We start from the raw sequence: 144,179 nt of genomic DNA, 5'->3' as shown, positions 1-144,179 counted from the left end.
ACTATCGCAAGGACAAAAACCAAACACCGCATGTTCTCACTCATAGGTGGGAATTGAACTATGAGAACTCATGGACAGGGGAAGGGGAACATCACACTCCTGGGACTGTTGTGGGGTGGGGGGAGAGGGGAGGGATAGCATTAGGAGATATACCTAATGCTAAATGATGAGTTAATGGGTGCAGCAAAACAACATGGCACATGGATACATATGTAACAAACCTGCACATTGTGCACATGTACCCTAAAACATAAGTATAATAATAAAATTAAAAAAAAATTTAAAGCTGCTTTCTTTTCTAAATCAGTTAGTCTATCTCTTGGTTAGCGTCACTTGTCAGGCAGTGATATCCTGCGTTAGAGGAAATTGCCATATTAATATTTATAGGCCCTTATAAATCACTTTCTCCATGCAAGATGTTAGACCCAAATGCACCAAGTCAAGCCATTGCCCCAAAGAAGCAACTCATTTTTTCAAAAAGGCAACACATCCCCTTATGTTGTCAACAGAAGTTACAACACTTCCGCCCATGGCTGGCCTTGGCCAAGAAGAAAAGCATCTATGTTTTCCTTTTGATTCAAGATCATACAGTTTGATGAGATCTCCTTTAAATGAAACTTGTTTAAAACAAGGGCTGGAGGGATGAAAGGAGGAAATGTTAGGATGATCTTCAGAACTTATTGCACTGACCCTTGTACTAACACCATGAGAAGTGATAGAGCTGGAATTTAAACTATCTACATTTCAAACCCTTGTTCTTTCCACACCAGCACAATTTGTTGATTTGAGGATATATAAGCTGAATTAATCAAGTTATTCACCTCTCCTCCAAATTGTCTTGACCAGCAAGTGCTACAGAGAGAGTGGCAGAGAACAGACAGTCTGCAGACCAAGAAGTTAAAAAAAAAACAAAAAAACAGTTGGCAGGTCACCCCTGAAAGCTAAAGACTTCTTTACTCTGCTACAATATTTCTCACACAGGTGAAGCTTAGACATAAAAGACATGAAAGTCTCCTAATATATAATATATTGGCTGAAAATTTGATGATGTGGGGATTCTTGTATTCTTGACTGTGACTATGTTTTCCATGTTTTGTGAAAGATTGTTACTTTTTTGTCATTGTCAACTATCAATCGCTGTGTTCATGTTTTGGGTTCATGTTACCCACCTATCTTCTGTGAGGAGAATAAACTATGTTTTTTTTTATTTATAAAAAAGGAATGCAGCTGCCCTCTTGGTACCCAAGTTCTTGTCCAGCATCTAGGAAGAATCAGGTCGCAGAAAAGAATGGAAGGGTGGTGAAAGTGGAGGATTTTATTGAGCGGTGGAAGTGGCTCTCAGTGGCTTGGGAAGCTAGAAAGGGGATGGAGTGGGAAGATGGTCTTCTCCCGGAGTTTGGCCATCCCTAGCCAAACTGTTCTCCAAAGTCCTGCTATCAAGCCATCCCTCTGAAGTCAAGCTGCTTCTCTCTGACGTCCAGCTGCTTCTTCTCTTCTCTCCTTCTCTGTTGTTCTGCTCTGGCACTCAGCTGCTCTGCTTCTCTGCCACCCCTCTGCCAGGGGAGACTGGGGTTCTTATGGGTACAGGATTTGGGGGGGACAGGGGGGACAGGGGGGCCAAAAAACAACATTTGAGCAGGAAAATAGTAATGCATGTTCTCACTTTGGGCCACAGTCCCAGGCTTGGGGGAGTGGACCTCACTGGGGACCGCCCTTTTCTAGTCAGTATTTCCATGCCTCCTGTCCATATCACTAATATTTTGGGAATTTATTTAAAATGCATGGATAGGAGACCCTCTTTAACTATTACAGGTTAATAGAAATGCTCTCTTGGCAGGTTTAGGTGAGAGAAATGCCTTTTTTTCTACTGTCTTGGAGATCTCAAGATCATTACCCAGACTTCAAAGATAAACAGAAAAGGGGCTACTCTAGTGTGAAATCTTATATTTACATTCCTCATCACTCACTGAGAACCTTAGTAAATGTGATTTAACACATAATATTTATCTGAATATTTCTCCACCTATAGATTAGAAGTAGCAAGCTATGTGAGAAAAGGGAAAGGAAGGAGTGATAAGCAGATTAGGGAAAGTTTGAGAAAATCTATTAAGGAAGATGAAGAGAGTGAGTTAATGTGATATTTGCAACATGTATCACTTATAAACAATAACTACTGCTTGATTAATTAAAAACATATAAACCAAAAAAAGGAATGCTAATGAACCTTAAAGATATATTTACACTGATAATATCTTGCTGTTTTCTCTTTTCTAAAACTTCCAAAGACTAGCCATTGTTTCATAAACAAAAAATGTAAGTACCTTAGAGAGACACAGCTCTTCAGGACTAGCCCATATAATAGAGATAAAGCAGGGCCCAGTATTTAAGAGCAAGCTGTGAAAATAGCCCCCAGTTTGAGCCTAGGCTCTACCAGTTTCCTACTGAGTAAACTTGGCCAAGTCACAGGATCTTTCTGCATCTCAGTTTCCTCATCTGTATAATGGGAAAAGTAATAGTACTATGACATAAAGTTATGTGAAGATTAAATGATTTATTATACTTAAGGTCCTAGACCAGTGTTGGGTGCATAGTTAATACTCAAATGTCGGCTACTACTCTTTCCTCTCCTGTAGGAACTCCCAGCTGCCTCACCTACTACTCTGTGTGTGAGCCCGAACTGCTTTTCATCAGTGCTAGTCTGTACTTATCATTTCTTTCTGACACACATGTATTATTTTAAAACTCAGTAAAAATATAGACTTTCCTAAAAAGGCTTTATTTGATTAAATCTTCATCTCTATAATAGAAACTTTATCTGCATTTTTTGAATCTTATGTCTTTTCTATATTTTTCACATTTTTTTTTACAGTATAAAGAAACCCTTCTAATACATTTCTTGCTCAACTGCTATTATTTCTGCTGCTGCTAACTCCTGCTGCTGCTGCTGGCTACCATTTCTTGGGAGCTTACTCTGTCGGGCACTGTGCCAAGTGCTTCATATGCATTATCCACTTTCAATCTTATAAAAACTTCAGGAGGTTAGTACTATTCATTCATTTAAATCATGTTTATTCAGGGCTTACTTTGTGCATGTCAATGTTCTGGACACTGCGAATATATTAATACTAGTGAGCAAAACAAAGGTCCTATCTTTGTGGAAACTTCATTCTGTTGCTCCCATTTTAAGAAGGTATCTGAGTCTTGCGCAGTTCACAGAGTGAAAGAGGTATTAGCCAGGCCCAAGGCTATTGATTCTAGGTCTCATACCCAGCCACCTTTTATTTTATTTTATTTTATTTTATTTTTATTATTATACTTTAGATTTTAGGGTACATGTGCACAATGTGCAGGTTTGTTACATATGTATCCATGTGCCATGTTGATTTCCTGCACCCATTAACTCGTCATTTAGCATTAGGTATATCTCCTAATGCTGTCCCTCCTCCCTCCCCCCATCCCACAACAGTCCCCGGAGTGTGATGTTCCCCTTCCTGTGTCCATGAGTTCTCATTGTTCAATTCCCACCTATGAGTGAGAACATGTGATGTTTGGTTTTTTGTCCTTGCGATAGTTTACTGAGAATGATGTTTTCCACACAGCCACCTTTTCAAGGTGTCATTGTGAAATTTTAGTTTTCTTTCGGTTTCTATTTTCTCCTTTTTCTTCCCAACATCTTCCATTTCCTGTTTGGAGATCCATAGGGTTCCAAGGAAATTGATTCCATCTTAGCTCCAGGGATGGAGAATGTGACCTAGTCTAAGGGAAAATACCCCATGACTTTAACTCTGCAGACCACAGGGACTGGTTCAGGGGTACAAATGTGACCCAAGCTGGTCAGTGAATCCACTTTCCTTGGACTGAGGGACAAAAGTACTCTTTCTTCCTGTGGATAGCGTAATGTTTGTATATGAAGCCTGAAAATAGTCAATTTTGCCTCTATGAGAGAAGCCAGTGTGAAAATCAAGTCAATTCATGGAGGAAGACAGAACCAAGAGAATTTCAGAGAAAATAAATTAGAGCTCTAATGACATTATGAAATTCTGGTTCAAACTATGCCTAAAGCTCCTGTATTTCTGAACTTGTAAGAATCACAAGGCAATAAACTCCTTTTATTTTTAACCAGTTTTATTTTAGTTGCCTGTGTTTTAACTGTTGTTTTTCTTTGTAACTGAAAACATCTTAAATGATAGACGAAACAAAGGTCAGTGCCTGTTCTTCCTCTTGGCTCCACTCATTACTTTCATCTCTCTTTCATCTCATCTTTACTTATCTTTTTTTACTCCACTTTCTTCTCTTCTCTTTCCCACTTCCCCACCCAAAATTCATATGGCTTCTGTCAACACTACTTGTAGGCACATTAACAGATGTAATAATGAACTCACAAAATATTTATTTCATAAAAAAATTACATAGGGCCAGAAGGGACTTTGAGAGATAACGTGTTCCAGCTCCTTCCTTCAGGTAGGTAAGCTATTATTAGTCTCACAAGGCAGATGAAGCCCAGAAATATTAAACAACTTGTTCAAGCTGGTTAACAACAGACTGGGAAATCAACCCTAAATCAGAGGGTCAGAGAATCATGGCATTCAAAAACTCTAAGTTTCTCAGAGAGTCTGGGCTCAACCCACTCATTTTATACTTTGGGAAACTGAGTATTGATGAGGTTTAGTGACATGCTTAAATTCACATTGCAAATCTGAGGCAGACCTGGGACAAACATAAACTTTCTGAAGCCCTCTCCAGTGTTATTTCCACTACATTAAACTGGTTCTGCCTTTTAAAGTCATTGTTAAAATATGTTGGGTAGTTATTGAAATTAATCTGCCATACTTGAGGAGATTCAGTGCTTTATCCAAATGGCTTGTTAAATCCCCTCTATTGCCTTGATCTCTGTTGGAGCCAGATTCATTCATAACACATGACCCAAGGACTCAGAAACAACTTTAACCATAAATCCATAATACTCTTTTACCCTTTGTTGAAATCAGTTACTTTACTCAAAGTGTTCTTAATTAATTTTTAATACACAATTTTCTTCCTTTCTTAAAATTAACTTCAGTGTTTGTGGTGGAGCAGGGGTTTGTGTAGTAAAAGCTGACTTCCCACCACCACCGCACTTACATGAAACAGTCTGGATTTTTGTTATGAAAAGACTTCCCCAAGTAAAAAACAACGACTTGGGGGAATTTTCTATCATTACAGCTGTTGAAACCTCGTTTCCATTTCTTTTAGCTTTAGTGCCCAGAAACAATATAATCTCAAGACACCCAAACAAGTAAGCATTTTTCCAGCCCAGTGGACTAGGCCTGATGCCACCAAATTGCTGAAGCTCCCTTCTTAACTATTTACACAATTCTTCCGGGTTCAAACGTAACTGTTCTTCTCTCTATTCTCCCTTCATCTGCAACTAACACCACTGTGGATCAAAAGCTCTTATTCAGTCTCCCTTCCAAGTCCACAACTCTCAATTTTCTGAGTGGGAAGCCGGGAGTGGGAGGGAGAATCCATTCCTCACTAGTCTTAAGCATTCTTCACACTTGATTATCTTCTCTAATGAAATAGGTTCTAATATACACAATTGTATCTGCCAGGACTTTTATGTTATGACTGCATACCAATAAACTCCAACTTCTCACTTGAATAAAGCAGGCAAGGTTTTTGTTTCGTTTTGTTTTCCTCTCATTCATGTTGCATATGCAGTGTCATCATCTGGAGACACCCCTGTGTGTCCTCATTGTATGTGTTCACTACACAGACTGAACAAGAAACTTGATATTGCTGTGGCAGAGGGAAAAGAGCATTCTAGAAGGTCTAACCTCAGCTGATACTCCAGCCCAAAAATAATACATATATCACTTGTGTTCAAATTCATCGGTCAAATAAAGTCAAATTACCTTCCCTAATTACAACCAGAGTATGAGAGAGAGAAAGCCACAATATGTGTGCGTGGCCCTAAAGAACCAAAGACTACCATATGACATTTAAATGACAATGTTTTTTGAAAAAATATGAATTGACTGAGGAAGGCAGAGAAGGAGGAAGAGGAGAAGGAAGGTGAGTGAACTTTAAGAATTTTCTTATGGTGCTTAAATATTGTTTTTCTACTGCCTAGACCCTTCAACTACAGCCATATGACATTGACAGAGGCAGAGCCAAATATCAGTCTCAAAACTAGAATATGGACTCTTGTGTTTACTGGGAGATGGAGAGGGTTTGGGAGCCCACAGGGTAACTTTCAAACATCGTTAAGTAGCCAATAAGAAAATTTATGATCTGGGTCCTATTTACCTCGTTTTTTTTTCTTTTTTTTTTTCTGTTCACTGCTACACTCTGTCCAAATGAAGATTCTTGAGTCCTTTTTTATTTATTAGTGTTATATTTTTATTATTATTTCAAATTTTCCCTAATCATTTTCTTAAGTAAATATTTAAAAAACTTATCAACTGAATGATTACCTTAAGATCAGCCTTCTGTAAATAAAATTGTAATTTTTAACTTAATGCTGTTTTGTTTCATAAATTTGCCATCAATAAAGTACTTTAGAACTGTCTAGATTATTTTTAATCTATCACACTTACCAAACATGTTTGGAATGTAATTATTTTGATATGAAAAAGACCTAAAGATTATAGATAAAACCCAACACTTTTCCATTACTAATAAAGGTGACAATCTTAAAAAAGCTTTTTTCTGGCATTTTCTTGATGTTAATATAGGTCTCTTAATCTTTGGAGATCTGTTAAAATTAAAAACAATTGTGCTAATCATAGCCTCAGAGACAAATCAGAAGTAGGCTTGAGAACGTGGGTAATAACAAACTCCTCTGAGCTAAAGGAGCATGTTCTAACCCAATGCAAGGAAGCTAGGAACCTTGAAAAAAGGCTAGAGGAATTGCTAACTAAAATAGCCAGTTTAGAGAAGAACATAAATGACCTGATGGAGCGGAAAAACACAGCGTGAGAACTTTGTGAAGCATACACAAGTATCAATAGCCGAATCAATCAAGCAGAAGAAAGGATATCAGAGATTGAAGATCAACTTAATGAAATAAAGCACGAACAAGGTTAGAGAAAAAAAGAATGAAAAGGGATGAACAAAGCCTCCAAGAAATATAGGACTACGTGAAAAGACCAAATCTACATTTGATTGGTGTACCTGAAAGTGAAGGGGAGAATAGAATCAAGTTGGACAACACTTTTCAGGATATTACCCGGGATAACTTCCCCAACCTAGCAAGACAGGCCAACATTCAAATTCAGGAAATATAGAGAATATCACAAAGATACTCCTTGAGAAGAGCAACCCCAGGACACATAATTGTCTGTTTCACCAAGGTTGAAATGAAGGAAAAAATGTTAAGGGCAGCCAGAGAGAAAGGTCAGGTTACCCACAAAGGGAAGCCCATCAGACTAACAGCAGATCTGTCTGCAGGAACTCTGCAAGCCAGAAGAGAGTGGGGGCCAATGTTCAACATTCTGAAAGAAAAGAATTTTCAACCCAGAATTTCATATCCAGTCAAACGAAGCTTCATAAGTGAAGGAGAAATAAAATCCTTTAAAGACAAGCAAATGCTGAGAGATTTTGTCACCACCAGGCCCGCCTGACAAGAGCTCATGAAGGAAGCATTAAATGTTGAAAGGAAAAACTGGTACCAGCCACTGCAAAAACATACCAAATTGTAAAGACCATTGACACTATGAAGAAACTGCATCAACTAATGGGCAAAAGAACCAGCTAGCATCATAATGACAGGATCAAATACACACATAACAATATTAACCTTAAATGTAAATAGGCTAAATGCCCCAATTAAAAGACACAGACTGGCAAATTAGACAAAGAATCAAGACCTATCGGTGTTCTATATTCAGGAGACCCATCTGATGTGAAAAGACACACATAGGCTCAAACTAAAGGGATGGAGGAATATTTACCAAGCAAATGGAAGCAAAAAAAAAAGCAAGCATTGCCATCCTAGTCTCTGACAAAACAGACTTTAAATCAACAAAGATCAAAAAAGACAAAGAAGGGCATTACATAATGGTAAAGGGATCAATGCAACAAGAAGAGCTAACTATCCTAAATATATATGCACCTAATACAGAAGCACCCAGATTCATAAAGCAAGTTCTTACCGACCTTGAAAGAGACTTAGACTCCCACACAATAATGGTGGGAGACTTTAACACCCCACTGTCAATATAAGACAAGTCAACGAGACAGAAAATTAACAAGGATATTCAAGTCTGATACTAAGTTCTGGACCAAGCGGACCTAATAGACATCTACAGAACCTTCACCCCAAATCAACAGAATATACATTCTTCTCAGCACCACGTTGCACTTATTCTAAAATTGACCACATAATTCAAAGTAAAACACTCCTCAGCAGATGCAAAAAAAAAGAAATCATAACAAACAGTCTCTCAGAACACAGTACAATCAAATTAGAACTCAGGATTAAAAGAAACTCACTCAAAACCACACAACTACATGGAAACGGAACATCCTGCTCCTGAATGACTACTGGGTAAATAACGAAATTAAGGTAGAAATAAATAAGTTCTTTGAAACCAATGAGAACAAAGACACAATGTACCAGAATCTCTGGGAAACAACTAAAGCAGTGTTGAGAAGGAAATTTATAGCACTAAATGCCCACAAGAGAAAGCAGGAAAGATCCAAAATTGACACCCTAACATCACAATTAAAAGAACTAGAAAAGCAACAGCAGACACATTCAAAAGCTAGCTGAAGGCAAGAAATAACTAAAATCAGAGCAGAACTGAAGGAAATAGAGACACAAAAAAAACCTTCAAAAAATTAATGAATCCAGGAGCTGGTTTTTTGAAAATATCAACAAAATTGATAAACCACTAGCAAGACCAATAAAGAAGAAAAGAGAGAAGAATCAAATAGACACAATAAAAAATGATAAAGGGGATATCACCACTGATCCCACGGAAATACAAACTACCATCAGAGAATACTACAAACACCTCTACGCAAATAAACTAGAAAATCTAGAAGAAATGGATAAATTCCTCCACACATACACCTTCCAAAGACTAAACCAGGAAGAAGTTGAATCTCTGAATAGACCAATAACAGGCTCTGAAATTGTGGCAATAATCAATAGCTTGCCAACGAAAAAGAGTCCAGGACCAGATGGATTCACAGCTGAATTCTACCAGAGGTACAAGGAGGAACTGGTATCATTCCTTCTGAGACTATTCCAATCAGTAGAAAAAGAGGGAATCCTCCCCAACTCATTTTATGAGGCCAGCATCATCCTGATACCAAAGCAGGGCAGAGACATAACCAAAAAAGAGAATTTCAGACCAATATCCTTGATAAACATTGATGCAAAAATCCTCAATAAAATACTGGCAAACCGAATCCAGCAGCACATCAAAAAGCTTATACACCATGATCAAGTGGGCTTCATCCCTGGGATGCAAGGCTCTCTGGACATGCAAATCAATAAATGTAATCCAGCATATAAACAGAACCAAAGACAAAAACCACATGATAATAGATGCAGAAAAGGCCTTTGACAAAATTCAACAACCCTTCATGCTAAAAACTCTCAATAAATTAGGTATTGATGGGACATATCTCAAAATAATAAGAGCTATCTATGACAAACCCACAGCCAATATCATACTGAATGGGCAAAAACTGGAAGCATTCCCTTTGAAAACTGGCACAAGACAGGAATGCCCTCTCTCACCACTCCTATTCAACATAATGTTGGAAGTTCTGGCCAGGGAAATTAGGCAGGAGAAGGAAATAAAGGGTATTCAATTAGGAAAAGAGGAAGTCAAATTGTCCCTGTTTGCAGATGACATGATTGTATATCTAGAAAACCCCATTCTCTCAGCCCAAAATCTCCTAAAGCTGATAAGCAACTTCAGCAAAGTCTCAGGATACAAAATCAATGTACAAAAATCACAAGCATTCTTATACACCAATAACAGACAAACAGAGAGCCAAATCATGAGTGAACTTCCATTCACAATTGCTTCAAAGAGAATAAACTACCTAGGAATCCAACTTACAAGGGATGTGAAGGACCTCTTCAAGGAGAACTACAAACTACTGCTCAATGAAATAAAAGAGGATACAAACAAATGGAAGAACATTCCATGCTCATGGGTTGGAAGAATCAATATCATGAAAATGGCCATATTGCCCAAGGTAATTTATAGATTCAATGCCATCCCCATCAAGCTACCAATGACTTTCTTCAGAGAATTGGAAAAAACTACTTTAAAGTTCATATGGAACCAAAAAAGAGTCCGCATTGCCAAGTCAATCCTAAGACAAAAGAACAAAGCTGGAGGCATCATGCTACCTGACTTCAAACTATACTACAAGGCTACAGTAACCAAAACAGCATGGTACTGGAACCAAAACAGAGATATAGACCAATGGAACAGAACAGAGCCCTCAGAAACAATGGTGCATATCTACAACTATCTGATCTTTGACAAACCTGACAAAAACAAGAAATGGGGAAAGGATTCCCTATTTAATAAATGGTGCTGGGAAAACTGGCTAGCCATATGTAGAAAGCTGAAACTGGATCCCTTCCTTACACCTTATACAAAAATTAATCCAAGATGGATTAAAGACTTAAATGTTAGACCTAAAACCATAAAAACCCTAGAAGAAAACCTAGGCAATACCATTCAGGACATAGGCATGGGCAAGGACTTCATGTCTAAAACACCAAAAGCAATGGCAACAAAAGCCAAAATTGACAAATGGGATCTAATTAAACTAAAGAGCTTCTGCACAGCAAAAGAGACTACCATCAGAGTGAACAGGCAACCTACAGAATGGGAGAAAATTTTTGCAACCTACTCATCTGACAAGGGGCTAATATCCGGAATCTACAATGAACTCAAACAAATTTACAAGAAAAAAACAAACAACCCCATCAAAAAGTGGGTGAAGGATATGAACAGACACTTTTTCAAAGAAGACATTTATGCAGCCAAAAAACACATGAAAAAATGCTCATCATCACTGGCCATCAGAGAAATGCAAATCAAAACCACAATGAGATATCATCTCACACCAGTTAGAATGGCCATCATTAAAAAAACAGGAAACAACAGGTGCTGGAGAGGATGTGGAGAAATAGGAACACTTTTACACTGTTGGTGGGACTGTAAAGTAGTTCAACCATTGTGGAAGTCAGTGTGGCAATTCCTCAGGGATCTAGAACTAGAAATACCATTTGACCAGCCATCCCATTACTGGGTATATACCCAAAGGATTATAAATCATGCTGCTATAAAGACACATGCACACGTATGTTTATAGCAGCACTATTCACAATAGCAAAGACTTGGAACCAACCCAAATGTCCAACAACGATAGACTGGATTAAGAAAATGTGGCACATATACACCATGGAATACTATGCAGCCATAAAAAATGATGAGTTCTTGTCCTTTGTAGGGACATGGATGAAACTGGAAAACATCATTCTCAGTAAACTATCACAAGGACAAAAAACCAAACACCACATGTTCTCACTCATAGGTGGGAATTGAACAATGAGAACACATGGACACAGGAAGGGGAACATCACACAGTGGGGCCTGTTGTGGGGTGGGGGGAGGGGGGAGGGATAGCATAGGAGATATACCTAGTGCTAAATGACGAGTTAATAGGTGCAGCACACCAACATGGCACATGTAGACATATGTAACAAACCTGCACGTTGTGCACATGTACCCTAAAACTTAAAGTATAATAATAATAAAATTTTTTTTAAAAAAGAAAAATATTTTTACTAACTATGTTTAGTTCTCTTTCTTTCTCCTTTTTTTCTTTCTACTTGTGTTAAGCATTGGAATGAAGTATTTTAAAATAAGTCACATTGACTTTGGTGTTGGAAGGAAGATAAAAATCATTGGATTTCTAATGTAAGGATTATAGAGAAGATGGGGTTTAAACTGTATTTAAAAACAACAACAACTAGAGACTAGTGGCAACAGAATACATTGGAGAAGCTTGTTTCTTCTCTTAGTTCCACTCTTAAGCTGTGGCTCTCTACCCCTTATTTCCTTTTTTCTTTTTTTTTTTTTTTTTTTTACTTTCAAATTTTCTTTATAAAAAGTGTTGACAATATCCTTTAAAAAACACATCATGAATAAATACTTTGCTGCTCAAACCCATTGGATATTGCACTGGGCATACTCCAGCATTAATGAATATTTATTTATTTATTTATTTTTATTATACTTTAGGTTTTAGGGTACATGTGCACAATGTGCAGGTTTGTTACATATGTATCCATGTGCCATGTTGATTTCCTGCACCCATTAACTCGTCATTTAGCATTAGGTATATCTCCTAATGCTGTCCCTCCCCCCTCCCCGCACCCCACAACAGTCCCTGGAATGTGATGTTCCCCTTCCTGTGTCCATGGGTTCTCATTGTTCAATTCCCACCTATGAGTGAGAACATGTGGTGTTTGGTTTTTGTCCTTGCGATAGTTTACTGAGAATGATGTTTTCCAGTTTCATCCATGTCCCTACAAAGGACACGAACTCATCATTTTTTATGGCTGCATAGTATTCCATGGTGTATATGTGCCATATTTTCTTAATCCAGTCTATTGTTGTTGGACATTTGGGTTGGTTCCAAGTCTTTGCTATTGTGAATAGTGCCGCAATAAACATACGTGTGCATGTGTCTTTATAGCAGCGTGATTTATAGTCCTTTGGGTATATACCCAGTAATGGGATGGCTGGGTCAAATGGTATTTCTAGTTCTAGATCCCTGAGGAATTGCCACACTGACTTCCACAATGGTTGAACTAGTTTACAGTCCCACCAACAGTGTAAAAGTGTTCCTATTTCTCCACATCCTCTCCAGCACCTGTTGTTTCCTGTTTTTTTAATGATGGCCATTCTAACTGGTGTGAGATGGTATCTCACTGTGGTTTTGATTTGCATTTCTCTGATGGCCAGTGATGATGAGCATTTTTTCATGTGTTTTTTGGCTGCATAAATGTCTTCTTTTGAGAAGTGTTTGTTCATGTCCTTTGCCCACCTTTTGATGGGGTTGTTTGTTTTTTTCTTGTAAATTTGTTTGAGTTCATTGTAGACAGGAGCACCCAGATTCATAAAGCAAGTTCTGAGTGACCTACCAATGGACTTAAACTCCCACACAATAATAATGGGAGATTTTAACACCCCATTGTCAACATTAGACAGATCATCGAGACAGAAAGTTAACAAGGATATCCAGGAATTGAACTCAGCTCTAAACAAAGTGGACCTAATAGACATCTACAGAACTCTCCACCCCAAATCAACAGAATATACATTTTTTTCAGCACCACACCACACCTATTCCAAAATTGACCACATAGTTGGAAGTAAAGCTCTCCTCAGCAAATGTAAAAGAACAGAAATTATAACAAACTGTCTCTCAGACCACAGTACAATCAAACTAGAAGTCAGGATTAAAAAACTCACTCAAAACCGCTCAACTACATGGAAACTGAACAACCTGCTCCTGAATGACTATTGGGTACATAATGAAATGAAGGCAGAAATAAAGATGTTCTTTGAAACCAACGAGAACAAAGACACAACATACCAGAATCTCTGGGACACGTTCAAAGCAGTGTGTAGAGGGAAATTTATAGCACTAAATGCCCACAAGAGAAAGCAGGAAAGATCCAAAATTGACACCCTAACATCACAATTAAAAGAACTAGAAAAGCAAGAGCAAACACATTCAAAAGCTAGCAGAAGGCTAGAAATAACTAAAATCAGAGCAGAACTGAAGGAAATAGAGACACAAAAAACCCTTCAAAAAATTAATGAATCCAGGAGCTGGTTTTTTGAAAAGATCAACAAAATTGATAGACCGCTAGCAAGACTAATAAAGAAGAAAAGAGAGAAGAATCAAATAGATGCAATAAAAAATGAAAAAGGGGATATCACCACCGATCCCACAGAAATACAATCTACCATCAGAGAATACTTATTTCCTTCTTTCTAAGGGAGGAGGAGAAATAGATCTGACTGGGAAGACATCATATCAGGAGATATATCAGGTAAGAGCCTGGTGTTTGTTGAGTCATATCGAAGTCACTGCATTGAAAAAGACAGGATAAATCCTATTTCACTCTCTCCTGAAGACTTTGGCCTCTTGCGTTCTTACCAAGATTTTGTTTCTAGGTCAAGACACAATTGTTTACCTCCACAAGAGTAGCTACTGTAGGATAAGTATACTTAGTCTTTGCAGGATAAATTCTCTCCAAAGATTCAAAGTCTGGACTTGAGGTAAGATGCTAAGAGTTGCTCTTTCTTGCATCAGGTAATTCCTCAATTCTCCAATTCAGCCCTAGTAGGGACACATGGAGAGAAAATGTTACCAAGGTCTATTAATAAAGACCGTTGTTTACCATTTACCATATATTATATTTTTATTACTTGTTGGAATCTGGTTTGGGGGAAAGGGAATGGGATAAGATGTTGCTGTTCCCAAAAAGAACTCCAAAACCTGTGAGAAAATAGAGGAGGAGAAGGAAGGACCCACATATTATATTCGCTATATAGCAACACTGAAGTGTGAGGGACAGATTAAAAACGTAAGAAAGACTGCAGTGATCAGGCATAGTGGACCATGCCTATAATCCTAGCACTTTGGGAGCCCAAGGCAGGAGGAATCCTTGAGCCCAGGAGTTTGAGAGCAGCCTGGGCAACAAAGGAAGGCCTCATCTCTACAAAAACTAAACAAAATAAGCTGGGCATGGTGGCATGCACCTGTAGTCCTACTCAGGAGACTGAGGTGGGAGAATCACTTGAGCCCAGGAGGCTGAGGCTGCAGTGAGCCAAAATCACACCACTGTACTCCAGTCTGGGTGACAGAGTAAGACCCTGCCTCAAGAAAAAAAAAAAAAAGAGAGAGAGGGAGAGATTCTATATTTATACAATACATACATACATATATATGTATACATATGCATATATACATATGTATATGTGTGTATGTGTATATATATGTATGTATGTGTGTGTGTGCATATATATATATATATAGAGAGAGAGAGAGAGAAAGAGAGAGAGAGAGAGCCTCTGTAAAGTGCTTGGCCCAGTTCCTGAAATCTAGTGTTCAATAAAAGGTGTCTTAAATAAAGATAAATACTTACCATTTATTCCTTCATCATGTTGAACTTTTTGAACAGAGGAAGAAATAAGGGTAAAGAGGTGATATGAAATATTAGATCCAAGGAGGTAAAAGGTCTTAAATATACCTAATGTTAGCCTACCATATTAAATTTGATAAGTGTAAGGCAGACCAGGGGGAAAAAGACTCCCACATGATTATATGACAAGCTACAGGCAGAGCTGGTTAGAAGACAAGAGTATAACACATATTGGCAGAAAATGTAAGTGTTAGGAAAATTTTTATGTTTAATACAGTTTGTGTTATCAGTGACCAACCAAATGCTTGACACATATTAAGTGTTAAATAAATTATTGTAAAAATAAAAAACGATGCTGGGCATTGTGGCTCATGCCTATAATCTCAACACTTTGGGAGGTCATGGTAGGTGGGTCACTTGAGCCTAGGAGTTTGAGACCAGCTTGGGCAACATGGTGAAACCCCGTCTCTACAAAAAATACACACACATGCACAAACACACACACAAATCAGCTGGGCTTGGTGGTGTGTGCCTGTAATCCCAGCTACTCAGGAGGCTGAGGAAGGAAGATCACTTGAGCCCAGGAGGTTGTTGAGGCTGCAGTGAGTCGGTATTGCACCACTGCACTCCAACCTGGGCAACAGAGTGAGACTTTGTCTCAAAAAAAAAATTAAAAAAGAATAGAAAAAAAGTCGAGTATTTAGAATATTGATAGGATATAAAATAGATACAAAAACTAGAGACAGCATTGTCAGCCCAGAAATAACTAAAGTCCCTTGTCTCCTGAGAAGCTTCACCTTTGGCTTGATACCTTAAGTTCTTAATGTACTGTCCTGGGTGGGTAAAGGGAAAGAAGGGCTTAACTTGAACTTTTTGAAATTGAGAAGGATGTTTCATTCCAGAAACTATAACTTAGAAATCCTTCAAGCTGGCCACTCAGAACCAACAGACTACAGAAAAATTCATTTTAAAAAGAGTCAAGTGAGGTTCATGAATAACAGAGGGTGTTGAGGAAAATAGGGCTGCAAGAAATTACGGACGTTCCTCTGCTCTCCCAAACCTGTCTTTAGAGGGCCTCATGTTTAATCTATAACCCAGTTTAGATTCTAAAGATAATGAAAGCTGGACCCAAGTAAAAGTGTATCTGTTTAGAATAATTCAACCTTGAGAGAACCAAACAGGAACTTAGTCCTAAACATCCAAGAATTATTTGGCATCAAGTAGGTGCCAGTGGCAATGTAGTAGGAGATCTATTGCAAAAGTACATGACAGAAGGTGGCATTTACAGAACAGTAGAGTAAGGACCTCCAAAAATATGCTTCTTCAAATAAGCAATGTCAATACTGGCAAAAATGTCAGAACCAAAGTTTTCTGTACTCTGGAAATTAATAAAAGGTTTATAACAACCTGAGGAGTGTTATTTCAAGAAAATTGATATGTCTTAATAAGAACAGTAAGGCTATTGGTGTTTTTACTTACCCTATTCCCATATCTCTCTCCTCAACCTTGAAAACGAACAGGATTTCAACTACAGTAGCTGTGAAAAGCAGCAGTCCAGCAGACTTTGGAAAGTTCAGAATTGTCTTAAAAGCTCCATCTCCAGCAAATCATCACTGTTTAACCTATCCGGAAATACCTGAAAAGTTATATTTAACTCAGGTCTTGATCTGTGTTAACATCCCTGTATTCAGTACATTTGTCAAAAATAATCATTGGCAATTGGTTAACATTGCAGCTGTTTGAGGTGGCAGTATCAGTTGTAGCTAAAAGAGGCTGGCCAAAAGAACTTAGAGAAATTAGAGAATGAGATGTCCCTAGGGTGCTCTGAAACGCTCTGACATATTCCCAGGAATCTAGAAAGACACATGCATAAGCAGAGCTGTGTGCATGCACAGGAAAAGCCATAGAAGACTCCACTTTCTCACTTCTGGCTTACCTTGAAGCTTTGCACAGCAGAAGATGAATATTAAGACAATTATCAATTGCTTACCAGAGCCTTGAAGGCATGTCCCAACACAAACACACACAGAGCCTCTCAACAAAAGTTAATTGGTTCCAAATAGTTAGGGATCTTGGTTCAATCATTAGCTGGCCACTAAGCTAATTAAACACACACGACAAAGAATACAAACTTTACAAAATTAGACCAGGAAAGTTACTAAACAAACAGCAGGAGCAACGACAACAAAAATAGCCCTAAGGAGGAGAAAATCTGCTGTATCTACTTACCAAATTATATTACTTAGCATGCCGAGTTTCAACACAAAAATCATGCAACATGCAAGGAAACAAGAAAATGTGGCCGATTCACAGGGGTAAAAACAAAATCAAATCCAAAAACCGTCAATGGAAACTATTTCTGAGAAAGCCCGGACACTGAACTTAATAGAAAAAGATTTTAAATCAGCTATTATAAATATGTTCAAAGAAAAAGGAAATTATGACTAATGCATTAAAGAAAAGTATGAGAACCGTGTGTCATCACATATAAAATATCAATTAAGACATAGAAATTATTTACAAAAAAAGGAGAAGAAAAAATTCTAGAGTTGAAAAGTAAAATAATTGAAATAAAATATTTGTTAGTGGGGCTCAAGAGCAGGTTTGAGCTGACAGAGGAAAGAATCAGTGAATTTCAGTAAAACCAATCTCCAAATATTAGAAAAAAATTCAAAAATTTTGAGATTTATCCAGTCAGAGGAGCAGAAAGACAAACAAATGAAAAAAAATGAACAGAACTTCAGATACTTGTGGGACACCACCAAGCATATCAACAAACACATAATGAGAGGCTCAGAAGAAGAGAAAGAGGCAGAAAGAATATTTTTAAGAATAATGGCCATAAACTTCCTAAATTTGATGAAAAATAATCTGTACATTCAAGAAAATCAATTAACTCCAAGTAGGATAAACAGAGAGATGGATACCTCAGTGATGGATGGATAGTCAAATTGCTGAGAAATAAAGACAGAGAGAGTCTTGGAAGCAGCAAGACAAAAGTAATTTATTTATTACAAATAGGATCTTCAATAATATTAAAAACTTACTTCTTATCAGAAACTAGGAAGGGCAGAAAGCAGTGGGAAGACATATTTGATGTGCTTTGTCAACCAAGAACCCCATATTTAGTAAAACCAACCTCCATATATAAAGAAAAATTATGTCATTTCCAGATAAAGAAAAACTGAGAGAACTCATCGCTAGTACATCTGCCCTACAAAAAAAACTAAAATAAAAATAAAAATAAACAATATCCTTTAGAATGAAATAAAAGAATACTAGATGGTAATTGGAATCCACATAAAGACAGAAAGAACACCAGTGTGGCGATTCCTCAGAGATCTAGAGCTAGAAATACCATTTGACCCAGCCATCCCATTACTGGGTATATACCCAAAGGACTATAAATCATGCTGCTATAAAGACACATGCACACATATGTTTATTGCGGCACTATTCACAATAGCAAAGACTTGGAACCAACCCAAATGTCCAACAACGATAGACTGGATTAAGAAAATGTGGCACATACACACCATGGAATACTATGCAGCCATAAAAAATGATGAGTTCATGTCCTTTGTAGGGACATGGATGAAACTGGAAACCATCATTCTCAGTAAACTATCGCCAGGACAAAAAACCAAACACCGCATGTTCTCACTCATAGGTGGGAATTGAACAATGAGAACTCATGGACACAGGAAGGGGAACATCACACTCAGGGGACTGTTGTGGGGTGGAGGGAGAGGGGAGGGACAGCATTAGGAGATATACCTAATGCTAAATGACGAGATAATGGGTGCAGCACACCAACATGGCACATGGATACATATGTAACAAACCTGCACATTGTGCACATGTACCCTAAAACCTAAAGTATAATAATAAAATAAAATAAAATAAAGAAAATTCCGTAACTCATGTAATGAAGTTTATAAAGCTAGCCATAAAAAAAGATAGCTACATAGCTAAATACAAAACACAGTATAACTTATTTTTTACTTATAACCCTTTTATTATCTAGTTTAAAAGATACACAGATAAAGCAATAATAATAAAACTGTGTTGATGGGCATATAAAGTATAAAGATGTAATCTGTATGACAATAAAAGCACAAAGGAAGTGGTTAATGGCGCTACATTGAAACAAAGTTTTTTGTAGTACATCAAAATTAAGTTGGTATTAACATGAAGTAGATTATTTTAAGTTAAGATGTTAATTATAGTCCAAAGATCAAGGACTAATCAAATAACTCAAAAATATATAGTAAAAGAAGCAATAAGGGAATCAAGATGGTACTAGAAAATATATCTTCAACATAAAAGAAAAGAGTAATGGAGAAATAGAGAAACAAAAAAGGAAGATGTATAGAAAACAAACGGTAAAATGTCAAATGTTGTCCTACCTTATCAGTAGTTATATTAAAACTAATTGGATTAAAGCATTTCAATCAAAAGGTAGAGATTGATAGAATGAAACTCAAAAACCTAATGCTATCACACTTTTTAGATTCAAAGTCACAATTTAAAATATAAAGAGACTCACTTTAGTTTCAAAGACACAAATAGCTGAAAGTAAAAGGATGGAAAATTATATACCTTGCATATAGCAACCAAAAGAGAAATTGAGTGGTTATACTAATATCAGACAAAATAAACTCTAAGAAAAAAATGTTATTAGAGTTTTAAAAAGACATAATGATAAAAGACTCAATCTATTAGGAAGATATAACTATTATAAATATATATATGCATCTAGCAACAAAGCCCCAAAATACATTAAACAAAATCCAAAAAAATTGAAGGGAGAAGTAGACAATTCGACAATGGAAGTTGAAGACTTAAATGCTTCACTTTCAGGAATGGATAGAACAATTAGGCAAAAGATTAATGAGGAAAAATAAAACTTGTACAAAAGTATAAATCAACTAGACCTAACAGAAATCTGTAGTTCACTTCAGCCAACAACAGCGAAATGCATGTTCTTTTTACATGCACGTGGAATATTCAGGACCTTTCATGACACACACACACACACAAAGTAGGAACAGAAAGCAACATCTTCAGCTTGATAAAGGCTATCAAACTCCCACACTTAACACTATACTTAATGGCAAAAAGAATGAAAAATGTCTCTCTAAGCTTAGAATTAAAATAAGGATGTCCACTTCTATTCAACATTGCACTGGACTTTCTAGCCAGGGATATTTGGAAAGAAAAATAAATAAATGCATCCCAATTGGAAAGGAAAAAGTAAAAATGTTTTTGCAGGTCTTTTATATACAGAATCCTAGGGAATCTACAACAAAACTGTCAGAAGTAATAAATGAGTTCAGCAAGGCTGCAAGATACAAGATCAATATCCAAAAATCCACTGTATTTCTAAACACTGGTGATGAACAATCTGAAAATGAAATTTAGGAGTGTTTAATTTATGATGGCATCAGAAAGACAAAATGCACAGGAACAAATTTAACTAAAGAAGTGTAAGATATGTACTATAAAACATTACTGAAAGAAATTTTAAAAATCTAAATAAATGGAAAGATATCTCATGTTCATGGGTCAGAAGGCTTAATTGATGGACGCACTCAACACAGTCCCTACTAAAGTCTCATCTCCCTTTTCTGAAGGCATTGACAAGCTTGAACTAAAATTTTTATAGAAATCCAGAAGACCCAGAATATCTAAACAAATCTTGAAAAATTGAATTAGGGGAATTCATATTACCTGATTTCAAAACTGACTGCAAACCTACAGTGATCAAGATCATGTAGTACTGAAGAATAAACATATAGATAAATAGAAAAGAATCGAGAATCCAGAAATAATCCCAGATATTGTAGACTTCCATTTATATAAAATGTTCATAATAGGGAAATTCATAGAGACAGAAAGTAGATTGAGAAAGTAGATTAAGAAAGTAGATTAAGGACTATGGATGAGAAAGAAGTTTCAGGCAGTGACTGCTAATGGGTACAGAGTTTCTTATGAGTGGGACAAAAATGCTATAAAATTAAATAGTAATGATGGTTACACAACCCTGTTAATACACTAAATAATATTGGAGTTCATACTTGGAATGGCTGAATTTTGTGCTATGTAAATTATATCTCAATAAAGCTATTATTTAAAAGGTAAGTAGAAGAATAATCTCTTTAAGTTATAAATATTTTTAAAGAAGTTGTATATGCAATATAGGATAGTTTCATATAAAATTTAATATTTCTCTAAATTTAATATTGAAATCACAATACACTTTATTGAAAAAAGGTTTTATTTTCTTCTTCCATATTCCTCACTCTTTTTTCATCCAGTCATCAAGTGTCCATTGTACTCTACTGTACAAGCCATCTCTACTCATTTCTACCATCTTACTTTCAGTCCCTTTCCTTTCTCATGAGTATCTACTTACTTTTATAACAAACAAGGCCAGGAAATAGGATCTATTTTTTTTTTAAGACTTAGTTTGCTTTTTCTCAAACTTTCCTCCAAGAACATTCTCTGAAGTAACTCATTTGTCAGGAATAACGGCTCACCTGCTAGAATGAGAGGAGGCTGAGGGCAAGGGGAATGATGGAAAACGCATTGACAATTTATCAAGGTAAAAGTATCGACACTTCATGTTCCTTTTAGAAAGACAGAGAATTAAAAAAGGAAAGAAAGCACTCTCATTGACATTCACATGCTGGTTTTTGAATTATGAAAGTGGAGACAGAGATAGAGATGTGGGTGGGAAAGAGACTCCTGCAACACTGAGGTTGAAAGGACCTCAGAATTATTTCCTTCAACTCCTCACTTAAAAATGAAGAAACCGAGGACTAAATGACTTTCCATAGGGACTGGGCAAGCTACTGAGCTCTTCCAGTTTCTTTTTCAGTGTCTCTTCCACTTTGTCCTTACAGCAAAGATTCCAACTGTCCCCAGTCTTCGTTCTTTTCCTTTTACATTTGAAAAGAGAATACTCTGGGTTTTACAGAATACATGACCTATCACTGCAGATATTCCAGTTCCCAGTAGGGGCAGCTAGGAAATATGCAACTTATGCATCTCTTCCCTGAGGGAAATCAGGGGCCTTCCATTGCTTTTGTTTTAGTTATCTTCAACTGTGATGAGGAAGAAAACTTCCTAGGAAATGACAAATCCATAGTTAGAAAAAACTGCGTTTTGTTACAATTTAAAATTGGCGCAGGGGATCCAGCAAAACTCTCCAAACTGTTGTATGAAGAAAAGAAAAAAAAAACCTCTATCTTACATAACTCACTGTATTTTGGGGTCTTTTGTAGGAACTTAAGCTGTATTTAACATGTAAAGACATGAAAGGATTTCTTTCTTCATGGAAGAAGTGCAATGGTTCACGTCTGTAATGCCAGTGCTTTGGGAGGCTGAGGTGGGAGGATCTCTTGGGGCCAGGACTTTGAGATCAGCCTGGGCAACACAGCAAGAGCCCATCTCTAGAAATATTTTCAAAATTAGTTGGGCATGGTAGCACATGCCTGTAGTCCCAGATACTCAGGGGGCTGAGGGGATTGCTTGAACCCAGGAGTTTGAGGTTATAGTGAGCTATGACCATGCCACGGCATTCCAGCCTGGGCAACAGCGGGAGACCTCATCTCTACAAAGAAGAATTTTAAAGAAAAATGTCCATGGGAACAAGGAATGCACATTACCTGTCTATCTTAGTCTTTTCTGCTGCTATAACGAAAATACCATAAACTGGGCAGTTTATAAACAATAAACATTTGTTTCTCACAGTTCTGGAGGCTGAGAAGTCTAAGACATAAGTGCTGGTAGATTCAGTGTCTGTGACGGCTTTTTCCTCACAGAGAGCAACTTCTTCACGTCCTCACATGTTGGAAGTGGTAATGCAGTTCTCTGCGGTCTCTTTTATGAGGGCGTTAATTTCATTCATGAAGGCAGATCTCTCATGACCTGTTTTCCTCCCAAAGGCCTCACCTTCAAATACCATCACCTTGGTGGTTAGAATTCAACCTATGAATTTTAGGGGGACACATTCAGACCGCAGCAGCATCTTTGCACTCCCAGTGTTTAGCAGAGTGTCTGCTGCACGACATGCGTTCAATACAGGGCTGCTCAATAAAGACAACAGTGAAATAGGGAACAAATAGGAAGGCTAGAAAAGGGAAAATGTATGTGGTAGGCAAAATAACAAAATTACTAGTTTGTGAAAACTAAAACTGCTTTCAGGGGAACATTTCCACAGGACCTTTTATCTTTCTTTGCTAATTCTCACAATTTAGAGTCCACAGGGTTAGCTAGACTGAGATGCAGAGGCATTTTGTTCTTGAGGAACTCCCCAGGCTTCCCCTAGAGGTTCCAGATTGCTTGCTTGGCCCTGATCCTGGATTTGAATCTTATCTTTTGATGAAGGGATACATTTGTAGTTAGTTTTTAAGAGTACTGTGGTCGGCATTATTCCAAACCACCTGAATCTCAGGAAAAGGTCCATCTGCTCCCCACAAAACTCATGATTTCCTTCAGCCTGTGAAGTTGTGTCTGAATATAGATAAATCGGACAGCCAGGCCAGGTCAATGAACTGATGAGTGAAGCCAGTAATACCTCCAGTCCTTTCAAGGCTCCCCAAAGGGGGCTGATAAAGATGTTTGAATACCCTCCATCATCTCAATAGAAGACATGTAATATGCGAGAGACAGACCAAAGCAGAGTGTTTTACTCTGACCCTGAGGAGATCTATTTTCACTCTAGACAGCACTTTCTGTATTAATACTCAGCCAGTGAATGGCAGTGCTTTGAAGAAAATAAAACTAGTAAAAAAATAATTATTTTAAAGAAGGCAACGATCAAAACTTAATGCCCCAGAAGTTATGCTATGGAAAGTAGGACTTTAAGGGACATATCAATTTATCTTGCACATCCTTGGCCACTAATGGATTGTTCCCTGGAGCACATTTCCAATTATTTTAACCAGGCTACTTTTAAATGACTCAGGTGGAGAGGAGTTTTACAGCTTCCATTGGGGGAGAGTATTCTGCGGTCCGATACACATCATTGTTTCGAACTGGTTGGTTTGGTAGGAAAATTTCCTTTTTAAATTTATTTGTTTTGTTATTTTCCACTGAGAACCTCCTATATTGGGAAGAATTGGGTTACCACATGCTGGTTTCGTATCCTTTTTATTTCAGTGTGAATCTCTGTTCTCATGAAGTTTCAATCACACTTCTGGATATCACAGCCTGCTGCATCAATTCTATCGAGTCTCAAGATCCTTGTGTGAAACCCCCTGGGGAGGGCCTCACGGTTGCCATCAGGAATGATTTCGACCAACACCTGCAGGCATCCTTCCGGCTGATCCATTCAGTTGTCCCCCTCCACCTTCTCTAAAGGCTGATCCCTTCAGACATCCCCCTCCTCACATACAGAAACTAGTCATTCTCCTCAAAGTGTTTGTGTGACAGTGTTCTTGAACTTCTAAAGACAATGAAAATATTGAGAATTATGAAACACTTTGCAATAACATTTAATAAAATACTGCTACTCAGATGTCTGTCCTATAGTATTTACTTATTCTCCCCAATACAGATATCATAGGCAAGAATCATGTCTTCTACTTTCTTGTATCTCAAGTTTTGTATCTCTCAAAGCTTGTGCGCCTGCATGTAGCAGGCACTTAAGATGAGTTTTTAAAAATGTCACTGAAATAATGTGATTATCTGGATGTTTTAAACATTGCTATAAGACTCAGGATATATATATATATATAATATATATAATATATAAAATATATATATTTGAACTGTGTCACCTTAATAAAATAGCTAGTATGTTGCTGTCTTCATAACTAGTTAATATATCTTCTAATTAAATTTGTATTTATACCACAGTCTCTCTCCAGTGAGTTGTCACAGTATAATAAAAAAATGAATGGACCTTGGATTCAAACAGTCTTTGGTTTGTTATCTACTTAAAGTTGCGTGGATCATCTAACCTCTCTGAGCTTCTGTTTCCTTGTCTTCAAAATTAGCTTAGCAATAATTATCCCGTGACCTTGTCTTGCAGATTAAATGGGATCACTTATTTGAAGGTACTTAGTCTGGTGCCTGGTGTGTCATTTTTAAGTTGAATCAATTAAGATGCTTTAGTACATGGCACAGAAAGTCAAACTAAAAGTGGATTAAATGGTAAGGAAAATTTATCTCATATTGTAAGAAGTGTGCATGAGGGCAGCTTCAAGGTTGGTAAATTTAATGGCTCAACAGTGCTCATGAATGTGCTTTGTACCTTTCTACTCCACCATCCTTCATGTGATGGCAATGTGTCTGCTCAGAATTGCAGAACGGCTGCCACATATGTGCTTACACGGACAACAAATAGCAGAGTCATTTTGTCTCGTGTATCTCTTCTTTATAAGAGAATAATTTTTTTCCAAAGCCACCAGCATATATTTTCTTCATATCCCGTTGGTTAATATTGGGTTATATGTCATGTCCCAGCACCAAGAAATCCTGGAAAAAGAAGTTTCTGTCATTTTCAAACTTTCTGAAGGAAGTAGAATCTTCTAGGCAGGAAAAAACTGCGGAAAGGCTAGTGAGGGGCAAGGCTAGTGAGTTGTCAACTTCTTACCCTCTCCAGATCAATGCCATGTCCTATTTGGTAGGCATACAGTGGCTTGATAGTTGTTTAATGTTTACCAATTTTATTCTATACCTGGGGAAATGAAGCAGGTGATAATATAGAAACACATAGTCAATCTGAATTGTAAACTAATCCCAACTCTGTAATGCAGAAAAGAACTCTAGAACTATACTTTTGAATTATTTATATGCCTACACATCTTCTTACCAGCTATGTAACACTGGGAGCAAGTCCTTTAATCTCCCTGAACAGATGACATCTTTGAAGTTTTTATTTTCTTTTAGTAAGAAAGATGGAAAAATACCAGGTGCTGGTGATGTAGAAAAATGAGAATGCGTCTGATTGGTGTACCTGAAAATGACGGGGAGAATGGAACCAAGTTGGAAAACACTCTGCAAGATATTATCCAGGAGAACTTCCCCAATCTAGCAAGGCAGGCCAACATTCAGATTCAGGAAATACAGAGAACGTCACAAAGATACTCCTCGAGAAAAATGAGAATGCTCATACACTGCTGCTGGGAATGTAAAACTGTACAAGTTTGGAAAATAATCTGAGTTTCTAAAAAAAACATATATACCATATTATTCAGCCTTTCTATTCCTAGATGTTTATTCAAGAGAAAAGGAAATATGTATCAATACAAAGACTTGCATTCAATATTCATAGAAGCCTTATTTGTAATTGCCCCAAACTGAAAACAACTCAAATACCCAGCAACAGGCACAAGGATAAACAACTTACAATATATATCTACACAATGAAATGCTACTCTGCAATATAAAAAGAAAGGGACTATTAATCCATGCAACAACATGTATAAATCTCAAAATAATTATGCCGAAAGGATTCAGTCAAAGAAAGAACACATAATATACGATTCCATTTATATAAGCATGAGAAGATGTAAACTAATTGCTAGTGACAGAAAGCAGATCAGGAGTTACTGGAGGTGCGGGTCAGAGAAGGACAGGATGGAAAGATTACCAAGGGACACGATGAAACTTTAAGAGGTGGCAGGTACATTCACTCTCTTGATTGCTGTGATGGTTTCACAGTTGTATACATACATCAATATATATCTGTTGTATACTTTAAAATGTGTAGTTTATTGCATGTAAATTATAAAGCAAAAGGTGTTTTTTCTTAAAAGATGTTAAAAGTCATAACCCAGTAGGTGCAGTCTTCTGAAGCATAGAGACACAACCAAATGATTAAGTTAAGTGGACCAGGAACAATTACCATGTAACTGTATTTGTAGGTCAATGACTAACAAAAGTCTAATGAATTATTTTAACCTACATGAGAACTTTAAAGGAAAAGTGGCTTTGAAGCTAGGATGTGGGTCTCAAGTAGAATCTTAAGCAAAATAGGGCGTGTCTAGACTCACAATTCTTACCTTGCTTAATTGAAGTGAGTCTTGCCTTTGCTGTGGAGGGGGAGCTTGTGCCTTCCATTGTCCCCATTTTACTTGATCCAAAGATCTTGATTTACTGTTAATCCCTCTACTCCCTTGCAATTTGATGGCCATGTTCTACTTCTCAAGCACCTCTCTAGCTTATTATTTCTTTAATTGCACCCCTTATCCGTGCTGCTCTCCTTGGTCACATTTGCTCAAATAGTTTCTTAATTCTAGACCAGGGACATCACAGCCTTGTATATCACAGTTTTCTAACTACCCTGCACACTCATGATAAATGATGAATGTAAATACCTTTAACAGAAGGAGTTGCTCCCATTCCAATGCCAAGGCAGACTTGTAATTTTGTAGAGGGTCCTGTAAACTGGTGTCTTATTTTAGAGAGGGGAAAACAAAAACTAGTAAGGTGCTAGAACACAGAAGAAATATAGCTTTCAGCATGGCCCACATGGAAATACAGGACAGAAAGAAAGCCCAGATTTCAACTGCAGAAACATGCAGTCTGCATGGAGTTGCCTACCTTGTGCTCATAATTGCAAAATTCTGTTTGGAGATCCTGGGCATGACATTCTATTCCTGATGTGCTTTACATTCCCCATATCATTTGAAAACAATCATCATTCTTTCCTCTCCTGGCAATGAATTGTGATAAAGAGAAGAATGCCAAGGTTCTGAGGAGAGAGAAGACAGATTATGCAGAAGCCAGAAATAGGAGGTAACCCATAGCAGCGGTGTCTAATCCCAGCTCCAGGATATCTGTCTATTCTGCAGGCACCATTTTCTGCCCTTCAAAACTCTTGGGGCAGGGAATGTGTTTCATGAGCTCAGAGTGTGGTCTTGAATTCTATTTGAAATCAGATAATCTTAGAGATGTAAGAGTTTTTACTTAATCCAACCTTTTTATTTTATGGGTGAAAAAAAATACTGAAGTTTAGGGAGAGAAAATTATTTGTCTTATGTCCCACGGTTACTAGGAAGAGTTGGAAAAATTGGGAGAAAGGAAACTTTTTTGACAATAGAAAGGTAAGACAGCAAGCTGGGCCTGTGACAGCAGGATGCATAACCAGCAGCTGAAGTCTAAAAGAGAGTGGACAAGGAGCATAGGCTAATACTTAAAGCAAGGACAACAGAGGCTGAGAGGAATTGACTGGCTCTACCCACTGCCGGATGGGTCTCTTGTTGAATGTGGTATCTTAATCAACCATCTCTAGTAGACTACACGACGAGGGCAAACACTCAAAATTCAAATTGAAAATTGTTTCCTCTGGGCTGGCAAGGCACAAAATAAAGAAAAAAATCCCCATAAATCTGGACTCCCATATGTGGTTCTCAGCTGGTGTGAACCCCTGAATGAATTACATGCAGCCAGATAAATTAATGGTACACACATGGGGGACCAACTTGAAAGGAAGAATTGCATCTGAGAAGACTGCCAGGCATTAAGGAACTCTGGAAAGCAGACAGAGTCCACATTGATATGGCATGCTACAGAGGACCCCCAGTGACATTATGATCAAGCACAGGAATAATGTATAATAAATGAGAAATGACACAAATTGAAAGAAGAGCAAAAAAAGCAATAGCAGAATGCCTTAATATTCAGCCTCTATTAGTTGGGTGGAACTAGGTGGGTGTTAACTCTCACTTTCCTGCCTGTCGGAAATGCTGCCATGTTTGTGTGAATTTAGTGCTCTTTATACCAGTTAAAGCCTGGAGCCAAATGATTTAGGATGACCCCTTTTCCTCCTGGCCTCATACTAATTGACTTGAGAGTGAGTTACAGTCCCTGCAGAATAGCAGCCATACACTGGGTATATTTTTAATGTCAATTTCTGCAGGAGCTTTTACCCAAGGAAATTGTTGTAACCATGATTCTCTCTATCCTACGTCCTAGGATAGATATTGATTTTTAGCCCATTAGATGAGGGAATGAATAGATGGGAATATGTAAATGGAAAGTGGGATGGCAGTCAGTCACTTGGGTCTTTATGTGAAAGAGTGATAACCAGATATTTGAGTGGTTGTGATTTTTGACCCCTCTTTAGAGAGTCCTATAGATTTGGAAAGCTGAAAAACAAGAAGTTTAAATGATTTTTGTGGCTATAATCACAGGGCTGGCAGGTAGGATTAAGGTTAGCAAACTCAGAAATAAGGAATATCAACAAGTGATTGTAGAGACGCTTTCTTTCTGTCATCGATGGCAGCTTTTGGTATTTATGTCTAAAACCTAAAAGTTAAGATTATTTAGATGCCCAGGAGACAGAATTGCTGTGGTGCACAACTCAAAGGACACAAGTCACTAGCAACACTGGCTGGAGCAACCACAGATGGTTGAAGACCATGTCCTGTAGTACCTTATAGGTCAGAATAAGACAGGGAAGGAATTTGTAAGATGTAATCCAATGATGTGTTAAAAAATTGAAATGAAAACTCCAAAGTTCAAAACTAATTTACTTAAAAAGAGAATTAAAGTCAATTAAAGGTTTTCTCTATTGTGATATAAATATATTTTCATTTGTTTTTTTTTTTTCAAGCAGACGGAAGTGAAAAGGTGAAATATATTATGCAAGAGAGAGACATCTTATGTAAGTTTTGGTCAGAGGACACCAAAAAAGCCCTAAGTTACTAAAGGAGGCAACTTGAACAATACTGGCTGAAGAAGTATGGACTCTGATTAATGGAAACAGACATCCATGGTACAGAGAGAAAACCGAACATGTTTCACATTTTACCCAATATCTATGTCTTAAAGTGGGTGAAGGGCCAGGTCTTAGAAGTCAATCAAAAACAACCTTTTGGCCAGGTGTGGTGGCTCATGCTTATAATCCCAACACTTTGGGAGGCTGAGGCAGGCAGATCGCTTGAATCCAGGAGTTCAAGACCAGCCTGGGCAACATGGCAAAATCCTGTCTCTACAAGAAATACAAAAATTAGTTGGGCATGGTGGCATGTGCCTGTAGTCCCAGCTGCTTGGGAGGCTGAGGCGGAAGGATCACCTGAGCCTGGGAGGTTGAGGCTGCTGTGAGCTGTGATTGCATCATTGTACCCCAGCCTGGGTGACAGAGTGAGGCCCTGTCTCAAAACAAAACAACAACAACAAACCAAAGAAACCACAGAACCACATTGACCTTTCAATAAAAAACTCAATTTTACCAGTAATTCCTAAAATCTAAGTGAAATGCCAATCCTTTTCATTGTGAGATAGCACTAGATACCTCATTTGGAAATGAGGAGATACAGTATTTTTATCCAAGGTCACAAACATAGTAATTGTCAGAACCAAATGAAGAATCAAGACCATCTAGCTTTGAACCCACATGATTTCTTCTGATCCAGCACAGCCTTCTTCCTACTTCAGAGGTGGCAAATCCCTGGTGTATTACTTTCACATTCGCCTTCAGGAGGCAGCTATTTCTTAACAATCATGGTAGACATTTCTTATCAATCAGGATCCTCTGACTCACCCCTGATGTCTTTTCAGAACAGGCTTTCAGCAGCTGCTGTCATCTGATGGGAGGCGGCATAGGTGAAGAAAACTCTTTTTTTTTTTTTTTTTATTTTGCCTTAGACTAAGATGCCTTCATAATTTAAAGCCAGGTTGATTTTTTTACCCTTTTCACTTTCCACTTTGTTGGGATAATAGAACTAGATTGGTCAGCATCATTTGTGCTGATTTTACTTTACACTACTCTTACCAGCCTGGGGTTTTGCTAGAATCTATGATGCAATGGGGAAACGTTTAGCTCTTAAGTAGTATTTCAGACATCCTGGAGGGAAACCTGAAAAAGGGCATGGGAGGGGAAGGGAGCTTCATCTAAAATCATTTCCCTTTAAGAGGAACCAAATTTCCTTTTAAAGTATCAAATTGTAAACATGGGGCCTGCATCCTCTGAGATTTTATTCTGAATCTTTTAATACAGTATAAAATAATAACTGCCCATACCTTGTATCTGTCTGTCTGAAAGGTACCTCCACTGGTCTTTTCATTGACAAATGAGTACTTCTGAAGAACAGGTTTTATTTACAAATGAGGTAAATAATGGCTGATAAAGTCTTATGAAGAGAGGCAGAACAGTGTGATAGAAAGAAAACAGTGAATGCAGAGTAAAGAACTGGTCTTTTCATTAGCAACAGAGTCAGCTTTGTGCATCTGAATAATGGGAAAGGCAGTGAGGATCAAAGAGAAGTTACTTTTATACTATATATAAATGTTTATCATAGTTATCATCACTATTATTTACTAAACTTTCTCTGTATCAAAATTATGTGATAACGGGGGATGATGATTTTCCTGCAAATACTACGAGCCAGGCAGAGCTGGCATTTTCCCCATCACTGAGATGAGGAAACATAGGCTTAAACACATTAAGTTATGTGGTTAGTAACTTGGAGAGCTGGAATGAGAACCTAAATCATCTGACTCACAGTCAGGGCTCTCTCCATTTTGTGTTGGTATTTTAGCATACCTGATCATAAGAACCACCTGGAGTTCTTTTTAAAGGAGAGATTTCTGGGCTCCATGCCTAAGCTTCCAAATCAGCATCTTCTAGAGTGGGATTTGTGTATCTGTTTTTTATCTACTTCAAATAATGGTTAGCCAGGTTTAGGAACCCAAGCTGGAGAATTTCTGTTAGTGACTTAATTACTACCACAAGATATTCTCACGCTGTTTGCATTCACACAGTTTGGAGCAGCCAGATAGAGGAGGATGTGTGTGACCTGTGAGGCCCACTAGACTGTATACAAAGGCCTTAAGTTCTGCCTCCTAACAGGCTGGACAACCATAGGCAATTCCATACCTCCTCCTGGGCCTCTGTTTTTTAATCTCTAAGTTGGGTAGGTTAAACTAGATATTTTCTTGAGGACTCTTGCCACTCTTGGTCCAAGATTTTCTGAAAATAAATAAGGGACCAATTGTTAATTTTATGTAGTATGCTCTAATTTGACTAGATGCACACTTTGTTGGGGTCTTTGAGGAATGCCTGAAAATGATACCCTTCTTCCAACTTATGCTCCGTTATCATGCTCTAGCTGGAGTGATCGTTTCCCTCAGCTACATGAGCATAAAAGCTCTTTTTTGCTCTATGAACTCTGCAGTTTTTGACCACTTCCAAAATATAGTGTTCCATGATCTTTGCGTGGCTGGCTCCTCCTCATCATTAAACTCTCCTCTCAACAACTACCCAATCAGAAACAGTTTCCCCTGATCACCTTATTTTCTATAGCCCCCTTTCTGCAAAACTGTGTCATCCTGTTTTTTTTTTTTCCAGAAAATTTACCTCTACAGGAAATTATCGTGATTTTGTATGTGTTTCTTTTTTTTTGATGCTTAATCTATTGAAAATTAAACTACAACAGGTATCTTCACCAATGTATTCTCACCATCTAGAAGAACCTGACACATAGTAGGTATTCATTACATATTTGTTAAATCAGTGACAAATAAGTATAATCTTCTTAAATTTACTTGAATATGTTAATTAGCATATTACTCATTCTGACTGGCCTTTTCATTTTTCTGGTTTTTCTTACATTTTGGTCTGTCATTGTCCACTGAGGTTTAAACTGGAAGGCCTAGGGAACACATATGCATTTCCTCTGCTATTTTACAGCTATATCTGCTTGATTAGGTGTCTCAGCTGAGCAGAATTTTTGGACTGACATTCTGTGAGGCAGTGCAGGGCTACCAGATGGCCAGCTTCTCTCTCAGATGATGCGGAACCTGGCTTTGGCCTGCAGAACCCCCTCTACCTTCCAACCACAGTAAACACCTCAATGAGGACAGCATTCTACTGAGATGTCAACGCATAAAGCTTTCTCCTAACATTTTGCTCTGTTTCTTTAGAGAAGTACTGTCTAGCATTTTGAAAGTGAGAAATGCAGTTGTCTGTGCTCTTTTCAGAGAGAGAAGGAGTAGGAGGAGGAGGAGGAGGACAAGGAGCAGTTTGTCTTACTGCATATTCCTCCTCCCTGCTGCCATTTAAAGACCTTAACAATACCCATATTATCAGCCACACCTCTCCCATCCTCTTCTAACTTATGATCCAGACCTTCGGGGCTGCTGATAGACAGAATGGCTCCCACTTTATGTTAGAGTATCCATGCTAGCTATATTAGTCCATTCTCACACTGCTATAAAGATATTACCCAAGAGTAGGCAATTTATAAAGGAAAGAGGTTTAATTGACTCACAGTTCTGCATGGCTGGGAGGCCTCAGGAAACTTACAGTCAAGGCGGAAGAGGAAGTAGGCATGTCTTACATGGTGGCAGGCAAGAGAGAGTGTGGGTTAGTGCAGGAAAAACTACTATTTATAAAACCATCAGATCTCATGAGAATTTACTCAGTATTATGAGAACAGCATGGGGAAAAACACCCCTATAATCTAATCACTTCCCTCCCTTGACACGTGAGGATTACAACTTGAGATGACATTTGGATGGGGACACAGAGCCAAATCATATCACTAGCTGTTTATAAAATCTCAGTGGCTTAACAAAGTAAACGTTGATGGTTGATCACCTCACAGTCCAATTCCAGTCAGTGGCTCTTCTCCAAGAGTGATTGGATCCACACTCCTTCTATCATGTGGCTCCTCCACATCCAGGATCTCCAGGATTTTCTGCACTTCAAAAGTGGGCAAAAAAGAGAATCCATGAAGGATTGCTCAGGGTGCTTCAGGGCCAGGCTGGAAAGTGGCAAACCTCACTTCTGCCCACACTCTCTTGGCCAGAACTCAGCCAATCTCACCAAAAACGAGAGAGAAACAAAATATCCCAACATGCCAGGAAGTAGAAATATGCTTGGCGATCACCTGGCCAGTCTAGAGACTACTTCATTTGTATTCCCAGAGTACTGTATTGCAAGCAGCAGCATTGCCATTTGCAATATTCACCACACTTCTCTTAATTTTTTTGACTCAGAAATTTGTTCAAATATCTAATTTCATTTTGCTCTCCTGTAATGAGTTTGTTCCTTTTCAAACTTATGTGTTTTAATCTAAGTGGGATAAGTAGTAAAAGAAATGTTTGGTCTGTGCCATCATCTTAAACTGAAATAAAATATCTCAATTTTTAAAGCCATTCAGCCCTTCCCAACAATGAGAATTTCTCATTGACTATATTTCACTCTTAAGCCTCTAGCTCAAAAATTTTGACTTTCTCTATCTCTACAAAATATTTTTTTCATGTGCACTTACTTAACCCTTCCATATTTTTCTCTTTCCTTTCTCTTTCTTTCTCTTTCTTTCTTTCTTTCTTTATTTCTTTTCTGTCTTGCTTTCTTGCTTTCTTTCTTGTCTCTTTCTGTCTTTCTTTCTCTCTCTCTCTCCCTCTTTCTTTTTTTCTTTCTTTCTTTTTTATGTAACCTGGAAAACCACAACATTTTTCTTAATTTATTAACAAGGACAATTTTGTTTCTTCCTCATAACTCTACTTTCCAGCCCATCGTCTTGGGGCTTATGTTTTTACAATCAAAATGCATTTCTTCCACTGCACTTCCTCCTTAGTGAAAGTATGCAACTGCATGCACAGGTAAGAAAATTGAATATCTAAAGCCTCTGGAAGTAAATCACAGAGAACTCTGTGTTTGTACCAGAGAGGGGACAAGGCTGGAGAGAAGAGGTTGGAAGCAGTGGCCTTAGTTCCCGGACAACTTTTATTCTCTAGTTCTAGTGACAGGGTGACCAAAATAAATACACCAAAATGTAATATTTGGAACTTAGAATATGCAAAAGAATTAAATATTATGAAACATTATAAATTAGGCATTTATTTTCTATTTATCATTTATCTATTTTCTAATTTAATCCTTCAGCTTTGTGAGATAGATATCATTAAATGTTATGCACATAAGGAATTAACACTCAAATAGTTTATCTAATTTTTAAAAACACACAGATAGCCAATTACAGTTTTCCTGTTTTAATGCCTGTGGACACTTTCTTCGACACACTTAAACATGTTGCTTAGAGTCTGCAGTCTGACATTCTAGACTAGTATTGAAATGTGGTAAGAATAAATACTAGAATCCTGCAGCCAGAGAGAGCTTGGAGCAAGGCCTGGGCTTGTAACTTATTATGTGACTTTGGGTAAGTGACTTAAACTCTTCAGTTTCTTCATATATAAAATGGTGAGGATTTTAATGACTTCATAGGCTTGGGATGGGGATTAAATAAAATGTAGAAAGGCTAGCATAATGTTTAAGTCAAGAAGGCACCCAATAAATGTTAGGTATTATTATTTTTTTTTTCATCCAACTATGAATTTTTTTGGCTCAAAGAATGGAAACATCCTGGTCAAGGTCATAACACAGCCAACTAAATTACTGACCTGGGCTGTGCAGCATTGTCTTCAAATATCAGATAAACTCCAATCTGTATTCCATGCCACTTTCTGCTATACAGGCCTTCAGCTAGCATTTTAACAAATAAAAGAGAATTGCCTGGCATGGTTATAGATATTGAGCTGCAAGAAATTTGTAGACACTATTTTTTTCCCATGGACTCATCCTTGGAAGTACTTTAACATAATAGTTTTTCTCCTCTGTCCAGAAGAGTTTAAATGTCGACCTTTTTAGAAACATGAAGACATGGTAAATGAATTCTCAAGTGCATCTGCAGATACAGGAACACGAGCCTAGATTCACAACAGACATGTTGTGATTTAAAATTAGAATGGAGAGGCCTACTTGTTGAGCTTCAAGGACAAATAACTGGAGCACTTTATCTTGACCAAAAGATTTCTCACAGGCCTGGAAGAATAGAAGTACCGACCACCTTACCCCATACTTTCTTTCTCTAATAACCCAAGGTACACACACACCACACACACGTGTGCATATGCACAAGCCCTGCCTGCCCACACTCACCGGTGCCCATCCTCAAGCCACCTACACACATTCTTGGCAAAAAACAAAACAAAAGAAAACAAAACAAAAAACAACTATTTAAATCTTTTTATTCATCTTTGTTGAATAGCTTTCTCCATCTGGTTTCCAGAATTCTTGTCTAAAAATTACAGGTTCAGCCTATTCATTAAAAAAAAAAAAACTTGTCAAATTCTGCCATACTTCAGAATTGAGAAACTTGTGAAGTAAAAATAAGAGTATAAATTAGAACGATTTAACTGACCTCAACTCACTGAGTTAACAGTGTGTCAAAAAATGAGTATTGGAAAGGGAATAACATATTTGAGATTCTGGACATTCTTTGACTCAAATTAGCCACTGTGGGGCAATTCACATCTTCTTTGGGCTTCAATTTCCTCATCTGTTAACTGAGTATCCTATTATTACTTCCTTCCCCTTAGAGTTTATTCATTCATTCTACAGTTTTGTTATTTTCTTTCAGCACCTTCTTTATTCTAGTGACTATACTGAGTTCTACAGATACAACATGAAGTAAGACACAAATAGTTCTCTGAAGTAGCCCACATTCTATGGGAAGAAATCACATAAAGTAAAAAGTGCTGCGATAGAGGTATGTCCAGAGTCCCTATGGGATCAAATACATCTCAAGAGATGTGTATAATATGAGTGCACAGAGTGCTAGATAAGAGGAGGGTGGGAGATGTGTCCCACCAGTGTCTGAGCTCCTAATAGAGCTTCAGTTTCTCTGGTCCAGTTCTCCTTTGCCCTAGCAAGACTCATCCTTCTATGTCCGGGGCCCCATACCAGATTCCAGAGGCTTAACAGTGCTCTGGACCATTGAAAATGGGTGGAAAAGGTCTCCATGGGATGGAGAGACAGGGAACTGACATGTTGCTGGGCAATAGGCAATGATCTAGATATTGTCAGCAGATCATCCTCATCAGGCTACAGTGAGAAGGATCATCTAATTTTCCAAGTGATGCACAGTGCTTTCTCAAACAGAAAAGGCTGCTATCCCAGAAAGCCTGTCCATAGCTTTGTGCCGCTCCCTAGCACCAGCAGCTGCAGGACATTTGCTCCCAGTGAGTCAGCATTCTCCCTTTGTAGACTTTATCTCTGCATGACTATCTGCTTTACTGTGGAACCTTCAGATAGTCAAGGGAAGGACCAGATCTCTTGCTCCTAACACCTTGACCATAGATCTTTAAATTGAACAACAAAGAATTTCTCATATGGTACTCTGCTTCTGATCTGAAAACTTGCTTTGGGATGAGGAATACAGGAAGAATGGTAATTCTTCTTATTTACCCTACCAAAGGAGATACGGTAAATAAGAACTGAACACAGTGGTTAATTACAAATATCATTCGATCATATGAGCTGTTGTTATTTGTGATATTACTAGCAGCCAGATCACACCATCTTCTTTAGCAATCCATTCTGCCCCTAGCATCACAGCTTTAAAATGGAATGGGGTACATTTCATAGACTCACAAAAATCCAGCCTTATTTATGTAGCAAGTTTAGATAAGTGATATGATTTGTTCAAATTCATACAGCAGACCCAAGGGTAGATGTCACTTTCAAGTTCAGGCTTCCTCCCAGACCAATTACTATTTTATTTTATTTTTCCAGACTAACGATTTGTTAAGTGCTGATGTCTTATTTGTTGCACAGTCTTTAAAGTCAGATTGTTTTCTTATCCTGGCCTTACTATTTGCTAGCTGGATGTACTTGAGCAAGTCACTTTACTCTGCTGAGACTTATATTCTAACCTGTTAGATAAAGACTCTCATTTGGGGGAAATAATATATGCCCCTTATAATCAATGTGATGATCATATGATTTAATTCGTATAAAGGTTTTAGCACAGTGACTTGTATATGATAATTGCTCAATAATTTTTTTTAACATTTTAGATAAAGTTGTTTTTTTAAATGCTCACTGGACTCTTGTTTTTTCCCCCTCTTTTATAACTGTAATTATTATGCAACAAATGTTACTGTGTTTTAAACACTATGTATTTTTAAAATAAGATTGACTATTCTCTAGGTTTTGTAAATAAGAAAGTAAATATTTAAAATCCATCACTAGTGCTACACATGTACCCCATAAGTATATACAAATATGTAACAATGAAAACATTTTAAAATCCCTAACTTCATAATTAATTTACTATATTTTATTAAGTTTTTGAGGTTATTTATGTCTATTTTAAGCATATGGTAGAAACATTATGTAATGATATACTACTATGAATCTCTTTTCAATTTTGTATTCAATGACATTACCTTGATTTTGAAATCAACCATGGTGGGAATATTTATACCATGAAAATTGGCAAATGCTGTAAGTCAGGGCTTGACGTATTGTTTTGATGATTTCTCTAGACTTGATAGGTTAATAATGCTGTATTCTGTCTGTGACTATTGAGTCATAAAGAATATAAATAACAGGAAATATTTTTCTGTATTTGTAGATTTAACACTATTAGTGAATTTAACAAAGATTTGGCTGATACCATTAACAAACAAGTGAAGTTTTAATATATGCGTTTGTCCATTCACTTTTTTGCCCCGTTAACATAAATGAAAATATCAAGCAATATTCATATCACAATCACACTTGTTGATCAATGAGGTAAGAGACATTTTTGCCGAACCAGACAGTATTTAAACATTTATTTGCAGGCTGATATTGTCAAATAATGGTTGGATTGCAACAATAGCTTGTCCATGAATACAAGAGTTCAACAAAAATTAACTAACGTATTCTATGAAAATCAATGAGCTATATGGAACTTATAATAAAGATTATTGTATATTTTATATATATAACATGTAAATTGTGTGCTACTTGTCCTGTATATGAGTAAAATGTATAATAAACTTATGTACATGTACATGTGCACATATTTTTCCCCTAGGGAGCTGGTTGTTAAATATTTATCAGCACACCACTGCCCCCAGTTCATATCTACCTTCTAGTCATCACCTCCCTGGCTTCTGAGCAGATCATAAAGTCTAGAATCCAGACACCAGCCAGTGCAGTACTTCACAAGCTCTGCAGTACTTCTCAGGATCTGTTTTCCTAGGATGACCTTGTGTGAGCTGTGAGTCATCAAAACCTGGTTCCTTTGATCTGCCCTGGGTAGAAAGGAGTTATGTCCCTTTAACATGGACAAAATTCCACGGGACCTCAGCTTGCAAATTAAGGATTAAGAGAAGTTGAAATTCATTGACATTCTACAAACTCAGAGCTAACGATGCCTGTGAGGGTCATCCCTTCCAGAACTTTCGTCTTTATGGAATGAGTATCAGAACAGGCCAGTCTCGGGCTCATGTCTGAGTGATTTATCATTTTCATTCATCACCTCTAAGGCTGAGCTGGCCCCAGTTTCCCTTGTCTGGGCTATGGATGTCCCCTGCTGGAATCCAGAGCTCACTGCAGCTCAGGGAATGAGAACAAATGCTGCGGCCATAGACGCATTTTGTGTATGTATAAGAACACACTCGCTGTCTGCGTGCCTCTCAACAGGAAACCACTCAGGAAATTCACTCTCTTGTCCTGGTTTTACAGATCTGCCCTCATTTACTGATTTCATGTCCCAAATGATTGAGAATCATTATTTATCGAGTCTTTTGCATAATGTCCACCACATGGTAAGCTCTCAATAAACATTTACTGAAAAAAATGAGCATAGCCTTATAAGGTACATTATGCATGATCTCATTTCATTCTCAGAACAATCAAATAAATTAGGAACTATGGTTAACTCCTTTTTGTTTTCAGGTGTTGGAACTCAGGCCTAGAGGTTAGGTCACTTACTTATGTAAGGTCACTTAGCTTGGATGTGGCAGCATCAGCCTTAGGGCATGAGTGTCCCTGTCTGCAGACTCGCTGCTCTGCTGCAGCCTGCCATGCAGTCTCCAAAGGGTTCCTTCTCCACAGCTTCTCCAAACATAAATACCTGCTCCTTTTTGCTTTCGTATTTCCCCACTGTCAGTATTCACCCAGGGTGAATCTCATCCTTTGTCCTGCTTGCTGTGTACCCTGGCCAAATCCCTTCCCATTTCAGAGCCTGAGTTTCTTCATCAGATAAATAAAGGGGATGGATTAGCTGACTCTTAATTTTAAAATGCCAATTCTAAAATGCTGACGCTTTCTGAATTTAATTTCAGGATAGACATGCTGAGGTCCAAATTGCTAGGGGTTTCCTCTCTGGCCAAGGAAACAAAAATCAGTCATATACTACTTGTGAGTTTGTATCAGGAGGATGAAATTAAGCCCCAAAGTCTGCACTGCCCTTTGGGAATGTACTTTTTCAGATCAGAAGCCAACGATCACTTACACTAGAGGTTATCAGTAGATGGACAAAAAGCACCATTTCTCTCTTCTCTCCAGTGAGCCAAAGCATGGTTGCCAATTCAGACAGCCAGTGGGGAGTTTTCAACATGTGACAAGCCCAAAGGCATTTCTGAAGCTGCCAGCACAGAGGCCTGTCGAATCTGCTAAGGAACCAGATGCAGCAGATAAATATCTTCCACAGCTTGGCATCTGGGGCCGATGCTTGCCAGCTGAGAGAAGGGGCTGTGTAGCACAGTGCTGGGGGTGGGGATGGTAGAGAGATAGCAGCTGAACAAATCACACATATTTCTCATTGAAGTAGAAAAAAAGGCAATTCTAGAGAGCACTTCAAAATTCTAAAAGGACCAGATTAAATACGGATGGTTATACGTAGGTTATTATTATATGGGGGACCGGATTATAAATAGGTAAGTTATATATTGTGGTCTTTGACACCATTGTTTAATTCAGTCTGTTGATATTATTTTGCATTTCTAAAATGCAATAGTCTTTATGCAATTCACTTAGTGCAATTACATTCACAAGACAATCTCTCTCTCTCACACACACACGCTCACACACACACACACACACAAATCTTGTATATCTATTTCTGCACCAAATAAAAATTACAGAAATAGAGCATTCTTTTCATCATAAGGCAAAAAATGACTATGTGTTGAGTCATGTGTCCAGACTTTGTTTTTTCAAAAATATATTTCCCTTTTAGATTCTTCAAATGAATATTCAATTTCATCAATTTCCTCTCAATATAATTCATAACAGATTTTTGAATGCCTACTATGTGCAAGAGATTGCTTGGTGCAATTATTATGAAGAGAAAGAGACAAAGTGTCTTCAAGGCGCTTATTAACAATTCCTGCCATACTAATAATCAACGGGATTTTCCTCAACTTCAACCTGATTAAGGGCATCTCAAAAAACCTTCTGCTAACACCACACTTGGTGGGGAAAAACTGAAGCCTTTCTTCTTAAGCTCAAGTGTAAGGCTGTCCACTCTCACCACTTCAACGTCCTATGAAGGTACTAGCCAATGCAAGAAGGTCAGACAAGAAATGAAACCCATTCAGATTGAAGAGAAAGAAGCAAAACTCTATTTGCAGACAGCCTGGTTGTCTAAGTAAAAAATTCTAAGTAATCTACAAAAATGCTACTAAAACTAATATGCGTGTTTAGCAAGTCTTCATGATATCAAGTCAAAAACAATAGTTTCCTTTTATTTGCAGGGGATAAGTTTCAAAACCCCAAGTGGATGCCTACAATCACGGATAGTACCAAACGCTAAATAGACAACATACTTTTCCTTTTTTTTTTTTTTTTTTTAGACGGAGTTTCGCTCTGTCTCCTAGGCTGGAGTGCAGTGGTGTGATCTTGGCTTATTGCAACCTCCGCCTCCCGGATTCAAGCGATTCTCCAGCCTCAGCTTCCTGAGTAGCTGGGATTACAGGTGCCTGCCACCATGCCAGGCTAATTTTTGTATCTTTAGCAGAGATGTGGTTTCGTCATGTTGGCCAGGCTGGTCTGGAACTCCTGACCTCAGGTGATCCACCCATCTCGGCCTCCTAAAGTGCTGAGATCACAGGCGTGAGCCACCACGCCCAGCCTAATATATTTTCCTAAACATACATAAGATGAAATTTAGTGAATTGTGCAGAGTAAAAGATTAACAGCAATAATTATAATAAAATAGAACAATTATGCCAATATATTGTAATATACTATAATAAAAGTCATGTGAATGTGACCCTCTCTCTCTCTAACTATCCGATTGTTACTATACGCACCTATTTTCAGACCAAGGTTGACCACAGCTAACTGAAACTGAGGAAAGAAAACCTACGAGGAAAGGAGGACTACTGCATATAAGAAGTAATTTTATTTTTATATACCAGCTGTTGTGGATTGAATTGTGTCCCCTTAAAACTCATATGTTGAAACCCTGGCCTTCAATGGGGCTGTATTTGGAGAAAGGGGTGCTTGGGGTAATAAAGGTTAAGTGAGGTCATAATTGGCCTTACTCCAATAGAACAGGTGTCCTTATAAGAAGAGGAAGAGATACCAGAGGGATATCTCTTCCCCTCCCCCTCATGAATACACTGAGGAAAGGCCACATGAGGACACAGTGAGAAGGTGGCCATCTTTAAGCCAGGACAAAAAAAAAAAGCCTCACCAGACACTAATCCTGCTAGCACCTTGATTTTGGACTTCTACCTTCCAGAACCGTAAGTAAATAAATTTCCATTATTTAAGCCATGTAGTGTGTGGTATCTTATTATGATAGCCCAAACTGACTAATGCACTAGCCACAAATAATGGAAATTAAAATAAAAATGATACAATTACAATAACGTCAACAATATGAAATACCTAAAAATAAATGTAACGAGCCTAAATGTATGTAACATAAAGTCAATATACAAAATTTACAATATACAAAATGTAGTCTTAAAGACTAAGCTATTAAGAGTGACTTCCCCCCTGTATATTAGAAAGACAGATGCATATGGCTATAGATAGCAGGAGTTATCATGAAAACTCACAGAGAACTGAGGAAGCTTGTAGATGCAGCTCACTAGCTACAAGGAAACTTGTAGACACCAAGTGCTTTGGTCATAGTATGCATTTAATTATACGAATTTCTGAAAGTTTTTGGAATGAATGTGTGAAATCTTCCTGTTTCTTTATATTTCCTCTAGCTGACTTCAACATTCCAAGCATTAATTAATTTAAAAAAGGCATCAGAAGCCATGCCAGAGACTCTTTGTCATAGTCTGATTATGAATCTGGAATTACAAGTAAGTTTCAACTTGAGAGCAAACTCTGATGGATTGGTGGTGACTACCTAGAGCAAAAGCACTGAGAAAATGATTTTGAAACTTTATTTGAACTCAGTAGGGGAGGGTCATATGGTCAGAGAGCTATACAAACTGTGGGGGTGTCAATACACATACCTTGTATTAGCTCTCCCTTCCTGAAACCTCACTGGATCCAGGAGGCAGAGGCACGCCCTCATTTGGCATTAAATAATGCTACATATATTCAACTTGTGACTGTCAGTGATCATTTAGTTTAGTTGCTATGCGTGGAAAAATCTAGATTTTTCTTGCCCTTTTTACAATTGCTAAACCATTTGATTAGTTATTTTGCAAGGTTACATAAATGAAAAATCCTGTTGTTTAATTAATATACACACAGGGATAAACACATACACAGAAGGGAGAACTAACATTCATATATGTATCTTGACTTGCCCAATCAGGCAATGGCTAAATGACAAACCCAGATCTGAAATTTAGTTATTTTGTTCCCAAGTCCAGTGTGCATTTCAATACTACAAATATCTTCAATGTATAAGAATTAGAGCCACATATCAGACCAAAGTGATTTGTTGAAAAGTAGAAAGTTAACAAGTTGCCAAAGAACTCCACGGACCAATTTGGTTAGATATAGGATTATTTTTATTTTACAGTTAGGAGTCCTTTATGGGACATTTCATCTACCCTACAATGTTTCATGATGATGTTTGTAATTATCTATTTTCTTGTCTCTTCCCTACTTGATCATAAGCAAACTGAAAACATTCCTTTAATTTCTACCTCTGTAGAGCCTAACACAGCACCTGGCAAACTGTAGGCACCCCAAAACAGTTGGTAAATGCATAATTGAATAAATAGAAATTATCTTAAGTCTTTTACAAGATTATGACAATTGTCAAGAAAGTTATCTGGGATTTTGAAGAAAATGTAATAATATATCTCTATTGATTTAAATATAATCCATCATTTGTTAATATCTGCTAGAGGTCCATCCTTGAGCTAGGCACTTAAATCTGCATTATTATTTCTTGCTCACTCACAATATTTGTAAAATGGATTTGATTTTGGACTTTGTATAGATGAAGAAATTGAGGCTCAGTGAGACCAACCAATATATCCTATTTTACACAGTAAAATCCAAATATTTAAGTTGAAAGTCCAGCTCCTCTTTCCAGCATGATACTACTTAAACTGGGGAAATACAACTGTGTTTTAAGAATTGCCAGGAATATTTCTTAGGATGATGATGATCAGTATTCTCCACAGTTTCTTCAGAGATTAATCTTTCAAATTATGAGATCTAAGAACATATTTGTGAAATATTTATCTTCCATTTTTAAGTTAAAGCATTCTTTGTATCTTAGAATTTAAAGTAAACTTAAAGTAAAACCTAGCAATGTCCTAGCAATATAATGTCTTCCTCTGCTAAAGCCCTGAGCAGATCCAACCATGTTGTAATTCAAACTTAACAGCAATTTTCCACTTGTACCATACCTTCCCTCCCCATTTTGTCCTTTGGATAACCTCATAATGACTTTTACTGTATTTATGCAAGATCTTTCCAATTAGCCCATTGGAACTCTCAAATAGAAGAGAAACAGAAAAGAATGAAAAGAGGAAAGAAGAAAAACGATGATCTGGGGTAGCGTTTAACTAGCAGGAGCTTTTCACACTGTCGGGTCACAGAAACATAGAAAGTCAGAAGGTCCTAGAGTTCTCGTAATCCAGTCCCATAATATTTACAGATGTGTTTACTTTGGCATATGCAAAAGAACACAGGGTTCATAGTCAGTCAATCTGGGGTCAAATACTGACTTTGCTGCTTTCAGCTTTATGAGCTGTGGTATGTTGCTTAGCCTTGTTTTCCCTAATTATAGATAGGAATATTGATATCTCACTCATAGAATTATTTTGAAGATCAAACATGGTAATATGTAATCACTTAGCACATTTGTGGCACACAGGAAGGGGGCTCTTAAATGTGAGCCCCTATTGTCATTATTCTTGTAATACCATGATACTTCATTGCACAATTCTAAATTTATAATCCTGTGAGCACTGCTTGGTGTGGGTGCATATTGACCATACTGCTACTGTTCAGCTACTCTCAGGCAGGCTTAGACCTTAGTAGAGGTGTTGAAAAGTAAATTTAGCCACAACCCCTAAAGATAATACTTTTTTAAAATTTTGGTGCTTAAAACACTATTTTAAGGGTGACACCGAGCAATTCTACAACAATTTTTCTACCTGAATATACATTTTTCCAGTGGGACCTTCTCAATTATCTTTTTCTTCCTTTTATTCATTCAAATTCATTGTATTAAGCTTATTGACTGACCTCAGTAATGTGGATTCAGTTCCTCTAATGCTTTTGAACTCTCTCTCTCTACAAACTCCAGTGCAGGGAAAACAGAGTTGACACATATGCATTTACAATAGGTAAATTTGGAAGCATGAACTAGTCATGCTCAGTGCAGTTCCTCCATTTTTCTTCATGGGGCACATAACTTCCAGAAGGCATACATTCTCCCCTGCTCTGATATGCCATATTTTAATGCGAGACTGCCCCATTAGAGAAGACCTGTAGACTTTTGGCTATGACTGTAACTAGCTGGATTAATCTATGTAATCTGGATCAATATTGGAGGTTTACTTCCCATGTACCAACTCCATCCTATAACTTAGTCTTATCAAAGTAAAGAAGGGAGGCAATATGTTTTGGCCCCTATCTTCTGACTAATTGTTTAAGAACTTGAGCTATTAATATAAAGGAAAATACCTTTTAGAGGACTCCCAAAAGACCATTGTGTTGAGTCTGGGATCATGAAATCTTTGATTCAGACTATTTTCATTTATTTTTCTGGCTGCCTTTTATTTAATAGGTCTTTTGCACACTACATTCAAACATTGGAAGAATGATTAGTTTCATACCATGTAACATGTTTGTAAACTGGGTTTGTATACCATTCTGAGATATTTTAGGCCTTCAGATAATAAGTATTGACCTTCACTTGGAACAAAGCCAAGGCTAGTCTAGAGTTGCATGTCTTGTCTAATTTTACATTATCTTTGAGGCTCTACATTGTAACAACTGCCAATTATGCTTATGAATATTGGAGATCCAGTGTGGCTTCATACTTTGAAATAAAATGTATTTTATTTATTTCAACAATAAATTAATGAGCAATTTAGAAGAAATGTAGGCTACTATCAATTTAGAGATGCAAGTTCTGCTTGTATGGAGAAAGCAGGAAAAATTACCACAAATCCAAAACAAAAAATTCATAGAAGAAGCATATTTGTGATGTTTTATTATTGGGAAATAGGCTGGCTCAAAAACAGTGCAAGAGCTATAGCAGCAGATTAGGTAATTGAAGGACATTTTGCAGGTGAAGAGAAAATGGGGGATTCAGCAAACATCTTCTTGTTCTGGAAATAACAGTGGATAAACTAAAATACTGAGAAATGAAAAAGTGAGACATGTATTTACAAAGAGAGTTGAGGTTTCTGAGGCCAAACTAGATCTGTGTGAATAGATGAATAAAAAGGAATTCATCAAAGAAACCCAGAGCTAACTGACCTAAAAGGTGAAAATAGAAAAATGGCGGATTTGGGCTGAGCATCTCTGGTTTATTCTCCCCAGATTTACCAATCAAATAAGTCACTCATCCTCCCTTAGGATATATTGAGTAAACTGACAGAGAGAAGCCAGAAGTATAAGACTAACAGGGCTATCTCCACCTGAAAGAAAATACAAGGAATGGAGAGAAAAGAATTTTCTCCTAATACCTAACAGTGAATCATGTACAATAAGATCAATAAGTGAAAATATAAAATTAAAACACATGAAAGAAGGGAACAGAAAACCTAGTGACCCATTAGCTTTATAATTGCCACCATTTGGTTTACAATTTAGCAAAAATTTTCCTAAAACCTACAGCATACAAGGCACCAGGCTAGTTACTGTAGATGAACTGATGTAAAAGATACGGTTTCTGCTTTTAGGAGCTTACAGTAAAATGATGAAAAATGTATTAAATGAATAACTTAAATATAATGTATAAATGGTCATATAGAGGTATTCACAAGGGGCTTTAAAGCACTTAACACAATCTAGAAATGGCTAAGCTTCAGGCTTAGCTCTTGACTTCTTGGCAGCCAGGAGGAAGAGGTAACAACGGTGAATTTTATAAACTTCAATATCATAAAGAAAAAAATATAGCAATCCTTCAGGAAAGACCAATGTGTCTTTTTTTTTCTGTCACTACATTGGAAAGAAGCTTTTTACACGAGATTTTGTAAGAAACGTTGAATGATGTAATGGGTAAAGTTCTCAGCATCAGTTCTTCAGCCCTTGCAGAAGTAGATATCATTTGCTTTGTCTTCATGAATTTTGATGACAGTAAAGAACATAATATTGTAGAATATTCATCACCAAACTTGTTTATAGCAGAATCGTTTGATCTTTTAAAAACACATATTCCTAGGCATCATTCAATAAGTTCACCCTCAAAGTCTTAAATTCTCAGTTTACATTCTGACAATACCTCACTCCTTTTATCTTTTCTTACAGTTTATAACCACTACGGTTGTCTTTAGACCTTATAGAGAATGCCAGTTCATTAATCTTTCCATTTCTTTCCAGTCTATTAATTCTCTCCTTAGTTCTCTTTCTTTTCCTAGGTGATTATTTGGCTACTTCCTTACCAGAATCCTCAACTCCTTAAGCTACTGCAGCACTACAGGTCTTCAGCCACCACTTTATAAAACATTGACCCTCTGTGACTTCTTTTTAACAGAATTTCATAAACACATAGATGCAAGAACGAGTTTTACAATTGATCAAATAGTGTTAAATTATCTTTAGGAAATGTCTCCAAATTATGAGTGCGGACATAATAGTGATAAAGAGCACAGCAATTGCATGTGACACCTGCTTGCTATTTATGGAATATAATGGACTGAAAGATATGTTTGCAACATGCAAGGTACTGCAAATTGATAATAAGAATAGGATGCGCTCACCTGTGCAATAGTCCTTTCCATGAGGAACTTATAGGCTACTTGAGGAGATAAAACAGATAACGATAATGAGATTTATTGAGCGTCTACTAAATTACAAATTTAAATTTGTAATTACTGAACTTCCCAATATCCCTATTTATCAGGTAGCTTTTGCTATATTAACAAACTACTTCAAAATCTAGCAGCTTAAAACAGTCATTCTCAAAATGTGGTACCCGGACCACCTGCATCAGCATCATGTGGGAACTTATTGGAAGTGCAAATTTAGGAACTTCCATGAAAGACCTATAAATCAGAAACTCTGGGAGCTCATTGGTCTATTGTAACAAACACCCAAAGTGATTCTGATGCAAGCTAAAGTTTGGAAATCACCAACTTAAAAAAGCCATATATATGTATGTGTTTATATATGCGCACACATGCGTGTGTGTGTGCGTGTGTTTATACAGAGAGAGAGAGAGGACTGAAAGTCCAATATGTAAATTGAACTTTGTAGTATGTATGCAAGTTTGCATACTTTGTAAGTCCAATATACATACTGGACTTTGTATGCATGCATGTAGGTATATGTATATATATACACACATACATATGGTGGTTTTAGTTGGTGGTTCCCAAACTTTAGCTTGCATAAGAATATATATGCATATATATGTATATTCATACATATATATATATAGTGGATGATTCTTCTTATTTCAGCTATGTTCCCTCATACATCTGCTGGTGAATTAGCTGGGATCTGGCTGATCTACAATATCCTCAATTGAGACAGCTCATCTCTGCTCCATGTGGTCTCTCATGCTTTAGGAAGGTAGCCTTGGCTTGTTCACATGACAGTTGAGCAGGATTCTAGGAGAGCAAATGGGAGTCCACAAGGTCTCTTGACTCTAGGGGCCTATGTTCAGAGCTGGAACACTTTCACATCTGTCATATTCTCTTGGCTAAAGCAAATCTCAAGACCAGCTTAAATTCAGGGAGTAGGGAAACAGACTCCGCCTATTGAGAATGAGCTACAAAGTCACAGTGCAAAGAGCAAAGACATAGGTTTGAAAATTGAGGCCATTTTGCCAATGGTTTACAGCATGGTAGATATTTTGATACTTAATATATGTAAGGGTAAGAAATTACAGCTCAGGAAATTTACAAGGTCATCCATCTAAAAAGTGGAAAATACTAAATTTAAACCTAAGCCTGTTTGATTCTGACTGATCAGATTGTGTACAAATAGCTGTAATATAACACAGTATGTGCTAAGTAGAATAGAGGCCCAGAAAAGAGATTGTAATAGTTCAAAAGACAGAGAGATGATTTCTGGCTGGAGAAATCAGAAAATTCTCAACGAGAACAATGGAATTTGAAGGATGAGCAATGTAGGAAGTGAAATAAGTTTGAGCATAAAACAAAACATTTGTTGAAAACTACCAAAATTCCATTGGTAAATACATGAAAGCTCTTTTAGCTGGAATTTAGGGTATTTAAAAAGGAAAAGGAAGAGATACATTTAGAAAAATTGTCACCAACATGGAGAACTTTGAATACCAAGGTAAGGAGTTTGAACTTGAAGATTTTTGAGCAAAACTTATTAAAATAAGGTATTATCATGTAAGTTCCAATTATATTTATCTTCATGCAAATTATCTTTTTGTGGATGTATCCATGGAAAACGTTTTACTTTGAAGTGTCCTTCCATCCTCTATTTTCAAACTGTCTTCCATTCTCTTTAAGGAAATATTCAGGGAATACAGATCTAAGAAGCTAATGTGGCCTTATTCAGAACTGATATTTAATAGCTGGGGGATTGAGTTAGGTCACGCTTTCCTTAAATAAGTTTCCCTACTGGGCCTATGCAGTGTCATTTATGACTAATCCTCTCAGCAAGCTGGGAAGCCATATTGATTCTGGAGTGGCTGAAGGCCCCTTGGGTGGTTGCTTCAGGGCAGCCTACTGTGTTCCTTCATTCCAGTGTGCTAGGTAAACATTAAGCATTATTATTTTCTATGTGTTCCATATGTATGAGTTAAGAGGCACCACCCTAGAGGCATTCTGTGACCAGGCTCCCAAAGCACAGGGGATGGGGAGATACCTATAAAGCTCCATAACTATGAAGAGATCCTGGTACATCCCAGAAATGTGTTTGTATTTTGAAGACTCCTAAGTGACTCTAATAGCCCAGAAAATTTGTAAGTCACTATTGTAGAAAGCTTCTATACATTAAACTTGTCTTCTAATTTCTGGTCTTTGGTTCATGACAAACTATAAGGGGGAATGTAATGGGTCCCATGCCGCTCCAATTCTGAACTCAGCCGACATAACGGGTTTTCTTACTAAGCACCTACAAAGGCTTTCAATTTCACCTCCCTTCATGCTTTTACTCCATGAGCCACACTTGGGATAGCCTGAATTCTTTGAGAAGGCCAACCTTGGAAAGAGCACAAACAGATATCTGAACACATGTTTTGATTTGCATGTGGCCCTGGAGCCTCATGAAAGACAGCTTAAATCCAGACCCATAGCTGTACACTAAACTGGAGCTTTGTGAAGACAGCTGAACTGACGGAGAATAAATTAAGTTTCCTGAGAGAAAAATCACACTAAGAGAAGTAGCCTGGCAGAAGGAAACTGACTGTTGGAGACAGCTGTGGTTTCACTTACACTAGCAGATTCCGTTTGAGCATGCTCACATCTAGAGCTTCCCTTACCACCATTAACTTGAGTCACGTGTGTATTCTGGGACGAAGACTCATTTGAAGAGGAAAACAGTGTCACTAGGGCACATCAGCTCTATTTTAGAAGCCCCCACTGGAAGAGCTGGCCTTGTCCAATGGAAAGAGTTGACCCGGTGAAGGAATCCCAGAGGTAGATGCAGGGGAGAAGTAAGAATAGGATGAACACTTGCCTGAGAGAGATGGGGTGCCGTTGTCTAGAGGAGGTCAGGAAGGGCCCAGACCAAGACATAGGCAGCAATTTGTGAGTGGCAGCATGATAATGGAAGAGCTGGCTCTCCATTCCAAAAAGGGTATGGTGACTGTAGAGGATGGTGGAATGAAAAGTTTGTAAAGATACAGAAAGCTTTGATTATATTTATTAATTAATTTTAATATAAGCTATGTATTGAGTGATTAAAAGGTACAAAGTACTGTTCTAGACCATGGATTTTTGTCAACAATCAAAACTCAAAAAAGAGAATATCTGTTCTTATGGAATTTACATTTTAGTAGTAGATTTTTTATATGGAAAATCGTGTCTCCTCTGCAATACCCAGCCAGAATAATTGAATGTAAGAATCTACGGCAGGTAGTTGTAGAAGGGTAAGTAATAAAGCTGTATTTCTGGTTAATCAGATTAGTTGGAGCTCAAAGCTTGGAGACTCGAGGTATTATTACTCACCATTGAAGAAATTTTAATATTATCCCCAACAAAATACATTTTAAAAGGCAAAATTTTTAAAATCATATAATATATTCTAGTGTATGACCCAAACATTTGGGGACTATCTCTTCTGGATTACTTCAATCACTCATTACTGTATAAATACATAAAAACAACAACTAACTTGCAATCTATTCTGGCCATGAACTTTGAATGAATCATTGTTTAGCTCTTTGATAAGTATTGGGAATAAAAAGATTAACAGAACACAGCCCCTACCTTCAATAGGCTCATGATGCACAAGCATAAATCCATAACAAATCCAAGGAATATCTACAGAAATCCATTTGTTCTGATTAAGGTATGTGCAAATTTCACTCTATTGTGGGAATTCAGGTAAATGACTGAATAAAGGAGGTGCCATTTGTGCTGGTTCTTGAAGCACAACCCAAACTGAAGTCTTATCAGTCAACCAAGGAGATGAGGGGTATCCCTGCCTAGAGAAACAGAATTTGCACAGGAGTAGTCACATGGAAAAATGTGGAATATGCAGAGAACCACAAAATAGTTTAATATGGCTAGGAAAACTGGATACATAATATCTTTTCCCTAGATTTCTCCAGGCTTGCTTCAATGCAATATAGGTTCTGACCCTCAGATGTGTCAATGATGGGCAGTTTGAGGTTGCATAATGTTAGGATGCTTACTTTGAAAAGGCTTTGAACTTTTTGTTTTGAACTTTTGAACCTTTTGTTCATTTGCCTAGTCACCCAGCAACTATGTCTGAGCATACCTAAAGACTAACCAAGCCTTTTTGTGATTAGTTAGAATGACTACAGGGGGCTACTAAACAAGGCAGTGCTAGTTTAAGAGCAGCAGGTGTAAATACATGCAAAAAATCACAATGATTACAGTTGGGAAATCACCTTCTGCTACCCCCATTTCACCATTTCAGGACAGAGGTAAGTAAAGATGGACTAAACAGAACTTTAAACGTGGAACAACAGGATAGGAGTGATTGAATTTCCTAGAACCTCACTCCAAATTATAGCTCAAACATAGCAATTAGACTGGATGGAAAAGAGCTTCAGCAACTGTGGAGTGTTATGAAGACAGAGAGAAAGAGTTTTATTTGCTATTTATAAAACACTTCTCTCTAGACTTGTACAGTTTAATACAGCAGCCACTAATAAAATGCAGCTGTTTAAATTTAAATTTTTATTAAATATTCAGTAGAATTTAAAATTCAGTCCTCAATTGCATTGTTTCAAGTTCTCAATAGCCCTATGTAGCCAGTTACTCCCTTGTTGGAAAGCACCAAAGTGGAACATTTTTTATCACAGAGAAGTTCTATTGGGTAGTTCTGCTCTAGATTATATCTTAAGTGAGGCATTCATTTATGTATTAGATTAAAAGGGAAAAATTATATACTTCTATTTTGTATAAACCAAATATGTTTCTATTGTGTACATATACTTCTATTGTGTATCTACCAAATATGTTTCATGCCCTGTGCTCGATTCTAAGAGCACATGTCAGGGAATGACAGAAGAAAGGGCATATGGAGGATCCCATGTCGACGAACTTCGATGAATGGTTGTTTTTTTTTTTTTTTTAGTTTTGGGTTTTGTTTGTTTGTTTGTTTTTTAACCTCTTTGGGGCCCAAGAGCATATTACATAGTAGAAGTTCAATGAATGTTTGTTGACAAAGGTATCAGTTGGTCGAAATTAGTGATTTTCACTCAAATCCTTTCTTGACCACTTTAATATCCAATCTGCTGCAAAATCCATTAGTACAATCAATCGAATCATGCTGTAAAGAATCCAAATCCCACTGGATCACTTATTTTTCAATGCAGAGCTTTTCACGGGACAAATGCCACAGTGGGAAAAAGATATTAAGATATATTGGAATTCATTTTCCTCTTATTCATCCTAGAGGATGCAATTGCTCTTTACAAAGACCTTGAAAATCACTGCATTCCCAGCCTTATCCCCCATGAAAATGGTTTACTCACTCATGACAAATATGCCTTTCTCTCCCCTACCTCTGAACATCCCCTCACACAATTCCCTTCCCCTAGTATGCCTTATCCCCCCTTCCTCAACTTCACCTATAAAATATACTATTCTTTAAGGACCTGGTCATCTCTTTATTTTTATTGAGTTCCCTCCTCCCTCACTTACCCTAAAGGAGTCTCTTCCCCTCTAATTAAATCTCTGCTCAACAGAGTTCCTCAGCATTTAGCATAGGGTCTTACTCATAATTGGTCCTCAGTAGATATTTGATAAATGAAAGTATGAATTCTATAGAACTGAAAAATAAGTTTATGATTACAAATTTTGGTACTTTTAAATTTTCGAAGTACTTTTAACATATATTGTTTATCTTCGCAAAATTTCTCTGAATTACATGTTACTATACCCATTTAACAGATGAGACTACTGAGGCTCAGACAAAGGTGTGTCAGTCTCTGTCTCAACGTACATGGCACACTTAGTGGGCTATATGAAGACAGTTGAATGAATGTACTCTGCTCCTGAAAGTTTCTATATAAGAAGCATTAACACCCTCATGCCTGAAAGGACAAGGGGAGAAAGCGATTATAAGAACTTGGTAAAAGTTATGCTTATAAGAGAGCCACTCTCCCACCCAGCTCCCAAGAGCAGAGAGCTCATTAAGGCCTGTCCCAGTAGTTTGTAAGCAGTTAGGGGAAAGGGAAGGAATACCTTGAATTCTTTACCTTTCTCTGATGCTTCCTATTCCCCAAACCCAACAGAAAACAGATAGCAGGACAGCCTGAGAGGTGCAGTGCTTGGAGATCAGCCTCACAGGACCCATGAGGAGGCACAGGGATGGGAGTATTCTGATGGAGAATGGATGTAGAAAGAAAACCAGATTGTATCCAGTATTTAGTCATGCAGCTATTGGGTTACAGACCATGATACACAACCCAAAACTTCTGTTCATTTTACTATGCTTCAGCTTTGGCACATAAAAAACAACTCTTTCCCAAAAAAGTATTTGTGTTTGTGTGTCATGTGTGTGCATGTTATATTGTCTCAGTTAAATTAAAACTTCCATAAAATATAAATATCATCTGTGTGACCCTGAACAAGTGACTTAAATATATAGACATTAGTTTCCTTATCTGCAAACTAGTAACAATAGTACCCCTTATGGTGTGGTAGGAATTAAATAAGAAGATATTTATTAAATGCTAGCATGGTGTTTGGCACAGGGGAGGTGCTTCATATATTTCAGTCCTTTATTATTTGTATAACCACCCACAGGGCCTAGTTAACACTAGAACCTCAGTAAATATATACTGATCAAGTAAAAATTAATTAATCAAAAGAAACAAATCAGAAATAAATATGATCAGAGTGTCTTGGGAATATTGAGAAAGAAGTTTCTCACTATGGCCAAGTCACTCACTATAAGGTTAAGTTGTTGCAGTTGTTTCTATAGAAATGATGCTATGAAAGAAGTAGAAGATAAAATATGATCTCCTTCCTTTAGGAGATCCCTGCCTATCAGGAAAGAAAGATATTTAAGCAGCCTATTACAACATAGTTTGAGAAGTGATTGAATATAAGCAGGCGAAACCTGGAAAAGGGAGCCAGTGCTTGGGGAATCAAATAAATCTTCAAAGAGAAAGTGACATTTGAGTTGAGCTTTAGAGAATAAGAGTGTGTTTGAAGAATGAATGAGAGAGGGTAAAAGAAAATTCCAGAGAGAGGAAAAAGATGAACTGTGAAATTTAAAGAGAAAATGTGTGCTAGATCATGTCAAATTTTCCATTAACTTCACTTACAAACGTAAGTGAGAGAATGGTCCAGAAATATAGTTCTAAGCACCCCATCATGAATGCAGAGTTTCTTTGAAGATATAATTCTATCTTAAAATATCATGCCAGTGTTGCATTCTGTGCCACAATATATTAGTGTTTTAATAGTAGAAATTGTTTGCTCCCATATTTTCTTTAAAAAAGATAGGACAGATGTCTAAGGCTTATATAAGCTCTTTACAAATGTGAGTTACATTATTATTTACAGACTTTAAACTAGAGTTGGAAAAGTATGGTCAGTCACTCTGGCCTTTTCAACCTCATGGGAAAATTGGTTTTCATGCTCTGTTCTTCCTTCCAATATAGGTCCAAGTTCAGCAATCCAATGGCTCATCGCCATTTAAGGCAAGGATGAGAAAGTGCCTCTCGGTTTGGCAATAGAGTTTGGGAATTGGCCAGCCCAACTCACTTCAATGATTTTAATGCAAAGCACTCAGCAAATTAAACTTGTTGATGATAAAATACTTTCCATTTGCCCCCAGTTTTGGCACTTTTATGGAAAGTTTTACTTCCAATGAGAGAAAAGTGCAAACTAAGAATATGTATAGTTCCCAAACTCACAAGGACAGCCTTGAGGCAAAGGGCAAGATAGAGTGATGCAACAAGTGGTCTGTCTCTTCCATCTCCAGTCCAAGAGAAAACTTTCATTGGGTAGAACATAAGCATGAGATTTCCAGTCGAAAGATAGGATGTAACTTAAAATGAAAGACTTCTCATCTTTCATTTGTTTATTGACTGAATAGTTAAGTAATATTTTCAGTGCCAAGCATTATGCAGAAGCTGATAATGCAAAGATGAGTATGAAATATGATTAGCTTTTCAAGGAGCTCATCCTGTAATAGACGAGACACAAAAATCAAATAATTATGAAACAATGTGATAATATGCATTCAGCATTCTGGGGCACCAAAAACAAGCAACTAAGCTAGCATTCAGTAGTGAAAGAGTGAGCTAGTACTAAATCTCTGGACATATTCAACCAGAAGCTGGAAAATTCCATATCAAGGTCACTGTAGACGAATTCTACTTTGGGAAAAATATGAACTGAATTAGAAGTTCTTTTTGACCACAATACTATTGACATTTTGGGACAGATAATTCTTTATAGCAGGAGGATGTTCTGTGTATGGGGGGATACTTAGCAGCAGCCCTGGCCACTACTCATTATATGCCAGGAGCATCCTCTGCACTATAGACTGAAAGTCTGTGTTTCCCCCTAAATTCATATGTTGAAACCCTAATCCCTAATGTGATGGTGTTTGGAGATGAGGCTTTTGGGAGATGATTAGGTCATGAGGGTGGAACCCTCATAATGAGATTAGCGCCTTGCTTCCTCTCTCTCTGCTCTCTGCCTTGTGAAGACACAGCAAGAAGATGGCAATCAGCAAATCAGGAAGAAGGCCCTCCCGAGAACCCAACAATGCTGGCAGCCTGATCTTGGATTTTCCAGCCTCCAGAACTGTGAGAAATACATTTTTATTGTTTAAACCATCCAGTCTATGGTAATTTGTTTTACCAGTCCACACTAAGACAAGCTAATTATCAATCAAAAATGTCACCAGAGATTGCCAAGTGGCTTCTGGAAGAGAAAAATCACCTTCAGCTGAAAACCACTAGACTAAATGGTCTTCAATATTCTTTCATTTTTAGGAATTGAACACAGTGGCTGGCTGGCATTGTTGTAATACTCAAGGAAAACTTACTTCTACTGGCTGATATTGGAGCTACTCAGATTTGACCACAGCTCTGACATGCAAGTAAGGATACAATCCTAAACTAGGAGAAAAACTCAAATCATTAGTCTCAAAGCCACAAATACTGTCTATCTTCAATGTCATCAGGTAGTCTCTGCTTGGTCGATGTAAATTGAATAATAATGTCCTGTGCTCAAGTAGTTATACTTCCTGGAAGCCACAGTTAGTGACTGAGAGGAATGGCGTTGTTACTTGGGCAGAATCAGTACTCGGAATAAAAACGTGCATTTAAAACTGTGCTCTGTGTAACCCCTCCTCCCATCAGAGTTCTGCCCTTTGTCTGCTTTATTCATACATCCTTCTGTGCATATGTTAAGACAGAAAACATTTGGAAGAACTATTGGACTTCAATTGAGGCCCTGGCTTTTGGTCCTAGTCAGATTATTAAACTCACTGTGTTAATTTGGACAAATTACTTCATATATTGGCTTGGTCATTGAACAAATTATTTCAAGTGCCTGCTATACATGAGAAACTCTAATGGATGGCTGGAGATACACAGAGGATGACACTGCTCTCCCACTCACAATAGAAAAGAAGGAGAAAAAGAAAGCAGCCCATATTACATGGGATGGTGTTGGTATGTCACTCCTGCACCACTCTCAGGGGAATTGCAATCAGTTGTTTGCTCCCACATTGCCAGGTTTTTCCTTCATGACCGTTTCTCCATCAAGGTGACCAACATCCCTTTCTCTGTCCCATCAATTAATGTTGACTGGTGCCAACCATGCCTAGTAATGTCAATGGGCAGGTTATTCATCTGCTGTGGTGTCCACACTCAAGGTGGTTCTGTGTTTGTTCTGTGTTGTAGCTTGTTCTGTGTTTCTACCATTTGCTCCCTGGCTCCTAATGACAGTTGCTTTTTCTGCTTCCCAATTAAAGGAATCCTATCCAGTCCCTCCTACCTTCTCTTATCAAAATCACTTTTCCATCTTTTCTTTTTCCTTCCCCCAATATCAGAATTATCTAATCTCAAGGACTCTGAGATTATATTGTGACAAGTATGCATCTGAGAATTTTAGAATCTTCCTCTCTGTTTTGAGAGGCCCCAGCTAAACTGAGGTTTTAGTACCAGAGTGGCTAGCAAACCTACCCTAATGGGAAATAAAGGGGGGCTGCACATGGGTATTCACAGCATTCCTTTCACAAGATACTTCTTTTGCCTGGTGGGTGGCCTAATACCTACTTGTCCAATCTGTGATCCAGGGGTCTCTCATGCAGGAAACTTGTTTATGTTGGCAGATGCCCTTGTGGCTCTTGTCTGACCTGTGGCCAGTTTATGCCTGCCTGAGCATCGCTGTGGTGCTGGGGGCCTGATCTTGTGTTCTCCCCAATATCTTGGGGAAAATCTAGCCTAGGACATTTCCTAGTTCTTCAGGTGGAAGGCACAAATTCAATGTACCACCACCACCAATAGGAAACAACCTGAAATATTTTTACTTACAGATTCTGGGCAGGGAATGCTCAATGAGTTCGCAGGGCAGTCTTCTGTCCCCAGGTCATGGGTCAGGGGAGGCAGAAATGAGAATTAAGAAAGAGAAAGAGACAACACATGACAACTAGCAGTATATATAAGGAAATAGGGTGTGGGTCACTCTAAGTGCGCAGGCAAATGCCTAAAATTCTATTTACAGGAGGTGCAAAAAGAGAGGGGTCTAGCCTGCTAGGAAGGAGGGATGCCTCTAAGTTTTATCTCTGGCCACTAGCTTGAGCCATTTGTGTGTCGTGTGGAACTTGAAGCTGTGTCAAGGGTAACTGATTGCTGCTCTTGGTATGAGAAACTTAAACTTGTATTCAAAATGGATGCTGAGGCAGCTTAAAATTATAATAATTCACTACACTGTCTCACAGAGGTAAACAGTTTCTTTGAGGCTTAATTTTTGCTTCATTTTGGACTGGAAGCAAGGAAAATTATTCCGTGAGAGAGTGAAGGATGAGGAAAATGTTCAGAAAACAGTGAAATAACTACTCAGATAGAACCATAACGTAACTCGCGCGGTAAATGGTGCCAGTAGCCAGTATGGTGAGCTCAAAGACTGAAGTACCATATTGATATTTCCCAATAAATGGCAGTTGGCAACTTGACCATCAATTTGTAACTGTATATACTTTTTCTCCAGTGGCTAAGCACTGGTTCTGATTGAAGAGAATGGATCATTGAAGTTATTGGCCAAGACTGCAAATAGCTTTTCATTTTCCCTTTCAGGGCCTCAAATACCCCCAATATGAAAATAAAACATTGATTAGGAACTCTCTTAGATCTGTGAGAGCATTAATATTATATTATTAGTAGTACTTGAATTCCTTTTCGTACCAGCATCCCTGATGCACCTCTCTCTCTTACTTAAGAATTACTGGTTGGGGCCAGGCACGGTGGCTCACAGCTGTAATCCCAGCATTTTGGGAGGCCGAGGCGGGGGGATCGCTTGAGCTCAGGAGTTTGAGAACAGCCTGGGCAACAAAGTGAGACCCTGTCTCTACTAAAAATAAAAAAATTAGCCAGGTGTGGTGGCACATGCCTGTAGTCCCAGCTACTGGGGAGACTGAAGTGGGAAGATGTCTTGAGCCTGGGAGGCAGAGGTTGCAGTGAGCCAAGATCTCACCACTGCACTCCAGCATGGGCTACAGAGCCAGACCCTGTCTGAAAAAAAAAAGAGAGAGAATTGGTGATTGATCCAGATGTGAAGGCTGCAACACTAGGAAAAAAGAGAAAGACAGACTCCATTTCTTAATCCACTGGGGAGGTCCTCCTGAGCCTTCATCCACTGGGTAAAGAATTTACCTGCTTTCAGAGTTTTCCTCTGAGAGGCTGATCCATCATTATATGAGCATTGCAGTCCTTTGTGATTCTATAGCATGGACTTGAAGTCAAACCTGAGTGGATATCTTGGTGCCTCCATTTATTTAGTACCTACTGTGATGCTGGACATAGCAACTGAGCCTCAGTTTGCTCATCTGTGAAATTAGAAAAGTAAATATATGTTGCATGGTATTTTCAGGGCAGTGCCAGGTACTTTTATCCCTACCTCCCAGCATCCAGCCCATAGTAGGCACGCATTAAATGTTAGCTGCATTTACCTCCCCACTTCTTAGATTCCCTTTTTAAAGGGGACTTTAATAGCCTCTTGTGTCAGGCCACAGAGCTATCTTCTTCCTACCATAATTAAGCAACTTGAGAAATCCTGTGAGGTCGATAAATTTGGAAAATGCTTACATAAAACAGAATATAAAATGGCAAGCCCTGCCATAAGAAGCCAGTAAAAGTCAATTGCTTTATGCGACACCTCTACAAATGGCATTATGTCATTGCATAATATTAGTAAGAAATTGTAAGATTTTGTTCAGGCCTATAAAATGTAATGAGTCTCACATCATCTACCAATATAAAAATAAATTGAAAGAAAGTAATATTTAAAAAAGAAAAAAGATAAACCAAGCTTCCAACTTCTTGGCTTTGTCTATATTTGAGGAAATTTAGTCCATAAAGAAATAGATTTAAATGCTCTTTAGTGTGGTTGATTGGCTTTCTCTTTCTTTCTTTTTTTTTTTTGTTGTTGTTGTTTCTCTTGATTATTTTAAATTTTTCTTTTTGTCTTTTCCATTTAACTGCAAACACCCAAAAACTCTGTTTCAAAAATCAGGCGGTCTTGGCTGAAAAATTCTCCCAATACATAAAAAAGGAACTTTAAATGTTCAAAAAATGGAAAGTCTTCATGGTGCCAATAAAGAGATGGATTTATTCATCTGGGCTAAAGTACAGGACATTAACTTTCACAGATGCAGTGGTTCATCCAGAAGTTTATGCTAAACCAACCTGAAAAGTCTTTGTACATCCAAGGAAATGAAGGCTGTATGAGTCTGGGCTAGCAGTGTTTATTTTTTTTTGGGGGGGGGTAACAAATAGTGATATGAGAATCCAAAGGCTTCCAGCTAGCCTTTCTCTAAGGCAAGGTTGAATACCCATTGGTTCTGGAACAGAAGGAATTGATCATTCTGATGAGATTATGCCACACTACCGAAACCCTGGCTTGCAGCTATATTAAATATGATTTGGAAAAAATGTAGGCAATAATCTCACAGTTCTTCAACAGTGAAGTCCCATGGATGTGAGCAAACATATCCACTAGGAATAATATATAACAAGATCTAAGCCATTGGGCTCTCTAAATAAACTGTCTGCATATTTGGGGAAGGGAAAAACAAATGTGGTACGTTTGGCTCAAAAATGAGCTGGGGTTTTCTTTGTCAACATTACCATTCAGTGGTGCAGGTGGGCTAGAGACCCTTGTGGGTAGGGGTACTTTGCTGGCTCAAAATAGAAATAGCATAGAGTAGTTTAAGCCAAGAAGGAAGGCTTGGATCCATGTAACTAATTCAAGTCACTCTAGACTGAGAGAAATTCAGAGTTAAATTGAAACCTATAGGTCTTCTCTTCAACCTTTAACCCAGTGCTGGAATAGCGTGGAGTAGTTAAAGCCAAGAAGGTAAGCTTGGATCCATGTAACCAATTCAAGTCACTTATAGACTGAGAGAAATTCAAATTTGAATTGAAACCTACAGGTCATCTCCTCAACCTTTAACCCAGTGCTGGAATCCTTTTTCAGATGGCTGAAAGATGGCCATCTAGCCTTGAGATGGACCTTTTCCAGGGGCAGGGAGCTCATTATCTGTGAGTAGCTCTGAGTATAATACTTTGTGTTTATTCTTATTGCCATTGCCACATGGATCATTACTATTTTAAACAGAACTGCAACAATAGCAATAATCCCCAAGGAAACACAAATCTAGGATGGCTGTAGAAGCTCATTTCCTTATTCTCTAGCTTTGCAAGAGCCATCGCAACATTCCTGAGCTCTACCAAACAGTCTGATACCAGAGGTTAAACTTGGAGAGTCCTCACTTTATAAGCAGGAAGTCATTGAAATCACCCCTCTTCCTCCTCCGTTTGTACAGAAACAGTTTTATGGGGTCAGGGTTCTCATCTATTGGAACACGTTTTGTAGTGTCCCCGATAGTGCTGTCTGCCTGAGTCAACTCTCTATGGAATAAGAACCCAAGGTCTGTGTGTGCTTCCTTTCCACTTGTAAGTTTTATTCTCTATAAATCCTATTTTAGTTTTATACAAAGGGAGTATGTATGTAGGACCCCTTTGCATGACACAATCAGTAACATTAATTGAGCACTTATAAAGTGTAGGCTTCAAGCTAAGCACTTGAGTTTTATTATCATATTTAATCCTCCCAAGGCCCTCTGAGGGTAGACACCATACTGATCAGCCATTTTGAAGAAGAGAAACCTAAGTCTCAAAGAAGAGGACTTGCCATGGTAAAAACTGGGCTTTTAGCCAAGGCCATGTTTTTAAACTCTGCTAGATAGGTGGTCACTTCTGGTACAATGAACAAAGAATAACCTTTGAAGTCAGCCAAGCCTGGGTTCACCTCATGCTTTTTTGCTTAGTGCCAGTGGCATTAGGTACTTTCTTAGCCCTTTGGAGCCTCAATATCCTTGTCAATAAAATGGTAACAGTATTTCTTCATAATTTTTTCATGAGGATTAAATGGGACCATGTATGTACCATGGATAGTAAGTGGGATTTTTCTTGTTGTCTGCAGACTGGAGAGTAGGCCATCAAACAGAAGTAAATATGCATTAAATTTCCAACATTGTAGAGCAAGAGAAACCAAAGGGCTACCCACAAATGAGTGTCTCTTAGAGCTGAGGAAGAAGTAGGCAAACAATTCTACTACCACTGATGGCCAACTAGCTACCACCCCCCACACCCCCAGAATGTAAGAAGGAAAAAGATAAAGTGGAAAAGCAAATATGATGAGTCATGATGAGTTGACCTAGTGTGGGGAGGGCTGGTCATTTTTCCTCCTCATCCTAGAGACAATGAGAGGCCCCAGGAGAATCAATGCTAAAGAATGGGAGCACCTTCAAGAAGGAGAGACTTGCATCTCATTCCCTAGTGAGACAACTGTTAATGCAGAAGATTATTTACCCACTGTCTCTTTGAACAAGATAAAAGAGAGTTATAGGGAGAAGGTGGAGTAAAAAGTGGAAATTTCAAACAGGTTCATGTCCACCACTTGACGTGGTAAGAATAAGTTAGTTTCCTGTGAATAAAGAGCCCCCAGGAAAGGTGACTTGGATTGAATTACCTTGCCAATGTCACCCAAGAGAACAACTCCACACAGGCATGGGGACCAGGACTGCAAGAGGCTGAAGCATATTGCTGATAGTATTGCCGTATGTATATTTTGTGGGGGGAAAATTGAGTAGGAATGGAATATTCCAATTATGAAACTGTGCAAGAACTCATACATGACCCCTGCAAAAGCAGCTTTGTGTGGAAACCTGCCACACAAAATAATTTGTGTTAGCCTGAGGAGGAGTAGAAACATCCAGGAGAAGATACAACTGCAGACCCAGTTAAATGTAAATGTTTTTCCTCATTTCCCATAAGCCTTTCCACCTGAGGAGGTAGAACAAGGAGAGGAAGAAGGACAACACCCCACATACACACACCTGCAATTCCCTGGAGCCATGGGTCAAGCTTGAACTGGGAGAAGGAAGAGGGTGACTAATCAGTTTGGGGGTTAACTCTGTACCAGACTGAATTTTTAATAATTTAAAATAATTATAAAGTAATAGCACTCACTTCAGAAGTTAATACAATATGATAATAAAAAGATTTACTATGACATATCTGGTGGTAGTGATTAGAAAAAAAAATTTCGTGTGTATACCCCAACCAACTTTATCCGGTTTATCCGGTAAGGTATGTCAAACACTGGGCAAATAATATCTCTTCAATAAATGTTAGTTTTCTCTTCCCTTTATGTTATAGCATGTATTGGTTTTCTTCTCTGATTATAACATGAATTATAACTGTTTAGATAAACAAGCTGGAAAAGGCAAAAAAATATGAAGAGCATATTGAATATAAAACATAGCCCTCTTCCTACCTTTAAAAGCAGCATTGAGCAGCTCACTTAGCAAGATTTTCCTTATCATGAACCCATATCTGCTCCCTGAAATTCCCATGCACTGGTCCTAGAACTGCCTTCTGGAGACACAGAGATTCAGTTTCCTTCTTCCTCCATGTGACACTCTTCTTAAAATGTAAAAAGAGATAGTTACTTTCTTTTAACCCCTCCCTTTTATTAACAGGGGAAACATTTCAATTTCTCTCACCATTCTTTATGGATTCTTGTTTCCAGTCCTTCCTATTCTGGTCAATCAATGTCTGAGGATTTCTTGCCGGGCCAATGTCACTATTTAAATATGACACAGAACCTAGCCAAGCCCCAAACTTGACATGGCCTGATTGTTACCACCTTCATTTGAACACTGTTCTTAAATTTGACATTAAGTACAGCCAAAGAATGCAAAGAGACCAATTTGTCAGCTTGAAAATATTGCTTTAGATTATGTTGACCTATTTTATTCTTAGGAACTTCTCAAAAAAAAAATTCCTGGCTGCTTGATTTTGAGATTTTACCAATTCAACAGAAGACATTTTTTCAGTCTCTTGAAAGAAATAAAGATTCCTGATGTCTAGGCGTAAAAAAGAATTGTTTCAGAAATAGGTGCTAGGAGAGTTAGAAGCTTTTTTTTCTCCATTCATTCATTCATTTGTTGTAAATAAAAAGGATACATTCCACAGCTTATAGTTGATAAGAAGTATAGTTAGGGCTTTTTTCAAAGCCCTGACCATGCCCATCACAGGCACAAATCATCATTACCATCCTCATCATCCTCTCCAAAGTAATCCCCGCTGTCACTATCATCATCATTTTTCACATTGTGAAGGGCTTGGCATGTACCGAGCCTCTTTCCACAGGGGAATTTATCACAGTTTTCTTCTCTGCCTTTTGCTTATATTAAAAATTACATAATTACTACTAATAATGCACATTATTCAGAAGAGTTTACTAAGTTTCCCACGGGGACGATCTCATTTAACTTTCACAGTTGCCCAATAAGGTAGAGACTATTGTTCTCTTACTTTACAGTTGGGAAACTTGAGACCTAATAAGAGCTAATAAGTGGTAGAGCCAGTTTTATTCCCAATAATAAATGACATCAGAGTGTGTGCCTTTTTCCACGCGTTATTAATTTCGAGTGAAATAAAATATACATGTGCTTTCAAGTATAGGTGGTACAAAAATATGTCAAATGCTTAAGGGTGCTTCTAAGGTAAGCTGACTTACAAATTGATTCATTAAAATAATTGAAGGCAAAGTTGGAAGTTGAAGGAGAATGGTCCCTGCCTCAATAGTCAGCTATGGTTTGTCTTCTCCAGTGGTTTCCACAAGAAGTTGCAGCTTCTGTAGCATTAGGGGAAATAATAAAACTGAGTAAAGACTTATGTTTTATGTGACTTGTCCACTCCTGTATTTATTCAACAATCTTATTTAGAGTGGACTACAACTATGCACATGTATTAACTATCTCACCTCGGACAGGCCATTTAGACTCTTTAAGTTTGGTTTTCCTCATCTGCAAGCTCAGTTTAATTAATAATCCCTGCCAGGATTAACCTCAGTGGTTTTTTGTGACCATCAGATCAATTCATAGATGGGAAAACTTTGTCATTACTAAAGAGTTACATAATCTGATTATTTTTGTTGTTACAATCATAATTGTTACCAATATTATTACTTTAGGAGTCCTAAAGAGAAAGTAGAGGGCAATAAGCTCTGTACCATCAAGCCCTAGGAATTTACATTTTTTTACTTTGTGCTTCTGTTTCCTCAAAATAGCCATAAAATAGCAATTTACAAGCCCAACATACCTCATAAAACAACTATGGCTATTTATGACAAATTTTTAAACTGCTTTAGAATTTAAACAGATTAACAGTATCTCAGCCGGGCGCGGTGGCTCAAGCCTGTAATCCCAGCACTTTGGGAGGCCGAGGCGGGCGGATAACAAGGTCAGGAGATCGAGACCATCCTGGCTAACATGGTGAAACCCCGTCTCTACCAAAAATACAAAAAATTAGCCAGGTGTGGTGGCAGGCGCCTATAGTCCCAGCTACGCGGGAGGCTGAGGCAGGAGAATGGCGTGAACCCAGGAGGCGGAGCTTGCAGTGAGCCGAGATTGCGCCACTGCACTCCAGCCTGGGCAACAGAGTGAGACTCCATCTCAAAAAAAAAAAAAAAAAAAAAAAACAATATCTCAATAATGCATCAATATGTGCTGGCTGTTTACTGCAACAAGCTGGTTTATTCAATACCATACTCAGCCCTGGTCATACTCTTTATATTTAGAAAGGCCTAACTTCCCTTAAAAAATCTGTTGGCTTGGATTAAAGACTTAAATGTTAGACCTAAAACCATTAAAATCCTACAAGAAAACCTAGGCAATACCATTCAGGACATAGGCATGGGCAAGGACTTCATGTCTAAAACACCAAAAGCAATGGCAACAAAAGCTAAAATTGACAAATGGGATCTCATTAAACTAAAGAGCTTCTGCACAGCAAAAGAAACTACCATCAGAGTGAACAGGCAACCTACAGAATGGGAGAAAATTTTTGCAACCTACTCATCTGACAAAGGGCTAATATCCAGAATCTACAATGAACTCAAACAAATTTACAAGAAAAAAACAAACAACCCCATCAAAAAGTGGGCAAAGGACATGAACAGACACTTCTCAAAAGAAGACATTTATGCAGCCAAAAAACACATGAAGAAATGCTCATCATCACTGGCCATCAGAGAAATGCAAATCAAAACCACAGTGAGATACCATCTCACACCAGTTAGAATGGCCATCATTAAAAAATCAGGAAACAACAGGTGCTGGAGAGGATGTGGAGAAACAGGAACACTTTTACACTGTTGGTGGGACTGTAAACTAGTTCAACCATTGTGGAAGTCAGTGTGGCGATTCCTCAGGGATCTAGAACTAGAAATACCATTTGACCCAGCCATCCCATTACTGGGTATATACCCAAAGGACTATAAATCATGCTGCTATAAAGACACATGCACACGTATGTTTATTGCGGCACTATTCACAATAGCAAAGAGTTGGAACCAACCCAAATGTCCAACAACGATAGACTGGATTAAGAAAATGTGGCACATATACACCATGGAATACTATGCAGCCATAAAAAATGATGAGTTCTTGTCCTTTGTAGGGACATGGATGAAACTGGAAAACATCATTCTCAGTAAACTATTGCAAGGACAAAAAATCAAACACCGCATGTTCTCACTCATAGGTGGGAATTGAACAATGAGAACTCATGGACACAGGAAGGGGAACATCACATTCCGGGGACTGTTGTGGGGTGGGGGGAGGGGGGAGGGACAGCATTAGGAGATATACCTAATGCTAAATGACGAGTTAATGGGTGCAGGAAATCAACATGGCACATGGATACATATGTAACAAACCTGCACATTGTGCACATGTACCCTAAAACCTAAAGTATAATAATAAAAAAAAAATCTGTTGGCTTGGACACTCTGGGAAATGTGTCACACTGGCAGAGAGTGACTTAAAATGATAAAAGCTGCCATTTATTGAGCACTGATTATATATACCTAATAACATTTCCAATACTATCCTATGAACTTGTTACTATCTTATTATTCTCACAAGAGGCTGCCATTTAAAATAAGAAATGGAAGGCAAAACAGTAATGTTTATTTAATATCCACTGGGTTCCAGGAATGTAATACACATATATATATACATATTAGATATAATAGATATTATATATGATAGATATTATATATCTATCATATATAATAGATATATATCTATCATATATAATAGATATTATATATCTATTATATATAATAATAATTATATATCTATTAAGTCTGTTATATATAAAATATTTTATTTGATACTTGTAATATGTCTATGAAAGAAGATGCCTTCATCTTAAATATATGGAAATTTTCCATTAGAGAAATTAAGTGACTTGCCTATTTTGTCCTTCACTCAACTAGTAAGCGGCTCAGTTGAGAGTCAGTCCCAGAGCAGTCTAGGGCAGAGGCCATGCTCTTTCCACCACAGTGCCCAATTGGTAGTCATACTATGGACGGACTAGTTCAAATTCTGCACTTTACTCACTGTGCCCTTGAGGCCCCTGAAATCGTCCCAAGATGGAAAAGCAAGAGAGACAATTGTGGAAAAAGTCTCCTACACAGGTGTTCTGAGCCTAATTGTGCTCCTTCCCAAATTTATATGTTGAAGTCCTAACCCACAATACTTCACAGGGTAATTGTTTCTGGAGACAGGGTCTTAAAAGATGTAATTAAGGTTAAATAAGGCCATATGGGTGGGCCCTAATCCAATCTGACTTGTGTCTTTATAGGAAGAAAAATTTGAACACAAAGAGACACCAAAGATGCTAGTGCAGATAAGAAACCATGTGAGGACAGTGAGAAGACAGCTCCTTGCAACTGAGGAGGGAGGCCTCAGAAGAAACCAACCCTGGTGACATACTGATCTCAAACACCTAGCTCTAGAATTGTGAGGAAATACATTTTTGTTGTTGAAGTCACACAATCTGTGGTATCTTGTTACATCAGCTCTGGAAAACGAATACAGGTGAGGAAATGAGAACAAACATGAGAAGACAGTGAGTGAGAAGGCTAGTCAGCAAGAGAAGGCCATTCGTACACCCTCTGCCCTGCTAAATTCTCCTCAGAGATCATCAACCTGTCCTAGGTTCCATTCAGACCCTAAAGTGTGAGTTTCTTGCTATAACCAATTTTTTAACATATAAGAACTATATTAAAAAAAAAATCCCAAGCCATTGGAATCCCCCTGCCCTCTCCTACTCCGACTCCTAAGAAAAAAAGCCCCAGTCATAATGACGAATAGGGTTGGAGTAGGGAACTGGTGATATGAGGGGAAGGCACTCAAGGAAACGGAAAGAAACGAAATCGATATATCAATATACATTTTAACAAACAAAAGATGTGGAGATGCCAGGATGTCATCTTTCCAGAGAGGAGAGCTTCAGGCTTGAGAAGAATGCAATGAGGAGAGTAAATGATGAGCCACTGCCTTGGGCTCTGAGACTTGGGCACCACTGACGTGTAAAGCAGATCTTTCAGAACTTTCATTGAATGTTGTTCACGGTATACATGTAACCACTGAATTTTAAAGAAAACTTCAATAAATTTCTACAATACTTCTTGAATAAGATATTTGTGTCATTTAGATGCATTGCTTTGCTTTAAATGAACTTAAGGCAATCCAGCATATTTAAATTATACACAAATATAATGATGGAAAAGAAGTTCTGTGTTTTTAATTGGGGATTAAGTCTTCCATCTTGGTTGTCTTTTCTTTCTATCATTGTATTGAAATGCCTGGGTTGTGTGTAAACTCTGTGAGGTAAAGGGACAGCATTTGCTTTGAATCACCTAAGTATCCAGGCACCTAAATCCTACCCAAATGTACCCACTGGTTTCCCACTTGATTTATTCTACAGATAATTGTTGAGAACCTACAATGCTAGGCATTATTTTCTATATAACAGATATAAGATAAAAGTGTTTTCTGCCCTCACACAGCTTACAATCTAGGCTAGATTGAAGATGTATGGGGGAACAGTTCCCCCAAATAAACATTCTTTGAAGAGAAAGAATCTGGAATTTCTACAGTATCATATACTTGGTATCTAATTTAATTGTCTCTTAAAATTGCTATGATATAGGTACTTAGTATGCCACTTATACAATAAAAATGTTGAAACTCAAAACCATTAGATAGTTTGTTAAAGATCACACATCTAGTAGGAGGTAGGCTAGGTCTAGTGTTCATTGGCAGTGTTCTTAAAAATACAGCCATCTCTCTTCTTTGAGGGCAAGGCCTTTGTCATACCTTTTGAAATTCCTATTATGCCATGAAAATGACCCACTAAAAGATAGGTTTAATTATTTGGGATTGAATAATATCTTTGCTAATAAATTATTGAAATTTCCTACGGATTAGTCCATCTTTCCAAGATTTCTATTCTCTACCTGCATTAACTTTCTAGGTTTCATCAGGTTTCATCACTTTAAACACATGATAACTACTGAATTGTTGACTCTAGTCATAACTGAATTCTGGACTTATATACCTAACTTCCCACTTGAAGCCTCCCTTGGATGGTTAATAGATATCTCCAACCTAACATGTTGAAAGAGAGTTCTTGATTTCCCACTTCAAGCCAGAATTACCCCCTTCCCACCCTGTTCCCCACCTTAATATACTCAGTTGTTGTATTAGTCAGGTTCTGTAGAGGGACAGAAATATATATATATATATGTATATATATATATGACTATATATAACTATATATATAACTATATATATAAAACTATATATATAAAACTATATATAACTATATAACTATATATGTATATATATATGGGAGTTTATTAAGTAGTGTCTCACATGATCACAAGGTTCCATAATAGGCCATCTGCAGGATGAGGAGCCAGGAGAGCCAGTCTACATTCCAAAACTGGAGAACTCAGAGTCCGATGTTCGAGGTCAGGAAGCATCCAGCACAAGAGAAAGATATAGGCTGGGAAGTCAGGCCAGTTTCTCTTTTTACATTTTTTTGCCTGCTAATATTCTAGCCGTGCTGGCAGCTGATTAGATTGTGCCCACCCAGAGTGAGGGTGGGTCTGACCTTCCCAGTCCAATGACTCAAAGGCTAATCTCCTTTGGCAACACTCTCACAGACATACCCAGGATCAATACTTTGTATCCTTCAATCCAATCAACTTGACACCCAGCATTAACCATCACAAGTCCACCCTTTGTCAACTTGAACTCATATACATCTTCTGAGATCATACATAATCTCCAAGTAAAGACAATAATCAGGTCATAATTATGCCTAACATAACACAACCCTCCTTCATACAACCAGAAGCGCACCAATCCCCAACCCAAACAATATTACATAAAGTTAACAATGCTTAAATGCTGATGTGAAGTCAATAAATCTTATGTCACATGATAAAGGAAAAGGAAATAAAATGAAGATATTTTCTTAGTATAAGTGTACACATGCACAAACACGTTTTTAACAAAAGGAGGAAATACTCATAACAACTACAGGCCTTGTTTCTGCAGCTGGTTACATGGCCATAGCTGGTATTGATGACCTTCTTCTATTACCCATTCTGTATTCCCTTTGCCTTCAGCAAACACCTCAGCAGGTCATGGGTTTTTTCCTGGTGGAGAGACTCAAACCTTCATTCCTGAAAGGTCTGGGTCATCTTGCCTGGATTGGATTATTGTAGTTTCCCATTGACCTTAATCACAGGGCATGGTAATACTAAGAGACACCATAATGGGTCTCCTGTATTCCATGCATACTCTTCCTTACCTCTGTTACGGAGTAGTAGACTGACTTCATATTGACAGTTTGGGTCAATCACCCCAGCCAAGACTGTAACTCCCTTCCTAGCCTGTTGACTTAAAGACAGGAAGAGCCCAAAGTGTCCAGGTGGCAATCTTAACTTCCAGGTTAATGGAATTGTTTTTGTGTCTGCTGGAGGCAGTGTTCCTCCCACTGAAACTAAGACCTCTAGGCCAGCAGAATGTAATGTCCCAGGAACAGAAAGCAAACATTTTGCTAGTGGATCACTGGGGGTGATCCACTTCCACTTCCATCCCTTGATTCATGGACCTGTGAATCCTAGCTACGGGAGAAACAGTGCCATATATTGGACACTGATTCAGAACATACATGGCCTTCTGGAGAACTTTGCCCCAGCCCTGCAAAGTATTGTCACCTAGTTGGCATTGTAATTGTGACTTCAAAGGGTCATTCCACCATTCTATGAATCCAGCTGCTTCAGGATGATGGAGAACACGGTAAGACCAGTAAACTCCATGAGCATGAGCCCACTGCCACACTTCTTTAGCTGTAAAGTGAGTGCCTTGGTCAGAGGCAATGCTGTGTGCAATACCATGACAGTGAATAAGGCATTCTGTGAGTCCACAGACAGTATTCTTGGCAGAAGCATTGAGTGCAGGTTAGGCAAACCCATATCCTGAGTAAGTGTCTATTCCTGTGAGGACAAACATCTTCCCTTTCCATGATGGAAGAGGTCCAATATAATCAACCTGTCACCAGGTAGCTGGCTGATCACCCCGAGGAATGGTGCCATATCAAGGGCTCAGTGTTGGTCCCTGCTGCTGGCAAATTGGGCACTCAGCAGTGGCCATAGCCAGGCCAACCTTGGTGAGTGGAAGTCCATGTTGCGGAGCCCATGCGTAACCTCCATTCCTGCTAGCATGGTCACTTTGTTCATGGGCCCACTGGATGACAGGAGTGGCTGGGGAAAGAGGTTGAGTTGTGTCCACAGAATGGGTCATCCTATCCACTTGATTATTAAAATCCTCCGCTGCTGAGGTCACCATTGGTGAGCACTCACATGGGATACAAATATCTTCACAGTTTTTGGCCACTCAGAGAGGTTCATCCATATACTTCTTCCCCAAATTTCTTTGTCACCAATTTTCCAATCATGCTTCTTCCAAGACCCTGACCATCCAGCCACACCATTGGCTACAGCCCACGAATCAGTATATAATTGCACATCTGGCCATTTCTCCTTCCATGCAAAGCATACAATCAGGTGCACTGCTCTAAGTTCTACCCAGTGGGAAGATTTCCCCTCACTGTTGTCTTTCAGGGATGTCCTAGAAAGAGGCTGTAGTGCTGCAGCTGTCCACTTTCGGGTGGTGCCTGCATATTGTGCAGAACCACCTGTGAGCCAGGCCCTGGTTTTCTCTTCCTCTGTCAACTGATAATAGGGAACTCCCCATGAAGCCATCTGTGTGGGCTTGGGAAGAGAAGGCAAGGTGGCAGGAGTGGAGACCATGGGCATTTGAGCCACTTCCTCATGTAAATTACTTGTGCCTTCAGGACCTGCTTGAGCCTGATCACGTATATGCCACTTCCATTTGATGAAGGAATGCTGCTGTGCATGACCCACTTTATGGCTAGATGGGTCAGAAAGCACCCAGTTCATTATAGGCAGTTCAGGTCACAGGTGACTTGATGACCCAGTCAAACATTTAGTTTCCACCAAAGCCCAGCAACAGGCCAAAAGCTGTCCCCCATACTGTTCTTGTGGTAGTGAATAAGAATCACTAAATCTAATGATTTTATCAGGGCTTTCCACTTTTGCACCTCTCTCATTTTCTCTTGCCACCACTATGTAAGAAGTGCCTTTCGCCTCCTGCCATGATTCTGAAGCCTTCCCAGCCATGTGGAACTGTAAGTCCAATTAAACCTCTTTTTCTTTCCAGTCTCTGGTATGTCTTTATCAGCAGCATGAAAATGAACTAATATAGTTGTTCAAGCCAAAACCTTGTCATCATCAACTTCTCTTTTTCTTTCACCCTTTATACCCGGTGTATTAGCAAATCCTTCAGGCTCCCCATTCAAAATTTATCTTGAATGCTAACTCTTCTCACCATTCACCCCTACTTCCACCTTTTCATATAAGACAGTCTCTCTCCCTCTCTCTTCTGGATGGCAGCAGTTGGCTCTTTTTTAAAAAAAAATTAATTGTTAAAAGTTTTATTTTTAATTGGCAAATGATAATTACATTCTTTTAGGGGGTGCAATGTGATATGAGGTGTGCTTACTTGCCTGCCTGCATCTGCTGTCACCTTTCCAAGGTTTATTCTCCACTCCCCACTAGAGTGCCCCTTTTAGCACAAAATTCAAACCATGCCCCTCTCCTGCTCAGAATATTCCTATGGCTTTTCCTCTAAGAAGTAGGTATAGTGATTCTCTAACTAACCTCTAGCTTCCTGTTGAACCTCACCTCCTACCACTGTCTCCTTTGTCCCTTCTGCTCTTGCCACATTGAACTCCATGCTATTCTCAGAAAACACTAAAGTGCTGTCATCTCAGAGCCTTTATCCTTGCCCCTGTCTCATAACCAGTCCCCAAATTTTCACAATGGCTCCATTAAGGTTTCTGTAAAACATCATGTCCTCAGGGACTATATATACTTCCCTGTACGTATATGCATACACTATAGTAGAAGCATAATAAATGAATATATGAAATGTGTTAGAATCAGAAAATGTATGTAATAACCAAAATTGGATAAAGCTGGAGCTCCTTCTGTTGCTTCAAGAGCTCTTCTCTCTCTGCACTGTTATGTGAATGTTCATAATTACTCCTTTGCCAGTTTCATCACTGTAGATCAAGCTCAGAAGCTGGCAAGGAGACCACATAAAACCTTACATCATCACTGTCTACAGCCAGGAAAGTAATGGCACATGTTGCCCAGGATCCATTTGCTTTCCCCATTTGTCTTTAGTTACAAAGTTGGCAGCCATGGGAGCATCGAGAACCTTGTTATGCTCTGGAACAAAACTGATTCTAGATGTGAGGTCAGAAGAAGGATGTACTGTTTGGAAAGGAAGAGTTTCTTGGACAAAGTGCCAAAGTCAGAGAGAGCTGGGCCATGTGCTGTTGTGAGATGTCAAAGGAGCATGCTCTTGCCTGTATCCTTCTCTCCCTCTGTAGAAGCTGAACAACACAGAATCAAAGTCACCTTCATGCATTTGGACAAGATCCCAGCCTAACCAGCTGCATAAGAAAGGCAATTTTGCTGTCAGTCCTTCAGAAATGAAGTGTTGAAAGATTGGGCGTGGTATGGACACATTTCTCTTCCTCCATTTTCTTTGAGTTGTTGTGACATCCATTCATGGCTGGGTTGTGATTGTGTTCTGGTCACAATTCATTTACCATCAGTTTACAGGTTTACAATTCACAGTTTGCAAGGCAATATAATTTACTCCTGGTTTACAGCTTTCTTTCCTTTAGAAACAGAGGTGGGGTTAATTAAGAAATGTACCCAAGGGCATTTTTTAAATGTAAGAATTATTGAGCTTCGATTTTAACATAGTCTTTGGGACCAGAGAGTCCTGAGTTTGAATGGCTGCCTCAGCACTTAAGAGCCAAAGGACTTTGGGCCTGTCATGTCTCTTGCCTGGCTTCTGCTACTCATCTCTAACACTGGATGATCTTGAGGTCTTAATGAGGAAGCACATGCAGGATTCCTGACAAACTATTTACATATATTAAATCTTAAATAAGCATTATTTCTATATCCATTTGACAATTTTTTGCCTATCACCTACTATGGGCCAGGCATGTTTGGGAGCTAAGGACACAGAAATAAACAAGACAAAGCCTCTGTCTCACAGAACTTTAAATTCTAGTATGGAAGATAGACAATAAGCAAGAAAAAAAACGTCAGATTATATACATTAGCTGTCAGTCTCCCTTTTGCCTAAGACCCTGAGTCTTATGCTAAAATGAAGGTACCTCTGTTTACATATGCATGCATAAATATACATGCATACACAGAGAACCTGCTTCCCATCATACTCTTATTACTTCCTCATAGATAGAACTCAGTAGTATTGTGTGTTCCTTTATTCTTTAATTCAAACAATCACCTTTTATTCTTTAATTCAACAGTCTTTTTGAGGACATACTATGTGCTAGATACAGCATTGCACGTTGGAATTAAAAGGTAGTAAGAAATGTCTTTCCCATCAATTGGCTCATGATTTTGTGGTAGAGACAAACTGCTAAACACACAATTACAATACCATATATTGCTTGTTCTGTGGAATGTTCTAGTACTCTGGTGATCTAGAATGTTTAGAGAAAAGTAAAGAACATCTCATGTGGCCCAAGAGAGGCCTCCCCAAGAGGGTGAAATTTTTTTTTTTGGTAACTCAGATTCAAACACCTAAATAAGAATTTTCTAGGAACAGAGAATCGTTTGTGCAAATAAATAATATAAACAACAGTTTGATATGACTGACCATTAGAGAGCTTCTATTCAATTCAATGTATTCTGCTCCAATTAACATGCTGCCAATAGGAAATAAGAGCAAGGTACAGGGGTGTATAAAAGGCCAATGAATAAAGCGAAGATTATAACATGTGGGTGTTACAATATAAGGTAGCAAGAAAAAAAAAAGGAAGAGGCCCCCAGCAGAATCTAAGATGAGAATGAAAAATTTGATGAAATAGTGGACATGGGGTCTGACGTGAGAACTTTCAGGACAGCAGGACTAACTCCTACAAGTTTTTAGTGGGAAACTTTGAGAATTCCAGAAATTTCCAGTGATTTGTTATGACTAGAAGGAACTCATACTTCATAACTCAAATACCACTGTTTGAAGGAGGCTTTCCCTGAGCCTCCAGACAAGCTCAGTGTCTTCCTCTATCCCCAGCTAGAAAGTGCATTCTGTGAGGATCAAGACTCTGCTTCTGTTCAGTAATGTTCTCTGTTGCCTCTCACTGTGCCTGGCTCAGAATAGCCTTCAATAAATACTAACCAAAAGAATAACTGGAGCTGGGTGCACTGGCTCATGCCTGTAATCCCAGCACTTTGGGAAGCCAAGGTGAGCTGGTTGCTTGAGCTCAGGAGCTCAAGACCAGCCTGGGCAACACAGTGAGACCTTGTATCTACAAAAAATAAACAAAAGATTAGCTGGGTGCGGTGGCATAAGCTGGTAGTCTCAGCTACGTGGGAGGTCAAGGTGGAAGGATCACTTCAGCCTGGGAGGTTGAAGCTGCAGTGAGCTGAGATTCTGTCACTGCACTCCAGCCTGGGCAACAGAGTGAGACCCTGTCTCAAAAAAAAAAAAAATTCGCCTAATAAATAGGCTAATATTTCACACTAAGAATTTGAAATTCAAAGTCTGTGGTCTCCAAACTTTTGTTTTATCACTTACCCTAGTGAATAAATGTTTTTAAGAACTCATTCCCCATATATGCATATTTGTTCATGTATAGAATTGCATGTTTTGCCCTAATAGATTATTTACGTTATAAAACATGTAAAAAAAAATTGAGAGTGGCCCCTCAATAGCAAGAAAGAAAACCTGGGCAAGTGGAGATTAAGATGAAAATCAAGGAATTTCTGGGGTTTTACCTTTAACATCTTCACTAATGAGATGTGCAACAACGGGAAAATCACTCCCCTCTCTGGGCTGTAGTTTCTCCATCTGTAAAATAAAAAGTAATAGCAGATGATCTCTAAGGGCCCTTGCAGCTCTGACATTTTATGGTTTCTATAAGGTATTCAGAAATTATTCTTGAGCTGCCTTTGTCAAAAAGCAATAAAATTTAATATAATATTTTAAAATCCATATTCAAATACTGATGGACTTAAATGACAAGGGTGTTAAGAAGAACTAAATGAAAAGCCTGGGCTTTCTGACCTAATCAATCAACATAAATGGATGGCAGAAAAGAGTACAGAGGATGGAGTACTGAATATTATCAAGAAAATTGACTTTTGAATTAAAGAGTCAAGCAGCAAGAATTTACCAATTGTGAAAGGTTCAATGTTAAGGATCATGCGGCACGAGCTTGAGGAAGGGCAGGACGAAGACTCACCTGGGGCAGACAGTGATAAAAACGAAGGGGGAACAGATTCAGTAATGGAGGACAATGAACTGGGGATGTTCTGTGATATGAGAGGCAGAGTCTACAGCGAGTAGCCATGATCCAAAAATGCAGACCACTATGGGTCTGCAAAAATGCAGACACAGAGAGGAGCCGGCTGTTGGAATAGGAAGACTTCCAAAGATGGTTAAATCTATCTTGCCGAACTCTTTCTTCATCTGTTGGCTACTTTAAATGATCTAACTCAACACGTAGTACTGATTTTACATGTTTACTTTATAAAAAAACTAATGTACATAGAGATAAATATAATACATATGTATATTTATACAAATATAAATTCTGGATCATCCATTAACGTACTTGCCTATTTTAGCATTAATATGATGATGTGCAGTATTTTAATTGCAGCAGCTTTGAATCATTTTATCAGTTAGGAATTGCATTCTTCTTTCTGTAACCTAGTAACAGAAAACTAACTATAGTAGCTTAATGAAATAAGAAGTTCATCATTCTCATGTAAGGGGAAGCTGAGAGTTAGAGTCCAGGGCTGATGTGGCCCTTGTTGACATTAGGAACAGAGGTTTTCTAACATTTTTCTCAAATATCCTTAGTGTGGGTTTCATCCTCATGTCATTACTTCATGGTTGAAAAATGATTGCTTCATTTCCAGCAACACACTTCTGTTCCAGGCAAGAGCAGAAGGATAGGCTATAATGTTACCTAAAAATGTAGAAGCGACTTTGGAACTAGCTAATGAGTAAAGATTGGAAGAATTTTGATGTGCATGCTAGTAAAAACCTAGGTTGCTGTGAATAAGTGATAATTGTTCTGGTAAGGGCTCAAAAGTAGAGAAAATCTATAGAGAAAGCCTCAGTCTTCTTAAAGAATATCCAAGTGGCCATGAACAATATATTCATGGGAGAAATACAGATGGTAAAGGATATTCTGATGAGGTCTCAGATGAAAATGAGGAACACATTATTGGAAACTGGAGGAAAGGCTATCATTGTTATAAAGTGGTAAAGAATGTATGGCATTCAGGACATAGGCATGGGCAAGGACTTCATGTCTAAAACACCAAAAGCAGTGACAACAAAGGCGAAAACTGACAAATGGGATCTCATTAAACTAAAGAGTTTCTGCACAGCAAAAGAAACTACCATCAGAGTGAACAGGCAACGTACAGAATGGGAGAAAATTTTTGCAATCTATTCATCTGACAAAGGGCTAATATCCAGAATCTACAAAGAACTCAAATAAATTTACAAGAATAAAACAACCCCATCAAAATGTGGGTGAAGGATATGAACAGACACTTCTCAAAAGAAGACATTTATGCAGCCAACAGACACATGAAAAAAATGCTCATCATCACTGGCCATCAGAGAAATGCAAATCAAAACCACAATGAGATACCATCACACACCAGCTAGAATGGCGATCATTAAAAAGTCAGGAAACAACAGGTGCTGGAGAGGATGGGGAGAAATAGGAACACTTTTAAACTCTTGGTGGGACTGTAAACTAGTTCAACCATTGTGGAAGACAGGGTGGAGATTCCTCAAGGATCTAGAACTAGAAATACCATTTGACCCAGCCATCCCATTACTGGGTATATACCCAAAAGATTATAAATCATGCTGCTATAAAGACACATGCACATGTATGTTTATTGTGGCACTATTTACAATAGCAAAGACTTGGAACCAATCCAAATGTCCATCACTGATAGACTGGATTAAGAAAATGTGGCACATATACACCATGGAATACTATGCAGCCATAAAAAAGGATGAGTTAATGTCCTTTTTAGGGACATGGATGAAGCTGGAAACCATCATTCTCAGCAAACTATTGCAAGGACAAAAAACCAAACACCACATGTTCTGACTCATAGGTGGGAATTGAACAATGAGAACACTTGGACACAGGAAGGGGAACATCACACACCGGGGCAGTTGTGGGGTGGGGGAAGGGGGTAGGGAAAGCATTAGGAGATATACCTAATGTAAATGATGAGTTAATGGGTGCAGCACACCAACATGGCACATGTAGACATATGTAACAAATCTGCATGTTGTGCATATGTACCCTAGAACTTAAAGTATAATTTAAAAAAAGAAAAAAAGAAAACACTAGTAGACACAGAAAAAAAAAGAATGTGATTGAATTGTATTTGTGTCCTAGTGTTTTATGGAATGTAGAACTTTTGAGTGATGAAATAGAATACTTAGCTGAAGAAATTCCTAAGCAAAGTGTTGAAGGTGCTGAATGGCTTCTCCTGAATGCTTATAGTAAAATGCAAGAAGAGATAAACAATTTGAAGATGAAATTTTTAAGCAAAAGGAAGCAGAACTTGAACATTTGGAAATTCTCAGCTAATCTATATACATATATATTTGAGATGATGTCTTGCTCTGTCATCCAGGCTGGAGTGCAGTGGTGCAACCTCAGCTCACTGCAACCTCTGCCTCCGGGGCTCAAGCGATTCTCCTGCCTCAGCCTCCTGAGTAGCTGGGACTACAGGCATGCACCACCACACCTGGCTAATTTTTGTATGTTTAGTAGAGATAGGGTTTCACCATGTTGGCCAGGCTGATTTCAAACTCCTGACCTCAAGTGATTTGCCCGCCTCAGCCTCCCAAAGTGCTGGGATTACAGGCGTGAGCCACTGTGCCCTGCTCATTATTGTAGAAAATAAGAAGTGTTTGAGAGAGAACACCAAGGGTGTGTACCATTTGATTAGGAGATTTGTGTAGATCAGCAAGGTGCTTATTCATCAAATTAATGGAAAAATCATACTGAAGGCATTTCAGAATCTTCAATTCTCCCTCTTTCATCACGGGCCTTGGGGGAATAATGATTTCAAAGGAGGCCAAGACATTGGTGCTTGCTGTCCATTACTTCCTCAGAGCTATTTGGCTGGGAGTCTTGGGGGCTCAACTCCTAATCAGCTAAGTTGAGGAGGCAAGATGTTTGCCTCAGTAAGCATGGAGGGTAGAGCATCAAATCAAAGCAAATTATTTCCCATCCTTAAAGTTTTATACTTACTTGGGACTCATAATCCCTTTTATTTCTATTTTTCCATTTCAAAATGGGAATGCCATTCTTATACCTATGGCACTACAGTATTTTGGAAGCACAAAACATGTTCGATTTCACAGGTTCACAGCTGAAGAGCAGTTTGCCTTAGAATGAATTTTACTTTGAAACTCACTCATATTGATTTAGATATTTAGAAGAGACTCTGGACATTAGACTAATAAAATGATGATGAACTGAATTAAGATTTTGGAGCTGTAGGGATGGAATACATGCATTTTGCATGTAAGAAGGACATGAATTATGGAGGGCCAAGCTGAAATACTACAGTCTGCATGTTTGTGGATCCCTAAAATTTATACGTTGAAATCTTAACCCCCAAGATGATGGTTAATGTCTTTGTGGAGGTGATTAGGTCACAAGGGCAGAGCCCTCAAAAATGGAATTAGTGTCTTTATAAAAGAGAACCAGAGAGCTCATTCTTCTCTTCTACCATGTGAGAACAGAGTAAGAAGGCACCATTCATGAACCAGGAGACAGGCCCTAACTAGACCCTGAACTTGCCAGAGATTTGATCTTGGACTTCCTAGTTTCTAGGAGTGTGAGAAAAAAAATTCTGTTTTTTATATGCTACCTAATTTATGATATTTTGTCATAGCAACCCCAAAAAACAAGACCGTGCTTGTCTTAGAAGTAAGGTTATTTTAAGATTTCTTGTCATTTCCAGTTTGTCGCTTTTTATGCCAATGTTGGTAATTTTTAATTTTACTTTTATTTCAGCTTTATTGAGGTATAATTTAAGTGCAACAAATTATAATTAAGTGTACTGTTAACAAGATATGACAAATGAAAAAAACCTATGTAACCACTTGCCCATCAAGATACAGAACACTTACATCATTCCAAAAAGTGTCCTCAGGATAATTTTCAGTCAATTTCTCCACCTTCAGCCCAAGACAACCACTGTTTTCCTTTTGGGCCCTTTAGTTTTGCTTATTTTAAAATTTCATATAAATGGAAGCACACTGTATTTACTCTGTATTCTTCTAATCAGTATATTGCCTTAGAGAATCATGTTTTGAAGAATCACCCTGTTTTGGAAAAATCATTTATGCTGTTGCACGAATCAGTAGTGTGTTCTATTTAATTAATGAGTAATAACCCAAAGTATAAATAGACCACAATTATTTTTATCCATTCACCTGGTGATGATATTTGGGATAGTTTCAATTTTGAGCTATTATGTACAAAACTACAACGAACATTTGTGTACAAGTATTTCATGCACAAAATGTTTTGATTTCTGTTTAGAAGCTAATTAGTGCTAGAATTACTGGGATGAGTAGTAGTGTATGGTTAACTTTATTTAAAAACTACTGACGTTTTCCCAAAATAGATACAGTATTTTATACTCTCAACATAAATCCATGAAAGTTCCAGATGCTTTTTGACAAGACTTAGTTTTTATCATTCCTTTTAATTTTGGCCATTTTAGTGAATGGGTAGTGATATCTCCTTGTGCATGTAACTTACATTTCCCTGATAACTAATGACCTTGAGCATCTTACATGTTTCCATTGGCCACCATCTTCTTTTGTAATGTGTCTGTTTAGACCTTCTGCCCATTTTTGAATTGAGCTATTTGTCTTTTGATCATTAATTTGTAGGAGTTCTTTTTCTTGATACAAGGTCCTTGTCAATATGATTTGTAAATATTTTTTTCTGGTCTGCAGCTTAACACTTCTTTTTCTTTTTTAAAAAATTCTTTATCACAAAATTCAGAATGATATGCAACACTATTTTCTTAATTATATCTTTCTAAGATCAAAACTTTAAGTTTTGATTAAATCCAACTTACTATTCTTTTTTAAAATAGATAATTCTTTTTATGTCTAAGAGATCTTTGTCTAGCCTAATGTCACAATGAAACCAACCATACTGGTCTTTGTGCTTCTTGAAAAATTGCATATCTTACCCTCAGTTTTGGGTACTGCAACTGCTATTCAATCTGCCTGGATTATGGAATACTTTTTCTCCAGATTTTTGCTTTCAATCAGTTAGAGTTCAATTCAATCAGCTTTCTGCTCAATATCACCTTCTCAGAAAAACTCGATTCCTCTCAAGTTATTCTACTGTTTTTCTATGTCCACTTCTAAAAGTTTTATGGTTTAATTCTTAAAGGTGTGTTGATGATCTGCTTTGCATTAATGTTCTTATATGATATGAGGTTAGAGTCTAAATTCATCTTTTTGCATGTGGAAATCCAATCATCTCAGCATTGTTTGCTGAAAATATAAAAGTGCCTTGTCATCTTTGTCAAATATTAATTAACCTCAAACATAAGAGTATAGTTCTGAATTCTAAATTGTGTTCCATTCATATGTATGTCTAATCATACTTTGATATCGCACTCTCTTAATTATTGTAGTTTTATAGTATTTTGTAATTGGAAAATGTGAGTCCTTCAACTTTGCTTATTATTATTATTCTGAGTCATTTCAATTTTTATATAAATTTTAGAATCAGCTTGTCAATTTCTGTTAAAAAAAAAAAAAAGCCAGAATTTTGCAAGAAATTTCACTGAGTCTGTAGACAAATTTGAGAAGAATTGCTATCTTAACAATATGGAGCCTGCCAATCCATGAACATGGAATTTCTCTCATTTTATTTAGATCTTTAATTTTTCTCAGTAATGCTTTACAGTTTACAGTGTACAAGCCTGACACAACTTCTTAAAACTGTATTTCCAATACTTTGTTTTTGGTGATACCATTGTGAATGAAATTGTTTTTTAATTTCATTTTTGGATCGTTTTTGCCAGTATATAGAAACACAATTTTGTGAGTGTATGATCTTATATCCTGATTGTGCTGAATTCATTTGTTATTTTTTTTTTGGATTCCTTAGGACTTCCTGGTTACAGGACTATGTCATTTGAAAACGAAGATAGTTTTATGACTTCCCTTCCAATCTGGATGCCTTCAATTTTGTATATTTATTTATGTATTATGTTTGTATGTATCCATGCATTGCCTTATTATGCCACCTAGGAACTCCGGAACTATGTCAAAGTAATGAGAGTGGACATCTTTGCCTTCTGCTTGATTTCTGGAAAAATGCACGCATATTTTACGTAACATAGATGACATTTAATTAAAAGGATTTAAAAAACCTCTTTTATTATTATGAGACAGGAGTCCTCATCTAAAGTGAAAAATCTGAGTTTAATTCCTTTCCCACTTAAAGTTTTCAGAACTGTTTTTAATACCAACCAACAAAGTTCATTTTTGTTTGTATGTTTTCTCTACCTAGTCCACCTTGGCCACCAGCAGCCATTTTAATCTCAGCTTCATAAGACAGCTGAAGAGATATATTCCTTCCACCAGGCCGCCAGCAGACACAGTAGAAAAAGAGGAAGCAATCTCAGGATTTCTCTCAGGTCCTCCTGGACATGTAACCAGGACTCAAGTGTCTGACCAAAGCAATGCAGGAAAAGGAAACAAGCAGAGAAAGGGAATGGTGCTTATGTGTTTTAAACTAGCATAAGATAACTTATATAATCCTATGGGAAGTTATTCTATTTTATCACATACTAAGTATTCGAATGGTAGCTTCTGATATTAGTATTACTACTACTAGTATCATTAACCTTATCATTACTATTATTATACATTCAGACTAAACTCTGTTCCCTGAAAAGGGGCCTGATCCTCTCACTTTTCTAATAAAGTAAAAACAGCCCATTAGAATAAAAATCCATTATGAGTATAACTGGTGATGAAAATGTACAAATCTGTTGACAATTATGACTGCATATCTCCTGTGTGCTGTTCCCAGCCATAGAAGTGAATGGTGACCAGGGGAATGCAGGAGTGCTGATGCTGTGAAGCCTCAGCTCCACGGGCTGGGGTGACCCCTCCCCAGCTGTATGATGACAAAGCTGTCATTAGTTAGGGGAGCTCTGAATCCCAAGTGCAAGGACCTTATGCAGTGCTCTAGACATAGGAAATCACTTCTGTCAGCTGCAAGGAGAGTGGGCAAAGAAAGCCAAGGAGTCAAAAGGGGGAGGGTTTCTGTCCTGCCTGATCCTTGGTCATCTTCATATGAAATTGCAGGAAGTCTACTCTGAGGATCATTGTACAGGCCTCCTCAGCAATAACAAAGAGATCACCTTGAGATGAGGGCATTTTGTGGGTGTGAGCTCTCTTTGATTCCCTGCCAGCAAGCCACAATTTATTAAAGGTGGGTTCGTGAAGTAAGGGTTCTGCCAGGGAGAGACTGGCACAAGAGAAATGAAGACAGCTAATTCTCAGGGGGTCGTCTTTGGCAAAATCCACTGCTGAGGCCTCATGCTACTTGTGCTCATAGCTGCTGAAAACCAAGAGTGCCATCTGCAAACTGTGATTCATAAACACTCTGTCAGTCTGCCATCTACCCTGACATCATAAAATAACAAGAAGCTGCATTGTAATAAAGGGGAGGTTTGCAGCCTACCAATTAAACGCATCTAATTTATTTCTCTTACAGCTGAGGCTTTATTTATTAGTAAACAGCTGCATGTTTTACACTTTTTACTCAAAATGTGCCAACTGGCACTTTGAATGATCCATTAATCCTAAATAATCATCTGTGTGCTTTATAGATCCTAGATATATAGGTCTATATGTATAAGATGGTTATTAAAAAGCTAAAGCCTAACCTTGCCAGTCAGCTGGAGGGTGTAGTTCTGGGCATCAGGGTGGGTGAGTTAATGTGACATGAAGTATGTGAACACAAATGAGGTCTGGCTGAGATTTTGGAAAGATTTTGCATGTGGCTTTATTTCTCCCTTTTCCCCAAGTACCTGTAGAGAAACATGCATGTTAATTTTCTGCGATTGGGTGTTGCTACATTCTTGTCAAAGTCTAATTAGCTTGGTACTACCAGAAGCAGATTATAGGGTTACCTGTTTTTAATTGGCGGTGAACGGATGTGGGATAAGAAAGAAAATGTGTGTTCCCTCACCAGCTGAACTTTCGCAGACCCTGCTAACTGGTGTGTGCTTCTGAGGTTAGAGTTATACCATTTTGGCAAAGTGGATGCCAGTACACACACACAGTTCATTTATTTGAAAATGACTATAGTACATGAGGGTAAGGTCCTATTTAATCCGGTTTTTTGATTGTTTCCTTGATACACAGGAAAACTAGGTAATTGAGAATCATTGTCAGGGAGAAGAGCTGCATGAAGCAAAAGCTAAATGTTTTGCTGGACCACCTTTAAAGGGCGATGATTTATTGAATATTAACTTAGATTCATCCGTAACCACTGATTAAAAAATAACGTTCAGTTGCACTGTTTTTTTAATGCCAGTGGATTCACATTGAAATAGGTCATTGAAGGAAATATTTTCATCTCTAGAAAAGATTGGTCATCCTTCTGAATGTTTTGTTTTTATTTTCTGGGAAGTAATTATAAGTATAATCTATTCAGAGAAGTATAAATGACCGACTTTGGCCTACTTTAAACTCAATTAAATTAGAAGTCCTCTATAATGTGACATTGCACTTATACTTGCTTAAATTATGGGGCTATGTGATGGTCACTGGCATATTATTTGCAAACCAATATTCTATTATGGTGTTTTTGAATTAATGGGCATTGATGGAAATAATCAGACTTTCATTTGCTCTTTTGTTTTTATTTTTATTTTTATAGCCATTAGCTTAGGCTAGGCATGCTATATAACTTACATAGTAATTAAGAATTCAAATTTAATAAAAAACTGAAAAAGAAATATGGAAAGAGGATACAGATGAAAGAATCAAAATACAATTTATAAGTTTTGATTTTTTTGTATCTCTCTCTTTTTTTCTTTGCTAAATAATAAATTTACATATAACCTTTTTCGTGGCCTATACTAACAGGATCATTACAAGGTATGTGCTAAAACCATGCCAGGAAACGAGTGGATGATCATCAACTAGACACATGTTTATCTGTTAAAAAATACTTACAAGTCAAATGTGCTATGTTATTTACAAAGTTGGTTCACTGTGGTTAAAGATGTGGGGTTTTCAATAAGACTTCCTAAATTATATTCCTATTCTATACATACAAATTGTGAGACCTTGAGTAAGTTACTTAATGATTCTAAGCTTCAGTTTCATCATTTTAAAAATGTAGTTAATCCCAGTTCTTGCTTCAGAGGGTTATTATAGGGAGTGGATGAACTGAATCACAAGTGCTTTCCACAGTATGTAGGACACATAAGCTATCAATATATGTTAAATTAACAAAGAACTCAATCCCTGTACAAGTAACAACCAGTAGTTAAGATTCTACAATAGGTCCTTTCTGAGATCTCACATTTCTAGTAGCTTTAAGTATTCAGGTGAATGCTAATGTTACCAGGGTAGCAGGTTACTTTACACAAGTCTCTTACTAGACAGTATCTTCAATACAGTAAGTAGTGTGCTAGAGCAGGCCATTTATGCTTGTCTCTTCCTAATTCTGTGTTTAACAGAGTCTGTGTTTAGTGACACCACAATGGTAGTTTGAAATCAGACCTGGTGAGATTATTTACACCAAGGAAATTAGCAAATGCTACAAATTTGAGATTCGTCCACTCCCCTGGTTTTAAACATTTATCAGCTCATCTTTCCTATAGAGAATAAAGCCCAAATCCAGAAAATGAGAACATTAAGTAAAGCCACTGAGAAGCCAATTGACAAAATCCATGTAAGTGTCTTACTAAGGATAGTTCTTGATGTTCTCACTCATGGTATTATTACTCTCAGTTTTCACAAAGAACTGACAAGTTTTATTACTTAGTGTCTTTCTAGCAGCACACTAGAAGCAGCAAATAAAAAGAGGCCAGGAAGTTGGCAAAAGAGAAACATACATCTGAATGACATGAGCATTCAAAGACATATACAGTCTGAGGTTGTTTGCTATAGGAAAAAAAAAAAGAGCCCGGGGAACCCTAAAGTTATCTTCTCACAGCACTTCAAAACTCCTGTGTTCATAATGAACTCCTTAAATCATCAAGGAAAATAATAAATTATGTTTTAATTCTGTTGCTTCCTCTGATAGGTTAGTGTGAATATATTTAATCATAGTCTAGGAGTTACAATATTAATGCTGATCTTGGGGACCACCATATCCAGCAGGTTTCAAATGTGTTAGCTATAGGACAATATTTCAAATAGTCTATTTATTACACAGAAGCCAAGCAGTTAAGAGAAGGCAGCTTTGGTGGGAAAAATGTTTCTGTTTTGTAGTCTTACTTCTGTGAAGTCCTTTGGGCACTCTAGTACAGGCCCAGAAACACCCATAGAAAATTCTCCCCACATTTTCCAGGCTTAGAGATCAGGGGGGATATTTATTTAAATCAACCACAATGTATTAGGGACCCAAGCTTAGCCTGACTTTCAGCTGGGGTAAGGAACCACATGAGGTGAAGTTTCCAGGATTAAGACAGGAGTTGAAAATATTTATATTCAAGAAATAACAACATTCAGTTTTGGATAATATTTTAAGCTAGTGATTGGTAATATTAATATAAATCATTAATATGTCACTTGCTATATGTCAGGCATTTAATCCTCAAGAATTCTATATGATAATTACCATTTTAAATTCTATTTTACAGATGAGCAATCTGAGTCTTGAGGAGGTTAAAAAAACTTCCCTAAGGTCACTCAGGTTAAGTGGCCAACTGCTCACAGTGACTTCAAAGCCCATGTCCCCAAAGAAGATGCTCAATTGTTTCCCCTATGAGCTATATTAACAAGGTGCAAAGTCTGTCAATTGCTAAGACTGACAAATCTGGAGGGACCAGAGATAAATGTCAAACATAGGATACAGAACTAGGGCATAAAGCTGGCAAGACAAGAATGAGCTAAGATATTGGAATCAAATGAGAAAACTAGGATAGTGACTTGATTTTATGAACTAGAAGGAGGAAGACACATGCAAATAAGTTGTACTTAAGGAATCCAGAATTGGATGGGAAGTTTGTGTCAGAATTTTTGAGATATTAAGTGACTTTCCTAGGGCCATATACTCAGTTAGCAGTCCAAGTCCAGTTGCTTATCAATTGCATTATAGTTATGAAAGTCCTCTTGAAATTAATGTGATAATATTAATATGCTTTGGAGTCAAAAAGAAACGACTACAAGGAAAGTTAATTTTTGTGAACCATATGAAGCCAAATAATTGAAATCATCCTTTGTTCCATTTGGAATATAGATTTAAGTGTATGTCACTAAATAATTTGAAATCCAGAGCATAGAAACCAATGTTTATAACCCTTTACTTGAATTTAGTTTTTGGTCTATACTTACATTACTTGTCTTATCAGACTGGGACCAGAGGTTCAGGAAAAGGTGATCCTCATAGTGGCCCAAATTAGAGGAAATCACTGCCAGATAATCATCATATTTCTACTATCAAAACATTAAACTACTGAATCAGGGAACAAACTAAATTCTATATACCCTCCACACATTTAACAACACTAAAATTACAGTTGGCCATAAATATTTTGCTTTTTTTTTCCCAAGAGCTCCACTTTAATGTTCTGCATGGTGTTTGGTGACCAGGCTACAGGTACAGATGAAACAAAGCATATTCATCTGCTGTTTTGTCTACTCCTTCCCTGACCCTCCCTTCTGCTGAGAAACTGTATTGTCCTAATGTAGTACTCTTTAGATTTGATGTGGGCAGATGTGAATGTGTTTTATAAAATCCAGCAGATTATCTTCCCCTTCTCATCTCACCATTCAATGATAATCAGTAAGTCCCTGAAAGCCCATGGTGCCAGCAATATTTGTCCGATAAGTAAAGCCGCACTTCCTAAACAGATGGGAATGATGTTTCTTTGCCACTGGGTGAAATTGCTTTAAAACGCGTCAGCAACAAACACAGACGGGGAAAGATGAGCTATTGCTGCTGGAAGTCCAGCCACATGTAATACTTGCTGCTTAAAAATCCAATATTGCATTTGCTTCATTACAGTACTTTGTCCACCAGATCATTTGAGTCTATTAACTTAATTGTTCTTTATTAACAAATGGGTCATTCTTTCTGGCAGCAGAGCAAAGCTCAAATGCCAGTTAAATACTTTGATAAATGCAATGCCCCCTTCCATCCCTTCCATTCTGCTCCCTCCTCCATTCTGCTCCCTCCCTGAACATGCTGTGAATGCACACACACACACACACACACACACACACACACACAGAGATGCTTAGTCAAATGTACTTATACAAAAGGATCATACCAAAAAATGGTTTTTAAAGTTAGCAAGCAGAAAGGAAAGTGCTTGTCTTCACAAGTAAATATCATATTTCCTTTACAAATACGTGTCATGTCTTTGATAAAAATGCTATTATTATTTAAAATGAGCTAATGTTTTGGCTAAAGTGAACAGTGACAATAATCTTGCAAGCCTTTTATAAGGTTCTCCTTTAAAAGCATGTGCACTTTTTCTATTTATTCAACTCAGTAATTCTATTATTATTATTTATCTTTCAAAATTAAAATAAAAGAAAGATTTCCTGTTGTCTTTGTGTATCTTGGTCTCCCTTTCTCTTTTCTCCCAGCCCCCAGCACTCATACCCCTTCTTCTTAGGTGACATTATCCTACTCACCAAACCTGTAACTTTAACAGAGGGTGACAGGGTGACCTTGACGACAGATGTTTTTATGGCAACAGATGGCACTGGCAAACCCGAGAAGCTGCTGTACGCCGTCTCTGTGCCACCTGTGCCTGGTCAGATTGAGCCCATCAATTATCCAGGCTGCCCTATTCCCTGCACAGCCAGTCAGATGGATTGGCCCAGAGGGTTTGCTGTGTGAGTGACAGTAGCCAAGGGGCCGGTGAGGAGGCAGTCAGGTGAGAGGGTCCCCTTCCTCCACTATTCTATGTTTTCCACCACAACCCCCCATGTATTTCATGACTTTAGTGTATGTATTTCACTCACTCATGTATTTCATGACTTCGGTGAGTCAAAGAGATTACACTTTTTTTTTCACTGAGAGTTCACCAAATGACCTTTAAAGATAGCCAGCCATGAGGGTGGCTTACATGCAAATGAACAAATACTGCCATCACATTATACACAGGAGTGTATTTTTATTGTCTAGTGATTCCATCACATTAGAAAGCTATTCCAGGAATAGATACATAATGTGTAATACTGTCTTTGCTTATCATATTTCCAATTTGACTTCTTTCACATTCTGACCGTACTTTTGCTTTTAATCTTGTCTTGCTTCTCTTTGCCCAGGTTGAAGAAAATACAGATGACTATGCAGATAAAAAAACTTAGCAATAATAGTGACTCTGATTTTTCTAACCTGTTACGTTGGGAAAGAGGTAATTTACTAGAGATTTTTATAGTCATAATCCTTAAGCTTCTTAACAAACTTACCATAGAAATAATTATTCTCATTTTGTAGCTGAGGAAATTGAGGTTGAGAGATTCAGAAACATGCCCAACGTCTGACAATTAGCACACAGCAGTGGCAAGATTTGAACACAAGGCAGGTGGACTTTTCACTACAGAACGTGCTCTGGCAACCAGGGAAATCGCATGATCTGTTTGGTTAGAAATGGATAATATTGGACGATGGATTTGGGCCCCAACTCACATTATTAACACAAGCATCTGGCTTGCCTTCTGCATTTTCAGCTACTATAATAATTATATTATTTATTAATAAAGCAGTATGTGATCTCCAGCAAGTAGGTCAGACATAAGTGTAACCTTTTATTATTTTCATTAGAACAACAGGGTAGTTAAAGTCAAAACAGTTTGGCCTCTCTCTACCCGAAGAAAGCTGGAGTATTGTATGAAATCATCAGTAGACCTTAATCCAGATGGTGGTGTCATTTCTAAGAAATAGCATATGCTAGCTATTATGATACTTAAATGTAATGGTTTTATATCTCTCCAGTGGGCAAAGAAACCATACAACAGGTTTTAGTCTAGGAATTTTTTTAATGGTACTTTAACCCTCCAAAAGAGTATTTACATAAAAAAATTCAATGGATAGAGCTTGGTTTAATAATAAAGGAACATAAATTTCTGCCTTGTTTCATGCAATAATAGGACAGCATCTGGATTTACTACTCTCTGAGTCTGCTATTTTACATAATGTTGCTGAATTGGGGACTATTACATGCTTTTTTGATTAAAGAAAAATTTCCTTAAAGATTATTTACACTCATCTTAACAAAGAGGGCAATGTGACTAATTTTATTCTTAGTGTGATTAGCCATGAGTCATTTCCTAAGAAATGAGTTTAATTAACCAGAGAAAGAAAATTGTAATAAATCATGAAAGTGGACTGTTTCTAAGTAGGGTTAAAAATACCTTTTCAAAAACTGCCATCAAATAAATCACAAACTCTAAGTTATTATTAATGAAAGACATTTTTGTATTTTGAAAATTTCCAACAAAAGGGTAAAAAGAAGAGAAGAATGTGTGGCAGCAGAAGTAGGTTAAATTACTTGAAATACTTTGAGAAACTGATCATAACTCATGGTTCTTAATCAGAGATTTTGGCCTCCATTAGTGTTGCTCACAAATATTTCCAGGTCTCCCTCATTCCAGGTAGATGGTGGAATTAACAATTCCCTACCACTTTGAAGTTAAATGTGCCATGTGGCTTCCTTTGGCCAATGGAATGAGAGAAGTGACACTTCCAGGCAGAAGCTGTAAGATCCAGTGCAGTGTTTGATCCATCTTCCTCCCACTGCTGTTATGGTCATAGTAGGATGTAACTTGATGAAAAATCCATGTGGCATGAGCAAAAAATAAACTTGTGTTAAGTCATCGATATTTTGGTGGGTTTGTTTTTGTTACTGCAGCACAACCTAGCCTACTCTATGTAATAAGTGGGTAGATATGAGATTCATCTAGAGAGATTTTCCAGTATGTAAAAGCAAATGCTCATTCAGAACTCTTGAATCAGAATCTTCTGGTTTGAATTACAAATGTATGTGTTTTTAAAAAGTCTGTCTGGTGATCCTGACGTATACTTTGCTCGGGAACCACTGAAGATTGCATTTGTGAGTGGATACATGAGTGATAATAGCTTTGATACAGTCTTTTAACTGCATAGTACCCTAATGGGCAAATATAATGGAGCCTTCCAATTGCGTTTTGCATTTCAGCTTACATAAGTACTTTTGTACTGCTCCTCTTATTTGGTAGTTAAAATATTAGTAAATTATAATGATGGCCATGACATCTATCAGTGTGTTGAAGATTTGAACCATGAATCTGACTTGTTGAGTTGGTCCCCCTTCTTTCCTCAGTAGCTGCTGTGCAACCTGTCAAAACTTGTCTGCTTCGTTGATGATGATAATCATCACAGTAATGGGAGATCTTTGTTCTACAAAGGTCTCAGAATAGTTGCATATTTTGCCTGTGAATTTGCCTTTCTCTCTATGGACCACTGAAACTCCCTGGCTAGGAACATACTGTTCAAAATATTTTGAGTTTTGTTAAAAAAATATGTAGTTACTATTTCTATCTTTCTCTAATACTTATTTTGGGGACCTTCATATTTATTTTACTCCCAAGTTGTGTGTGAGAAACTGCCATCTTGAAAATGAAACAATTGAGCAAATATTATTAACTTGTGGTATCTTAAATACCACACAGAGGGCTCCTAAAATTATCCCTAGCTTGCAAGCAGAATGCTACATTTATCTATTAAATTAACATATATTGGCTGGCTCTCTATCTTTGATAAACCTTATATAGTTCTTACTATTTATAAGCAAGGATTGTATATACTTAGTCACACATATGCTGTAAGTAACACCCAGACATAACCAAATCTTGCCTTTAATATTATCATTAAGGGTACAAACTCTAGAGTAAAACTTTGCATTGAAGTCTTAGCTCCTTAACTTGCTAGCTGTTTGCCATTCAATATGACATTTAAATTTCTTAAGCTTATCTTTCTTTAATTAAAAACAGCATAATAATAGGATTTAACTTACAAGATTGCCATCAGGATTAAATGAGATAATCAGTAAATTTAACAAAGAAGAGAGGTAGGTAGAGAGGCAGAAAGGAAGAAAGGAAAGAAGAATAGGAGGAAAGAAAAAGAAGAAGAAAGAAAGGAAGGAAGGAAGGAAAGAAGGAAGGAGAAAGGAAAGAAAGAAAGGAAGAAAGAAAAGAAGAAAGAAAGAAAAAGAAAGAAGAAAGAAAGAAAGAAAAGAAAGAAAGAAAGAAAGAAAGAAAGAAAAGACAGAATCTGAAAATTAATTTAAGAGGTCAGACACCTTACCAAGCAATTTCCCAGAACCTTGAATATGTAATATTCATTGTGAGTCTATTAAAACTTTGACAGTGGATGAAGGTGGGAATACTAGAGTTTCAGGGAAGACTTTCTGGAGAAAGTGATGCCTAAGTTGCATCTTTAATTAAGGGAAAAAATGTAAGAGCCAGAGAGAGTATGAAGCTGAGAGTGGGGCAAAGACCTAGGGCTGAGAGGACATTTCAAGCAAAGGGCGGGGGAAAACCAGAGAGGTGTGAAACAGTAATGGTGTATGTGGTGAGCCTAAACACGTGAGCCTGTGATGGCAGGGGCCAAGAGACTGGAGAAGTTGGCAAGGGCTAGATTTTAAAGAGCCTTTTTTGCCATGTAATGAATTTGAAATTTTCATCCTTTTGGCAATGGCGGGATGCATCAGTTGGGACCTTGGGAGGAAACAGATGGCACCTACAAAAATGTAATTGAGGAAATTGTAATGAAGGGACTGTTTACAAAGGAATGGGCAGGGATAAAGCGAAACTAACAAGACCTAGGAAAGCATCCTAGGGCTAGCAACAGAGGAGAGATAATACCTCCCTGGGCTTTAAAGGACAAAGGGATAAAGAACTTACTAGAATCTGGAGACAGCTCCAGCCAAAGCTATAGATGAAGAAAGTAACACAACAGGAGCCGTGGCCTTCAGAAGAAAAATGCAGTCAGTGTCCATTTGTGGCCTGACAAGGACAGGATGGGAGAAATAGAGTTTACCTCTCTCTCAGCCTCGGGTGACAGAAGAGAAATGTAGAAAGCAGATGGGCTGGGGCAACATAGAAAGTCCAGCAGAGCCAGCAGGAAAGAAACATGGTCTGATTTGAATTTATATGAGTCACCCTTGCAGCTCTGTGGAAATTGATCAGAGGAGATATGAAACTCTGGAAAGGAAGACCTAACCTGATAGCCACCCAAGAGATGAATAAAGCCTAAGCCAGAGATGTTCTATTAGAGAAGGAGTGGAAAGAACAGATTTATGGGAACATTTGGATGTCAAAACTGGTGGAATTTGGTGAGTGGCTATGGCTGGTGGATAAGAGAGGTGATTTAAGGATTATTCTCTGATTTCATAGATTATTTTTCTAGTGTGAATGATAAAGTGCCAAGCAATATGAACAATAACGTGGTGAACACAAGAATAGAAGCAAGTTTGTGAAAGAATCGAGGAATTCCGTTTTGAACCCACAGAACTTGAGAGGCCTGAGGAATGTTTACATTGTGATTTGTCACAGGTATTTGGATATCAGAATCTGACTCCAAGTGAGAAAAACCAAGGCAAGAGATACAGATTTGCAAGCCATTAGACTATAAGGCAGCCAAAACTATGAAAGTGGATGACATCCCCAGGAGATGCAAGTAAAGCGATAAGGGGAGCGAGCCAAAAACACCAATATTTAATATCTGAATTCCACTGCATTCCTCTTGGGGACCTGGGAACACACTCAGTTCTTGGCTGTTCGTCACTGATCACCTAAATTTCCAGCAAGAGATTCTCCTTGAAGTAATTGTGTTGGCCTGTTCCGGGAAGAGAAAGAGAGTTAAATTGCTGGGCCTCTGGCTCCTAGTAGAGACAGAAAATATCTTTATTTTAGACTTATTGCACTTTAAAACTTGAATTGATGATTTCTTATAGACCCAAGTTACCTAAGTGAGACAAATATTAGTTAAAACATGTCTTCTTTATTCTTATTTCTTGGGTCTTAATGTTTATTGGCTCCTTGCAAGTAAGTTTTTAAAGAACACCTCCCAAAAGTTCCGATCAGCTTGAGCCCAGGGGTTAGAGGCTGCTGTGAGCTATGATCGTGCCACTGCACTCCATTGTGGTTGACACAGAGAGAGATTTTGTCTCAAAAATAAAAGGAAAATAAAATAAAAAGTTCTGATCACATGGCGTAGCAGTGGAGACCCATGAGAGAGGCTGTCAGGCTTCAGCTCCTGTTCTCACTCTCCTCCTACCCCGTGCTTACCTTGGCTTTTCCCTACCTCCTGCCTGGACAGTTTACTAATGGAACACAAGAGAACAATTACGATAACAGCAGCTATAGGCTGGGTAACTCATGCATGCATGGCTTACTCAGAACCTTGCTTCAGATGATGGAAAACAAAACAATCTCTCATGAATATAATCATAGATAGGAAAATAGGTAGATAGATAAATAGATATGAATATTTATGTACATATATATCTCATGGTTGTTTACATATATACAAGATAATATGTATTTACATGTGTGCATATACATATTAGTGTCACAGATGTGCATGTGTTCATGTGTATATGAGTATGAATATGTGTGCATATGTATGCCAGTGTGTTGTGTGTGCAAAGGTGTGGGTTCATATATGTATGTGAATATGTATTCATGCCTTTGAGAACGAAAGAAGGAGAAAAATATGCCTGTCTTCCTGTGATAACGAGAAGACAGGAAAGGGTTAAAAGAATCACTTTGCAAACCATTTTCCAAAAAAGCTGCACCCTAAATTAATTTTGGCTGGTAATCTATATCGGGTTAAATAACTCCTCATTATTCTGTAACACAGCTGAGGCATCTCCAAATGTTTATCTTGTTTTGTAACCGGTACCTTCTGGTATATTCTAGTGCCAGCACTCCCGGCTCCTGCTATATTTCATTCTCACTATTTTTGGACCGAAGCTGCTGGTTCCAGGTGATTTAATAAATTGCTTTTTTTTTTTTTGGTGTTCCTTTTAACTTACCCATCTGCTCAACACATGCGTAACTTGCAATCTGTCGGCAGTTTGCAGAAAGACAAACTGTCAGAGCTGCATGCATTTGACAACTTTGTTCCCAATTAGATTAGTGGTAATTTTAACAGATTTCAGGGCAATGGAGAAGGGGATGGCATGTTATTAAAGCATCAATTCTGACAGACCCGAGCACATATGATTTCAATGTAAATTATTTTAAATGCTTTAATTAAAACTAGAGAAAGATTTACCCTTTTAAGCAGTAAGTGTTAGCAAGACAAATTTAAAAGGAAAGAGAGTAACCGAGTTTTCTAAATGGTTTATGTTGTGCAAGGCAGTCCAGCAGTCAAGATGACTGTAATCTATGGCAGTAATGTGGAGGCTGAGTTAATTATTCATTGCTTCCTCTCTGTAGCAGATGTGATTCAATACACGAGGTACAGTATTCAGGGCCTGGAACACTGTCTGTGAAAATCTCAGCTCAGGCTTCTTTTGGAGCCATCAGGAAATTGCCAGAATCTGTTTAACACGTTAAATATATTCATAAGAAAAAAAATTTTTTTTTTTTTTTGGCTCTTTGTTATTCCTATGTTTCAATGCAGCTGCTTCTCTCCTCCACTAAACTCAGCATCCCCAGCATCCATATTCCCACCCCATCTCCAATCTAATACCCCTGAAGCACATGCACAGATGTACACAAGTGAGTAGATTAGGCAAACTAGGGGATTCTGTACCTCTGGTCACTTTACAGATGCACAACTCACCGGAAAATGCCCCATGTATAATTTAAATGTATTGCAATCATCACAATGCATGAGTGCAGAGCATCATTGACAGAATGTCTGGCGTTTGAGGAGGGAGGTCTCTAGAACCAAGGGCACATATAGGTGGAAAGATTTCTCTGACAAATTTGACAATGTGCTTAATTTATTTAGCCGTAAATCTAGCCATTGGATTAATGCTTTCCATTTGTTCTTAGACAACAGAGGGCATTTTATTATTGAAATCACCAATACATTAATTAAGGTTTAATATTTCCTGGACATAATTGCATAAAATTCTTTTACTTGTACATTCGCTAGACACTTGGGAAAGGTTCACCATTTTATATATGGGCCTATTGAGTTGAGAGCTGTCTGCTTTTTAAAAATTATTGAAATGGCTTGGCAAGGAAGGTTATCACTATCCTACATGTAGGTTTCCTTAATTTTTTCAAATTGTTTTTAAGTAGGTTATTGTATTTTGTCTTTAAGGGCATCTTTTAGATACATTGTTGAATTAGTTTTAATTCAATTAAATTGGTTTACACCTAGGCTGAGTTAGTTAGGATTAAATGTTTGAGGCAAACTAATTTTTTTTCTTTTTTTTTTTTTGAGACGGAATTTTGCTCTTCTTGACCAGGCTGGAGTGCAGTGGCACAATCTTGGCCCACTACAACCTCTGTCTTCCAGTTTCAAGTGATTCTCCTGCCTCAGCCTCCCGAGTAGCTGGGATTACAGGTGCCTGCCACCATGCCCGGAAAATTTTTTTTTTTTTTTGTATTTTTAGTAGAGACAGGTTTCACCATGTTGGCCAGGCTGGTCTCAAGCTCCTGACCTCATGGTCCACCCGCCTCGGCCTCCCAAAGTGCTAGGATTACAGGCGTGAGCCACCGTGCCTGGCCCACAAACTGTTTTTTATCTTCTCTGTTAACATTACATATGAGAAGTGCATGCATCACAATTTGCAGGAAAAGAAATTAGTAACAGCTTTTTTGAAGAATCAACACACAGTAGATTTGGAGGATTGTATGACCTGTGTATGGTGAATCCATCAGAACTGGCATCTCAGGAATGATGTAAGATTTAGTATACTGAGTCAAGTTCAACAAACTGCAAACTTCCCTCCTTTCATTCCAAAGGACATACTGCTAAGCCGTTTCTCTGAATTTCAGACTCTACCTACAAGACAGTTTTTTTCTTCTTTTTGTTTTTGTTTCCATTTTTCTTTTTGTATTGGAAGAAGAATATATCCACCAGCCTCTGATAGAAATTTGTTGCTACCACCTCCTAGGTGAATGACCTTTGACAAGCTCTTTAATCTTAGCCCCAGGTTTTTCATCTGTGGGTGTGATGATGAATAGCTACATTGCGGAATTTTTTGAGAATTAAGTAAGATAATGCATTTCAAGTGTCAGGTATATAGTTGCTGTACCATAAATACAAATTTCCTCTATCCCACCACTCACATTTTACTGATGCTTTTACATAATTTTGTGTTTTTGTGCTCACATTTTCTGGTGGATCAGAAAATACAAATAGGAATGACAAACTTTCCAGGAAAAGGGAACTCATCCTTCACCTCTTCAAGGTGATAATCATGACCTCATAGGCATATACCTTCAGGACTACAATTAAACCAGTAAGTTGAAGCAAACTTGCAGCAGAAAGACAATATGAGATTGTATATATTGCAATCAACTCGATTTTTCTCCTGCACAACTGGTGTAGTAAGCAACTTGGGGTATAAAAAAATGCCACATTTTAAATTTCTGTATAATCATTTAATCTACTTTAGTCCTTTATCTTGCCTCAATTACAGTCATTATTGGAGCTCTCTTCTTACCCAAGGTGGTACCCAGGCTTTGAGAGCCTGACACCATCTGGAATATTCAGGACAAGCATCCTGGCCTTTAGTCCACGCTATTCACCTTGAAACACTAATTGTCTGAGACAGCATGGTCCTTTCCAGTCTTGGATCTCTGTTGTTCCCATCTCAAAGTTGGCCCTAGGGATTCTTGGCTGGCAGTAGGTGCCAAGGTGTCTAGTACCTATTTCCCTTTGGAGATCTACCACCTTCCCAGGGTGTCATGAGAGAGTTAAGGGAGAATCCTGGTTCATTGCTACCTGGAGAACCCAAAACTAAATTTGTCCTCATACAACAGCTTTGGCCTTTGGAACTCCAAAACTCTGCACCTCCTCACTTTGCACCAACCATGTTTTTAAACTCAAGATCCCAGGCTTTAGTTAAAATGATAATATTAATATTAATATTAATATTAATGTGTCTTAATGCTGACGGATGGTTAAGTGCTAGCTCTTCAGGAATCAAAACCCTGCTGGATCAGGCTGGGAGGAATGGCAGTGGCTCATTGCTGAGTCTTTCTGATGCTTCTACAAAAGGTAGAAAATAACAAAAATGTGAAATTTAATAACCACCCAGCTTCAAGTGGATGGTGGCAAGATTTGGGAGAAGCTCTTTATGTGTATTGCAAAGATGGCCTTTTAAGTGTCACAAAATGAAATATGACATGAAGCCCTTAAAAATGTTCCTAAAGTCAAGAATTGGGATGTTAGATATTAAAATTCCTAATATTATTAAATACATTGATAGGGTATTTTCTATGTGCCAGGCACCAAACTAATAAAGTCAAGAAAATAAGCTTGTACACGTATACACACACACACAGAGAGAGAGAGAGAGAGAAAGAGAGAACAGTAAAGTAGTAAACAAAAAAAAGAATAACTTAAATATGACAGCAGTACATAAGGGGTATAGTATGGAACACAGATTATTATGTAATTAATTATTGCAGATAAAGAAAGTCTTTTTAATAAAGTAGATTGAGAATATGTGTCTTAAAGAGTGACCAGAATTTTCTGAGGAATCAAAGTGTACCTGAGGGAGTAGACGTTTGATATAAGATAGGGTGTATGTTCAAAAACAAGAAAATGCATGAGCAAAGACACGAAGCTGCATCCATATTTAAAGGACCATAAGTGGTCTGGAGTATGACAAAGTGGAGAGAAGCAATACTGGGTAAAAATCAGCCAGTGAAGAACTTGTTTATGATGAGAACATTAGAGGAGTCTGCAGAATTTATAATACAGTGGACTAGTTAGGAGGCTTTCAGATCGTGTGTAATGGAATACCCGATCAAAAATGGCTTAAACAATATGAATTTATTATCTTATATAACAATAAGTCGGAGGGAAGGCAGCTGGGGTTGGGTAATTCAGCAGATCAACAGTGTCAAGGTTCTGGGTCAGGTTCTCTGTGACTCTCTTAGATTTTACTAAAGAATACCAGGAGTCTGCTCAGATCCAAGCATCACATGCCAACATGGTGCTATGAAAAGATGAGAGACTTCCTGGTAGTGCATCTCTTTATATTGTGGAAGAGAACCTGTACAGGAGCCTTCCAACAGATTCTTCCTTGCATATTGTAGACAAAATTGGATCGCGTGTCCTCTGTAAAAAAAAAAACAAACAAAAGAAAACAAAAAAACCTAAAAAATATTGTTATTAGCTATTGACCTGGGGAGGAACCACATTTCTGGGTTATACTGCTGCACAATTCCTAAAAAATATTGGGGTTTGGATAACAAGAAAGAAGAGAAGAATTGGCTAAGACCCCGTAGCCATATTTCAACACAACCGAAATTCAAAAAATGCTAATAAAATAAGATTTTACTCTTTGCCATTGGACTTCAGTCTAATTAAGAATTTAAAACTCATTCAATCAGTCAGTCATTCTCTCCATAGACATTAGTTAAGCACTAGACAAGTGCCAGGCATCATGGTAGGAGTACTGGAGGAATCAAACAAAGCACCTAAGAACAAGGGACTTATGTTTACAATGAAACAGACAAGGTAAGGGATGTATGAGTCTACAATCCAATAATGAGAGTGGCAAATGTCTTAAGGAAGATGAATATGTATGCTGGAGTCAGATCATGAAGACTAATAATGTCTAACTCTTCACACCTTTGCCCTAACTGCTATCCTTTGCTAATCTGAAATTGCCCATGGTCGAAGAATTTACACCATAGAAATTGGCAAATGCTACAAATCAGAGCTTTAAAAAGTTTGTTTTCTTTCAGAGAGCCAGTCGTTAAACATTTACCAGCATGCTACTAGAGGTATAAATATAATGCTAAGAGCATGTTTTTCAGGAGGGAAAGATCAATTATCTTAAACATATCATCTCATCGAGCTAAACCAAATGACCAAACAAATGAACCAAGTCGAATTTTAGTTGAACTACTAACTTGAGACCCTTATAAAATGTTCTTTAGGCTTTTCATTTCTGCTCTTGTGGCTCTCTACCTTTGTATGCTTGTTAGGCTGTGTTAAACATGAAGACAAGAAGTCATGAAAATCTCCAGAAAACCTTCACAAGAAAGTATATTCTTTCCAGGTTTCTGACCCAACTTGGCAAAACAGGTGTCCTGGATTTCAGAAAGCATATTGCTGAAGAGATGTCTTCCAGCCCTTCAGCTGCCTCTGTATTTACTCTGTCTTCTACATGCAATCTCAAATTGTGAATCTATTCCATACGGCAAGATCTCTCCTAATGCTTTTCACAAACAGCTCCGAATATTATCTGCACTCCAAAAAGTTATGGCCTCTTAGGGCTTGCAAGGCCTTAAAGGTCATCTCATCCACCTCAGTCTTCAGATAGGCACACTCTTAGTCCACCATCCTGGAGAAAACCAAGGTCATCTTGTTTGGAAGACATATGGTAAAGTACATAACCTGCCTTTATTAATGGATGCTTATGATTAAAAAGCCTACATAGATATGAAATTTTTCCTTTGATCAGTTTAAGTCTCACATTTTAGAATTCAATCTTCTTTGCTGCCCAGTGGGGATTAGAAAGCAGATGGTGATCATCCATAGTGTAAGAGACATTTAGACAGATGGATCTCCTTTTTCTGAAACGTTTTGAACAAATTAAATTTTATAAATTTAATTGATTTCTATTTGGAATCTTCTCTGCATAAAAGAGAATCTGTTTGAGAGGTGAGGAATCTTCTTGTGGAGTGATTGATTATCCCCTCATTTGAGTTTGTAAACATCAGTTTTCATATACTGGGTATTCTGAAAGCAAAGCCCTGTTTCTATGCTTGAAAACGCATTGCAAATCATCTTTACAGGATAAATTTTAATTCTTGTTTCTTTAAGCTTTCTTCATAGATATCATTTTCTTACTACTTTGTCATCTGTTTTTCTAGGTGCAAACCCATATATATAATAAATTCATTAACAATTTTAACTGACTTTTTATATTATCAATGAGAGAAAAAATAGGAAATGATTTTATAAAGGATATGACTATATCCTGACTGACCTGGTTGGTCAACTCCATTACAACAGCCTATAAAAAATAAAATTACCTAATACTCCACAGTTCTTTGTACTTTTTCTATACACCATCTTGCCAGATTCTCACAATAATTCAGAGGAAACAGCAAGAAAATATCAAATGCATTTTGTGGATGAGGAAGTTAATATGAGCACATGTAGACTAATTCACTCAGGGTCACAGAACAAGCTAAAGGCATAGTCAAATTGAGAAAAGTCACTAGTATTTTTGGTGTGTCTATTCTATATCACATACTGTGCTCAGGAGCTCATTCATTTTCACAACAAATCTATGAATTATTATGATCTACATTTTTACAAATTGAGAAATGGAGGCTTAGAGATGTAAAACAATATTTTCACGTTTACATAGCTAATGTATAAGAGAACCAGCAGTCAAACCTAGGTCTGTCTGACTCCAAGGTATGGAACCAGCAGGTACAGTGTGACTTAGGAGCCAGCAGTTCTGGCAGCATGTCCCTTAACACCAAATTGCAGCTTAAGTGATGTGTTTTTAGTGTCAACATTGCTATGGAAGCTCTCAGGTGCCTGCATGAAGGATAATGTAGTGAGATCATGGTACCAGCAGTTGGCCTAGTGGATTCCTGATGTTCCAGATTCCTGATAACAGAAGAGGTAACAGTTCTCACGGAAGGCCAATTTTATAGTGATTTTGGAGAATCATTCCTGTAGGCCTGCCTTTTCAACAATGTCTTAAGCTCCTACTTTTAAGTATTGAATAACTTTCTGTTTAAAATAGAGTGGTCTCTGTTATTTGCAACTGAGCTCTACTTGTTAACATATCTAATATTATTTTTACTTGTACACTTGGGCAAGGCCTCCAAAATGCTTTCACCTTTCCACATTAGTGAAACTAGAATATTGTTTTATGCTTTGGCTCTCATTTGATTTGAATATGAAAGGAATATTTACTCTTGATTTCTGTAGTTTTGAGTCAAGGTGTTGAGTCCCAACCATGAATATAATGTAGATGATTAAAGGATTGTCTAAAAAGGCAGCACCAGGAAGAAGGATCCCTGAGGCCATATTGAAGACCTGGAATTATCAGATATGGCTAAATCTAGCAGCATTGCTGGTAGAAAGTCAGAAATTATTTGTAGAGAAGAGCTAATGCTATAGCCAGGAAGATAACAGCTTGGAGCTGATCTATAGAATAAAGTATACAGATGAGGAAATGAGGGCCAAAACTGGTCAATGGGATAGTCGAATTCTAAATGAGATGATGAATGGGGCGTGAATTAAGACAATTGCTTAGAAATGTCAAAAGATGCTTACTGAACACGTATTGAACAGCATACTAGGTGCTGGGGATAAAGCAGGGAAAAATGCAAAGTCCATCATTATTTCTGTGAACTAATAGTCTAGCAATAGACATCTATTCCTAATGGCTAAATTAGCTGCTAAATCTCAGAATCCTTTTAGTCACATGCCAATCAACCACTCTATTTCCATGCTCTGAATTTGCAATGTTGAATCACACTTGATTTATCTTCATTTATGTTTTCAATATTCTGGAATCCAGATGAACTCTGATTTTCCCTTTTAGCATGTTGTCCAAATTACACTCTGATGTTAATAAGAGTCATCTCTAAGCTAATAAACAGATTCAAAATCCAGTTAATATGATGAATTGAGCAGACAAAGGTGGGCTAACCCTTTTCAACTGCCTTCCAACTCCATATGAAAAGTAGAAAGTATAGATAGACGATAAATAATAAATTCAAAATATATGAATGATATTGGGTATCTAAAACTAGGAGCTTGGATTTCAATATCTTTATAAACTTATAGGCTCTCATGCACAATGTGAAGTTGAGGCTGGCTTTCTGCTGTATGCTGGTAATGAATTGTCCCATGTGAGTGTTTATATCTAGAAAAATTCCGCTTACCTGTTCAGATGTCTGGAAACTTAACCTGTGAATGAAAAATGAATCACCTATTAAATTTCAGAGCCCCAAACCTATGCAGTGTATGGATGAAAAGTCCGAATTTATACTATTCATATTAGATAAAATCCCATCTGAGAAATCACTGAAGAAACATATAAAACCTAGAAAACCCGTTACACCAGGAAGAATCAAGTAAAAATCCATCCATAATTATATTTCCATAACCTGAATCACATTTGTGAAAACTGAGCAAGAAAATTATCAGTGAAAAATGGTTTATGGTTTATAAAAATGGTAAAGAATATGAGGAAACATACTGCCATAAATGAGAATTAGCAAATCAAATATGTGGAAAGAACTTTAACCCAGGTATCGGGAAATAATAAAATACATTGAAAGGCACCTTAAAGTAAATATTTCAATTATGTTCAAATATATTAAGAAGGAAAGATGTGATCAACAGAGGAAACTGGCTTAGGGATACAGAGGACCTCTTTGTACTATCTTTACAATTTTTCCATAAGCTTAAAACTATTGGACAATTAAAAATGTTATCTGAAAAAAGAATGAGGCAAGTCCCACAGACAAGAATAAGTCAATGAAACAAAAGCACAAGTAGGCTAGAAAAGCAAAATTAAAATTCTAGAAATAAAAATTAAAATAATTGAAATTAAAAATTAGTTGAACTATAGACAGTTGAATTAGTCAATCTGAAAATAGATCTGAGAAAGTATCAAAAATAGAAGAAAATACACAAAATACCAAGGACATATTAAGAAACATGGAGGGAAGAAAAGGAAGCTGCAACATAAATGAGTTAATTAAGAATTCCAGAAAAGGAGAATAAAGAGAATGGGAAAAGACCAGAAAAAAATAAAATGCGGCCGGGTGCAGTGGCTCACACCTGTAATCCCAGCACTTTGGGAGGCCGAGGTGGGTGGGTCACCTGAGGTCAGGAGTTCAAGACCATCCTGGCAAGCTTGGTGAAACCCTGTGTATACCAAAAAATACAAAAAGTATCTGGGCGCGGTGGCGGGTTCCTGTAGTCCCAGCTACTCAGGAGGGTGAGGCAGGAGAATCACTTGAACCCAGGAGCTGGAGGTTACAGTGAGCCAAGATCACGCCACTGCACTCTAGCCTAGACAAAAGAGTGAAACTCTGTCTCAATAAATAAATAAATAAATAAATAAATAAATAAATAAATAAAATAAAATAAAATACAAGTCATAATACATGAAACAGGAGAGAGGAATTTAAATAGAAGATTACCTTAAGTTCCTTGTCTTATTTGGGAAGATATAGCTACAAAGACTCCTAGTTGCTTACTTCATATCCATTTTTCCATTTTTATTCGTTAAATAAAATATGTTGAGATTGGCAACATCACTAAAGTTTCATATTTCCTACTGGCCTCTTACAGCTGGGTGAACTTATAAATTAATACCTTGTCGATGAGAAATGAATATTTTGTGTGAAATATTCATAAAGGTTTCTTAAGGGGATATGATTCAGCTGTATGGAAAATCACTTTTTTGCCTTCACCTCCTCCTCCTTATGCATAGAATGTTGGTATAATAGCTCAAGTCCCAGCAGCCACATTGGGTGATAAACTGATCTTAAAGGCGGAAATTATACCCTAGGAAGATGGGACAGAATAAAAAAAAAATAGTCTGGGTACTCAGTAACCATGAATCTTCCACAACAGCTCCATAAGGACCATTTCTGAAATTATTTTATGAGACAGATTGATATGGTTAGGCTTTGTATCCTCACCCAAATCTCAACTTGAATTGTAATCCCCATAACCCTCATGTGTCTATGGAGAGACCTGGTGGGAGGTGACTGGATCATGGGGGCAGTTCCGCCCATGCTGTTCTTATGCTAGTGAGTGAGTTCCCATAAGATCTGATAGTTTTATAAGGGGCTCTTCCCCTTCACTCTCACTCTTCTCTCTCCTGTGAGAAGGTCCTTGCTCCCCCTTCACCTTCTGCCCTGGTTGTAAGTTTCCTGAGGCCTCCCTGAGCCATGTGGAACTGTGTGTCAATTAAACCTCTATCCTTTATAAATTCCCTAGTCTCAGGTATTTCTTTATAGTTGTGTGAAAACGGGCTAATACAGAGATAAAACCTTGTGTTTAAACTGCTGCTAGTTTGGGTTTTCTCTCGTATGCACCCAATCATAAACTTAACTGATACATAGAGGAAGGAAGGACAGATTAGCTTTAGAATTTTAAATATACCTGTATAGAGGGAACCACTAAAATTGTAGAAATAGTATGCAAAACTTCTAAACCAGAATTGACATAAAAATGCTGCTGGGAGGGGGGTGTTGGAGTATTAATTATTTAAAGAAAAATTAGGAAAAAGAGAAAAAGTGGCTCTTGTAATTATAAAGACATTTAGATCAAATATGCAGGTAAAGAGTTCTAATAAAATTGCTTCACAAAATGTAAGCATGGAAAAAGCCATATATGTAAATCATACTATTATTTTATATAATACATAATTTTAAAATATGTACATAATCAAATTCATAAATTAAATCGTATACTGCCAATAAAAACACAAAAAGTCAAGTCAGCCCCACTTGTTATTATAGTTCAGGACCCAGCTCATTTCTCCTTCAAACTCATTCCTCTGCCATTAGCATCCCTGGCTTTGAACTCTCCACTTACTTTCATACCGAATTTTAATTTCTCTTTTAGCACATTGATTAATCTGAGTTCTTTTGCCTTGACTCTTGGCACTCTGAAGACTTTGGTTTGCAGCTAAATGTATGGATCACTCAATTTTTTCCAAGATCTACAATTTTATATTGTTTCCAGAATTTATGCTTTCAGCCAACAATACTCAAGGAACTAGGCCTTGGAAATAAGTATTCCATTTCTATTGAGTTACAATGGCACTAAAAGAAACGGGCTTTGAAATAAGAGAAATTTAAATTTGAATCCAAAAATATGCATGAGGCACATATTAAGAGGTTAAGAATAAATGCTGCCTAATAGAAATGTGGTGAAGAGACATTAGCAGGTAATTACTAAATGTGATATACAAAGAACATAGATTAGATAGATAGATAGATAGATAGATAGATAGATAGATGCTTAATCTTACTAGAGATTTTTAAAACTGTAAATTGAAGTAAGACAGGTAATCTTTTACCCTCTCAGATTGGCAAAAGTTATAAGGCGTGATTCAATTCTGTTTTGGCAAGGTACAGAATAGGCTCTGTTATATGCTGGTAGATAGCAACCAGATTTTTACTGCAGATGATCCTTTTCTTCTAAGTCAACAGCAGGGCCATGTTTCTGTATTTGTACATAGATGTTTTGGCTAATGACACATGGCAGAAGTGATATATAACATCCCCTGCCCTCCACCTACTCCATCCCTCACACATTGTATTAGTCCATTTTCACGGTGCTAATAAAGACATACCTGACTGGGTAATTTATAAAGGAAAGAGGTTTAATTGACTCACAGTTCAGCATGGCTGGGGAAGCCTCAGGAAACTTACAATCATGATGGAAAGGGAAGTAAACACATCCTTCTTTACATGCGGCAGTCAGCAGAAGTGCCGAGCAAAAGGGGAAAAAGCCCCTTATAAAACCATCAGATCTTGTGATAACTCACTATCATGAGAACAGCATGAGAGTAACCACCCCCATGATTAAATTACCACACACTGGGTCCCTCCCATGACACCTGGGGATTATGGGAACTACAATTCAAGATGAGATTTGGGTGGGGACACAGCCAGACCATATTGTACACATACATGTACTATCCACTTTTTCCTTCCCTGTTGGCTGGATTTAGAAATTCAGGGAGACTTTGATGCCATATATGGAAGTTGCCAGGCTCTATCCACTTGGGTCTCTCACTGACTGCATGGGTCCCACTATGTAATTCACCACCAAATGAAGTTTATATGATTAAGAAATAAATATTTTTTTTCTTAGGCCACTAAGATTTGGGCTTATCAGTTTAAGCACCTTACATTGCCTTAACCAATGCTATACCAGAAAGGAAGCATGAATTTATAGTAAGTATAAACGGCAGTCTGGTGAAGCGCACATAATTTTACCCATGAATTTCACATTTACATATCCATATAAGGAAAAAATCAGATAAATGTAAAAAATATATGCATAAGGCTATTCCTTTAGGTATTGTTTATAATAGCAAAAAGAAAAAAGGAAAATAATTTAAATTTCATAGAGAATTGATGAATATGTCATTGCATTCATGTAATGGTTATTTTTTCATTCATTTATTTAGCAAATATTCAGTATATGTCATGTGACACCACTGTGATGGATTCCAGGGAGCATATCAGTGAAAAAAGATAAGGCACCCATCACTGTGAAACCTATTATTTAAGAAATTATACAGACATTTATGATGTAATTTTAAAATTTGAATTATAGCAAGTTGTTGTAAAGGAAAAATATGGAATGCTATGAAAGCATATAATATAAAATGTGTAACTCGTGCTGTTGGCCAGGAAAAGCTTCCTAAATTAACAGATATGACATAAAATATAGCATAGCTGGATAAAAATTACCTCTGATTTTCCCAATAATAATATTCCCTACCCTTCATCAACCAAAATATCTTTTAACTTACTCGAATATATAAACTTGAATATATAATCAAAAGTTTACTTTTAGTATTTCATTCATCAATTTATATAATCACCTATATTATAATGTATTAGGCAAAATAATAAGCAACATCAGAAATATGGCTTTGTTCCATTTGATCTTCGTGGAATAACAGACTGCCTGGCATCGAATCCTAACTCTGTCTCTTAATAGTTGTGACTTTGAACAACTTTCCTCACCTGTAAAATGGTGATAATAATAGTTACTATCATAAAATTGAGTCATGATTTAGCTCTTAAAAATACATATTTAGAACAATTGCATGGCATATAGTAAGTGCCAAGTAAGTCTTAGCCATGACAATTCCTTTATATCTGTGCATCTTATATTCTCATCTCGATTATCAATAGTGACATATGAAATCAGGTAACAAGCATCTTCATTTTTGCCTCAATCATTTGAGATTATTTTACAAGTTTAAGATGCTGTTGGCTCAATTTTTATCTCAAGCAATAAATATTCGTTTGCATAACATTTAGCTAGTTTTAGTTCATTTATCCTGCAAGGTTACAGTCATTATCTGTACAATAACGCAACTTACTGTAGTGCTCTGTCTCTTTTCTATCTTCCTTCCTCCATCTCTACCATATTTCCTTTCCGTTTTTCTAAATGCGATGTTCATTTTTATCAAAGAAGACCTATTTATTGCATCTAAAAGTAAATATTTTGAACGAATATTTTTAAAGCAGAAGCTCATGCTTCATGTCCCTTTGGTCTTCGATACCACTCTCAGGCTACTTTTACCCTCAATTTATTCCCCAGATTAACTCCTCACCTAAATTTTAATTTATTTTGCAGTTTTATTCTCTATTTTATATTTAGCTTCTTACTTCTAATAACATGCTTATATTGCTTTTCTATCTTTTTTTTCACTTTAGACATTATTTTTTGTCTTTACTACTGAAGATAACATTTTAGCTCTTTTACAACCTGTCCCACCTATCCTACATTTTTTCTATTTGCATCCTCCTATGATGCATAGTTTTGAATAGTTTTAAGTAAATAGAGAATTTTACATCACCATACAATTATTATTCATATCTGAACCATGTATAAAATTAAAATTACTTTTTCTATGTTGCGCAAATCAAAACTTTTTCTTGGAGTTAATAGTTAAATTATATTTTTATTTCCTTGGTTTCTCTGATGATCAGTCCTTAAATTAAACCTAAGCCTTCACCAAAATGATGATACTTATTTTAAGTACTCCAGGTAATTGATTGGTCAGTTTATTAATCAAAGGTTCAAATTTGAATTGGTTCAACCTACAATTAGTGATAGCTGTCAGACACACACAAGTGTAATATCCCTTCCCATCTTGTACCCAAGAGAGTATACATTGTACTTTTCAGAATTTTGCCTAACCCAAGGTCACAAAGATTTTATAAATGTCTTCATTTAGAGGTTTATCACTTTAACATTTAGGTCTATGATGCATTTTGAGTTAATTTATAAATACAGTATGAGGTAAAGATCATGGCACATTATTTTTCCATATAGATATCTAGTTGTTTCAGCACTGTTTGTTGAAATTACTGTCACTTCTCTATTGAATTGCCTTAAAAACCAAATGATCACATATGTCTTTAATAATGTCAGTTGGTCATATATGTATGTGTGTGTGTGCGTGCGTGTGTGTATGTGTGTATGTTTGTGTGTTTGTATAAGTCTGTTTCTGGACTCTATTTTCTTTTCCATTGATTCACATATATATTCACATATATATTTATTTGCCAATACTATGCTGTCTGGTAGTAAGTCTTGAAATTACATAGTGTAATTCTTGCAACCACTCTTCAAAAATGGTTATGGCTATTCTAGATTGTAGACATTTCCAAATATATTTTAAAATTATTTTGTCAATTTCTACCAAAAATATTCTGGGGTTTGATTAATATTGAATTGTAGCTAAGTAATAAATTGATGAGAGTTGAGATGTTAATAACATTAATTTTTTTCAATCTAGGAACATGGAACATATCTGCGTATTATTTAGTTCTTTTTTATTTTCTCTAATTTATGTTTTATAGCTTCGGTGTGCATATCTTATATAGTATAAAGCATATTTTGTTATATTTTGTGAACCTTATTTCCAAGTACTTAATATTTTTGTATGCCACTCGTAAACTGAATTTAAAATTTTTACTTTGTAATTGTTTGTTGCCAGGATATATAAATATAATTAATTGTGTATATTGACCTTATATCTTATAACCATACTAAATTCATTTATTAGTTCTAGTAACTTTTTGCAGATTATTGAGGGTTTTCTATATACATGCTTACATTATGTTAGATATATTTTTTATATTTTGTATTGAATTCCATGTGAATAGAGGGGAAAAATAAAAGAAAATTAGATGAAGTACAACTAAATCCCTGGACATAATCTATGAAGCAAACATAAGGAAACTGAAAGCTGAAAAGAAGAAGACAGACTGGCTAGGGACCTCAGGATCCAAGGAATGGGACAATGGTGAGTTCCTTGAGTTTTTTTCAGCATCACATATTCCATACTGGAAACTGAAGAAGCCAGAAAGCTACAAATGCCAATGGATGTAGACAAAAAAAAATATCTTTATCAAAACCTTTCTTTCTATAGATAGGGTCTAGAAAAGGGGCCGCACAGTGAGACAGAAAACTCTTAGACAATAATTGCACTACTTACTCAAACACTGGAGAAAACTGTGTGACCACTTTTACTCACATAAACAAAGGCCAAGTAGGGAACCTAGATTTTCATTCTTAACAGGATATAAAGAGAGGCCCCAATCCCTCCACTGGGTTGGTGTCAGAGAAGTCTGAGTAGGGAGTTGATACTTTCATCATGCTGGGCAGAAAAGGGCTCTCCCCACCCTGCAGTTTTAGTGGATATAATCCGGAAGGCCTGGACTTAAACTCTACTTGTCAGTAACAAGGCACCCCTCCTCATACATACTGGGGTGTATCAGAGAATGACTAGTGGAAAGTCAAGATTTTTATCACCTTTCAGAGGTAACAAACATGACCACACATAGACACACACGCACACGCACACACACACACACTCAGTGTTAATGGTGACCACATGGGAAGTAATATGACACTTCTCTCCCTCATATGCATCATGGAATCAGTGAAGTCTTGGTGGGGAGCCAAAATTCCCACTCATACCCACTAACCTCACCTTGGTGTTAATGATGGCTGAGTGGAGAACTCATATTTCTCCTCCATCTGGCAGTGGTGAAGTAGCATCTTTTTTGCCCCTGACAGAGCAGTGTCAGAAGAAGTCAGATAAAATAGAACTTTTAAATAAGATCCAGAATTCCATAGTATAATATAAAAAATGTCCAGGTTTCATGCAAAAATCATTCGTCAAACCAAAATACAGAAAAATGTCAACTTGACTGGAAAAAGATAATAAATGTCAAAATTGAGGGACAGATACATTAAAATTATCTAACAAAGATTTAAAACAGCCATAATAAAAATGCTTAAATGAGCATGTAAGAGCATGTTTGAAAAAAATTTTAAAGGTAAAATGTGTCAACAAGAAAATAGGTGATGTAAATAATAATGAAATTTTAGAACTGAAAACACAGTGTCTGAAATGTAAAAGCTCAATGGATAAACTCAAAAGAAGAATCAAGAGGACAGAGGAAAGAATCAGTGAATTTAAAGACAGAAAATGTAAATTACTCCATCTTAACAGAAAAACAAAACAAAGCCAGATCCTGGGAAACTGGTGTAACTCTAACAGTAACAACAAAAATCTAATGGTTGTGTCATCCAGAGTCACAAAAAAGGAGGCCAAGCTGAAAAAATATTTGAAGAAATAATAACATAAATATTCCTAAATTTGACAAAAGACATAAACCTACATAATCAAGAGTTGAGTAAACAAGAAAAGAAAAAAGAAACAAAGAAAGACATAGCAGGACATTTTGTGCTCAAACTTCTAAGAACTGAAAAAGAAAGAAAAAATCTAGAAAGCAATAAGAAAGAAAAATGTTTGTAAAAATGACTTGAATGAAGATGGATTTGTCATCACAAATCATGGATGCCAGATAGAAGTGGCACAGCATTTTTCAAGTGCTGAATGAAAAGAACTGCAAACTCACAATTCTGTACCCAGCAAAGATATCCCTCAGGAAAGAAGAAGTCGATGTATCTACAGATGAAGGAAAATGGAGAGAATTTGCTTCCATCAGACCTAACTTTAAAAATGGCCATTGTATCAGCCCCAAATCTCCTTAAGCTGATTAGCAACTTCAGCAAAGTCTCAGGATACAAAATCAATGTACAAAAATCACAAGCATTCTTGTACACCAATCACAGACAAACAGAGAGCCAAATCATGAGTGAACTCCCATTCACAATTGCTTCAAAGGGAATAAAATAACTAGGAATCCAACTTACAAGGGATGTAAAGGACCTCTTCAAGGAGAACTACAAACCACTGCTCAGTGAAATAAAAGAGGATACAAACAAATGGAAGAACATTCCATGCTCATGGGTTGGAAGAATCAATATCGTGAAAATGGCCATACTGCCCAAGGTAATTTGTAGATTCAATGCCATTCCCATCAAGCTACCAATGACTTTCTTCACAGAATTGGAAAAAACTACTTCAAAGTTCATATGGAACAAAAAAAAGAGCCCGCATCGCCAAGTCAATCCTAAGCCAAAAGAACAAAGCTGGAGGCATCACGCTACCTGACTTCAAACTATACTACAAGGCTACAGTAACCAAAACAGCATGGTACTGGTACCACAACAGAGACACAGATCAATGGAACAGAACAGAGCCCTCAGAAATAATGCCACATATCTACAACTATCTGATCTTTGACAAACCTGACGAAAACAAGCAACAAGGAAAGGATTCCCTGTTTAATAAATGGTGCTGGGAAAACTGGCTAGCCATATGTAGAAAGCTGAAACTGGATCCCTTCCTTACACCTTATACAAAAATTAATTCAAGATGGATTAAAGACTTACATGTTAGACCTAAAACCATAAAAACCCTAGAAGAAAACCTAGGCAATACCATTCAGGACATAGGCATGGGCAAGGACTTCATGTCTAAAACACCAAAAGCAATGGCAACAAAAGCCAAAATTGACAAATGGGATCTAATTAAACTCAAGAGCTTCTGCACAGCAAAAGAAACTACCATCAGAGTGAACAGGCAACCTACAGAATGGGAGAAAATGTTTGCAACCTACTCATCTGACAAAGGGCTAATATCCAGAATCTACAATGAACTCAAACAAATTTACAAGAAAAAAACAAACAACCCCATCAAAAAGTGGGCAAAGGACATGAACAGACACTTCTCAAAAGAAGACATTTATGCAGCCAAAAAACACATGAAAAAATGCTCATCACTGGCCATCAGAGAAATGCAAATCAAAACCATAATGAGCTACCATCTCACACCAGTTAGAATGGCTCTTATTAAAAAGTCAGGAAACCACAGGTGCTGGAGAGGATGTGGAGAAATAGGAACACTTTTACACTGTTGGTGGGACTGTAAACTAGTTCAACCATTGTGGAAGTCAGTGTGGCGATTCCTCAGAGATCTAGAACTAGAAATACCATTTGACCCAGCCATCCCATTACTGGGTATATACCCAAAGGACTATAAATCATGCTGCTATAAAGACACATGCACACGTATGTTTATTGCGGCACTATTCACAATAGCAAAGACTTGGAACCAACCCAAATGTCCAACAACGATAGACTGGATTAAGAAAATGTGGCACATATACACCAGGGAATACTATGCAGCCATAAAAAATGATGAGTTCATGTCCTTTGTAGGGACATGGATGAAAATGGAAAACATCATTCTCAGTAAACTATCGCAAGGACAAAAAACCAAACATCGCATGTTCTCACTCACAGGTGGGAATTGAACAAGGAGAACTCATGGACAGGGGAAGGGGAATATCACACTCCAGGGACTGTTGTGGGGTGGGGGGAGGGGGGAGGGACATCATTAGGAGATATACCTAATGCTAAATGATGAGTTAATGGGTGCAGCAAACCAACATGGCACATGGATACATATGTAACAAACCTGCGCATTGTGCACATGTACCCTAAAACCTGAAGTATAATAATAAAATAAAACAAAATAAAATAAAAATAAAAATAAAAATGGCCAGAGAAGTTTCTTAAACAGAAAGAAAATGATAAAATAATAAATATTAGAAAACCAGGAAGAAAGAAAGAACAACAGAAAGAATAAAAATATTGGTAAATACAATATGTTTTATTTCTCCTGTTGAGTTTTCTAAACTATATTTGACATTGGAAGCAAAAATGATAACAGTAATGTGGTTCTAAATGTATGTAGGGGAAGTATTTCAAGTTATTATAACTTGGGAATGGTAGAGATGTAAAGGGAGGTAAGGATTTTTACACTTCTCTTGAACTGATGAAATGTCAAAAACAGTAAACAGTGATGTATTATGTATGTATATGATATAATGTAATGTCTATAGCTGTAATTTAAGAACCTACACAGAAGGATACACTCAAAACCCCTATCAAAATTTAGAAAAATAGAATTATAAAAAAAGTTTAAATAGCCTATAGGAAGTCAAGAAAAAGAAAAGCACAAAACAAAACAAATAAGAGAAAGAGAACCAACAGAAAACAAAAATAAAATAAAATGGCAGACCTAAGCCTGATTATATCAATAATTAAATTAAGTGTGAATTGTCTAAACACACTAATTAAAAGACAAAAATTGGCATTGTGAATGCACTGCTATGTTCACTGCAGCATTATTCACAATAGCGAATCTAGATGCCCATCAACAGTGGACTGGATAAAGAAAATGAACATATATACCATGGAATACTGTGCAGTCATTAAAAAAGAACAAAATCATGTTGTTTGCAGCCACATGGATGCAGCTGGAGGCCATTATCCTAAGTGAATTAATGCAGGAACAGAAAACCAAATACAAATACCACATGTTCTCACTTTATAAGTGGGAGCTAAACATTGTATGCACATGGACATAAAGATGGGAACAATAGACATTGAGCACTGAGGACTACTAGAGCAGGGAGGCTGTGAGGAGGGTGAGGGTTGAAAACTACCTATTACGTACAATGCTCACTACCTGGGTGATGGGATCATTCATACACAAAACCTCAGCAACACACAATTTATCCATGTAACAAACCTGCACATGTACCCTGAACCTAAAAGTTGAGAAAAAGTAAATAAATAAAATAAAATAACAAAAAACATAAACCAATTATATGTCTGCAGAAATTCACTTCAAAATTAACTACTTAAGTAGCTTTGCATGAAAAAATATATTCATCCAAACAGTAATCAAAATAAAATAGGAAGGGGGATTAATATCAAATAAAGCAGGCTTCAGAAGCAAAGAAAATTAGTAGAGACAAAGTAGGGCATTACGTGATGATAGAAAGGGTGAATCCACCAAGAAGGCATGGTAATCTTAAATTTGTATGCACCAAGGCACAAGCAATAGAGCTGTAAAATATGCGAAGCGAAACTGATAAAACTGAAAGAAAAAAAGACAAATCTACAATTACAGTTGGAGACTTCGCCCCTCTCTCAGCAATTGCTGGAACTAAACAGAAAAACAGACAAAATATAGAACTTGGCATCATCAACGAAGTGAATCTGTAAACATTTACGAAACATTCTACCTAAAATGGCAGAATACACTTTTTTTAAGTGCCTATAGAATATGTAACAAAACAGACCATATCCTGGGCCCTAAAACAAACCTAGGGAAATTTAACAGAATTCAAATGATGCAGAGGTTGTTCTTAAACCACAATGGAATCAAGTTGGAAAACAGCAACAGATAGATAACAGAACATCTCCAAACACCTCACACTTAAACAATACATTTCTAAATAATCCAAATGTTAAAAAGGATGTCTCAAAAGAAATTAAAAAATACATTGAGCTGAATGAAAATAAAAACACAACATTTGAAAACTTGTGTGACATGGTTAAAGCAATTCTGAGAAGAAAATGTTTTATGTTAGAAAAGACAAAAAAGTCAAAATTCTATGATTTCAGACGGATAACCTATAAAAAGAACAAAATTAACCCAAAGCAAGAAGAAAGGGAATAATGAAGGCAAAAGCAGAAATCAATGAAATTGAAACAGAAAATCAGTAAAAGAAAAAGCCGGTACATTGAAAATATCAATAAAATAGACAAGCCTCTAGCAAGACTGACAAAAAGATAGAGGGTGCAAATTACTAACGTCAGGAATGAAACAGGGGTTATCACCACAGACTCTGAGCATATCAAAAGGATAATAAGGAAACACTGAACAATTTACAGGTAAATGTGACAACCCAAATGAAATAAATCAGTTCCTCAAAAGTCACAAACTATTACAAACTACCTTATATAAGCTAGGTAATTTGAATAGCCATTTCACTATTAAGAAAATTGTATGCATAATTTAAAAACTCCCTCTACCCCCTCCAAAAATCTTCAGGCTTACATGGTTTTACTAGAAAATCCTGTCAAACTTTTAAAGAGTTCAATTCTACACAATCTCTTTCATAAAATTAAACAAGTGGGGACACTCTCAAATTCATTTTACGCAGCTACTGTTTTCCTGATACCAAGACAAAACAAAGGCAATACGATAAAGGAAACTACAGAATGATATTCCACATGAACATAGACACAAAAATCTTTACCCATAAAATAGAAATCAGCTATCTATATTTTTAAAAACTATATACCATGATCAAGTAGGGCATGTTGCAGGGATTCAAAGCTGGTTCAAGACTCAAAAATAAGTTATACTGAGCTATTCTAATTTCTTCTGATGTTGAATTTGGGGTTTCTTTGTTTGTTTGTCTGCTTTCTAGTTACTAGTTTGTTAATCTGGAAGACTTCTATATTGGTTTTAGAAGGGCCTTTATCTGTGATGTGTTATATAATTGCTCACCAATCCAAGAGTTAGGTTTTTATCTACCCACAAATTTAGATACTCCAAAGGTCAATATAAGAACTAAAGACAAACCAAACTAAACAGAACAAAAAACTTAAAGACAAAAAAAAAGTGACTTTATATATCAAAAATTTGTTCCATTATGCAGGATAATTTTTAAGAAAAACACCGACCAACTGAATTACGTTGAGCTGAGGACAACCAGAAGGGTAGTTTGTGACTTATATCTCATGGAGTACATTAAAGGAAACAGATATTGAATTTAAAAAACATGATATCCAAGGAAGGCATGAGAGATGTCCTCAGACAACAGAAAGGTGCCTGAGTAGAAGGGAAGTGTTTTGTGTTCCAGCATCCATACTAAATAAAACAAATGACTGCAAGTGAAAAAAGAAAGCTATTTCCTATAAATACGGAAAAAATTTTCTAACAATTAGAGCTGACAAAAACTTTTTTTATGAATTAGTGAGTCTTGTATCTGCAAAAGTACTTGAGAAAATTCTGGAAAAGCACAAACAGAGATATTATAGTGGGGCTCCCTGTATGGGTGGGAGATTGAGCTAGCTGATACCCTAAGATCCCTTCCAACACAGATTCTGTGATCTTAAGGGAGCAAGCAATGGGCTGAGTTATTTTGATTTTCACTGAGTAGAGAAATCTCAAGCCCTATGTCTAGCCTAAATCGTCCTGTTGCTTGGTTTAAACGGTTTCAATTAGCTAATATAGTGACGAGATTTCAATGATAAATGTTCACATTAACAAGATTCGAGATACGATCTTGACAGTCCTGCTAGACCGCTCTGCTGAAAAGCACTTCAGGAGACCTACAAATAGCTCTCATTACTTTTCTCCATTTTAAAATGATGTTTATTTTAATTTCTCAGAATTCCGGGGTCTATAATTACCTAAGGTTTATATGGCAGTGAACAGCTAATTAGTCTATTTTTTTAAGGCAGATGATTCATATTCAGTAATATATCCAACGCTTGCCTCTGGTGCTAACCCAAGTCCTGGAGTTCTTCCTTAAATTGCAGTTGATCTTCGAACAACACAGGTCTGAACTGCGCAGGTTCAGTTACACACAAATATTCTTCCACCTCCACCACCTCTGATAGAGCAAGACTAGTCTCTTTTCTTTCTCCTCTTTCTCAGCCTACTTAATGTGAAGACAATGAGTATGAAGACCTTTGATGACCCACATCTACTTAACGCATTATAAATATATTTTCTCTTCCTTATGATTTTTTAAATAACATTTTCTTTTCTCTGGCTTACTTTATTGTAAGAATTCAGTATATAATACGTATAACACACAAAATATGTGTCAACTATGTTATTGATGAGGCTTCTGGTCAACAGTAGGCTATCAGTAGTTAAGTCTTGGGACAGTCAAAACTTATGTATGCCTCCTAACTCCCACATTGTTCAAGGGTTGACTGTACAGTGCCTAACCTATAATGATACTGATTCATGCAGTATTTCTTCCTCTACTTCCTCTGATCTGCCAGGTTTAATCAGTGCCACAATCACCACAGAGATGGGCTGAGGTCCCAGTTCAAGAGCCGATGTGGAGAGATTGGTTTTGATCAGCTTTCAGTTACTAGTCTCAGAGGAAACACAGCCAACTCTTAACCCCACACCTTCTGATATGTAGCCTAGATTCAAATAAAAGTCAAAATAAGACTACTGTATATTCTAAATTAACTGAATTGAATTTAATTTACTTCTCACAAAAGAAATGATTAACTACCATTTTCATTACATAGATGTGAACACTGATGTTCACAGGGTTACATAACCTGTATCTGAACACATTGTTAAAAAGAAGCAAAGCTAAAATTTGAACCCAGGTATGTCTAACTCAAAGTACACATCTCTGGAAACCTATTGAATTCCATAATTATGGCAAGGCAGAAATAAAAGAGAAATAAAACGTTTTAATTCATCATGAATTGCCTTTGGCACTACATTGTGCGTGAGTGTAGATATGCAGGTACGTGTTTTTCCATTGGAAGCAATAATATCACCGCTATGGTATACTTTTTGTAGTAACACACTCATATTTCTAATTCTTTATATTAATACCATTATCCTCACTATCTGTTTTGTTTTATTTTGTTTTTGCACTTCAAGAACAATGTAAAATCAGAGCTCTGATTCAGAATATTTCCTTCATTGCTTATCTGGCTAAAGATCTGAAACCATGCTTAGCTGATATAAACCATCTCCAAGACAATGCCTTGACTATTTCTCTCTTCATTGAAATATTTTTATAGATTGGGCAGAGGAAAAGGAAAAGTCAACGTAAACAAATATCTGATTTACACAGCTCTTAATTCTTATTCCTCAGTTTACCAATCAGTTATCATAAGGGTCAGCTGTAGAAATGCCATTTAAGAGCAGAGGAAGTATTGCAGATAGTTAGGCAGACAGTGGCTTCAAATAGAGTGTATTTCTTAGGAGGTAAATGATCCAATCAGGTCCAATAGGGTGTATTTCTTAGGAGGCAAATGATCCAATCAGATGATTTATCTGACTGATCCAGTCTGCCCAGGGGGCCTAAATGGCACAGTGGTGGTGACTGTGGCTCCTTCCTCATCTTCTTTGGGCTGAGAGATACAAGGCCTCTGTGACCTGGCCTCTGTTTATCTCTCCTCTCCCATCTGCTGTGCTTCTCCCTCCCACATAGTTTACTTTCTCCTACACCATGCTGCTGCCACTTCTGGAACATAATTTTTTTCTCACCTCAGTGCCTTTGCACATAGTGTTCTCTGTGAGAGAAAGAAAATACTCCACTCTTTTTGTGTCAGACATTTAAACATTCTTCAAGATTCTATTCTGCTATCACCTACCCTCTTCCTTGCTGTCAGATTTACATGCTCCTCCTCTGCATTCTGGTAGCACCCTGTGCTTAAGTCCAAGAAGCCCTTACAATAATGTATTGTAATTATTGATTTACTGGTCTCATTTTCACATTAGATTCTAACCTTATTTTTGTTGCCCTAGAACCTAGCACATGACTTGGAACAAAGTTGGAGAAACAAGCAAAAGGTAGAAACCCAGTCTTTTAGCCACATACTTTTTCTTTGTAAGGAACCTGAATTTTAGTCATAGCAATGCCACTAACTTACTGTGTCAACTTTCAAAGTCACTCTTTGGGTGTCATTCTTCACCTGGAAAGTGAGATTATTTAACTAGATAATGACTAGCCAATATTTGTGATTAGCAGCAATGCTAGTTTTTTCAATGAAATCATCCTGTAAATCCCAAATAAAACTGTCTAGAGCCCTGCCCATTTAACCTCCCTTTTCCCATTGTCCCACTTCCACCCTCTCTTATGCTTGGAGCACAGTTTGAAAACCGCAGATCTAGGTGATCTTTAAGTTTCCAGCAAGGCCAGCACTTTCAGGTAATTTATACAGCGAATTGAACAGAACCCTTCCTCATGGCTGTATCCTTTCCCAGGTTCTGAGGTACATCTGTACCCTCATTTGGTTTTAGTTTTGTAAACTCCAGTAATAGAATATAGAAGTCATGTTATTCTGGAAGTCAATATGCTTAGTTTTGGCATTCAGAATGTTTGTTGGCTGCTTTATAGGGATCTGTATTCTGTCTTATTAATGAAGAAAAAGAATGGCACATATATCTTGGCTTTGAAATTGGAGCCACATTTTAGAATCCTGTGTGGAATCAAGGAACATAATGGTGGCTAAGAGCCAGGAATAGAAGAAATTTCAGCGTTCCTATATGCATAGTTTTTAATTCCTTGTGGTTTGTGAAAGGTGCTAGATAAATTTATTATTGACCTAAGTAGTCAATTAAATGTTGGCACAGAGAGAACACCAGTGTATTTCTTTTGTGATATAATGGAATAATTAAAATACAGTAATATGAGATCATTGTTTTTAACTTGCATCTGGTTGGTTGGTTGGTTCATAGGAGAGAAAAGATTAGTTTAAAATTTACAGGAGACAAATACAAGTAACTGAAGAATCTGCATCATTTTAAGCTGTAATTTTTATGACTGCTAATTATATGAATAGAATCTTTTATCAGTCTTCTTCTGAGGGCCAGGTTTTATATATCTGAACCCTTCTAATTGATTATATAAAGAGATTACTACTACTAGCCTCATGAGATTGGTACTATTATACCCATGTTATAAATAAGGAAATTGAATCTTAGAGATGTTTAAGAACTTACTGTAGTTCACATGGCTTCTGAAGGTGGAGAGCATAATAGAACCGTCAATAGTACATGGAATAACTACATATTATTTTTAATAGATTTTTTGGTAGAGCAATTTTAGGTTCACACAAAATTGAGAGGAAAGTAGAGAGATTTCCTGTTTATCCTCTTCCCCCACATGCTTAGCACTCCCTATTATAAAAATCCCCCCCAGGATGGTACATTTGTTGCAACTGATGAACCTCCATTAACACATCATTATCTCCCAGAGTCCACACTTTACACTAGAGTTTGTTCTTGGTATTGTGCATCCTATGGGTTTGGACAAATGTATAATGACATGTATTCACCATTATAACACCATAGAAAGTAGTTTCACTGCCCTAAAAATCCTTTGCATTCTGCCTCCCTTCCCCAACTCCTGGTAACCGCTGATCTTTTTTCTGACTCCACAGTTTTGTCCTTTCCAGAATGTCATATGGGTAGAATGAAACATTATGTAGTCTTTTCAGATTGGCTTCACTTTCATTTAAGTTTCTTTCACGTATTTTCATGGCTTCATAGCTCATTTCCTTTTATGACTGAATAATAATTTTCTGTTATCTGGCTATACCTAACTTTATTTATCCATTCACCTGAAGGACATCTTGGTTGCTTTCAAGTTTTGACAATTACAAATAAAGCTGCTATAAACATTCATATCCAAGTTTTTATGCTCACATAGGCTTTCAGCTTCTTTGGAAAAATACCAATGCAAGCAAGTGTTGAATTGTATGGTAAGAGTATGATTAGTTTTGTAAAGCACCTCCAAATTGTATTTCATAGTGGCAGTATCATTCTGCATTTCCATCAGCAATGTACGAGAGTTTCTGTTGTTTTGCCAGCATTTGATGTTGTGGATTTTGGTCATTCAGATAGGTTATAGTTGTATCTCACTGTTGTTTTAATTTGAACTTTCTGATGACATATGATGTGGAGCTTCTTTTCATATGCTAATTTAGCATCTATGCATCTTCTTTGGTGAGCTGTCAAGGTCTTTGGCCTATTTTTCAATTAGGTTGTTCTTGTTATTATTGTTGAGTTTAAGAGTTCTTAGTGTATCTTGCATAACAATTCTTTATCTCATATGTGTTTTGCCAATTTATCCAAATCTGTGGCTTGTCGCTTGTCATTTTACATTCTTGACAGTGTAATTCACAGAGAAGAAATTTTTCATTTTAATAAAGTCCAGTTTATCAATTATTTCTTTCATAGACCATGACTTTGGTATATGTTTTATTTTGTTTTGTGCTGCTATAACAGAATACCTGAGACTGGCTATTTTATAAAAAACGGAAATTTATTTCCTCACAATTCTGTAGGCTAGGACGTCCAAAAATCAAGGTATTAGCATCAGGTGAGGGCCTTCTTGCTTCACCATAACGTGGTGAAAGGCATCACATGGATGAGAGACAGAGCAAAAGGACACTCAAACTCAACTTTTTATGAAGAACTCACTCCTATTATAACAGCATTAATCCATCTGTAAGGGTGGGGACCTAAAGGCCTAATCACCTTTTACAAGTCCCATATCTTAACACTGTTGGATTGGGTATTAAGTTTACAATGCATGCTTGTTTGGGGAAGTGCATTTAAACCATAGCAGTATTGCATCTAAAATGTCATTGCCAAACCCTGAGTTATTTAGATTTTCTTTTTTGTTATCTTTTCAGAGTCTTCTGGTTTTTAATTTTACTTTAGAGCTGTCATACATTTTGAATTAATTTTTGTGAAGGGTGTAAAATCTGTATCTGTATTCCTTTTTTGCATGTGGAAGTTCAGTTGTTTCAGTGGCGTTTGATGAAAAAAATATTTCTCCATTGTATTGCCTTAACTCCTTTGTCAAAGATCAGTTGACTGTATTTGGGTCAATTTCAGGGATCTTTATTCTGTTTCATTGATCTATTTGTCAATTATTTCACCAATACTACACTGTCTTGATTGCTATAATTTATAGTATGTCTTGAAGTCAAGTAGTGTCAGCCCTCCAACTTTATTCTTCTCTTTCAGTATTGTGTTGGCTATTCTGTGTCTTTTTCCCATTCATATAAACTTCAGAATGAGTTTGTCATTATCCACAAAGTAACTTGCTGGAATTTTGATTGAGATTCCATTGAATCAAATTGGGAAGAACTGACATCTTGACAGTATTGAGTCTTTCTATGCATGAATATGGAATATCTCTCCATTTATTTAATTCTTCATTGATTTCTTTCATTATAGTTTTATAGTTTTTCTCATATAGACCTTATACATATTTTGTTAGATTTATACCTAAGTATTCCATTTTTGGGTTGCCCAATGTAAATGGTACTGTGTTCTTAATTTCAAACTCCACTTGCTCATTGCCGGTATATAGGAAAGCGATGGGCTTTTTTGTCTTAACCTTACATCCTGCAACCTTGCTATAATTGCTTATTAATTTCAGAAGTTTTTGTCAATTATTTTGGATTTTCTACATAAACAAACATGCAATCTGTGCACAAATGCAGTTTTGTTTTTTCATTCCAGTCTATCACCATTTACTTCCTTTTGTCTTATTGCATCAACTAGGACTTCCAGTATGGAAAAGCAGTCATGAGAGGAGATATCCTTGACTTGTTCCTGACACTAGTGGGAAAGCTTTGAGTTTCTTACTTTTAAATATAATCTTAGGTTAGGTTTATTATAGATATTCTTTATCAAGTTGTACAAGTTTCCCTCTATTCCTGGTTTACTGAGAGTTTTTATCATGAATAGGTGATGGATTTTTGCAAATAGTTTTTCTGTATTTGTTAGAGAGATTATATGATTTTTCTTCATTACCCTTGTATTAATTCATTTTGTGTTGCTATAAAGGAATACCCAAGGCTGGGTAATTTATAAAGAAAAGAGGTTTATTTTGGCTTACAGTTCTGACTGTACAAGAAGCATAGTGCTGGCATCTGCTTCTAGTGAAGGCCTCAGGAAGCTTACAGTCATGGCAGAAGGTGAAGGGGGAGCAGGCATGTCACATGGTGAGACAGGCAGCAAGAAATATGCCAGCCTTTTTAAACCAGCTCTTATGTGAACTAGAGTGAGAACTTACTCATTATTGTGGGGAGAGCACCAACCTATTTATAAGAGATCTGCCCTCATGACTACCCCCATGACCTAAACACCACCTACCAGGCCCCATCTTCCACATTGAGGATCACATTTAAACATGATATTTGGAGGGGACAAACATCAAAACTATATCAATTCTTTTGATGTAATGGGTTACATTAATTGATTTTTGAACATTGAACCAGGCCTGCATACTGAAGATAAATCTCACTTGGTTGTGGTTTACAGTTCTTTTTATACATTGCTGAATTCAATTTGCTATTATTTTATTGATGTTTTTCCATCTATACTCATGAGAGGTACTGGCCTATAGTTTTCTTTCCTTGTACTGTTCTTTGTCTGGCTTTGGTATTAGGGACATGCTGGCCTCATAGAATGAGTTAGGAAGTATTCCATCTGCATCTATCTTCTGAAAGAGAAGGTGCAGAATTAGTGAAATTCCTTACTTAATTTTTTTGGTAGAATTCACCAGTGAACACATCTGGGCCTGGTGCTTTCTGTTTTGGAAGGTTATTAATTGTTGATTCAATTTCTTTAATAGATGTAGGCCTATTCAGATGGTTTATTCCTGTGTGAATTTTGGCAGATGTTGTCTTTCAAGGAAGGGTCTATTTCATCTAGGTTAACAAATTTATGGACATAGAATTGTTCATAGTATTTCTTTATTATCCTTTTAACATGTATGGGATTTGTGGTGATGTAGTGATGTCCCCACTTTCGTTTCTGATAGAATAACCTGTATTCTCTCTATTTTTTATTTTTTTAGTTAGCTCATGAAAGACTCATCAATTTTACTAATTTTTTTTTCATAAAACCATCTTTTGGCTTCAAGAATTTTCTCTATTGATTTCATGTTTTCAATTTTATTGATTTCTGCTCTAATTGTTATTATTTCTTTGCTTCTTCTCACTTTGGATTTAGTTTGCTCTTCTTTTCTGGCCTCCTAAGGCAGAAGTGATTGATATTAGATATTTCTTCTTTTCTAATATATGTATTTAATTACAAAATTGCACTCCTTTTTATTGCATTTCACAAATTTTGATAAGTTTTGTTTCTATTTTTCTTTAGTTCAAAGTATTTTTAATGTCTCTGAAGATTCCTTCTTTGAGCCATGTGTTATTTAGAAGTAGGTTGTTTGATCTTCAAGCATTTTGAGGCTTTTTGGGCTTTTCTATTATTTATTTTTAGTTTAGTTCCACTCTGCTCTAACAAGGTACTTTGTATAATTTTCATCCGTATTTTATTTGTTAAGGTGTATTTTACAGTTCAGCATGTGCTCTATCTTGATAAACATTTCATGTGAGCTTGAGAAGTACTATAACGTACTCTATACATGTCAGTTATACCTAGTTGATTGATGATGCTGTTCAGTTCAACTATGTCCTTACGGATTTTCTGCCTGCTGAATCTGTCTATATCTGAGAGAGGAGTGTCGAAGTCTCCAACCATAATAGTAGATTTGTCTATTTCTCCTTGTAGTTCTATCTTTTTTTTTGCCTCATATATTTCAACATTCTCTTGTTAGGCACATAAATATTCATTAAGAATTGTTATGTCTTCTTGTGGAATTGACACTTTATTATCATATAATGCTCCTCTTTTTCCCTGATAACCTTCAATGGTTTAAACTCTGCTCTTCCTGAAATTAATATAGCTACTTCTGCTTTCTTTTGATTTGTCTTAATACAGTATGCATTTCTCCATTCATTTACATTTAATTTATATGTGCCTTTATATTTAAAGTGGGCTTCTGGTATACAATATATAGTTGGATCTTGTTTCATGATTCACTGGAACACTCTCTATCTTCTAATTGGTGCATTTAGACCATTGACCATCAATGGTCTATTCAGACTGTTTATTTCTTGATATAAACAATATAGTTGGTTTAATACCTATAGTATATAGTTGTATTGATATAGTTGGATTAATATCTACTGTATCCACTACTGTTTTTTACTTGTTGCCCTTGTTCTTTGTTCCTATTTTCGTCTTCTACTTTTTTCTGCCTTTTGTGGGTTTAATTGAGCATTTTATTATTCCATTTCCTCTCTTTTGTTACCATATTAAACTATTTTTAATCTTTTTGTGGGGTTATCCTGGAGTTTGCAATGTACATTTACAACTAATCCAAATGTAGTTTCAAATAATGCTATAACACTTCACAAGTAATGCAAGTACCTCATAATAAATAAATAATTCTCCCATCACATTTATATTATCATTGCTATAATTTATCTTGCTTATATGTAAACATATATATACACACACATGTAATCTAATACATTGCTGCTATTATTTTTTGAAAAGGCTGTTCAATCTGTTGCATTAAGAATAAAAAATATGGGCGGTTCCAAGATGGCCGAATAGGAAGAGCTCCAGTCTACAGCTCCCAGCGTGAGTGATGCAGAAGATGGATGATTTCTGCATTTCCAGGTGAGGTACTGGGTTCATCTCACTGGGGATTGTTGGACAGTGGGTGCGGGACAGTCATTCTCAGCAAACTATCGCAAGGACAAAAAACCAGACACTGCATGTTCTCACTCATAGGTGGGAATTGAACAATGAGAACATGTGGACACAGAAAGGGGAACATCACATACCAGGGCCTGTTGTGGGGTGGGGGGATGGGGGAGGGATAGCATTAGGAGATATACCTAATGTAAATGATGAGTTAATGGGTGCAGCAGACCAACATGGCACATGTATACATATGTAACATATGTAACAAACCTGCACACTGGGCACATGTACCCTAAAACTTAAAGTATAATAATAAAAAAAATAAAAAAATACACTTTTATTTTACCTTCCCTTCTTCCTTCTCAGATACTTTTCCTTATTTTATGTAGACCTGAATTTCTGACCTTTATCATTTTCCTTTTTATTAAATAATTTCTTTTAACATCTCTTTCAAGGCAGGTCTACTAGCAACAAATTCCTTCAGTTTTTGTTTGTCTGAGAAAGACTTTATTTATTTGTCAATTTTGAAGGATAGTTTCACAAGGTACAGAACTTTATGTTGGTAATTTCTTCTCTCAACACTTTAAATATTGTACTCCACTCTCATCTTGCTAGCATCATTTCTGAGGGGAGGTTGGAATTATTATCTTTGCTCCTCAGTAGGTAAGGGGTTTTTTCCTCTCTGACTTATTCCAGGATTTTTTTTTTTTTTTTTTTGAGACGGAGTCTCGCTCTGTCACCCAGGCTGGAGTGCAGTGGCGCAGTCTCGGATTTTTTCCTTATTTTTAATTGTCTATGGTTTGAAAATACTATGCCCAAGTGTAATATTTTTGACATTTCTCCTGCTCAGCATTCTCTGAACTTCCTCAATGTGTGGTTTGGTGTCTGACATTAATTTGAGGAAATTCTGTCATTACTCTTTCAAATATTTATTTTATATTAACATATTCTAAATATTTTCTTTGTCTCATCTGCTTCTGGTATTCCCCTTACACATATGTTACACTTTTGTTAGTTGTCCCACAGTTCTTGGATATTCTGCTCTATTTTATCAGTCTTTTTTATCTTTGATTTCCAATTTTGTTGGTTTCAATTGAGATACTCTCAAGCTCCGAGATTCTGTCCTAAGCCATATCTAGTCTACCAATAATTCCATTAGAGAAATTCATTTTTGTTACAGTTTTGTTTTATTGCTAGAACTTATTTTTTGGTTCTTTCTTAGAAATTGTCTCTCCACTTACATTGTCCATTGGTTGTTGCATGCTGTCTACTTTATTGATTACAACCCTTAGCATCTTAATCATAGGTGTTTTACATTCTCAGTCAGATAATTCCAACATTCTTGCCATATCTGCATCTCATTCTGAGGCTTTCTCTGTCTCTTCAATCTCTGTTTTTCCCTTTTAGTATTTTTTGTAATTTTTTATTGATAGCTGGACATGATACATTAGAATAAAGGGATTGCAGTAAATAGACTTTTAGTAATGTGGAGCTAGGCTGTAGAGGGAACGGAAGCATTCTATAGTCCTGTGAGGAGGTCCCAGTCTTCCAGTGAGCCTGTACATCTGGACTGAGAATGTCATATGTGCTTCTCAGTGTCCTCCCACCCCTGCTTTGGTGGAACAGGATAGCTAGAGGGTGCTGGACTTGGGCATTTTCCTCATTCTAGGGCAGTTAGGCTCTGATAAAACTCCAAAAATAAGGAAGGTTAGTTTCTCCTGAGGACAGGCCTTGTTAAGGAGAACAGAATGCTCTGGCATATTTTTAAATGATTTATATTTCCCTGGTCCTTGCCAGAAGCACAAGGAGATTTTTCTCTATTTACAGTAAGAACCTGGTTGGTATGGTTTGGTTGTGTCCCCACCCAAATCTCATCTTGAATTCCCATGTTTTGTGGGAGTGACCTGGTAAGAGGTGATTGAATCATGGTGGCAGGCTTCTCCCATGCTATTCTCATGTCAGTGAATAAGTCTCACCAGATCTGATGGTTTAAAAAAGAAGAGTTTCCCTGCATAAGCTCTCTTCTCTCATCTGTGGTCATGTGAGATCTGCCTTTCACCTTCCATCATGATTGTGAGGCCTCCCCAGCCACATGGAACTGTGAGTCCAATAAACTTATTTCTTTTATAAATTGCCCAGTTTCAAGTATGTCTTTATCAGCTGTGTGAAAATGGACTAATATAGTAAATTGTTACTGAGAGCATGGCACTGCTGAAGATACACAAAAATATGGAAGCAACTTTGGAACTGGATAACAGACAGAGGTTGGAACAGTTTGGAGGGCTCAAAAGAAGACAGGAAAATGTGGGAAAGTTTGGAACTTCCTAGAGGCTTGTTGAACGGCTTTGACAAAAATTCTAATAGCAATATGGACAATAAGGTCCAGGCTGAGGTGGTCTCAAATGGAAATGAGGAACTTGTTGGCAACTGGAGCAAAGGTGACTCTTGTTATGTTTTAGCAAAGAGACTGGCAGTATTTTGCCCCTGCCCTAGAGATTTGTGGAACTTTGAACTTGAGAGAGATGATTTAGGGTATCTGGTGGAAGAAATTTCCAAGCAGCAAAGCATTCCAGAGGTGACATGGGTGCTGTTAAAGGCATTCAGTTTTAAAATGGAAACAGAGCATAAAAGTTTGGAAAATTTGCAGCCTGACAATGCAATAGAAAAGAAAATTCAATTTTCCAAGGAGAAATTCAAGTGAACTGAAGAAATTTGCATAACTAATGAGAAGCTGAATGTTAATCCCCAAGACAATGGAGAAAACGTCTCCAGGGCATGTCAGAGGTCTTCATGGTGCCCCTCTCATCACAGGCCTGGAGGCCTAGAGGGAAAAAATGGTTTCATGTGCTGGGCCCAGGGTCCCCATGCTGTGTGCAGCCTAGGGACTTGATGCCCTGCATCTCAGCTGCTCCAGCCATGGCTAAAAGGCTCAAAACCTAAATAGAGCTCAGGCCATGGTTTCAGGGGGTGTAAGCCCCAAGTCTTGGAAGCTTCTATGTGGTGTTGAGCCTGTGAGTGCACAGAGTCAAGAATTGGGGTTTGGGAAGCTCTGCCTAGATTTCAGAGGATGTATGGAAACTCCTGGATGTCCAGGAAGAAGTTTGCTGAGCTGGGGTGGGGCCCTCATGAATAACCTCCGCTGAGGCAGTGCAGAAGGGAAATTTGGGGTAGGAGCTCCAACACAGAGTCCCTACTGGGGCACTACCTAGTGGAGCTGTGAGAAGAGGGCCACCATCCTCCAGGCCCCAGATTGGTAGATCCACCAACAGCTTACACCGTGCACCTAGAAAAGCTGCAGACACTCAATGCTAGCCCATGAAAGCAGCTGGGAAGGAGGCTATATCCTGAAAAACCACAGGGGTGGAGCTGCCCAAGACCATAGGAACCCACCTCTTGCATCAATGTGACCTGGATGGGAGACACAGAGTTAATATCATTTTGGAGCTTTAAGATTTGACTGCCCTGCTGGATTTTAGATTTGCATGGGGCCATAGCCCCTTTGTTTTTGCTAATTTCTCCCATTTGTAATGGCTGCATTTACTCTGTGCCTGTACCCCCATTGTATCTAAGAAGTAACTAACTTGGTTTTGATTTTACAGGCTCATAGGCAGGAAGGACTTGCCTTGTCTCAGATGAGACTTTGGACTGTGGGCTTTTGAGTTAATGCTGAAATGAATTAAGACTTTGAGGGATGGTTGAGAAGGCATGATTGGTTTTTAAATGTGAGGGCATGAGATTTGGGAGGGGCCAGGAGTAGAATGATACAATTTGGTTGTGTCCTCACCCAAATCTCATCTTGAATTGTAGCCCCCATAATTCCCATGTTTTGTGGGAGGGACCTGGTGGCAGGTGATTGAATCATGGGGGCAGGCCTTTCCCATACTGAAGGCCTTTCCCATTCACTATCTCATGATAGTGAATAAGTCTCATGAAATCTGTTGTTTTTAAAAAGGAGAGGTTCCATGCACATCCTCTTTTCTCTTGTCTGCTGCCATGTGAGATGTGACTTTCACCTTCTGCCATGATTGTGAGGCCTCCCCAGCCACGTGGAACTGTGAGTCCAATAAACCTCTTTCTTTTGTAAACTGCCCAGTATCAGGTATGTCTTTATCAGCAGTGTGAAAATGGACTAATACACTGATTGAGCTCCTGGAGGTAAAACTTACAAAAGTGTGAGGAGACTCTGATGACTGGGTACCCCTAGAATTTTTTATCTGTCAGACTTGTCCATGCTAAGCCTCCAGGAATTTATCACTTATAGTTCAGGTTTCTCCACCTTGGCACTGATTTCAGTGGAAGTTTGTGCTTGTGGATTTCTGTTCTAGCAAGCCACAATTCTCTGAATTTGAATGTTGGGCTCTCCAATTTAGGAGCAGTGGTTTGCCCTGTGACCACAACCTACTGATGTCTCTAAGAATAATTGTTGACCCTTCAGTTTGTTCAGCTTTTTACTTGTTAGGACAGAGTGGCAACTTCCAGCTTCTTATATGCTGGACTGAAAACTAAAAGTTCCATGTATTATTTTATGAAATATAAAATATTTTGGAGGAACGTTAAAATTATAAAATTTACTTCAAGATAAGAGATTAAAACTTCCACTATAAACTTTGCTTACACCCATAATGGAGTGTATAGTACTATAGCACTAGACTTGTTTTCCTCTGGCATATAACTAGAAAACTTCACAACCTATGTAAACAACTCTTTTCTCACATTGAACAGGAGGCAGCCCAGAAGTGTGATCCTTGATATAAGAGAACAAGCAAAATAGGTCCTACAACTGTCCCAACTTTCTGCCTGCAGGAATTTTCTGGATCATTATGGAGGAAGAGGGGGAGCCCAAACAAAACACCGGACTCTGAAACAAGTCGACAGAAATCGGGCTTTGGGAGACTGAAGCACATGTAATTTTCAAGGTAAAGTAATAGAATGAGGCCAGAGAACAACTGTCATAGAAAGAACGATTACCATAAAGCTGTAAGGTGAACAATTCCCAGAGCTCCCACAGGGCTGTGAGTCCTTCTAAACAGCCAGAGTAAAGAAATCTTGTTTAATATCTGGGGAATTCAGTAAGAACCCCAGAAGCATGATACCTCTGTACTAAACATAAACTAGGCCTAGAATAAAGGTTAATTTAAGTTGCCTTTTAAAATCCTTAAAATTAAGCCTCAACATTATCAAACTAATCTGCAAGAAACTTTATAACCTGCCTAAACCAAGTTTAACAATCTTTAAAAGATGACAGCCGGGCACGGTGGCTCACGACTGTAATCCCAGCACTTTGGGAGGCCGAGGTGGGTGGATCATGAGGTCAGGAGATCAAAACCATCCTGGCTAACACAGTGAAACCCATCTCTACTAAATAATACAAAAAATTAGCTGAGCATGGTGGCGGGCACCTGTAGTCCCAGCTACTCAGGAGAGGCAGGAGAATGGCGTGAACCCAGGAGGCAGAGTTTACAGTCAGCTGAGATCACGTCATGCACTCTAGCCTGGGTGACAGAGTGAGACTCCGTCTCAAAAAAAGAAAAAATGACAACAAAACAATGATATGTCCACAGATTCCGCATCTAATGAAAAATTATAATACATACGAAGAAGCATAAAAAGTTGACCCATAGAAGGAAAAAACAGTCAATACAGACACAGAAGTGTAAAAACTAATAAAGTTGACTGATAAGGACCTTAAGACAGCTATTAGAAATACTATTAGGTTTCAAAATAAATCATGAACAAAATATACAGAAAAATGAAACATTTAAAAACTCTAAAATTTAAAAATGCAATATCTAAAAATTGTTTAAATCAGTGGATGGTAGTAATAGCAGAGTAGACACTGCAAAAGAACTTGAAGACATAACAATGAACAGTGAACTTGGAGACATAGTAATGGAACTCATCCAAACTGAAGCACAAAGAAAATAAGGTTGAAAAAATAATCAAAATCACAGTAACATGAGACAATACTAAGTATGCTAATGTACATTTAACTGAAGTCCCAGAAAAAGAAAGGGGATGGTCAGAAATCTCATTTGAAAAATAATGGTTACATTTTTAAATCAATTTCATAAAATCCCATATCCTTTTTTAGAAGCTAAAAAAAAAAGCAAGATTAAAAAAAAACCCAAACAAACAAAAAAATCACACCGGGGCACATCATAATCAAACTGCTAAAACAACCTTAAAAGCAGCTGGGAAGTGGGGTGGGGGAAGACATATCACTTACATAAAAACAAATAAAGAATGTTTTGTAACTTTTCTTCAAAATAGAGGTAAAAGGAATACAGAACAAATTAGACAAATGGAAAATAAATAGCAAGATGGTAGACTTCAATCAAATCATGCCAATACTTATATAAAATGAAAATGGTCTAAAAACTCCAAATGAAAGGCAGAGAAAGTCAGACTGGATAATGAAGCAAGACACTATATTGTCTACAAGAAACTCATATAAGTATAAAGACACAGGCTTAGAGTAATTGTAAGCAAACAGGAGTAGCTGTATTATCAAAATAGAGTAAAAGTAAGGAAGCTGGAATAGCTATATTGTTATCAAAAAGAGTAGACTTTAAGATAAGAATATGACCAGAAATAAGTGGCATTTCATAGTTATAAACGGTCCACCAACTCATTAATTGAAGTCTACCATCTTGCTATTTATTTTCCATTTGTCTAATTTGTTCTGTATTCCTTTTACCTCTATTTTGAAGAAAAGTTACAACTCATTAATATGATGTAATAGTCTTAATGCATATGTACCTAATAACAGGGCTTCAAAATATGTGTAGCAAATACTGACATCTAAAGCGATAAATAAACATATTCACAATTATAGCTGGAAATTTCATGACCTTTTCTCTAAATAATTGATAAAACAAGTAGACAGAAAATCAATAAGGATATCGAGGTCTTGAACAACACTATCAACCAACTTGACCTAAATGTCATTTATAGAACATCATACCCAGTAATGCAGAATACACATAGTTTTCAAGTGCACATGAAGCGTTCATCATAACAGACAATATGCTTGGCCATAAAGCAAGTCCCAATACATTTAAACACACTGAAGTCACTCAGAATGTCTTCTCTGATCACAACATAATTAAATTAGAAACCAACATCAGAACATTATCTAAAAAATCCCTAAACATTTGGAAATTTGTCTAAGGCAAATGTCTGTGAAATAAGCCTAAGATGTCAGAGATAGTTAAGGTAATTTCACGTTCAATAGCCTAATAATTCCCAACTAGTAGTAGTATGTCTCCTCTTCACTGTCACTCATCATAAAACGACTGATTTCTATGTGTAGAGAACTCAAAAACTGTATCCATCCCCATTATTGTACCAGTAAATACTAGTTTCCCAAGAATTTGAAAGGCAACTGGATATGATTTTATTTGAGAAATGAGTTCAATTTAATGTTAAGAATATAACAAAAATGTTTGTGCAGCTCACTGTATTTTAAATCTATCATATAAATCTTACTATCTCATCCTGTACATTTTTTAAAAAGCGCTCTTTTCTTCCCACCTCATTCATCATATTAGTTAGATTCATCCCAATGTTCTGGCCTATGGGAACTTTTTATATCTAATTTGACTATCAAATTTTCTGTTATTTTCTACTGTGGGTCACCTTCTCATTTGAAAAGCATCTTCTAGAAATCATGCATACTTTGATTCTGCTCTCCTGTCATTAAAACAGATTTGTACAACCTGACCCTGTTCACTGGGGTAGGCTCTTTCCTATGAGCCTCCTCAGTCCACTGGGGGAATAGTTATGACACTAGCGGCCTTTAACGTTAAGTAAATAGTTCAAACACTTTAAAATCACAAAGGTATATTTCCCCCATGTTGTACAGAGACAATCTTGAGATATCAAGCAATTCCTAGCCAAAATTCGGATATACCAGTCTATGGCATTTCTCTCATTTAATAATGCTACCACTAGTAGAAAAAATGGTATGGCTGTCCTTTCAGATACTGCTCTCCTTAGGTCAAGGGATGGGCTGATGGAGCTAGACAGGTGATGGTTTCAGTATGTCATGTCCTTGGTGAGCTGACCCCACAGTGTTTAATCAAGAACATTTCTCAAATTGGGTGTTTGATGATGATCACACAAGCATGCATTCTGCTACTGTCTAAAAAAGTGCCTCCACTTCTGCCTCTTCCCACTCTTCTCTGTGACAAGGATACTGACTACTGAGGGTGCTGAATTTTGCATTGAAGTTTCTGCCCTCCATAATTGTTGTAGGCACTCTTATGATCTCCTTTCACGGCAGTAGTTGCTGCTCACACTGTATCCTACAGCTATGTGTTTGTTCGTTTTGTTTACTCATTTATCACTCATTGTTTCATTGGGACTTCTAGAAAGGCGAGATTCAGTCATGACTTAATAAGGATTGGGCCAATGGAAAATCTAAATGAGAGGTGTGAAACTATACTTAATCATTCCTCTACTTCAGCGCCAAGTTTGAACCCAATTTGAGGTCTGATGGTTAATTTAATGTGTCAACTTGAGTAGGCCACAGGATGCCCAGATATCGGATTAAACATTTCTGGGTGTGCCTCAGTGGGTTATTTCCAGAAGAAATTAGCATTAAGTTGGTGGACTGAGTAAGGCAGATGGTCCTTCCCAATGTAGATGGGCATCATCCAATCCATTGAGGGTCTGAATAGCACAAAAAAGAAGAGGAAAATTGAGTTTTCCCTCTGCCTGCCTATGCGAGCTGGGACTTCAATTTTTTTTTTTTTTTAAGACACAGTCTCCCTTTGTCACCCAGGCTGGAGTGCAGTGGCGCAATCTCGGCTCACTGCAACCTCCGCCTCCTGGGTTCAAGCGATTGTCCTGCCTCAGCCGATTAGCTGGAACTACAGGCTCATGCCACCATGCCTGGCTAATTTTTTGCATTTTTAGTAGAGACGGGTTTTCACCGTGTTAGCCAGGATGGTCTCGATCTCCTGACCTCGTGATCCGCCCACCTCAGCCTCCTAAAGTGCTGGGATTACAGGAATAAGCCACTGCGCCTGGCCGAGACTTCAATCTTTTCCTGCTCTCGGCATTTCTGGTTCTCAAGCCTTTAGACTCAGACTGGATTATACCCCAAATCTCAGGCCTGTAAACTACAAGCCAGGATTCCAGGTTTCAGGAATCAAGGGTGGAAATGTGAATGGCACCACTCACTATTACTCCTAGTGACCCATGAGCAAAATTTTTGCTTCCTGTTCTCCTGACCTTATGCTATTCTGGCCTAGAGCTCTTGGATCCAGAGGGAGAGAGGCTTCCACCCACACAATTATCCGACTGAACTGGTAGTGAAGACTGCCACCCAAAAGAATCATCAACTGAAATACACACCAATAAAGAATTAATTTGTTTTATATAACATGTGTGAAGTACTTGTAAATTTGGAGTACTTTAAAGTACTAGTAACTTTAGAAAATTTTATTTATTCTTCTATTCTTGGCACACGATGGCTGCTTAGTAAAGGTTTTTTGACTATTTAAAAAAAAAAAAAAAAAAAAAGACTGTCGCCCAGCCACTTTGGGCTCCTCATGTCTCTGAATCAATAGGTAAATAAGGGAGTTACTGTGCTGGCTAGGGTGATTGATACTGAATAACAAGGGAAATTGGACTACTATTCCACAATGGAGCAAAGAGCAAAGAAAAAGTATGTCTGGGATACAAGAGATCCCTTAGGGTGTCTCTTAGTAGTACTATGTCCTGTGATTAAGTTCTATGGAAAACTACAATACCCTAATCTAGGCAGGACTACTAATGGCCCATACCCTTCAGGAATGAAAGTTTGGGTCACCCAACCTAATAAAGAACCATGATTAACTGAGGTGCTTGCTGAAGCCAAAAAAGACAAGGCAGGGGAAGAGGGTAGTTATATATATAGCTACAAGGACTGTAATCACCCTCAAGCATTTTCTCCTCAGTTTGTTACGGATACACCTGTGTATGTCTCAAATCTGTTTGTTTTCTTTCTTCTCTTATTTCCTTATCATGTACACCAATGCCTTAAAATACATCTCTCTCTCCATATGCATATATATGTATATATACAATAAATACAATATATCAACTTGACTAGGCCACAGAGTATATACAATATTATATTTCTATATATTATATTATGTTATATATTTATATAATTTATATATATCATATTATATATTTATGTAATTTATATATAGTACATATTATATGTAATATTTATAAAATTTATATATAATATAATGTGTATATATAATGTATATAATGTGTATATATATGTATATGTATATACATATATTGACTATTGACTTTATTTCATAGTGTTTAAGTATTAATTTTACACTATAGTAGTTAAGTTATGGGATATCAAGGAGAAGAGTAAACATCATTCAAGGACTTTACCTCCTCTTCTGAAGAAGAGGTTAGTGTATTTTTGGTTATATATAGGATAGTAGTGTCATGTCAGGCAGAATTATGGGCCTTGTTATTGTGTTTATTTGGAGAATAAGTATCACTTAAGGAGATATCCATGGATCCCGAGCTGACAAGGAGTGGACTTGTAATGGTTGACTTTATGTGTTAATTTGACTGGGTCATGAGATGCCCAGATACCTGATTAAACATGACTTTGGAGTGTGTCTGTGGAGGTGTTTCCAGAAGAGATGAGCATTTGAATTGGTGGACTGAGTAAAGCAGATGACCCTCCCTACTGTGGGTGGGCATCATCCAGTCCATTGAGGGTCTGAATAACACAAAAAGGCAAAGAAAGTTTGAATTTGCTCTCTGCCTGGCTAATAGAGCTGAGACATTAATCTTTCCATGCCCTGGCTTCTTCTGATTCACCATCTTTCCTGGGTCTCCAGTTTGCAGATGGCAGGTTGTAGGACTTCTCAGTTTCCATAATCACATTATCCAATGCCATTTTATCTTCTTTTATAATGTGTTCTTACCAAATAACCAAATTATTCACATCTATCATGTCCTTAAATGATATATTCTGTGGACATTTCCTCATCACATCTAGACATGCTTGAATCCTATGGTGATCTGCTTAGGCTCAGACTTCAATAGCCATTACACATTATTACTCCCATTGAGGACCTGTGAAGCATCCTTTCCATCTGTGTGAGTCACACAGAGGTGAATAACACATAGCCTCTGACATTAAGGAGCTTGCAAGTTATTTTACCTAAGTCCCCTAAATTATCAGGATATGTTCATATAACGAAGGCCACTGATTTGTTTGTGGAGCATTAATTCTTCCTATGACTCTACCGTGCATGGTAAAAAAAAAAAAAATGTGGAAATCACTAGAAGGCAAGGGTGACCCAGGATTTCTTTCCTTTTTATGTGTTAATTCAGCACTTCAAAATTCTGAATTTCTAGGAGGCTAATCTGTTGATTTTGTTATAAATTAAAGAACATGGGCATCCTGTCAGATATTTTTTTTTTCTCAGTGCAGAGTAGGTGAGCAATGGGTAGAGGATGATGGTGACACATTTTTATATTTGCTATTGGTTCTGAGATGTTATCCATCTTAGAGAATAAAAATTTCAAAACTAGTAACCTTCTAAAGCTTTTCAGACACTTATTATAAAAGAGTGGTATGTGTTAGAGAAATATTAGTGGTTACACTCAACACTGTGCGTTAGAGAAATATTGGCAGTTACACTAATATTAGTGTAAACTCCATCCACTGACATTGGTTTCCCACTTTGAGAATGGCTAGCAGCTAGACTCATGATCCTATGATTCCTAAAGGAGCTTACATTTTTAAAAAATGTGTCTTCAATCCAAAATAAAGAAATGCATGTTCTCGTCTCCTGCTAATCTTAGATATAAGACTTTCAGAGACAATGTATTTTAACAACTGAATTTTAAAGAAAGATAAATATGATATCAAAATAATAAAATTCCCCTTTTATTTTATTTTAGGAACAATATATAGTTTTAAAGTTATGGAACTGATTGAACTGTCTTCTTTTTCTTTCAAGCTTCTGTATTTATACCATGAGTCATTGTTTATATAATTTAATTAACATTGGCTAGTGCTGGCAAACTAAAACACTGGCTTAAAGCATTTGCTTGAAAAGTCTCCTTGTCCCTGAGCTGTCATTTCTTAGCATGATGGATAATGGATAGAAATAATTACCCCGAACAAGGCTAGACAGCTTAAATTATTAGAGTTTCAAAGAATTAGCAGCCTTAGCTAAACATCTTATTTTTCAAGATGCATTATTAAAGGAAAATACCATAGAGGCTGTGATGAATCTGAAAACCATCTTAAAACAGTTCCATTGTCCATGATGGGTAAGTTTACACTAAGTGTATTTGCAGAAGCTCGTTTAAATCAGCTTGCCAAACAATACATCATAAATCCTTCCACCAAAGTGGCTTGGGATAGCTTTGACTGTCCAGTGTCAATGCAGAACACACATAAGTGGAAATGTTGGCACTTGTTTTGCACATGCCAGGGCCTTGATTTGTCTCTCACAGACAGCATTTTCTGTCTCCTCTGTAGGTCTAAATATTCAAGGGGTTTCTATTTGCTGCGTGTGTTACAAATAAGATTCAATATTATCCCATGTATTTCCTGACTCAGGCCCGTTCTCTTGGCTTGCATAGAATGCCTTCTGTGCTGCCACTTGGAAAGATTTACCACCTTTATTTTATTAGAGCGTTTTTATTGTTCAATAAAATTTTTTACTTTTACTTTTATGTTCAATGTTGTAAATGGTGAGGAGATGATGGAAAACTTTGAGGGCAATCAAATATCTAAGGAAGTAAGCAAATCAATTTAATAAAAGCTATATTCTTTTCAGAACTATATCTCAGACACACAGTGAGCAGAGTCACCAAAGGACATTTATGCTGATGCTTCTTAATCTTTTCCCGGGAAAAGAGAAGAGACTGAATCTCCTTTCTATGGTCAAGAATAATTCCTTTTATCTAGTCTATGAACATTCAGTTTTAATCCCATCCCACTGGAAAACATTTTACAAATATTTAAGAGAAATTTTCAGGAACAAAAACTGAGGCTGTGCTACAGAAGTTGTTACTGCTGAGTTAAGCCTGTGGGGCCTGTTTATAATGATGCAACTTACTACATCTGTGACTATAGGCAAGCTATCATCTTGTCAGAGCTCATGTTTCATTTGTAAGCGGGGAAGATAATATTTATTTCACATGGATAATCTAAGGTTCTAATTGGATTACACTTAGCACGGTATTTAGCCCACCTCAGGCAAAACAATAAGAACAGAAAGTTTGCTCACATTTTGTAATGGGAGAAGTGTAATTAACAAATATAAAACAGCATCTCATTGAGATATAGAGGAGGTAAAGTCTGCCCCCAAAAGAATTCAAAGAGACAGACATAATTTAGAGACTACTATGTTCTTCTCCCACCTTCTAATGCCTAATGCACTTATAAAATCTGTTAGTGTCCTTATAATTCTCTCTGATGATCAATCCTTCTTTATCACCAAGATAATATTTGCCTAATACAAGACTGTATTTCAAAATTACTTCTTGACAATTCATCTTCAACCAGTAAAACTCTGCTTCTCTTAGAACAATGATTCTCAAATTTGGCTACATATAGTAACTAACTGGGTATCTTTCAAAAAACAAAACAAACCCAATTCAACCAGGATTCAACCCACAGAGCTTCTGATGTAATTGGTCTGGGTGAAGCCATTGGGATTTTTGAAAGCTCCCAGATGATTCTAATGTTCAACTCAAATTGAGAACACTACCTTAGAAGTTGATGTCAGGAAAGCAATCTGATGGCTAATGCCAATGGTTTTCACACATGAAAGTACAACAGAATAGTCTTGGGAACTTTTTTAGAAACACCAATACCAGAGCATGTCTCAGACCTAATAAATCCAAATTTCTGAGTGTAGCACATAGAATATATTTTTGCATGTCTCTCAGATCATTTTTATACAGCCAGCACAGCACCAAAGTACAAGGAAATCTGATTACTCACTATGACCAAAATATAAATTGGTATCTGTTTCTGAACACTGGTGCTTCCTACTCTTTGTTCTTCCTCCCCAGCTGCTAGCTGCTTAACATAGTTTATATGCATTATCTTGCCATAGAAAGTAATAAAATACTATTAAAAATTAACTAAGTTTTACAAAATGCTTACCAAACACCAAGAGTAGGGATGAGAAATTTGTGTGCGTTGTTTTACTGAAGCCATGCAATAATGCTGTGAATTGGGCCCATTTTATAGTACAGGTGACTGAGGTTTAGAGAAGTAATTTTCCTGTAGTCATTCAAGTGAAAAAACTTGGATAGGAACCCAATCTGTTTAAGTTTAGACAGTTGTTTTCAAAGCGGACCCACCCCTGCCCCCCCCCCCCCCCCACCCCGTCACCAGTATCAGTAACATGTGAAAAATTATTAGGAACATAAAATCTTGAACCCCATGCCACACTTGCTGAATCAGAAATTCTGGGGTTAGGACCATCAGTCTGTGTTTTAACAAACCCTCAACATGATTCTGATGCATGTTAACCTTTGAGAACCACCAATCTACATTATACCATGCACTCACTGAAACAATCACCTTCTCCATGGCACTGAAGAGCCTTTTAGTCTCAGTGTCATATGGAGACTCTGTGTGATTTTTCCTAAGCAATTAGACAGGGCATGCATTGAGGTCCTAGATGCAGCTTCAGATAGAGCAGACAAGACCTGTTAGGAGACAGGTCAGTGGAAAAGGGATTGACGTCAATGTTAAAAGGAAAAGCTTAAACGAATTAAATAGAATTTATTTGAGCAAAATATGAATCATGAATTGGGCAGCACTCTGAACTAACGGAGGTTCAGAAAGCTCTGACCAGCAGCATGAATAGCAAGTGTTTATAGGCCAGACGCAAAAGCAAAGTAGATAAATCAACAGATTTGCAGCAGGTAGGCATCTGCATTGTTTGGGCATGGCATAATAATCTGGCTGCCTGTGACTGCTTACCCAGCTGCTTGCAATTAGCTGAACCTGGGCTTTTTGTTATACTTCTAAATTAGATTTTCGTTAGTACTAATACTGCAGTTCACTATGTAGGGAATCAAGGTGTGGATGCAGCCTCAGGCCAAATTTAACTTGACCCCACCTGCCAGCAAGAAAAGCAACAAGAAGAGAGAAACCACTTCCTCTCCCTTGCCTTGGCCCCTATCCTTAGGACTGTTTCTTTCCCCAGCTGACTCCAGGAATGCTGGAATTGGCAAATACAAATGATAGTAATTATTTTCTTATTGTAAATGACTTACAATGTATGCCTCATTATTATAACACACAATTATAATCACACACAGGATTATAAAAGCTTTTAATTATTTCATTTCAACCTTATATCTTTCTCATTTATGTAGTCTCAGAATCTGAATGTCTCTCATTATTTCAGTTACAGTGAGCATTGCTTCTAGCTTTTTTTGTTTTCTCTCTCTCTCTCTGTTCTATTCTCAAACTAGTCCAGTTAGTAGAGAGACTAAATTCTACTATATTCTCCTATTTAAGAGCTGGCATGGTCACTTTAAATGTTCATGTGTGAAAATGTGTATAAGTATGTCTAATGTAAATGACGAGTTAATGGGTGCAACACACCAACATAGCACATGTATACATATGTAACAAACCTGCACGTTGTGCACATGTACTCTAGAACTTAAAGTATAATAAATAGAAAAGAAAATGTGCATAAGTATTATCACCACATATGTATTTTTTCTCTGAGCTTAAAGTTACCACAGTGATGTCTCTTCATTTCAGCCTTGTACATTAAAGTCCTCTACCCTGGTAAAGAATAATGGAGTTTTCATGTATCTTGCAGAAAGCTGCGTTATTGCTACTGTGATAGCATAAAACTGAATGGACAATTATATGTCAAGAGAGGGATGTGGGAGAGGGCAGTGTGCACATGATAATGGGTATTGG

This window comes from Nomascus leucogenys, chromosome 5 (genome assembly GCF_006542625.1).
Source record: "Nomascus leucogenys isolate Asia chromosome 5, Asia_NLE_v1, whole genome shotgun sequence".
Lineage (NCBI taxonomy): Eukaryota > Metazoa > Chordata > Mammalia > Primates > Hylobatidae > Nomascus > Nomascus leucogenys.
The sequence above is the reverse complement of the archived record's forward strand: the minus strand, read 5'-3'. Positions refer to the sequence as shown.